This window comes from Triticum aestivum, chromosome 5B, assembly GCF_018294505.1.
Source record: "Triticum aestivum cultivar Chinese Spring chromosome 5B, IWGSC CS RefSeq v2.1, whole genome shotgun sequence".
Taxonomy (NCBI): domain Eukaryota; kingdom Viridiplantae; phylum Streptophyta; class Magnoliopsida; order Poales; family Poaceae; genus Triticum; species Triticum aestivum.
In genome coordinates, this window is record NC_057807.1 from 601,744,397 (window position 1) to 601,888,575 (window position 144,179).

The 144,179-nt window shown below is 45.0% G+C and overlaps 1 long non-coding RNA gene across 1 annotated transcript; it reads left to right on the plus strand.

The window, feature by feature from the left end:
- Positions 1 to 88,733: 88,733 nt before the first annotated feature.
- On the plus strand, positions 88,734 to 90,099 carry LOC123117102 (uncharacterized). Its single transcript, XR_006457294.1, has 2 exons — positions 88,734 to 89,565; positions 89,768 to 90,099. It is a non-coding gene; the product is annotated as an uncharacterized lncRNA (long non-coding RNA).
- Positions 90,100 to 144,179: the final 54,080 nt, after the last annotated feature.

Genomic DNA, 144,179 nt, shown 5'->3' on the forward strand with positions numbered 1-144,179 from the left:
TCTGGTGTGCGTAGACATTGTTGGAGTAGAGAGAAGCGTGTCCGCAAATATCTATGATGGTGTCTTCTGGACCGGTGGAGTAGAGACAGTTGGAGGGATTGTAGGAGCAACTGAGGTGTAGCAGCTAGAGCCGAGATTGTGGCTCTGGTATCGGTGACAGGCACGGCTACTGATCTGGGTGCTACTTGGCCAATTTGTATATCAATTATGTGTAAAAAAATTCAGATCAAAAGCATGTTCCAGTGATTTTTAGAAATTCCTAGACTAAGTGCAAAGGTTTTTGTTTTTTCACATAATCAAGTTAGCTATCAACCAAATCATCCCAAAAGCATTACTTGGCACAAACAATAATTAAAACATAAAAACACAATCATAGCAGTAGCAATTATTGTATCATCACACCAAAATATAAAGTAAAATAAATAAATTAAGATGACTATTTGGTTGCCTCCCAACAAGCGCTATTGTTTTACGCCTCTAGCTAGGCGTAAGGCATTGTTTCAAGTGTTGTCATCTTTAGTATTCACACTAATTCCATAGGTGGCCCTCATAATATATTCATATGGTGGTTTGATTATCTTTCTAGGTAAGTGTCCATCCATTTCTTTAATGGAAATTGGAATCTTATGTTTCCTTCTTTCATATCAATAATAACACCTATGCTTCGCAGGAAAGGCCTAACAATTATTATAGGACAAGACATATTGCATTCAATATCAAGCACAATGAAATGCACAGACACATAATTTCTATTAGCAAGCATAAGCACATCATTTATTCTACCAAATGGTTTCTTAATAATTGAATTCGCTAAATGCAAATTAAGGGAAGATTCATCCATGTCGATGAGACCTAGCACATCACCTAAAGATTTTGGTATAGTGGAAATGCTAGCACCTAGATCACATAAATCATTACATTCATAGTCTTTATTTTTTTTATTTTATAGTAGGTTCCCATTCATCATGCAATTTTTCTAGGTACTGAAACCTCCAATTCTAGGTTTTCTTCATGAGCTTTTATCATAGCTTCTACAATATGTTTAATAAAAGCTTTGGGTGAATTTTTCATGATTGCAACAAGGAAATACATTCAACTAAACAGCAATTATCATTATTAAATTCATTGTAATCCAAAGTAGTAGGCACATCACTATTTAAAGTCTTGACCTCTACAAACCCACTTTTATCATTTTTATCATTAAGATCATCACCCTCCGAACAATTGAGACGCCTTCTATCTAAAATTGACTCATTCCAGTACCTTTTTCATCAAGTTTATATTACCAAATAAAGATTCACTAGGTGAGCACCAAGCATTTTAATATTTTTATATGATTACGATAAAAACCGAGTGGAATAGCCTTCTCTAGGAATTCTTGCTTAGTTCTCAACCTAGGGGTTCTCTCTTTACTTTTATTAATGGAGACTTGGATAGATTTACACTCACTAATATCATGCTTGGGTGGCATTTTTTTTATTTTTAAGAGTATCCACATCATGAGCAATTATATCCATGTTTCTAGCCATATCATCAACTTTATTCATTTTTTCTTCTACCATAGCATTAAAAATATTTCGAGAACTAATGAATTCTTTAATATTGTTCTCATGATTAGTGGGTATCCTATTATTATTATATTAATTACCATAATTATTGGAGGATTTTTCCGATATGGTCTAGGACTAAAATTACCACTATAAGCATTAAAATTATTTCTGTAGACAAAATTCACATCAGTAGCATTATTATTTTGCTCAATTAAAGTAGATAGTGGCACGTCATTAGGATCAACTTGAGAATTTTTACTAGCAAACATTTACATAAGAGCATTCATTTTATCACTCAAAATAGTAATCTCTTCGACAGAGTTTACCTTCTTACCAGTTGGAGCTCTTTTGGTGTGCAATCGAGAATAACTTGTCATTATATTATCAAGGAGTTTTGTAGCCTCTCCCAATGTGATCTCCATAAAAGTACCTCCCGCAGCAGAGTCTAGAAGATTTCTAAAAACAAAGTTATTCCCACATAGAAATTTTGCATAATCATCCATAAGCTTAAACCATGAGTGGGACAATTTCTAATCATAAATTTCATTCTCTCCCAAGATTGTGTAACATGTTCATGCTCAAGTTGCTTAAAGTTCATAATTTAATTTCTAAGAGAAATAATCTTAGCAGGAGGAAAATACTTGGCAATAAAAGCATCCTTACACTTATCTCATGACTCAATATTATTTCGAGGCAAGGATGAAACCAAGTTTTAGCACGATCTCTTAGCGAGAACAGAAATAATTTCAACTTAATAATATCATTATACACATCTTTTTTCTTTTGCACATCACATAATTCAACGAATGTGTTAAGATGGGAAGCAACATCCTCACTATGATTTTTCAGAAAATTGGTCTTTCGAAACAAGATTTAGCAAAGCAGCATTAATATCATATGACTCTGCACTAGTCATGGGGGAGGAATTGGAGTACTAATAAAACCATTGTTATTGATATCTAAAAAGTCACACAACTTGGTGTTTTCTTGAGACATAGCGATAAAGAAAGCAAACGAGCAAACAAAAATATTTTTGTGTTTCTGATTATTTTTTATGAGAAGTGGGAGAGATGAAAATGAGAGGTAAAGGCAAATAAAAATTAGTGCAAGTAGATGATAGTTTGTGTGAAAGTACTTGATAGGTTTTGATGATGTCTTCTCGGCAACGACGCGAGAAATTCTTCCTACTACTTATGAGCTGCGTTGGGATTTTCCCGAAGGGAAGGGCAGATGCAGTATAGTAGAGAGAAGTATTTCCCTTAGTGAGAACCAAGGTTTATATTGAACCAATAGTAGAATCAGGCAAAGCCTCATGAACAAAACTTGCACACACAAAAGCAAATACTTGCACCCAACCCGGGTAAGAGGGTTGTCAATCCCCTTGAACTCGTTACTTGTAAGGATGATCCAATCTTGTATAGGTACATAGATAAATTGCAAGGTAAAATAAAGGAAATAAAATTGCAACAAAGTATTTTTGGATTTTATAGTATGATTAAAGTAGACCTAGGGGCCATAGTTTTAAGTAGAGGCTTCTCTCTTGAACACCTAGCATATGGTGGGTGAAAAAATTGATGTTGCGAAATTGATAGAAAAGCACATAGTTATGACGTATTCATGGCAATGATCATGTATATAGGCATCACGTCCGAGACAAGTAGACCGACTATGCCTGCATCTACTACTATTACTCCACCAATCGACCGCTATCCAGCATACATCTATGGTATTAAATTCATAAAAAATGGAGTAATGCCTTAAGCAAGATGACATGATGTAGACAAAGTAAAATCAACTAATATGTACAAACCCCATCATTTTATCCTTAATAGTAATGATACAATATGTGCCTCGCTACCCATTTTGTCATTGGGTGAGGACACCGCAAGATAGAACCCAACACAAAGCACCTCTCACACTGAAGATAAATCAATCTAGTTGGCCAAACCAAACAGATAGATCGAAGAGAAATACAAAGCTATAGCAATCACGCATAATAAAGTTTAGAAAAGACATAATCACTTTCAATGAATATTCCAATCATAAGTTCACAATTCATCGAATTCCAACAAATACACCACAAAAGAAGATTACATTGGATAGAACTCCAAGAACATCGAGGAGAACATTATATTGAAGATCAAAGAGAGAGAAGAAGCCATCTAGCTACTAGCTATGGACCCATAGGTCTGTGGTGAACTACTCACATGTTGGGGAACGTAGCATGCAATTTCAAAAAAATTCCTACGATCACGCATGATCTATCTAGGAGATGCATAGCAACAAGAGGGGGAGAGTGTGTCCACGTACCCTCGTAGACCGAAAGCGGAAGCGTTAGGTTAACACGGTTGATGTAGTCAAACGTCTTCATGATCCAACCGATCTAGTACCGAACATACGACACCTCCGAGTTTAGCACACGTTCAGCTCGATGACTTCCCTCGAACTCTTGATCCAGCAGAGGGTCGAGGGAGAGTTTCATCAGCACGATGGTGTGGTGACGGTGATGGTGATGTGATCCGCGCAGGGCTTTGCCTAAGCACTACAGCACTATGGACGGAGGTGTAAACGGTGGAGGGGGGCACCGCACACGGCTAAGAGAATAATTGATGTCCCTTATGGGTGCTCCCCGCCCCCGTATATAAAGGAGGGGAGGAGGAGGCCGGCGGCCAGGAGGGGCGCACCATGGGGGGGAGTCCTAATAGGACTTCACTCCTAGTAGGATTCGCCCCCTTTCCTTTCTTCCATCGAAGGGAAAAGGAAGGAAATGGAGAGGGAGAGGGAAATGGGGCGCCGCCCCCTCCCCTAGTCCAATTCGGACTTCCCTGGGCGGGTGAGGGGGGGCACGCGACCACCCCTTGCGGCCCTCCTCTATCTCCACTAAGGCCCATGTAGGCCCAATACTTCCCCGGGTGGTTCCGATAACCCCTCAGTACTCCGGTAAGATACCCTAACCACTCGAAACCATTCCGATCTCTGAATACTACTTTCCAATATATGAATCTTTACCTCTCGACCATTTCAAGACTCCTCTTCATGTCTGTGATCTCATCCTGGGCTCCGAACAAAACTTTGGTCACCAAAACACATAACTCATAATACAAATCATCATCGAACGTTAAGCGTGCGGACCCTACGGGTTCGAGAACTATGTAGACATGACCAAGACACATCTTCGGTCAATAACCAATAGCGGAACCTGGATGCTCATATTGGTTCCTACATATTCTACGAAGATCTTTATTAGTCAAACCGCATAACAACATATGTTATTCCCTTTGTCATCGTTATGTTACTTGCCCGAGATTCGATCTTCGGTATCCTCATACCTAGTTCAATCCCGTTACCGGCAAGTCTCTTTACTCGTTCTGTAATGCATCATCCCGTAACTAACTCATTAGTAACATTGCTTGCTAGGCTTATAGTGATGAGCATTACCAAGACGGCCCAGAGATACCTCTCCAATACATGGAGTGTCAAATCCTAATCTCGACCTATGCCAACCCAACAAACACCTTCAGAGACACATGTAGAGCATCTTTATAATCACCTAGTTACGTTGTGATGTTTGATAGCACACAAGGTGTTCCTCCGGTATTTGGGAGTTGCATAATCTCATAGTCAGAGGAACATGTATAAGTCACGAAGAAAGCAATAGCAATAAAACTTAATGATCATTATGCTAAGCTAACGGATGGGTCTTGTCCATCACATCATTCTCTAATGATGTGATCCCGTTCATCAAATGACAACACATGTCTATGGCCAGGAAACATAACCATCTTTGATTAACGAGCTAGTCAAGTAGAGGCATACTAGGGACACTCTGTTTTGTCTATGTATTCACACATGTACTAAGTTTCCGGTTAATACAATTCTAGCATGAATAATAAAGATTTATCATGATATAAGGAAATATAAATAACAACTTCATAATTGCCTCTAGGGCATATTTCCTTCAGTCTCGCACTTGCACTAGAGTCAATAATCTAGATTATATAGTAATGATTCTAACACCCATGGAGTCTTGGTGCTGACCATGTTTTGCTCATGGAAGAGGCTTAGCCAATGGGTCTGCAACATTCAGATCCATATGTATCTTGCAAATCTCTATGTCTCCCTCCTTGACTTGATCGTCGACGGAGTTGAAGCGTCTCTTGATGTGTTTGGTTCTCTTGTGAAATCTGGATTCCTTCGCTTAGGCAACTGCTCCAGTGTTATCACAAAAAAATTTCATTGGACCCGATGCACTAGGTATTACACCTAGATAGGATACAAACTCCTTCATCCAGACTCCTTCAATTGCTGCTTTCGAAGCAGCTATGTATTCCGCTTCACATGTAGATCCCGCCATGACGCTCTTCTTGGAACTGCACCAACTGACAGCTCCACCATTCAATATAAATACATATCTGGCTTGCGACTTAGAGTCATCCTGATCAGTGTCAAAGCTTGCATCAACGTAATCATTTATGACAAGCTCTTTGTCACCTCCATAAACGAGAAACATATCCTTAGTCCTTTTCAGGTATTTCAGGATGTTCTTGACTGCTGTCCAGTGATCCACTCCTGGATTACTTTGGTACCTCCCTGCTAAACTTATAGCAAGGCACACATCAGGTCTGGTACACAACATTGCATACATGATACAACCTATGGTTGAGGCATAGGGAATGACTTTCATTTTCTCTCTATCTTCTGCAGTGGTCGGGCATTGAGTCTGACTCAACTTCACACCTTGTAACACATGCAAGAACCCTTTGTTTGACTGATCCATTTTGAACTTCTTCAAAAATTTATCAAGGTATGTGCTTTGTGAAAGTCCAATTAAGCGTGTTGATCTATCTCTATAGATCTTGATGCCCAATATATAAGCAGCTTCACCGAGGACTTTCATTGAAAAATTCTTATTCAAGTATCCTTTTATGCTATCCAAAAATTCTATATTATTTCCAATCAACAATATGTCATCCACATATAATATTAGAAATGCTACAGAGCCCCCACTCACTTTCTTGTAAATACAAGCGTCTCCAAAAGTCTGTATAAAACCATATGCTTTGATGTCAGGACCCCGATCCTAAGGCACAATGATCTAGCATGTAACACATCATATCACTTTGCGGCCTCACGCACGGTATTCCCATGGGTGCCACCTTACCTGGCCCGGGACCGTTTGCGGCTTTTGGCTCACGTATATGATAGTGCCTCTAGCACCCATATGACACAGAAGCCGGGCTGACATGACTAGTCGTAAACTCAAGGTGGCGCTAACTTACAGGGACAAGCATACATGACCCAGCAACGAACGTGCCGATCAACATCGTATGAACCCAAGTCGTAGCAAGCTAAAGGGACTTGAAGGAACAATGCGTGACATTTCCCTGAAGGGATAGACACAGGAACAAAGAAGGACACATGTCGGCCAGCCTAAGTGTTCCAGAGCAGTAGCAAGCTATCAAGGCTCAGTGGAAGCACTAGGAGACATTTCCCGATAAGAGAGGCTACCAAGAATAAACAACTAGGTTGTCGGATCCCACACATACCAAGCATTTCAATAATCGTACATACAATATGCTCGATATGTGCAAATACAACATGGCATCACAACATGACTCTACAACTCAAGTATTTTTTCAATAGGCCCCGAGGAGCCAAGTATTACAATCATGGGTATTATGACCCAACATTCAGAGCATACAAACTAAAAGCACATGCGGAAGGTTAGCATGTCTGAGTTCAGACATCTACAAATGAAAAGGGCTGAGAAGCCTGACTATCTACAAGATCCTGCCGAGGGCACTAGATCGTAGCTGAGGTAACAAGCTAAACGTCGAAGTCCACGCGGAACTACTAGTGAGACTGGAGTCTCTCTGAAAAAACATAAATTAAGCAAACGTGAGTACAAATGTACCCAACAAGACTTACATCAGAACTAGCTACATATGCATCATTATCAACAAATGAATGGTGGGGTTTCAACTGCAACAAGCCATCTTTAACTCGGTGGCTATCCTGAACTACGACTGCAAATAACTCTTTTGAGGTGGCCCACACGAGTCCACATATTCACCATATCAATACACCACTATGGATCCGCTCCCGTCTCCCTACGAGAACACCATCCATAGCACTCACGCTTATCTTGCGTATTTTAGAGTATCCACTTTCACTTGTCTATGAACTGTATAGGCAACCCAGTGGTCCTTTATCGCGGATGCGGCTATTTGAATAGATCATTTATAACCCTGCAGGGGTGTACTTCTTCACACATGTTTCCACCACTTAGCGTCTGCACATGACATGTTCTCGACAGACTTCAAGCGAAAGCCGACGTGGGTGTAGACCATGACCTGAGTAACCACACAAGTCTCCAGTCCAGGTTTATCGCCTATTCGGGTTCCATCCGCAGGGAGTCCAGCCGAGGTTTCCACATACTGCCCCGAATGATGTGTGCAGGGTTCCTGAGCCCACCAAACGGGTGCCCTGGTACACCGTGCCACGTGCCTACCGCATCACAGCCCACCCCTCCGGTTAGTTCTGTGCACGGCCTCTAGCAAACTAAACACACCAGAAACTACTTGCAACTCCTGGACAGAGGACAAGGGCGGTTAATAAGTCGAGCGGGGTCATATTTCAGGGCCCAACATGTGGTAGTAGCTGTTCATTGATCACAAACACACAACTCAGTTCCTGAGTATGACTTCAATGAGACAACCCACCATGTACTCCTACATGGCCTCTCACCGCTACCTTTACCAAATCGTGTTCACATAATTAGCTCACACACAGTAGGACATGTTCATCACCATTCCAATTCATCCCTGATGAATCAGACCTGTTGAGGATATAACTACTGAGTGTAAACCGCCCAGGAGGGGCCGATTCACGCTCAACTGTACTGAAGCCCATGAAGACAAAGAAGATGGCGCTTTACTAATAAAGCTTAGAGGCCCAGGGCCCGAAGGCGGATTAGGGCCCATAGTTGTATAACTTGTATTGTAAGTTAGGGAAGGGGGAGACCGAGCCGGACACTTGTATGAGCCGGCCTCGGAACTCCGTAGACCGGCCGGGCGTCAACCTATGTATATAAAGGGACGACCCGACGGCGGTTCAGGGACAAGAAACAACAACTCGAGACACAAGCAAAGCATATTTTTCTCCCTGGTCATCGAAACACAATCAATCCCATCACAACTAGACGTAGGCTTTTACCTTCATTGATTGGGCCGAACTAGTATAACTCTCGTGTCCCTTGTCCGGTTTAACCCCTTAAAGCTAATCTCGTTGCAATGGCTCCACGACTAAGTCCTCCCGTTAGGACATCTGACGTGTTATTTTCACGACAGTTGGCGCCCACCGTGGGGCTATCGCACGATGGTTTCGAGTTCTTGAAGGGCAGCTTTGAAGGACTCATAGGGTAAGCAGTCGGCCGGATGACCAAGAGTCGTCGCGGCAAGCTCTACATCGACGATGCAGGATGGGGCCCGAGGCCGGCTCAGTTGAGTACGGATACCGGGTCCCCTTTGGTGGAATTCACATTTTCATCGGCAAGATCGGTGAATCGGGCCCTGAGCCGGACATCTCCATCGACCTCGTCAAAACGGCTCAGCGTGCGAGTCCTGCCCGGGTTCAGCCTACCGTAAAACGTGCGTTCGTAGGATTCATCCATGGTACCAAATATGAACCGGTGTCCGATGGTGAGACGGCCATCTACTCAGATGGCGAGTCGTCCACTGGTGAAACCGAGTCGCTGTACCAATTGCAGGACGGCCGGGTTGGGGGATATTCCAATGGCAACAGTATTCCGGACCCCTTTGAACCGCCGAATCGGGTTGCTGTTTTCATGGCCGGAACACAACCCACCTTGCAGTCTTCATCTACAGCAGCAATGACGTCCGGGTCAGCAGCCGTGGCAGGAGGCCCGGCACGCCGACTGTTGGTGTCAAAACCGGCGGATCTCGGGTAGGGGGTCCCGATCTGTGCATCTTAGGCTGATGGTAACAGGAAGCAAGGGACACAATGTTTACCCAGGTTCGAGCCCTCTCGATGGAGGTAAAACCCTACTTCCTACTTGATTAATATTGAAGATATGAGTAGTGCAAGAGTAGATCTACCATGAGATCATAGAGGCTAAACCCTAAGAGCTAGCCTATGATGGTATGCTTGTAATTGTGATATGCCTTCTAAGGACCATCCTCTCCAATTTATATAGACACCGGAGAGCTAGGGTTTACATGGAGTCGGTTACAAGGAAGGAAACATAATATCCGGATCGCCAAGCTTGTCTTCCACGCAAAGGATAGTCCCATCCAGACACAAGCCGAAGTCTTGAGTCTTGTATCTTGACGCTTCTATAGTCCGGACCATGTGTACAGTCTGGCAGTCCGGATACCCCCTTATCCAGGACTCCCTCAATAGCCCCTGAACCCGGCTTCAATGACGATGAGTCCGGCGTGCAGTCTTGTCTTCGGCATTGCAAAGCGGGTTCCTCCTCCGAATACTCCAAGATGGTTATCGAACACGTAGACCGTGTCCGGATCTGCAAGATGATCTTCACATACCCTAGCACAAATCCGTTCTGCTGGCAATTTTTGCACGTCATGCCCTTGCATCGTGGCCTGGTCCAACACTAACCTATGTTTCCTACTCCACCTTGACTCGCGTTGCGAGGCGGTTTTATTGGCACGTCCTGCCAAAGCAGAGATCGTGTCCCCCTTAATACGTGCTCTTTTATCAATATGGGCATATGTGACCCCACGGCGACCGTTGGTATGATTCCCTGTATTTTAGATAAGTCTCAAGCGGTCACGCCGAGGACTCTTGGTGTTCATCCCTTTTATAAAGGGGTCAAGGCCTACGCCTTTTTACCACCTCTCCTGCTCTTCCTCGCCCCTCGAGCTACGACACTCAAAACCTAAGCTCCAGCACCCAAGATCCTCCAGCATGTCCGGATCCGACGCAACAGGCGGTGGGTGGCCTCCTCGATTTAGGAGGAGGATATTGCGAAGCTTAGGGAGGTCGGATACCTGACCGCCAATGTCCAGCACAGGCTTCCTGCTCCGAGGCAAATTATCCCCGCGTCGGAGCCCAACGAGAGCATCGTGTTTATCCCTCACTTCCTCCGAGGCCTAGGCCACACCCTCGACCCCTTTGTGAGGGGGCTCATGTTCTACTATGCCTTGGATTTCCATGATCTGGCTCCAGACGCCATCCTCCATATCTCGTTGTTCATTATCGTGTGCGAGGCTTTTCTCCACGTCAACCCACACTTCGGCTTATGGCTTAAGACTTTCAATGTGAAGCCGAAGATGACCGAGGGGCGACATGCGGAGTGCGGAGGCGCCAGAATAAGCATAAATGCTGATGCCCCATGGCCAGAGGGTTCTTTTCTGGAAGTATCTGACGTATGGCAACGGGGATGGTTCTATGTCACTGCTCCCGGAGGCACAAAGTGGGTAGCTGCACCCGATTTCCGCTCAGGCCCTCCGTCATAGTTGGCGTCTTGGACCGATGTGGGACGGAATTATGGGCCTGCTGTCGATGTACCAGAACTGCAGAATTGCATCCGGGAGCTTATTGAGAGGGACATAAATCTTGTCATCATAATTCAGGTAATGCTAGTCCAGCGGATGTTGCCGTGCAAACGTCGGCCTCTCCGGATGTGGGAGTTTAATCCGAAGGGTTTGCGGACTATTAAGCACTTCTTCGGCCTGACGCTCGAAGGGATGTGCAAGTTATTCTTCGGACCACATGTAAAGTGTCCGGACACCACCGAGGATGCGGGCCTAAGCTGCAACCGCCTAGATGCCCAAGTAAGTAACCTTAAAGCCAGACACTTCATTTATATTTATCATAACCATTATTCTGAAAATCCTTCCTTGGCCAGGAATGGCTCAACAAGGCGGAGAGAATTAGGTGTCCGGTGCCACTTCCTGAAGGCTCGCCTCGTCCCACTATTGCAAAGATGCTGGGTCGGGCGCTCAGCAAAATCCCTTCAGGGAAAGGCGAAGGAAAGGAAAGTGAAGCCAAACTTCATGCGCTGTGCATCTAGACCAGGGAAATCGCTACCCATCCTATGGAGGATAGCCGGAAAGGGGAGGCCAAAGCCTCCTCCCCACGCGGGAAGAAGAGGGCCGCCTCCGAAGATTTGGAGGCAGAGACGCCCAAGCGAGGGAAGGAAACATCACCAGAGGGCTCTGTCGCGACGGGCACTCTCACCGCGTCATGCCCACCAAGGGGACAGCCCTCCACTGAGCCGTAAGTTATTCATTAATTCCAAGGTGTGATGTTACTCTGAGATCCATAACCAGGATTTCGTATTTTGTAGTCCGACGAGCAGCTCTTCTCAACAGAGTTCGTCTTCAGGGGACCTTCATTTAGAGATGATGGAGAGTGAGACTCCACCCAACTCTCCGCCTCATGAAGCGGGCGACACGGAGGTGTCATCATGGAGGAGTCCGGATCTGCCGAAGCCGGAGGCTAACATGTCAGCCGTCCTGAGCCCGGAGCGTTTGGCTCCTACGGGGGGCAATGAGAAGGGTCCGGCGCAGTTCAGTGTCCGGCCGGACGTACCGACGGGCCGTCTAGAGCGAGACGCGCTCTCGGAGGAGCACCGCTCTTTAATGAGCACGGTGCTCACGAAGATTATGTAGTGAAAAATGCACAATTTTTTGATTATGAAGCGCGCGCTAGGAGTGCTCACTATAGATAGTAGCCCCTGAGACTCTGGTTGCCCGCCGTAGGCGGCAAACGGTGGATCATATACTAATGGCTGCACCATTAATGTGCGCAGGTATACAAGGATCCAGCATCCGACCAGTCTGTTGAAGTTGCCGAACTAAGGAGGCAGATCGGATCAATTGATGCCGATATCACGCTGGTGAATAAGCGGCTGGAGGAGTCACAGGGTATGTGCTCGGCTTCCCTTATTATGATGTATAGGGAAATGCAAGAGGGGCATATTATTATGCCATGTGTGTGCACTGCAGATGGTGCTGCTGCCGTGGAGGCCCTAAGGGCGGAACTTGCTCAAGCCAAGGAACAAGCTCGGGCTAGCAATGCGGCTACCCTAAAGGCGTCGAAGAATTGAGAGCCGAACAAGCTGCTCATCGCCGAAGTGAGGAAAAGATAGCCGAAATGGATGGGAGTTAAAGAATGCCGCCGACCGGTATGCACTCCTCGAAAAGGAGAATAAGGCTAGTTCGGCCGAGCTAGACAAGGCACTTAATGCCGCCAAGGAGATGCGGACCGAGATCTGCAGTATGCGGGAGGAGCTCCAACAGGCCGACAAAATCGTGGCTGGGGGCTCATACTTACTGCGGACGAAGTTCTTGGATCCGAAGTATGCTCCCCTGGCGGGGCGCTCGAGTCCTGCAGATGCATATGCGGACTTGGCGAATAGTACAGCTGACGCTGTCAGGTTCTTCGAGCGACAAGGTGATGAAGAAGTGGAGAAGCTTTGCTGGTCACAGTTCAATGCTCCCACTCGCCCACTGCCGCAGAATGAGAAGGTGGCTGCTATGGCGGAGCTCCACAGGCTGTCCGGGCTTCCAATGTGGTCTATAATAGACCATCTTTGGCCGAAGGGGCCTAAGCCGGACAACTATTTTGGTTTGGTGCAGCAATTCCTTGGAGCCGTGTCTCGGATTGACGCCATGAGGAGGTCGGCGTGCATAGAGGGTGCTCGGATGGCTCTAGCCCGCGTTAAAGCCTATTGGACGGATATGGAGGCCACTGTAATAGCGACCCAGGATCCGGCGGGAGGTCAATATCCAGCCGAGCAATACTTGGCGCAAGTCATAGAAGGTGCCCGCCTAATAGAGGCGCAGTGCTCGAAGAATGTCTTATTCGAGTGAGAAGTCGAACCATTGTAGAAAACAATGTTTTAGTTTAATTATGAGGCTATGTTTATACTTTTGCCCGGAAGTATGATTGTATCCCCTTTGCGGCCGTTTTTATGTATAAGTAGTCCGAAAGATAGCAGTCGATGGCTTCAGCCCCCACGCATATAATGCGGGGTGTTCGCAAAAAATATGCTTAATCACACTTGATCCAACGTCTTGGTCCATTAAGGAGCTGATCGCACGTCAAACTAGGCAACCGGACTATATAGTTGCAACACTTTCGCTTATCCATGGGAGTATAATGGTGGGGCTACTATGTAGCCCCTGGTACCTTCGCGTGCATCCGAATATGGTCGCGCGTGTACATGGCCGAGAAACGGCCCTTCGTTAATGTGGAGGAATCTTTAGGGATTCCCGTGAGTCTTCGAGTGGTTGAAAAGTCTCTCGTTGTATCATGACAGTCAGTTTTCAGCTTTCTCTACTGAGGCGCTCATCCGGAATAACCAGGGCACAATCGTAGTAGTTCTCCTTTGGACTGCCTTAGCTGGTGATAATGGAACATAAGGCGGCAAACCCAGGAGCCGGACAAACCCAACATTTGACCAAAGACATGATTCAGAGCTGATGCATATACGGCCAAACTCGTGACGCCGAACACTCCCGAGGGTATTTGGTCTTTGTAAAGGAAAAGAGGCTTGACAAGAGCCTATTATAAGCCCTTAATTCCTAGGTACGTGCAATTTAGTCTGCCGTGGCCAAATGCCAATAACGGCAGTATCCTCTGTGGGTATAGAACCCATGGGATGGTTAAACAACAAGAGGCAGTAGAAAAGGTTTACACAGGGGCTTAATCTAAAAAGAAACATGTTGAACGGGGCCCTGCTGCACGTCTGCGCCTTTGTCTCCGTTGTGCCATATCCTGGAAGGGTCTCGCGTGAACGTTGTCTGTAAAAAAAGAAAAACTCGTAGGAGAGTGCAACGTAAGTATGCGATTAATAATAAAAGTGTAAGATGTTGGCCTGCCAATAAGGTCGAGCCAAGTGTGGGGCTGTATTAAATATATACAGCCCCTGGTTTCAGTTATGGGATTACATATACGGTGCCCTGTTTGAATTTTATTCGGGCTACCGGACTCGTCTAACCATGTCTGTGGTCGTAAAGACCAGTCATGTTTTCTGATATTGGAGGCCGCTTATAGTCGGCCGCTAGGGCCATCGCGTGTTCCTCTCTGCACGAAGAGCGCTCCGTTATTCTGCTAATGGTGATGACGCCACGGGGACCGGGCATCTTGAGTGTAAGGTAGCCATAGTGCGGCAATGCGTTGAAGCGGGCGAAGGCCGTTCTCCCAAGCAATGCGGGATAGCCGCTTTGGAAAGGTGCGATGGTGAAGAGCAGTTCTTCGCTTCTGGAGTTGCCTTGGGGGCCGAATATTACTTCGAGCGCGACTGAGCCCCTGCCATAGGCCTCAACGCCTGGTATGACCCCTTCAAAGGTGGTGTTGCTTTGTCTAATTCTGGATGGGTTTATCCCCATTTTGCGGACGGTGTCCTCGTATATTAAATTGAGACTACTGCCGCCGTCCATGAGGACACGGGTGAGACGGTATCCGTCGATTATTGGTTCAAGCACCAAGGCCTGTGATCCTCTCGTGCCGAATACTATTTCGGCCGTCCATGTGGTCGAAAGTGATCGAACGAGACATCCAGTAATGAGATGTAGGTACGATGGGCTCTACATCGTGCGCGTCTATGGGCGCACGTCCATGCCTTCTCGTGGATGTGTGAGTCGCGTGGATCATGTTTACTGTTTTAACCTCTGGCGGGAATTTTTTCTGTCCCCCAGTGTTCGGCTGGCGAGTTTCATCCTCGTCTTCACTTGGTGTGTCCCTTCCCTTGTGTTCGGCATTTAATTTGCCGGCCTGCTTGAAGACCCAGCACTCTCTATGGGTGTGGTTTGCAGGTTTGTCCGGGGTGCCATGAATTTGGAATAGTCTGTCCAGGACTCTGTTCAGACCGGACGGTCCCTCTTTACTGCCTTTCAATGGCTTCTTTTGCTGATTAGGTTGAGAGCCCCTAAATCCGGCATTGACCGTCGTGTTATCCGGGCTCTCTTCCTTGTTTTGGCATTTGTTTTTATTACGACGTGGATTCCCGTTGCCATCCCTTATTTCGGATGTGGTGGGGTCGCTGGTGCCTTTACGGGCTAGCCAGCTATCTTCACTCGCGCAAAAGCGGGTCATAAGGCTTGTTAAGGCTGCCATTGTCCTTGGCTTTTCTTGGCCGAGGTGTCTGGCAAGCCACTCATCACGGATGCTGTGTTTGAATGCCGCTAAGGCTTCGGCGTCCGGACAATCGACAATTTGATTCTTCTTAGTGAGGAACCTGTTCCAAAGCTTGCGGGCGGACTCTCCGGGATGTTGGATTATGTGACTTAGATTGTCTACATCCGGAGTCCGGACATAGGTCCCTTGAAAATTGGCCCTGAACGCGTCTTCGAGTTCCTCCCAACTCCCAATTGAGTTTTCGGGGAGGCTTTTCAACCAGTGTCGAGCTGGTCCCTTCAACTTGAGGGGAAAGTATTTGATGGCGTGGAGGTCATCCCACCAAGCCATGTGAATATGCAGGATAAAATCCTTGATCCAGACCCCTGGGTCTGTGGTGCCGTCGTATGCTTCTATGTTCACAGGTGTGAAGCCTTATGGGAATTCATGGTCCAGTACTTCTTCGGTGAAGCACAGGGGGTGAGCAGCCCCTCTGTATCTGGACGCGCTGTGGCATGTAGTCGGCTGTTGTTGTGTCCGGAGTTTATTCCGGAATGGTATCTGGCTTGTGTGAGCATTTGGGTGACCATATTCCTTCGTCGGGGTGTGTCTTTTAGGTCCATAGATGGACCTGGCTGCACCGGCCTTCTTATCCAGATGCTCACGTAGATCATGCGCAGTGTCCGCAACCGCTCTGTTATGGTTGTGAACCGGTACGTCTGGTTTCTTGGTCGAATTTTCTTTTGGTGGAATGGCCGCGTCGTCGAATTCTGGCAGTAGCTTGCGCTTCGGATAGTTTTTCGTATGGTGGTCATCACCATATCTTTCTTCGGTGTCTAGCACTTTATTCCATCTTCGGCTGAGCTTTTCTTGTGCGGCCTTGAGCCGTTGCTTCTGCTTTTTTAGACTTCTTGCGGTGGCCATAAGCTTTCTGTGGAGGTTGTCTCGTTCCACTTGTTCGTCCGGGATGATGAATGCATCGTCGCCCGGATTGTCTTCTTGTTCTGGGGCGGCTTCATGAGCTCGTCCCTCCAGATCATTGTGATCGGGTATTTGCTCTGAACTTGATTTGGCGTGACCTGGCTCATCTTGCTCCATCACTGGGTCCATGTGGTCGTTGTTGCTTTCGGAGTTTGCGGGTATATCGACCCTTCTTGCGCTCTTGTCGCTATTTTTGCAATTGCTGGACTTTGAGCGGCGTTTGCGTCGCCTTTTTGGCTTTTGCCTGGGTGTTTTATCTTCCGGATTATCGTTGTCATCCTTATTGGGCGTATCTGCCATGTATATATCGTGTGACAAGGTAGTAGTCCCGCGCCCCAGGGATTCTAGAGCTTCTCCTGCAGCATCGTCCATACCGTCGATGTCTTCGGAGTCGAAGTCAAGCACGTCGGTTAAATCTTCAATCGTGGCAATGAAGTGGGTGGTGGGTGGGCACCGAATTCCTTCGTCGCCTGCTTCCCACTCGGGCCGGACATAGTTCGGCCCAGAGCCTCCTGACAAAGAGAGAGAATTTAATGAGTTCAGCATGTCGCCAATGGGCGAGTGCTGAAAGACGTCCACAGCGGTAAACTCCATTACCGGAGCCCAACCTGGCTCGGCTGGCTCAAGAGCGAGCGGACCGGGACCAACGACCGGATACGAGTCCGGGGGCCCAGGGTTACAGACCTCCACAGAGGTGAGACCTGTGTTCGACTCCACTGCCGATGAGTGTGCGGCCTGCAGGGCGGGGCCCAGCCCTCCGTCCATAGGCAACGCAACCTGCCCTGGATTTAGAACCGGGGCTGCTGCGGGGGTGATGTGCCGAGCATTGTCTAACAGCAGGTCTAGGCCATGCTCGTCGTGACTGTTCGGTGCTCCTGGCACAGGCTCGAATCCGTCGAAGATCAAGTCACCGCAGATATCTACCGTTTAGTTAAAGACTCCAAACCTGATCTGGTGGCCAGGGGCGAAGCTATCAATCTGCTCCAACTGGCCAAGCGAATTGGCCCGTAGTGGGAAGCCGCCGAACTCGAAGATCTGTCCGGGGAGCAAGGTCTCACCCTGGACCGTGTTGTTGACGATTGAAGACGCCATCAAGCCTCGAAGCGACGACACAGAGGAACTCTCAATGAAAGCACCAATGTCGGTGTCAAAACCGGCGGATCTCGGGTAGGGGGTCCCGATCTGTGCGTCTTAGGCTGATGGTAACAGGAAGCAAGGGACACAATGTTTACCCAGGTTCGGGCCCTCTCGATGGAGGTAAAACCCTACTTCCTGCTTGATTAATATTGAAGATATGAGTAGTACAAGAGTAGATCTACCACGAGATCGTAGAGGCTAAACCTTAAGAGCTAGCCTATGATGGTATGATTGTAATTGTGATCGGCCTTCTAAGGACCATCCTCTCCAGTTTATATAGACACCGGAGAGCTAGGGTTTACATGGAGTCGGTTACAAGGAAGGAAACATAATATCCGGATTGCCAAGCTTGTCTTCCACGCAAAGGAGAGTCCCATCCGGACACGAGCCAAAGTCTTGAGTCTTGTATCTTGACGCTTCTATAGTCCGGACGATGTGTACAGTCCGGCAGTCCGGATACCCCCTTATCCAGGACTCCCTCACCGACCGGCTCAAGTTCTCTCCGATTCGATGGATGCCTGGGTGACCTTGTTAACCACGGCAGTTACCCCAGAGACGCAGGATCAGCATAATGCGGAGGTTACCAAGCTAAAGGATCAGATAACATAGGCTAAGGAGGACCTGGCAGCAGAGGACACTAGGATGGCTGAAGAACGGGCTGCTTTGGATGCGCAGTCACAGCAGATCCAGGCGCAGAATTACCGACTCATGTTGGATCAGAACGCGTCAAACGACGTAATGCGAAGGAAGTACCAATCTTGTATGCCGCTGGTGTTCGAAGGACTAAATCTCTTTAATACACCGGGGGCTGGGCCGAGTAATCCGGCAGCCGTAAACCGGACTGAGGCACCTAGGGCAGCGCTGGATCAACCACGGATGATGGATCCGCCTCATCGAACGGATAACCGACCGCAATACGTATCAACACCACCGGGTTACTTTTCTAGCCCTTTGGATAACATGATTGCTGCAGCATCTCGCCTAGCAGCTATTCCAATGGAGGGCGATTCACTGGCGGTGGTTGAGACGCGGCGGGCCAGGGATCTTCTTCAAACCACCGTTGTGCAGCAGCAGGCTTATTCTTATAGCCGAGTCAGAATTCATTCACCCCCCACCCGTCCGAGCAAAAGCTATAGCAGGCACATAGATGAACCAGAGGTATATAGCAGTGCGCGGCGCCGTAATGCCCCTTAAGGACCCAATCCGTCGCGCGGTGAGGTAAATGCTCAGGAGTGGTGGATAATGGCAGAGCATGAAGGGAGGCTGCTTTAGCAGCACAATATGCGGGTCATTATCAACCCGCCCTGGTTCAGCCAGCGGCGTCAGTAGACCGAGGCACCGGGCTTGCCTTTAGTTCCTGGGGAGTGCCGTGTCTCATTCCGGCTCTCCGTAATGTGCGACTGCCCAAGGATTTCAAGGGTCCATGTAAGGTGCCTAATTACACTGCTGATCAACCACCTAAGGCGTGGGTTGAAAGTTATGAGATGGCAATGGAGATGCTAGATGTGAATGAGGCGTCCTGTGCAAAATACTTCACGATGATGTTGGAAGGGACAGCCCGTACATGGTTGAAGAACCTGCCAGCCAACTCCGTCGAGTCATGGGACCAGTTGAAGGCCCGGTTTATAGCCAATTTCAAAGATACGTGCAAACAACCTATGTCCATTGTGGATCTGGATGCCTGTGTTCAAGGAGAGAACGAGTCAACAACTCATTGGGTGCGCCGGGTTTCAGAATTTTTGCATTCATCAGACCGGATTAATGCTGGCCAAGAAATCATAACGCTGGAGCGTAATTGCCGGTTTAAGTCACTGAAGATGAAGTTGGCACGGCTCAAACGCCACTGCAATGACATGGGAACACTTATGGCAGCTTTGGTTAAATATGCCGATTCTGATAATACCAAGGATCCCGATTCTGATGAGGAGAAACCGGAGAAGGGAAAGAAGAACGGCGGTGCAAAGGGACAACATCACAACCAAGGGAGCCATGGGAATAATGGTAAGCGCAAAGCAGATAATTCAGATTTTGTGGCTAACACCAATATGCAGCGTCGTAAAGGTAAACCGCCCCAGCGCGGTGGATGTATGAATCTGGAGCGTCTGTTAAACCAGCCCTGCCCAAAGCATGGGACCAAGGAGGTTCCAGCAACACATCTTTGGAAGGATTGTTTCATTATGATGGAGTTCAAAAACTCTAATCTCTTCTGGTATGATCAGGGACCCTCGGGCGGTTCAGGTCCAGGTTTTCATGGTGGCGGCGGTTCAAACTCTGGATTTCAGAATAATCAGGGCAACCAGAACAACCAAGGTGGTAAAACCCAACTGAATAATCAACAGCAGCAGTCAGGTTATCAGAGTCACCCAAAGCAGTTGAATGGCGGGCAGTATCATGTGTTCACTACTAGTTTGTGCAAGCGCGATCAGAAGCTTCACAAGAGGGTAGTTAATGCTGTTGAACCGGCAGTGCCACGTTATTTGCGGTGGTCCGAGAAGCCCATTGTGTGGAGCAGAGAGGATCATCCGCCCCGGGTTGACAATACGGGTCATCTAGCTTTGGTGGTGGCACCTCAGGTGGGAGGTTATAAATTTACTAAGGTACTGATGGATGGAGGGAGCAGTATCAACATCCTGTACTATGAGACCTTCTATAGCATGGGGTTGACAGATAAGAGTCTTAAACCGTCAAACATTGTTTTTCATGGTGTAGTACCAGGTAAATCGGCATATCCCATTGGCAAGATTCCAGGTCTGAAACATTGACCTTTGAAGTGGTGAAAATCCAGAGCCCATATCACGCACTGTTTGGACGGCCGGCTTATGCAAAATTCATGGCAAGGCCCTGCTATATTTATTTACAGCTCAAAATGCCGGGTCATAAGGGGACCATCACAGTACACGGAAGTCGAAAGTTCGCTTTGAATTGCGAGGAGGGTGATGCGGCCTATGCTGAGTCGGTTTGTGCTACAGAGGAGCTGAAGTTCTATAAAGACAATGTTGATCCGGCAGACATGACCCCTCTAAAGAAACCCACCACTGAGCATGACCCGACCCTGAAGTTCAAACCGGCTGATGAGACTAAACTTGTTGACTTTGTTCCTGGCGATTCATCCAAATAGTTTAGCATCAGCACCAATCTAGATCCAAAATAGGAAAGCGCGCTCATCGAGTTCATCCGTGAGAACCGGGACATTTTTGCATGGAAGCCTTTTGACATGCCAGGTGTACCGAGGGAACTCGCTGAGCACACTCTCAATATTGATCCCAAGTTTAAACCGGTCAAGCAGTTTCTTCGCCGCTTTAACGAGGAAAGACGCAAGGCTATTGGTGAGGAGGTAGCCCGGCTGTTGGCTGCAGGGTTTATCGTCGAAGTGTTTCACCCTGAGTGGTTGGCTAATCCGGTGCTAGTCCTTCAGAAAAACGGCACTTGGCGCATGTGTGTGGACTACACAGATTTGAACAAGGCTTGTCCATCAGATCCTTTTTCTCTCCCGCGCATTGATCAAATCATTGATGCGATAGCGGGTTGCAAGCGTCTGAGTTTCTTGGATGCTTATTCAGGTTATCATCAGATCAAAATGGCAGTTAAGGACCAGGAGAAGACAGCCTTCATCACTCCCTTTGGAGCCTTCTGCTATGTTTCTATGCCCTTTGGGCTCAAAAGTGCTCAAGCAACTTATCAGCGCTGTGTGCAAAATTGTCTTCACACTCAGATTGGGCGCAATGTTCATGCCTATGTGGATGACATTGTAGTAAAATCCAGGAAGAAGGAGATATTGATTGATGATCTCAAGGAGACCTTTGACAATCTTCGGGTTTATAAGATGATGCTTAATCTGGACAAGTGTGTTTTCGGTGTTCCGGCAGGCAAGCTCTTAGGTTTTCTGGTGTCCAACAGAGGCATTGAAGCTAATCCGGAAAAGATAAAGGCGATTACATCGTTGGCTAAACCAGCCTGTATTAATGATGTTCAGCGTCTGGCAGGTCGAATTGCAGCCCTAAGCCGGTTTATTAGCCGCTTGGGAGAGAAGGCGATTCCTTTATATCAGATGTTGAAGAAAACAAACACTTTTGTCTGGAGTGACGCAGCTAATGCGGCGTTTGAGGACTTGAAGCGACAGTTGGCTAAACCGCGGTCCTTGCTGCTCTGGTTGACAAGGAGCCCTTGTTATTGTACGTGGCTGCTAATGCCCGTGCGGTCAGTGTGGCAATTGTGGTTGAGCGCAAGGAGGCTGGGAAGGAATATCCGGTTCAACGGCCGGTTTACTATATCAGTGAAGTGCTTATCGAGTCGAAGCAACGATATCCGCATTGTCAGAAGCTGGTGTATGGGGTTTTTATGGCAAGTCGGAAGCTCAAGCAATACTTTCTAGGCCATCCCATCACAGTGGTTAATTCTGCTCCTTTGGGCGATATAATTCAGAACAGGGAGGCAACTGGCCGGGTTGCAAAGTGGGCAATTGAGCTTGGTCCACATGGGTTGAAGTATATGCCTCGAACGGCCATCAAATCTTAGGGGCTTGTTGGGCTCAAAGCAATACTAGGCATGACAAACAAGCATGGATGAGTTGGCACAACAGGGCTCAAACAACTCCTACTCATGCTAGTGGGTTTCATCTATTTACTATGGCAATGACAGGTCATGCAGAGGAAAGGGGTTCAACTACCACAGCATGTAACATATGAGTCGATGTTGTCCTAATGCAATAAAAGAGAGCAGGAGCGAGAGAGTGGGATTGTATCGGAATGAACAAGGGGGTTTTGCTTGCTTGGCACTTCTGAAGATAGTATAGTTCTTCATCGATGTCATCGAACTCATCGTCGGAATATCGTCTACTAAGAGGGGACAAATATCGACAAACAAGGAAGAACACAATCAATGCAATGCACAATATGATGCATGATCATGACATGTCAATATGATGAGATTTGAGCTAATGCAACTAGCAACACGTTAAATGAAGTTGGTTTGAATCCAAGATTGAAATTCAAACTCCATATGTGGATATTCAAATGCCATTTATATGATTTGTCCTAAACAACATCTGTAAGTTGTTCTAATATGCATGATAATGGTACAGATGGATAGATTGTATTTTTCTGATCATTTTTCTTATATAAATTATTTCATTTGGAGTTATGATTGAATTTCCATTAATTTTTGATGTTTTAAACATTTTCTGGAATTTTTTGAATTATTTTTAATACAGAAAATTGTTAACTGGGACAACAATGTGTAGGCATTACGTCAGCAGGTCAACTGCGCTGACCAGGGTCAAACTTGACCAGTGGGGCCCATTGGTCAGTGACTTAGGGCTGGTTAGAGTCACTGATAGGTGGGACCGGTCAATAGCCACGTCAGCGAAGTCAATGCTGGCTTGTGGGTCCCTCGTGTTTGATTAAATCTAATCTAGAATTAACCCGAGGTTATTTAGTCGGTGGGTCCCTTATGTCAATGGCTAAGGTGATTAAACAGAATGTGATTTGGCCGTAATGACGATGCCATGTCATCACCACCGGCGTGTGAATGCCAGCGACCAAATCCGAGGCGGAGGGCGTCGGGATTTCGCTACATGGCCCACTTTGGCATGCGGGGAGCATCTACGGGGAGTTGGCGGAGGGGCGCATCTAGTGGTGGTGGCGGCTAGAGCTGGGGTGGCCTACAGAGGCACCGACGACGAGTTTTATGGCAGCAGGAGCTCGGGCATGTGCAGGCGCGTGGTTCCAGTGCATGGGAGAGCAAGATAGGAGCTGTGTTGGACTCGCCGTTGCTCCGGGAGCACGCTGGAGGCACAAGCTCGAGCGAAGATGCACGGTGACTGCGAGAGCAACGGCCATGGCGGACGACGGCGCTCGGTTACAGCGGCTGGCACAGCTAGAGGGCGTAATCAAGCTCGGGGAGGGGGGGTTCCGATGCGGGAGCTCACAGTGGTTGCAGAAGCATCGACATGGGCTCGGGGGAGGCTCAGAGCAGAAGGCACGGCGGTGGCGATCTCGGCATCCTGAGGTTGAAGACGACGGCGGTGAGGGTGTTGCAGCGCGTCCGGCGTTGCACGGCTTAGCGGAGAGGTCGGGGACAATGTGGCGGAGATCCATAACACGTTGAGAGGTCAACGGGAAGGCGGTGGCTGCGGTGGTGGCGAGCGGTGATTGAGGGAGTCCTGGATTAAGGGGTCCTTGGACAGCCGGACTATATACTTTGGCCGGACTGTTGAGCTATGAAGATACAAGATAGAAGACTTCGTCCCGTGTCCGGATGGGACTCTCCTTGGCGTGGAAGGCAAGCTTGGCGATTTGGATATGTAGATTCCTTTCTCTGTAACCGACTTTGCATTACCCTAACCCCCCCGGTGTCTATATAAACCGAAGGGTTTAGGCTTCTAGGGTTTAGCCACAACAATCATAACCTCATAGGCTAGGCCTCTAGGGTTTAGCCATTACGATCTCATGGTAGATCAACTCTTGCAATACTCATATTTATCAAGATCAATCAAGCAGGAAGTAGGGTATTACCTCCATAGAGAGGACCCGAACCTGGGTAAACATTGTGTCCCCCGCCTCCTGTTACCATTAGCCTTAGACACACAGTTCAGGACACTCTACCCGAGATCCACAGGTTTTGACACTGACATTGGTGCTTTCATTGAGAGTTCCACTGCATCGTCACCAGAAGGCTCGATGGCTCCATCAATCATCTACAACAACTCAGTCCAGGGAGAGATCTTCCTCCCCGGATAGATCTTCGTATTCGGCGGCTTCGCACCGCGGGCCAACTCGCTTGGGCATCTAGAGCAGATCGATAGCTACGCCCCTGGCCATCAGGTAAGATTTGGAAGCCTGAATTTTGTGGCCGATATCTGTGGAGACTTGATTTTCGACGGGTTCAAGCCCATGACGGTTGTCCCCGGTCACCACGATGAACATGACTGACGGTGTCCTGGATTAGGGGGTACTCAACACGTCGTCTCCCGATCAGTTGGATTGGGCCGAGGACCCCCATGGCCGTATACTCATGGGCCAGTCCGGACAGCTGCCGCATACAAGGAAGAATCCACAAGACTTGGCGATCAAGACAAGGACTCCTCTCCCACCGGCGTATTCGGCTAGGACTCTTATTATCCTAGGCCTCTGGTGCATTATATAAACCGGGGCCAGGCTAGTCGATAGAAGACGAACAACAATCATACCATAGGCTAGCTTCTAGGGTTAGCCTCTACGATCGCGTGGTAGACCAACTCTTGTAACACCCATATCATCAATATCAATCAAGCAGGAAGTAGGGTTTACCTCCATCGAGAGGGCCCGAACCTGGGTAAACATTGTGTCCCTTGCCTCCTATTACCATTGATCCTAAGACGCACTGCTTTGGACCCCTACCCGAGATCCGCTGGTTTTGACACTGACATTGGTGCTTTCATTGAGAGTTCCGCTGTGTGATCGATGAAAGGATCAATGGCTCGACTGCAGGTCAACTGCGACGTCGGTTTCTTTGTCACCAGCTCGAATGGTCACCTTGGCTTGACCGAGGGATGCGCCCTACCTCCGATCATCATGTTCGGATGAGGGCTTTCATCAACATCAACTCCGATCTCTATCAAGATCATGGAGGAGTCATCCATGGAGCTCGGATGCTCAACGTCAACATTGCCCGCAGGCGACCGTGCTGTTTTTCTGGACAGCAAACTTGTATCCGCCGCCACCTCCTCCTCGAGTATCGCCTAAACGATTGCTTCGGTGGAATTATGCAGAATTAAGTCTACAACAACCCTACGAAAACTCACTCCACGACGGTGTCAAACCGGCTCGACAACATCACTCCACGACGGCCGACTTGCGCTAGACGCGTCGTTGCTTTGGTAAGCCAAGCTCAACTTCTTCGGATCATCATCTCGGCAAGCCGGACAAGAGTCCGGCATCGCGAAGGATAAATCATCACCAACATCGCCGCCCCACGGATTACACGGAGCGGGCACACTTGCATCACCGCACGGTCACTTCATCAAGCCGGCATCGACCACGTCACAACCTGCATCTGCAGGGCCACACTCTGGACCGGGGGCTTCATCATCTCTTTATCAACCTACTCCGGAGACTTCGGCGTCGCTGGCCGACCAGCTCCGTCACGTTAGCTGGACCGAGGGCTTTGCCTCGGCGAGCCAACCTTTGCCAGCATCGCCATGCCGTTGCTTTATCGCCCATCAGGCGATAGGTGTGCAGATCGAGTCCCAATTTTGGGAATCACCTTTCTTCGGATTGCTACAACAAATAAGCCAGGTGCTATTAATCCTAGTATTTTTTTGCTTGTTGGGGTTCATTTTTCCCAATGAATTATTACTCTGGTTTGTCCATCATATGTACGCAGGTCTATCAAATGGTGGCCGCATTAACGAGGTCGCATGGTGGTTCGGTCAGTTTCCGTACATAGTCCGGTGAACACCGCATCCGGAACTTGAACTGACTTGTGAATTCAGGCCTTGCCATGCCTGTACCGCATCACGCCGCCGCCCTGCATCGACATTGACTTCGGCGCCATGCCATATTTCTTTTATTTACTCACTTTGCATAAATTATTTGTTATGCAACGAATATTTTTTAATTATTACTATTACTATTATCTCCGATTTGCACTATTTTTTGTGCACAGGAAAATGATCCAGCCGGACTATATCCTTTGGCGTCACCTCGGCTGGACGGGGGGCTTCGTCAACACTTCATTACCCCATGCCGGGGACGTCGGCATCACCCTGCCGTCCTGCATTAACCGTGCTATGTCACCACTTCGGAGTGCCGAGATCTTTGCTCCGCCACCTCGGGACCGGTTTGGGGGATGGAACCTTGTCCCGCATCAAACGAGGACCGCGTCATCAATACCGAACACATTAACCAGCTAAGTTGCCTTCATGCTCAAAGTTTTAAATCTTTAACTTGTGTTCGGCTCGACCAAGCATTATAATTTTTTGGAAAAAAGTTGCTTGTAAAAATTTCCTAGCCCAAACTTTGTTTGTGACGCGCAAATTCAAATACCCCGTTTACCTGGGGGCTTCCTTCATGAAGCTTTTTCCTCTTGCATATGATTATACTTGTACGGCTTCGTTCCTTGTTCGTGTATTATGCCACAATATGCACCATATTGACATAAGCGATTTGCAAGCTGGGTTGCGTGGCTCCTGTGCTTACCCCTACATTCCCGATTGTTCGGCTAGGGAGTAAAGGGAGCACCTCTGCGATTGTCACGATCGGGTCACCCGAGCTGGACCTCAGACTGGGTGAAGCCGAAAGCTAGCGCTCTTATTGTTTTCAATCATGGTCGGCACACAACGGAACTCATGAGTACAGAAAATCTATTGCACAAAGTCTCATAGTAATAATGAGCACCGAAGAAAGGTATCGGTGGGGGTATTATTTTCTGCGAAGATGCTTCTTACACTTTGTTAGTAATATAGCATAAGTTCCCTGAGCGCGCTTTGTCTGTTACAGCCTTATGGCCTGATTGCCTGGTTATTGGAAACACCGTCGATATTCTCGACAGGTGGAGTACATAACACTTTTCGGCCCTTGCCGAAGAGGGAGAAGCCGAATGTCGGTTAAGACGCGTATAAAGTTCGAGTGAACATAGATATGATACAAGTACTTCGGTACATACAATCATTCTTTTACCCAAGTCACTTGGGGGCTCTTATGTTTATTTGAGCCGTTTTATAGTAAGTGTTTTTCTTCTTAGTCGTTGCAAAGTTTTTATTAATATTTATCACTCCTTTTTTCGGCACAAGTGTGCGGTCACTAGCCGGGGAGCCTAATTTCTCTCTCAAAGCCGCTAGAGTTTAGTTTGTTAAACTGGCCTAGTATAAGAAGTACTCCGTCTTCTGGATAGGAGGTTGAAGCCGTAGGCTAACCCGCTTGAAGTTTTGAGATAGGATGTGTCATGTTAAAGCACGGCAGAAGCACCTTTTTTTTTCTAAAGTCCAATTTTTGGATTGGCACCAAACACTTGATCTAGTTCGGACATTAACCTTTTGAATAAATTTTTTGGCTTTTCGAGCCCATGGCACTTTTACACTATTTGTGTGTTTTCAGCACAAGTCTCGCAGTGCAACGCCGGACACCTTTAGAGATTAGGCAAAAACATTCTCAGATATTGCGATAGATGCATCGGTTTCGAATTGTGTCTTCAGTCAATAGTTGGGTTGCCCGGCTCCTGCGCTTGCCTCCTATGTTCCGCTTTGTTCGGCTAGGTGTGCAAAGGGAGAACCACTGCGATTGTGCTTCCAGCTCACATGGTTAAGCACCTCAATGGAGAAAGCCGAAAACTGGCTGTCACAATAAGCGTAAACTGGTCAGCGACCCGATGACGGTGTTAAACGACGAGCCATTCATAACAATGGCCGAAGTGTTTACGGCTTGACCTCGACTGTCACCGACCACTACCGGGGGCTATTAACTGGCCTCCCAAACTAAATCCTCGATATTTTGCTCTTACATTGGAGCTGAGGTTTCATGATCATGCTTAGCATAACAACCCAAAGAAAGGAACCGATAGCGGGACTATTTCCTTTGGAAGACATTTCTTCTGTTAAACAGTAATATAACATGTCTCTCCGCGTACCTTTGTTTATAAAACCGTATGGCCAGATTGCCTTGTTTGTTGTAAATCTTTGCCCTCATAAAGGCTTTATAAAGTAGGACAAACACTCCTCGGCTATTGGCCGAGGAGGTGGAAGCCGATGGTCAGTGAACAAAGTTTTGTACAATGCGGATCCGAGCATTAATGACGTAAAGTACTTGGATACATAGAGTCATTACACATAATTTGTGATTTTACTATGGATATCAATCCTTAATTCGGCCACACGTGCCTGCATTAAGGCTTGGGGGCTATTGGGCTTCGGGCTTATTATTTACAAATATTAAAGGGGCACATCGATCCCCTGATCTGGTGTTGCCACCCGACCAGTGTCTCGGGGGCTACTGCATTGTCTATCCAATGCAGAAAATTTGAAGTGTAATACAGTCTCCGAGGAGATTTCGATCCTCAGGTTGGTCGGCCGCACCCAACCTGAGTCTCGAGGACTGAGAACGCTGCTTTTTGTGTCACGAAGTATTCTGCCGAGCTAGGACTTGATCCTCAGGCCGATTTTGCAAATCAACCTGAGTCTCAGCAGTTACTGGGATCAGTGGTCTTATGTCATCCTTCAGGTGCATCTCAGGTTTTAGACCGATACACACCTTGAGGGCTACTGGCTATATATCTCGTCAGAGAATAAATTGCATCAATCAAAAACATTGACCAAAAATCAGCCCATGACCGAGGTGCTTAACCACCTCGGAAGCAGTTCGGCATATAGCTCGGAAGCAAGTGGCTGGCTCCTTAGAGGGCATTTCCAGCATTAAGCTCGGCTAAACTCCTTCAACTTTTTTGGACCAAGATGATCTATGACATCTTGGATATAGTCCGGCGTTGGAGCTTGGACACAGTCCGGCGTTGGAATTCGGATACATTTCAGCGTTGGAGCTCGAAAGCAGTCCGGCATTGGTGCTCGGCTGCAAGAGATACCTTGAATGAAGTCCGGCGTTAGAGCTCGGCCGCAAGAGGACACTGCCTCCCGGGAACAACTTCGAACCCGAGGTGTGGCATAAAAATAATAAGGCATTGATAAAGGCCGAAAACTTAAAGGGGCTCCTCGGATACCCAACGTATAAACTCATCGAATCCATTTCGGCGATCCTCAAGATAGAAGATGAGAAGATTTGTTGAACCAGTTTTCAAGACCGGCAACCGAAGATGAAGAACAGTTCGGAAGAATCGAGGAGCGTCCCCAACTTGAAGACCGGTTCAGGGGGCTACTGACGGTGTCCTGGATTAGGGGGTACTCAACACGTCGTCTCCCGATCAGTTGGATTGGGCCGAGGACCCCCATGGCCGTATACTCATGGGCCAGTCCGGACAGCTGCCGCATACAAGGAAGAATCCACAAGACTTGGCGATCAAGACAAGGACTCCTCCCCCACCAGCGTATTCAGCTAGGACTCTTGTTATCCTAGGCCTCTGGTGCATTATATAAATCGGGGCCAGGCTAGTCGATAGAAGATGAACAACAATCATACCATAGGCTAGCTTCTAGGGTTAGCCTCTACGATCTCGTGGTAGACCAACTCTTGTAACACCCATATCATCAGTATCAATCAAGCAGGAAGTAGGGTTTTACCTCCATCGAGAGGGTCCGAACTTGGGTAAACATTGTGTCCCTTGCCTCCTGTTACCATTGATCCTAAGACGCACTGCTTGGGACCCCCTACCCGAGATCCGCCGGTTTTGACACCGACAATGACCTAGACCTTTCATCTGGCTGCGCACAGGAGATAGCGCTTGTGACCGCTCTGACCCTAGATCCAGAGCAGGCTGCATCGTTCGAAGACGGGAAGCTAAACCCCGCCACGGAGGCCGCAGACTCAGCGGTTCTCGAGCCGCACACAAACCCAACATCGAGCTTGGCTTGTGTCACCGGAACCTCAGACTCGTCTCCGGCCATGGGCTCCGGACCGCATGCATCCGCGTCCATCGAACCTGATTGGGCGCCGGTCTTGGAGTTCAGCTCCGTGGACATCTTCCAACACTCACCTTTTGGTGATGTGTTAAACTCATTGAAGTCCCTCTCCTTGTCAGGGGACTCTCGGCCGAACTATGTCCGGCTTGAATGGGAAGCAGACGACAAAGAACCTTGTTTCCCACCCACCACCCACTTTGTAGCCACTATCGATGACTTAACCGACATGCTTGATTACGACTCCGAAGACATCGACGGTATGGACAATGATGCCGGAGAGGAGCAGGAACCACCGCCTATAGGGCGTTGGACAGCCACCTCCTCATATGACATGTACATGGTGGATACACCCAAAGAAAACAACATGACGATAAAAATCTAGTCGAGATTAAACCTCCTGGGATACGGCCAAAGTGCTGACATCAGCGGCGCCGCTCTAAGCCATGCCATAGTAAAAACAACAATGCCGCCATAGGAGAAAATAATACTCCGGACGACGCCGAAGACAATGAAGACCCTGTAGAGCAAACCTCTGAACAGGAGGAACGGGAAGATGGGCAAGCTAGCCCTGATGAACAGGCCACGAATGAAGATGCGGAGGACAGTAATTACCTTCCGCTCTTCGAAGACGAGGTGAGCCTCGGCGACGAAGACTTTTATCGTGCCTGAGGAGCCTATCGACCAGGAGCGCTTTAAGCACCGGCTAATAGCCACTAAAGGAGCCTGAAAAAGAAGCAGCAGCAGCTTCAAGCTTATCAAGATCTGCTCAATGAAACATGGACTGATGTCCTGGCAGCCGACTGCCCAACCAAAAGCTACCCGAAGCACAAACTGTTACCACAGCTCGATGACGAGGTGCTGGAGCCCATCCTACCAAGGTACAATGCGGCTGACCAGCCACCACGTGGCCAAGACAAAGCGGCACCTCGAGCCGAACACCAACCTACATTACCTCGCCGAATAAACAGAAATACAACAACTCGGGGATATACACATGACCTGCGGAAAGACTTGGAAAACAGAGCAGGTCAGGTAAGATCAATCTATGGATCACGGAGGCATGCCAAGATGTGCAACGATGGACATCCGGCTGAACATGACAAACATAACTATGTACGGGCCGAAAACCGCAAACAAACTCCATCCGAGCTACATCACGACTTGGCCCGATATAGAGGCGCCGCACACCCCCTTTGCTTCACTGACGAAGTAATGTGACACGATTTCCCAGAAGGATTTAAACCCGTAAACATCGAAGCATATGATCGCACAACACACCCCGCAGTATGGATTGAGGACTTTCTTCTCCATATTCATATGGCCCGCGGTGATGATCTTAATGCCATCAAGTACCTCCCGCTCAAACTCAAAGGACCAGCTAGGTACTAGTTGAACAGTCTGCCCAAAAACTCCATTGGCAGCTGGGAGGACTTGGAGGATGCCTTCCTCGACAACTTCCAAGGCACATACATCCAACCTCTGGATGTCGATGACTTAAGTCACATAGTTCAATAGCCCGGAGAGTCAGCCATGAAATTTTGGACTAGGTTCTTAACTAAAAAGAATCAAATCGTCGACTGTCCGGATGCCGAGCCCTAGCGGGCTTTAAGCACAACATCCACGATGAATGGCTAGCCAGACACCTCAGCCAGGAAAAACCAAAGTCCATGTCAGCCCTTACGACACTCATGACCCACTTATGTGCGGACAAAGATAGCTAGCTAGCCCGTAGCAACAACAATACAAGCGAACCTGGCACATCTGAAACCAGAAACATCAACGACAAGCCCCGACGCAATAGACACAAGCGTCAAAACAACGGTGACAACACCGAAGACACGGCGGTCAACGCCGGAGTCAGTGGCTCTAAGTCCGGTCAGCGGAAGAAGCCATTTAAGAGAAATTATCCGGGCCCGTCCAGTTTGGACCGCATACTCGATCATCCATGTCAAATCCACGTCACTCCTGATAAACCAACCAATCATACCAACAGAGAGTGTTGGGTCTTCAAACAGGCCTGCAAGTTAAATATCGAGAACAGGGAAAATGAGTCACAAAGCGATCATGATGACGAGGATCCCCGACCACTGAACACAGGGGGACAGAAGAAGTTTCCCCCGCCCCCAAGTTAAAATGGTAAACATGACATACACCAACCATATCCCCAAGAGGGAGCGCAAGCGTGCACTCAGGGACGTCTACGCGATGGAGCCAGTCGCCCCAAAATTCAACCCATGGTTGTCCTGTCCGATCACCTTTGATCGCAGGGACCATCCGACCAGTATCCGTCATGGCGGTTCAGCCGCACTGGTCCTTGACCCAATTATTGATGGATTCCACCTTACGCGAGTCCTCATGGATGGTGGCAGCAACCTGAACCTGCTCTATCATGATACAGTGTGCAAAATGGGTATCGACCCCTCAAGGATCTAGCCCACAAAAACCACCTTTAAAGGTGTCATACCAAGTGTAGAGGCCTGCTGTACGGGCTCAATCACACTGGAAGTGGTCTTCGGATACCCGGATAATTTCTGAAGCAAAGAGTTGACATTTGACATTGTCCCCTTCCGCAGTGGCTATCATGCACTGCTCGGACGAACCACATTCGCTCGATTCAATGAGGTGCCGCACTACGCCTACCTCAAGCTCGGGATGCCTGGACCACACGGTGTCATAACGGTCAACGGAAATACGGAATGCTCCCTCCGCACTGAGGAGCACACCGCGGCCCTTGCTGCAGAAGTACAAAGCAGCCTTTTTAGGCAGAACCTCAATTCGGTAGTAAAACTCACGGACACCGTCAAGCGAGTCCAAACTACTCTGCAGCAGGACAGTCCAGCTCGTCTAGAGCTTGACTAGCAATTCAGCCTCCGTCCCAGTCCCAATTAAGCGGTGACATTTGTGCCACGCGTACATAACTACACACTTAAAATACCATGGGCATGGACGGAGGCATAGCTAGACCGTGGTCCATAATGCGGCTCAACCGCCCCTAGATCCGCATACCTTCACTCTTTCTTTTTCTTTTAGGTTTTTCTCTTCTCGAGGCTTTTCTGATAACCTGATCATCAGACCCATCACGGGACAGACACACCAAGAAGGCAAGGAGCTTTGACGTACAAGGGAACCCCTAGGTGGTCTCTGCTAACAATCATTATACCTGTTTTGAATACCCGCATGCAGCTCGCCCTTGGTCATGGCATGTTAAATAGCCTTATTTGCTTATCGCATTACTTGTTCAACTACGCCTGGACGTATTAATCAAATTACAATGGAAAATAATTTGCGGCTCAATATTTGCAGCGTCAGCTTATTACTTGACTTTTTCCTTTTCTTCATATATTCTTATCAATTGAACCCATACACTCTGGTACGCATTACTTCGCCAGGGGCTTCATCATGCCCCGCAATACGGCAATAAAGTCTGAACACTTTTACAGTATAGTTCGGCACCCCGAACTTATAGCATTATATGCATCAGCTCCGAATCATGTCTTTGGTCAATAGTTGGGTTGCCCGGCTCCTGTGCTTACTACCCTATGTTCTGCTATATCGGCTAGGGTAGTAAAGGGAGAATTAAGCGATTATGTCCGGTTCTTCCAGACGAGCACCTCAGTAGAGAAAGCCGAAAACTGACTGTCATGATGCGGCGAGAGCTGGTCAGCTGTTCGAGAGGTTTCAAATCCTTAGAGATTTTTTCTGCATCATGCGAGGAATCGGTTTTTATCCGATTAGGCATGTATAGCGCCCCAAGTCCGGCCTTCCGAACACTAGGGGCTGCGCCAAAATTTTCATTGTCAAACTCCTATGGCTAAGTGAGGGTGATAAAGCCGCATTGTCCGATTGTCTTCTTCGTTGAGCTAGAAGCCTCCTTTAAGGACCAAAATTTGGAGTAAAGAATGTTTAGATTTATCCCGAACACCCCCGTACTATCTACGAGGGGGCAGAAGCCGACGACTGGCCAAATCTCATATTTCATAAATGGCCGCATAGGAGATAAATTTTTAAATAAACAATCATTATATTACATAACAATCTTGTTTCATATTACAGGACAGGATAACAAGAATGTACTCATGGGAATATGATATCTTTGGCACATTGCTCCGCCACAAGGAGGGATCCCTCCAGGACACTTTCAAAATATAGTTCGGGTCGGCGGTTCTCCTTGCCATCAGGCGGCCCCTCGGTCATCAGCTTCGTGGCGTCCATCTTCGCCCAATGCATGTTAGCGCGGGCAAAGGCCATCCGCGCACCTTCAATATAGACCGACCGCTTGATGGCTTCAAGCCGAGGGCAGGCACTGGCAAGCCGCTTCATGAGTCCGAAGTAGGTGCTAGGCATGGCTTGGGCAGGCCATAGCCGGATTACCAAATCCTTCATGGCCAGTTCGGCCGCCTTATGCAGCTCGACCAGCTGTTTCAGCTTATCGCTAAAGGGCACTGGATGTTCTGGTCCAAGGTATTGCGACCATAATAGCTTCTCTGTTGAGCTCCCTTCTTCGGCTCGATAGAATTTCGCAGCGTCTGACACGCTGCACGGCAAATCCGCACATACCCTTGGAGAACTCCAAATCCGGGTCAGTAAAAGGAATCTTTCCTTCACATGTCTGCTCTGCATAATGAAAGCCTTACCTGCTACGATCTTCTTGGCCACCTAGATTTCCTGGAGGGCGCCCTGGGCTTCGTCTCGGGCATCGTTTGTGCTCTGGCGGGCCTTGGAAAGTTCATACTCTTGATTCTTAAAGTCGCGCTCCAAGGACTCGTACTTCTTGACGGTGTCCTGGAGCTCTTGCTGGACCTCATTGACTCAGGACTCATGCTTATCGCGTGCGGCCCGCTCCTTGTCCGCCTTGTCCTCGACCTTGGTCAAGGCCTTCTTGAGGGCCGCTACTTCATTCGTGGCCCCTAATAAAGTTCAGGACACTTTAGTCAGCATGAATCATTCATCCTTCCTAAATATATACACAGGTTACTACATACCTTGACTGTCCTCCAGCTGCTTCTTCACGAGGCCGAGCTCTTCCTCGGCCCACTCCAGATTCCGCTTCAGTCCGGAGACTTCCGTAGTATGAGCGGATGCAACTAGCAACGATGCCTCCTTGTTCACATAGACATTTTAGATTAGACTACTGCAAAAATTATTTGATCCTCCGTCCGGTTTTTTCTTTCCGAACACCGGACAGAGTATCAGGGGCTACTATCTATACCGTGACATTCTTATAATTGCGTTGCTTACCTCAAAGCATGTTAGAAGGCTCGTGCGTGCTTCGGTCAATCCTCTTTTCGTGGACTGGATCTTCTCAATCACCGTACCCATAAGGGTACGGTGTTCTTCAACAATGGAAGCGCCTTGTAGCGCTTCCAACAATATATCTGGTGCCTCTGGATGGACAGAGGTCACCGGTGGAGTTGGCTCACCCCCCTCTTCCGAAAGAGGCGGCCTGCCTGAGTCCGAAGCCACATGGGCCTCTGGAGCTGTATTCGGCTGAGGGCCGAATTGGATATGGCCCCCATCGTTGGCATCCATAGGGGTTTGAGCCCCCATGTGTTCGGCAACCGGGGTTTCACCCTCCGGCACCACCGAGACGGCCTCCTGATCCTCTCCCTGGCCTGGGATCCTTCGAGACAACACCTCGGTGTTGTCCACGGCCCTGGGGGAGGAGGCCGTCGGAAGGGACCCGCTGTCCATCATCGACGGGTCCAGCGATCCCTCCGAAGAGGAGGATAGCTCGATGTTGGACCGAGATGGACTGCAAATACGTAAATCAGCACATTAAAGCAGTAAAATAAAGAGGCCGGATACATGAACGTGTCCGATTACTCACGATTTGGCCAGGGGCTTTTCCCTGGGTTCCCACTCCTAGCTGCTGTTGGTGGCCACTACGGAGCTGCCCGGAAGGGAAGTTTTCCCCTTCTTGGACGCCTCGGTCTCCACATGTGTGGAGGCCGTCCTCTTCTTCCCCCACCCTACAGGGGGGACTGGATTTCCTCTTCTTGTTCCTCCTCCTCGTCGTCTTCGGCGACGCAGGAGTGATCCTCGGCGTCTTCGGACATTGCTTCCGAAGCGCCCTTGCGACGGAGACCATATCTGGTGCCCTTAGCCTTCTTCTCCGGCACCTCACAAGGTGCCGGAAACGGCATCTTCGTTAGAAGTTGGGTTTCTGGGCCTTCGGGTAGTGCTACCGGACAGTTAATCCGCTCCGCTATCTCTATCCAGGCCTGAAAAAATTGATAGGGAGGCTTAGATTCCTTCCTCAAATATGCCAGTAAAGGGTATACCTTGAAAACATGAAAGAACTTACGGGATTAGCCTTGCGAGTTAAGCTAAGACCATGATCCTCGGTCGTGGGCGGTGGTGTCTCTCTGGCCTTGAAGAGCACCTTCCAGATGTCTTCGTGCGTTGTGTCGAAGAGCTCTAGTAGCGTCTGGTGCTTGGCTGGATCGAACTCCCACAAATAGCATGTCCGACGTTGGCACGGAAGGATCCGACGAATGAGCATAACCTGGATCACGTTGACGAGCTTGATTCTCTTGTTTATCATGTTCTGGACGCACGTCTGGAGCCCTATCAGCTTGTCCGAAGAGCCCCAGGCTAGGCCTTCCTCTTGCCAGGAGGTGAGCCGCATCGGGACTCCGGATCAGAATGTGGGGGTCGTCGCCCAGTTGGCGCCGCGCGGCTCGGTGATGTAGAACCACCCCAACTGCCACCCTTTTACAATCTCCACAAAGAAGCCTTCGGGTCAGGTGACATTGGGCATCTTGCCCACCATGGCGCCTCCGCACTCTGCTTGTTGGCCTCTCACCACCTTCGGCTTCACATTGAAGTCTTCAGCCATAGGGTGAAGTGAGGTGGGATGCGGAGGAAGGCCTCACATATGAAAATAAATACCAAGATGTTGAGGATAGAGTTGGGGGCCAAATCATGGAAGTCTAGTACGTAGTAAAACATCAGTCCATGGACGAAAGGATGGAGAGGGAATCCTAGCCCGCAGACAAAGTGTGTGATAAACACCACCCACTCTTGGGGCTCCGGGGTAGGGACAATCTGTCCTTTGGCTGGGAGCCAGTGAGTGATTCCCTTTGCCAAGTACCCGGCCTCCCGGAGCTTCGCGATGTCCTTCTCCTTGACAGAGGAGGCCATCAACTTGCCTCCTGCTCCGGATCCAGACATGATGGGAGTGCTTTTTTGGGCGGAGAAGGCGAGAGCTTGGGCGCTGGAGCTCGTGGATGGATGGGCAGAGGAAGGAGAAGGCGTGGGTGAAAGAGGATGAATCCTTATCCCTTTATAAAGGCAGTAAAAGTCATGCGCCTCCCCACTCGCCTTAAAATTGGCCTATTTCCCAAGCGTCGTGCAGATGACATGATTGGGTTACCCATGCCTGTATTGATGAGAATCCTGTGATAAGGGGACATGATCTCTGCTTTGACAAGATGTGCCAATGGAACCGCACCTCGAAATACGGAGCGGCAGGCTAAAAAACAGTTCGAATAATGACTGGACAGTGGTGTGATGTCACGCTACAAAAAGTTGTCAGCGGATTGGACTCATGAAATATTATACTTTCTATGGTTGTGTGTGGTACTTGTTTTGCAGAGCCGGACACGTTTTCTATGTTCGTAAGGCTATGTTGGAATATTCAGAGAAGGAACATGCCTTGCAATGCCCAAGACAATCTGCATGCTGGATTCATCGTCATTGAAGCCTGGTTCACGGGCTACTGAGGGAGTCCTGGATTAAGGGCTCCTGGGACAGCCACACTATATACTTTGGCCGGACTGTTGGGCTATGAAGATATAAGATAGAAGACTTCGTCCCGTGTCCGGATGGGACTCTTCTTGGCGTGGAAGGCAAGCTTGGCTATTCAGACATGTAGATTCCTTTCTCTGTAACCGACTTTGTATGACCCTAGCCCCCCCGGTGTCTATATAAACTGGAGGGTTTAGGGTTCTAGGGTTTAGCTACAACAATCATAACCTCATAGGCTAGGACTCTAGGGTTTAGCCATTACGATATGGTAAATCAACTCTTGTAATACTCATATTCATCAAGATCAATCATGCAGGAAGTAGGGTATTACCTCCATAGAGAGGGCCCAAACCTGGGTAAACATTGTGTCCCTCGCCTCCTGTTACCATTTGCCTTAGACACATAGTTCGGGACCCCCTACCCGAGATCCGCCGGTTTTGACACCGACAGCAACGACGGCAGTGCTCAGTTGCTCTTTGTTCTTGCGAGAGAGAGGGCCAGAGCGGGATGTGAGAGGGAGAGAGACAGAGGGAAACGAGGGCATCTTCATGGCACGGTTGGAAGCGCTGAGACGCCGTGAGGGGGGCAAGCAGGAGCTGGTGCGGCTCGGCCGTTCGCCGGGCACGCAGCTGCTTCTCCTCCTGGCAGGAGGAAGAAGCCAGTTCTGCCCCTGGTGGGCTGGGCCTGCAGCTGGGCTGCTGCTACAGGTAAGCTACCCAGGTGGGCTTTCTCATTTTTCTGTTTCCCTTTTCTATTTTTATTTCTCTGTTCTAGTTTAGTTTAGGCACTAAACCATTTTTATAAATTCTGAAATTACTTGTGGGAGCTCTCTGCAATATACAAGTGACCCACAATTATTTTCAAAATATCTGGAGCTATAAAATTATTTATAGCTTTTATTTGCTTCAACTCAAATACAATATGGATTAATTCAAAAATCTAAAATGTCCTAGAAATATGTGCACCATTTTTGACAAAGGTTTTGGACCAATTCAAAAATGATGAACTTTTATGAAGGGCATTTCGGTTTCATTGAAATCATTTTCAGTTGATCCTGGTATTTCCAAGGGGGGGGGGTGCTAGGATTTGTTGATACCCATTTCAAGTTTAAAAGAAATTTAGACATGATGCAACAACCAAGCTAGTCCAAGTGCATAGCCAAGCTAGGGATGTGACATTTGATCACACTATCAAAGTGTATATTCCAAGTTCGAGAGGCTTGCACCAGTCCATAAATGGATCGCTGGAGCTTGCACACTTTGTTAGAACCTTTTGGATCGAAAAACCTTCTGGTTGCATCATATACAACTCTTCTTTAAGAAATCCATTAAGAATGTTGTTTTGACATCCATTTGCCAAATTTTATAATCATAAAATTCGGCAATTGCTAACATGATTTGGACAAACTTAAGGATCGCTACAGGTGAGAAGATCTCATCGTAGTCAACTCCTTGAACTTGTCCAAAACCTTTCGCAACAAGTCGAGCTTTGTAGACAGTAACATTACCGTCAGCATCAGTCTTCTTCTTGATGATCCATTCATTTTCCATGGCTTGCCGATCATCGGGCAAGTCCACACTTTGTTGTCATACATGGATCCCATCTCAGATTTCATGACTTCAAGCCATTTCGCGGAATCTAGGCTCATCATCGCTTCCGCATAGTTCATAGGTTCATCATGGTCTAGTAACATGACTTCTAGAATAGGATTACCATACCACTCTGGTGAGGGACCATACTCTGGTTGACCTACTAGGTTTGGTAGTAACTTGATCTGAAGTTTCATGATCATCATCATTAGCTTCTTCACTGGAACTGATTTCTGTGGTGAATTACTTAATCATTCGGACACACCATTATGCTGTGGTGTTCCAAGTGGCGTGAGTTGCGAAACTATTCTACATTGTTTCGAATGAAGGCCAAACTCATAGCTCAAATATCGCCTCCACGGTCAGATCGTAGAAACTTTATTTTCTTGTTACAATGATTTTCCACTTCATTCTGAAATTCTTTGAACTTTTCAAATGTTTCAGACTTATGTTTCACTAAGTAGATATACCCATATCTGCTCAAATCATCTGTGAAGGTCAGAAAATAACGATACCCGCTGCGAGCCTCAACACTCATTGGACCGCATACATCAGTATGTATTATTTCCAATAAGTCAGTACCTCGCTCCATTGTTCCGGAGAACGGAGTCTTAGTCATCTTGCCCATGAAGCATGGTTCGCAAGCATCAAGTGATTCCAAAAGCCCATTAGCATGGAGTTTCTTCATGCGCCTTACACCAATATGACCTAAGCGTCAGTGCCACAAATAAGTTGCACTATCATTATTAGCTTTGCATTTTTAGCTTCAATATTATGAATATGTGTATCACTACGATCGAGATCCAACAAAAATAGACCACTCATCAAGGATGCATGACCATAAAAGATATTACTCATATAAGTAGAACAACCATCATTCTCTTATTTAAATGAATAACCATCTCGCATCAAACAAGATCCAGATATAATGTTCATGCTTAGTGCTGGCACCAAATAACAATTATTCATGTCTAAAACTAATCCTGAAGGTAGATGTAGAGGTAGATAGCGTGCCGACGGCGATCACATCGACCATGGAACCATTTCCGACGCGCATCGTCACCTCGTCCTTAGCCAATCTTCATTTAATTCATAGCCCTTGTTTAGAGTTGCAAATATGACCAACAGACCCAGTATCAAATACCTAGGCGCTACTACGAGCATTAGTAAGGTACACATCAATAACATGTATACCTAATATACCTTTCCCTTTTCCATCCTTCTTATCCGCCAAATACCTGGGGAAGTTCCGCTTCCAGCGACCAGTCCCTTTGCAATAGCAACACTCAGTTTTAGGCTTAGGCCTAGAGTTGGGCTTCTTCCCTGGAGTAGCAACTTTTTTGCTATTCTTCTTGAAGTTCCCTTTCTTCCCTTTGCCCTTTTTATTGAAACTAGTGGTCTTGTTAACCATCAACACTTGATGATCCTTCTTGATTTCTACCTCCACAGCCTTAGCATTGCAAAGAACTCGGGAATTGTCTTTTCCATCCCTTCCATATTACAGTTCATCAGGAAGCCTTTATAACTTGGTGGCAGTGATTGAAGAACTCTGTAAATGACACTATCATCAGGAAGATTAACTCCCAGCCGAGTCAAGTGGTTATGGTACCCAGACATTCTGAGTATGTGTTCACTGATAGAACTATTCTCCTCCATCTTGCAGCTATAGAACTTGTTGGAGAGTTCATATCTCTCAACTTGAGCATTTGCTTGAAATACTATCTTCAACTCTTGGAACATCTCATATGCTCCATGACGTTCAAAACGTCTTTGAAGTTTCAATTCTAAGCCGTAAAGCATGGCACACTGAACTATCGAGTAGTCATCAGATCGAGCTTGCCAGATGTTCATAACATCAACATCTGCTCCTGCATCAGGCCTTGCACCTAGCGGTGCTTCAATGACATAATTCTTCTGTGCAGCAATGAGGATAATCCTCAAGTTATGGACCCAGTCTGTGTAATTGCTACCATCATTTTTCAACTTAGCTTTCTCTACGAACACATTAAAATTCAAGGGAACGGTAGCATGTGCCATTGGTCTACAACAACATAGATATGCGAAAAACTATCAGGACTAAATTCATGATAAATTAAAGTTCAATTAATCATATTACTAAAGAACTGCCACTTAGATAGACATCCCTCTAGTCATCTAAATGATCATGTGATCCACATCAACTAAACCATGGTTGATCATCACGTGAGATGGAGTAGTTTTCAATGGTGAACATCTCTATGTTGATCATATCTACTATATGATTCACGTATGACCTTTCGGTCTCAGTGTTCCGAGGCCATATCTGCATATGCTAGGCTCGTCAAGTTTAACCCGAGTATTCTGCACGTGCAAAACTGGCTTGCACCCGTTGTATGTGAACTCAGAGCTTATCACACCCGATCATCACATGGTGTCTCGGCACGATGAAATGTAGCAATGGTGCATACTCAGGGAGAACACTTATACCTTGAAATTTAGTGAGGGATCATCTTATAATTCAACCACCGTACTAAGAAAAATAAGATGCATAAAAGATAAAAATCACATGCAATCAAAATATGTGACATGATATGGCCATCATCATCTTGTGCCTTTGATCTCCATCTCCAAAGCACCGTCATGATCTCCATTGTCACCGGCTTGACACCCTGATCTCCATCGTAGCATCGTTGTCGTCTCACCAACTATTGCTTCTATGACTATCGCTACTGCTTAGTGATAAAGTACAGCAATTACATGGCGATTGCATTTCATACAATAAAGCAACAACCGTAAGGCTCCTGCCAGTTGCTGATAACTTTTACAAAACATGATCATCTCATACAATAACTTATATCACATCATGTCCTCACCATATCACATCAAAACATGCCCGGCAAAAACAAGTTAGACGTTCTCTACTTTGTTGTTGCAAGATTTACGTGGTTGCTACGGGCTTCTAGTAAGAACCGTTCTTACCTATGCATCAAAACCACAATGATTTTTCGTCAAGTGTGCTGGTTTAACCTTCAACAAGGACCAGCCGTAGTCAGACTCGATTCAACTAAAGTTGGAGAAACAGACACCCGCAAGCGACCTGTGTGCAAAGCACGTCGGTAGAACCGGTCTCATGAACGTGGTCATGTAATGTTGGTCCGGGCCGTTTCATCCAATAATACCGCTGAATAGAAGTAAGACATTGGTGGTAAGCAATATGACTATTATCGCCTACAACTCTTTGTCTTCTACTCGTGCATATCATCTACGCATAGACCTGGCTCTGATGCCACTGTTGGGGAACGTAGCATGCAATTTCAAAAAAAATCCTACGATCAAGCAAGATCTATCTAGGAGATTGATACATCCATTTTGCATCATGTTTTCCTACTATTATTTATGTTGTTTTATTGCATAATAATGCTTTTTGGAGTAATCTAATGCCTTTTCTCTCATAATATGCAAGGTATGCACAAAGGAGGAGAATTCTAGCAGCTGGAAATCTGTACCTGAAAAAGCTACGTCAAGCTACCTATTCTGCACAACTCCAAATGAGATGAAACTTCTCGAGGATTTTTTGATGGAATATTTAAGAATTACTTGAGCAAATAGGTACCATAGGGGCGCAACCAGGTGGGCACAACCCACCTGGGTGCGCCAGAAGGCCCAGGCGCGCCCTGGTGGGTGCTGCCCTCCTCGGCCTACCTCCGGTGCCCATATTCTAGTATATAAGTCATTTTTACCTAGAAAAAATTAGGATAGGACATTTGGGATGAAGCACCGCCCCCTCGAGGCAGTACTTGGGTAGGAGCACTTTTGCCCTCCGGGGGAGCGATTCCGCAGGGGAACTTCCCTCCAGGAGGGGGAAATCATTTTCATCATCATCACCAACAACTCTCCCATCTTGGGGAGGTCTATCTTCATCAACATCTTCACAACACCAACTCCACTCAAACCCTAGTTCATCTCTTGTGTTAAATCTTTGTATCAAAACTATAGATTGGTGCTTGTGGGTGACTACTAGTGTTGATTACATCTTGTAGTTGATTACGATGGTTTATTTGGTGGAAGATTATATGTTCAGATCCATTATGCTATTTAATACCCCTCTAATCTTGAGCATGCTTATCATTTGTGAGTAGTTACTTTCATTCTTAAGGTCACGGGAGAAATCATGTTGCAAGTAATCATGTGAACTTGATATGTGTTTGATATTTTGATGATATGTATGTTGTCATTCTCTTAGTGGTGTCATGTGAACGGCGACTACATGCCGCTTCACCATATTTGGGCCTAAGGTAATGCATTATGGAGTAGTTATTAGATGGTGCATTGCGAGAGTGACGGAAGCTTAAACCCCAGCTTATGTGCTATTCCGTAAGGGACAGATTGGATCCAAAAGTTTAATGCTATGGTTAGAATTTATTCTTAATACTTTTCTCGTAGTTGCAGATGCTTGCGAGACGGTTAATCATAAGTAGGAGGTTTGTTCAAGTAAGAACAGCACCTAAGCGCCGGTCCACCCACATACCAAATTATCAAAGTAGCGAACACGAATTAAGCCAACATGATGAAAGTGACTAGATGAAATTCCCATGTACCCTCAAGAACACTTTGCTTATGATAAGAGACCGTTTTGGCCCGTCCTTTGCCTCAAAAGGATTGGGCTACCTTTCTGCACTTTTGTTACTACTCTCGTTACTTGATCGTTATAAATTATCTTGCTATCAAACTACTCCGCTACCTACAATTTTAGCACTTGCAGACAATACCTTGCTAAGAACTACTTGTCATTTCCTTTTGCTCCTTCTTGGGTTTGACACTCTTACTTATCGAAAAGGCTACAATTGACCCCATATACTAGTGGGTCATCAAGGCTATTTTCTGGCACCTTTGCCGGGGAGTGAAGCGCTCTTGGTAAGTGGTAATTGGTATGGAAATATTATTATTACGTGCTGAAATTTATTGTCACTTGTTACTATGGAAAACAATCCTTTGATGGGTTTGTTTAGGGTATCTTCACCTCAATCGGAACCACAATTAGTTGCCCCTCAACCTACCCCACCTATTAAAAATATTGAATATGAAATTCCTTCGGGTATGTTAGAACAACTGCTAGCTAATCCTTATGCAGGAGATGGAACCGAACATCCTGATATGCACTCGATATATGTGGATGAAATTTGTGGATTTTTTAAGCTTGCAGGTTTTCCCGGAGATGAAGCTAAGAAGAAGGTTTTCCATTTATCTTTGAAGGGAAAAGCATTGACATGGTACAGGCTATGCGAAGATATTGTTTCTTCGAACTGGAATCAGTTGAAATTGGAATTTCATCAAAAAAATTATCATATGCATCTAGTTCATCGTGATCGGAATTACATATATAATGTTTGGCCTCGTGAAGGAGAAAGTATCGCTCTAGCTTGGGGGAGGCTTAAGTCAATGTTATATTCATGCCCCAATCATGAGCTCTCAAGAGAAATTATTATTCATAATTTTTATGCTCGACTTTCTCGTAATGATCAAATCATGCTCGATACTTCTTGTACTGGTTCTTTTATGAAGAAGACTATTGAACTCTGATGGGATCTTTTAGAAAGAATTAAGCGCAACTCTGAAGATTGGGAACTCGAGGAAGGTAAAGAGTCAGGTATTGAACCTAAGTTTGATTGTGTTAAATCTTTTATGAATACCAATGCTTTTCAAAAGTTTAGCACTAAATATGGACTTGACTCTGAGATAGTAGCTTCCTTTTGTGAATCTTTTGCGGATCATGTTGATATCCCTAAGGAGAAGTGGCTTAAATATCACCCACCTATTAAAGAAGAAGTTAAAGAACCGGTGAAAGCTAAACAAGAGACTATCATTTATAATGGTTATCCAGTTGTTCCCACTGCTTATATTGAAAAACCACCTTTCCCTGTTAGGATGAAGGAACATGCTAAAGCTTCAACTGTGGTTAAAAAAAGTTATGTTAGAACACCCAAACCATCTGGACAAATCAGAGTTGAATCTAGTGTTGCTATGGTTAAAGATCTCTTAGTTGATAATATTGATGGGCATGTTATTTACTTCTATGGTGAAGCTTCTTGAATTGCCAAACATGAAGGAAAAGATAAACATAGAGCGGTTGTTGGCATGCCTGTTGCCTCAATTAAGATAGGAGATCACTGTTATCATGGGTTATGTGACCTAGGTTCTAGTGTGAGTGCTATTCCTTTCTCCTTATATCAAGAAATTAAAGATGAAATAGCACTTGCTGAAATAGAAGGCATAGATGTCACTATTAAACTTGCTAATAGAGATACTATATCACCAATTGGGATTCTTAGAGATGTTGAAGTCTTGTGTGGGAAAATAAAATACCCTACTGATTTTCTTGTTCTTAGCTCCCCACAAGATGACTTTTGTCCCATTATTGTTGGTAGACCTTTCTTGAACAACGTCAATGCTAAAATAGATTGTGAGAAACAAACTGTCGGTGTTAGCTTTGGTGATGAATCTCATGAATTTTATTTTTTCAAGTTTAGTAGACAACCTCATAAGAAAGATTTGCCTAGTAAGGATGAAATTATTGGTCTTGCTTCTATTGCTATGTCTCCTACTGATCCTTTGGAACAATATTTGCTAGACCATGAAAATGATTTGCATATACGTGAAAGAAATGAAATAGATAGAATATTTTTTGAACAACAACCTCTGCTTAAATACAATTTGCCTATTGAAACTCTAGGAGGTCCTCCTCCACTTAAAGGTGATCATGTGATTGAATTAAAACAATTGCCAGACACTTTGAAGTATGCTTATCTTGATGAGAAAAAGATATATCCTGTTATTATTAGTGCTAACCTTTCAGAACATGAAGAAGAAAGATTATTGAAAGTTCTAAGGAAGCACAGAGTTGCTATTGGATATACTCTTGATGATCTTAAGGGCATTAGTCCCACTCTATGTTAGCACAATATTAATATGGAACCTGATGCTAAACCCGTTGTTGATCACCAACATTGGTTAAATCTGAAGATGAAATAAGTGGTAAGAACGGAAATATTGAAACTTCTGGAAGCAGGTATAATCTATCCTATAGATAATAGTAGATGGATAAGTCATGTTCATTGTGTCCCTAAGAAGGGAGGTATTATTGTTATTCCTAATGATAAGAATGAGCTCATTCCACAAAGAATTGTCACATGCTATAGAATGGTAATTGATTATACAAAATTAAACAAAGCAACTAGAAAAGATCATTACCCTCTGCCTTTTATTGATCAAATGTTAGAAATATTATCTAAGCACACACATTTTTGCTTCCTTGATGGATATTCTGGTTTTTCACAAATACTTGTTTAACAACCTGATCAAGAAAAGACCACTTTTACTTTTACTTTTGGAACCTTTGCTTATAGATGTATGCCTATTGGTCTATGTAATGCACCTGCTACCTTTCAAAGATGTATGACTGCTATCTTCTCTGATTTTTGTGAAAAGATTGTTGAGGTTTTCATGGATGACTTTTCTGTTTATGGGAAGTCTTTTGATGATTGTTTAAGCAATCTTGATAGAGTTTTGCAGAGATGTGAATAAACAAATCTTGTCTTGAATTGGGAGAAGTGCCACTTCATGGTTAATGAAGGTATTGTCTTGGGCCATAAAATTTCTGAGAGAGGCATTGAGGTGGACAAAGCCAAGGTTGATGCAATTGAGAAAATGCCATGTCCTAAAGATATTAAAGGTATTCGTAGTTTCCTTGGTCATGCTGGTTTCTATAGGAGGTTTATCAGAGACTTTTCTAAAATTTCTACGCCTGATACGATTCTTTTCCAAAAGGATATTCCCTTTGTGTTTGATGATGATTGTTTAGAAGCCTTTGAAACACTAAAGAAAGCCTTAATTACTGCACCTATTGTTCAACCACCTGATTGGAACTTGCCTTTCGAGATTATGTGTGATGCTAGTGATTATGTTGTTGGTGCTGTTCTAGGACAAAGAGTTGATAAGAAACTGAATGTTATCCATTATGCTAGTAAAAACCTAGATAGTGCTCAACGAAACTATGCTACTACTAAAAAAGAATTCTTAGCAGTGGTGTTTTCTTGTGATAAATTCAGGTCTTACATTGTTGATTCTAAAGTAATTGTTCACACCGATCATGCTACTATAAAATATCTTATGGAAAAGAAAGATGCTAAACCTAGACTCATTAGATGGGCTCTTCTGCTACAAGAATTTGATTTTCATATCACTGATAAGAAAGGAGCAGAGAACCCCGTAGCTGATAACTTGTCTAGGCTTGAAAATATCTTGATGACCCACAACCTATTAATGATAGTTTTCCTGATGAACAACTAGCTTCAATAAATGTTTTTAATAGTACACCTTGGTATGCTGACAATGCTAATTATATTGTTTCTAAATACATACCACCTAGCTTCACATACCAACAAAATGAAAGAAATTCTTCTATGATTTAAGACATTCCTTTGGGATGACCCATATCTTTATAAAGAAGGAGTAGATGGTATTATTAGATGTTGTGTACCTGAGCATGAACAGGAACAAATCCTACGGAAATATCACTCCGAAGCTTATGGAGGACATCACGCGGGAGACAGAACCACTCATAAGGTATTGCAATCTGGTTTTTATTGGCCTACTCTCTTCAAAGATGCCCGTAAGTTTGTCTCGTCTTGTGATGAATGCCAAAGAAGAATAAATATCGGTAAGCGTCAAGAAATGCCTATGAATTATTCACTTGCTGTTGAACCATTTGATGTTTGGGGATTTGATTTCATGGGACATTTTCCTTCCTCTAATGGGTATACACATATTTTGGTTGTTGTTGATTATGTTACTAAGTGGGTAGAAGTTATCCCAACCAGTAGTGTTGATCACAACACCTCTATTAAAATGCTTAAGGAAGTTATTTTCCCAAGGTTTGGAATCCCTAGATATTTAATGACTGATAGTGGTTCACACTTTATTCATGGTGCTTTCCATAAAATGCTTGCTAAGTATGATGTTAACCATAGAATTGCATCAGCTTATCATCCTTAGTCTAGTGGTCAAGTTGAACTTAGCAATAGAGAAATAAAACTAATCTTACAAAAGACTATCAATAGGTCCAGGAAGAATTGGTCTAAGAAATTAGATGATGCACTTTGGGCTTATAGAACAGCTTACAAAAATCCTATGGGTATGTCTCCATATAAAATGGTTTATGGAAAAGCTTGTCGTTTACCTCTTGAGTTAGAACACAAAGCATTTTAGGCAATTAAAGAACTCAATTATGATTTCAAACTTGCTGGTGAAAAGAGGTTATTTCATATTAGCTCATTAGATGAATGGAGAACCCAAACTTATGAAAATGCAAAGTTATTCAAAGAAAAAGTTAAAAGATGGCATGACAAAAGAATCCAAAAGCATGAGTTCAAAGTTGGAGAATATGTTCTTTTGTACAACTCTCGTTTCAAATTCTTTGTCGGAAAACTCCTCTCCAAATGGGAAGGACCTTATATCATCGAGGAGGTCTATTGATCCGGAGCTATCAAAATAAATAATGCTGAAGGCACTAACCCGAAAGTTGTCAATGGGCAACGAATAAAACACTATATCTCAGGTACGCCTATTAATGTTGAAAGCAATATTATCCAAACTTTGACACCGGAAGAACACATAAAGGAAACCTTCCGGAACACTCCCGAATCATGAAAATAGGGAGGTACGTGATACGGGTAAGTAAATGGACTCCAAAAAATACGCAATACTATTTTTTGTCAGTTTTGGAATATTTAGAAAATTAGGAAAATAAGAAACTCCCAGGGCGCGCCAGGCATGCCGGGCGCGCCCAGGTGGGTTGTGCCCACTTCGGGTGCTTTCCAGACTCCGTTTTTCTTCCGTTCTGCTTGTTCCCCAAGATAAAAAATCTATATATACCTCCCGAACTTGTTGACCTCCGTATCGCAAAGAAATCTCCTGTTTTCTTTTCTTGCTGTTTTTTGTTAGATCCAACCCATCATGGCGGCTTCAAGCTCCTCCAAGGACAAGTTCTTCGACAATGTAGTCAACCTGTATCTGTGGGAGGTGATACAATACCCTCAAGCTATCCAGCTGCGAGATGGGTGTCAGTTTCAAAACCGGTGGATCTTAGGTAGGGGGTCCTGAACTATGCGTCTAAGGCTAATGGTAACAGGAGGCAGGGGACACGATGTTTTACCCAGGTTCGGCCCTCTCGATGGAGGTAATACCCTACTTCCTGCTTGATTGATCTTGATGATATGAGTATTACAAGAGTTGATCTACCACGAGATCGTAGAGGCTAAACCCTAAGAGCTAGCCTATGATTATGATTGTTGTTCTTCTATGGACTAAACCCTCCGGTTTATATAGACACCGGAGGAGGCTAGGGTTACACAGAGTCGGTTACAAATAACGGGATCTAACATCCGAATTGCCAAGCTTGCCTTCCACGCAAAGGAGAGTCCCATCCGGACACGGGACGAAGTCTTGAGGCTTGTATCTTCATAGTCCAACAGTCCAGCCAATGTATATAGTCCGGCTGTCCAGATACCCCCTAATCCAGGACTCCCTCAGTAGCCCCTGAACCAGGCTTCAATGACGATGAGTCCGGCGCGTAAATTGTCTTCGGCATTGCAAAGCGGTTTCCATCTTCGAATACTCCATGGAAGATTCCGAACACAAGGATCGTGTTCGGCTCTGCAAAATAAATTCCACATACCACCGTAGAGAGCATAATATTCCACAAATCCAATCTGCTGACAGCTTTTCCTAGCGCGACACCATGCTGTAGCTCGGTTACTACGAACCATTTTCCCCAGCCTGCCACTACACGTGTTGCGAGGCAGTTTTATTGGCACGTCTTGTCGAAGCAGAGATCGTGTTCCCCTTATCACGAGATTCTCATCAATACGTGTGTGGGTAACCCAACTGCGCCTGTTCGTATGATTCCTCAATTTTAGGCAAGTCCCAAATGGTCACGCCGAGGACGCTTGATATTCACCCCCTTTATAGAGGGGCCGAGGCCAATCCCTCTTTCTTACCACGCTTGCGCCTTTCCGCATCTCGAGTTCCAACACCCGAAGCTCAAGCTTAGGCACTTCGGATCTTCAATCATGTCCGGATCCAACCTTCAAGTCCGGTGGATGGCCTCCTTTGTCACAGAGGAGGACATCGCGAAGCTCAGGGAGGCCTGATATCTGACCGCCGATATCAAGCACAGGCTTCCTGCTCCAGGGCAGGTCATTCCCACTCCCGAGCCCAATGAGAGCGCCGTATTTGTTTCTCACTTCCTCTGAGGGTTAGGCTTCATCCTCGATCCCTTCGTGAGAGGGCTCATGTTCTATTACGGGCTAGATTTCCATGATCTAGCTCCAGACTCCATCCTTCACATCTCATCGTTTATCGTCGTGTGCGAAGCCTTTCTCCACATCACCCCGCACTTCGGCTTATGGCTCAAGACCTTCAATGTAAAGCCGAAGGTGATCGAGGGGCGACACATAGAGTGCGGAGGCGCTGCAATAAGCAGAAACACCAATGCCCCATGGCCAGAGGGCTTCTTCCCGGAGGTGTCTGATCTATGGCAGTGGAGGTGGTTCTACGTCACGGCTCCTAGAGGCACAAAGTGGGCGGCTGCCCCCGACTTCCGCTCGGGCCCTCCGCCTCAACTGGCATCGTGGGCCAACGTGGGACTGGACTGGGGGCCTGCTAATGACGTACCGACATTGCAGAGCCGCATTCGGGAGCTCGTTGAGAGGGACATCAGTCTTGTCAGCATAATTCAGGTAATGCTAGTCCGACGGATCTTGCCGTGCAAGCACCGGCCTCTCCGGATGTGGGAGTTCAACCTAGAAGGTCCGTGGACTATTCAACACTTCTTTGGCATGACGTTCGAAGGGATGTATAGGTTATTCTTCGGACCACAAATAAAGTGTCTGGACACCACCGAGGATGCGGGCCTGAGCTGCAACCGCCCAGATACCCAAGTAAGTAACCCTGAAACCGAACACTTCGTTTATATTTATCACAACATTATTCTGAAATCCATCCGCGGCCAGGATTGGCTCAGCAAGGCGGATAGAATCAGGTGTCCAGCACCAGTTCCCGAAGGATCGCCTAGTCCTGCAATAGCCAGGATGCTTAAACGTGCGCTAAGTTAAGTGCCCTCGGGGAAATACAAAGGGAAGAACAAAGAAGCGGAGCTTCACACATTGCACATCCAAACCGGGGGAATTACTGCCTCCACGAAGGAGGATAGTCGGGGAGGGGAATCTAATGTTGCCTCCCCCCCCCACCATGGTAAGAAGAGGGCCGCCTCCGAAGACCTAGAAGCGGAGGCGCCTAGACAAGGGAATAAAACTTTACCAGGGGGCCCTGCCCCGGAGGGCGTCCTCAACGCGCCATGCCCGCAAATGGGCCAGCCCTTCACCGAGCTGTAAGTTAATCGTAAATACCAAGCTACTGCTTCCTCATCCGACAACAATAACCAGGATCCCTCCTTTGCAGTCCGGCTAGTAGCTCTTCTCGTCAAGGTTCCTCTTTGGGGGATCTTCTTCCGGAGATGATGGAGAGTGAAACCCCACCTGCCTCTCCACCACATGGGGCGGGCGACCTTGAGGTGTCATCACGGAGGAGTCCGGATCCATCGAGGCCAGAAGCTAATACTTCGCCGCCCCGAGCCCGGAGTGTTCGGCTCCCACAGGGGGTAATAGGAAGGGCCCAGGACAGTTCGGCGCCCAGCCGGACACACTGACGGGCCTTCTGGAGCAAGCTTCTTTATCGGAGGATCACCGTACGTTGATGGGTATGGATTTTGAGAAGATTTCATCCGCCACAAGCGGGTTGAATGAAGCTTTTGTGAGCCTGCTCAAAGGCTTTGAGGTACATAATGAAATACCTAATTTTTCAGTTGTACCGCGTGCGCTAGGTGTGCTCCGTATAGATAGTAGCCCCTGAGACTCTGGTTGCCAGCCCTAGGCGGCAAACGGAGGATCACACTCTTAAGTAATGATCGCACTGCATTCATGCGTAGGTGGCTAAGGGGCCGACAATAGACCGGATTGCTGAATTCGCCGAACTGAGGCGACAGATTGATGTGGTGGACGCTGACATCATGCTTGTAAATGAGCGGCTTGACGAGTCACAGAGTATGTGCTCATTTTTCCTTATTTATTTTAGGAAATATTAGGAGGAGGAGCATATTGTTAATATGCTTTTGGCTGCAGGCGGAGCTGCTGCCGTGGAGGCCCTGAGGGCGGAACTTGCCCTGGCCAAGGAACAAGCCCGGGCTAGTAATGCGGCTGCCCTAAAGGCGGCCGAAGATTTGGGAGCCGAACAGGCTGCTCATCGCTGAAGCAAAGATAAAATAGCCGAGATGGCTATGGAGCTGAAGAACGTCGCCGGCCGGTATGAGCTCCTTGAAAAGGAGAATCAGGCAAATTCGGCTGAACTGAAGAAGGCCCTTGATGCGGCCAAGGAGACGCGTTCTAAAATTAGAGGCGCGTGGGAGGAGCTTCGACAAGACGGAGAAATCACGGCTGGAAGCCCCTATTTGTTGCGGATGAAGTTCTTGGATCCGAAGTACGCTCCTCTGGATCGGCTTTGGAGTGCTGCAGACACGTATGCGGATCTGGCAAAAAGTACGGCTGATGCGACCAAGTTATTCAAGGATCATAAAGATAATGAAATAGAAAGGCTGTTCTGGTCGCAATTTAGTGCTCCAACGCGCTCGTTGCCATTGAGTGAGAGGATGGCCGCTATGGACGAGCTCCATAGGTTGTCCAGTCTTGCAATGAGGTCTGCAATAGACCATCTATGGCCGAAGGGACCAAGGTCAGACAGTTATTTTGGTTTAGTGCAACAATTATTTGGCGTCGTATCGCAAATCGATGCCATGAAGAGGTCGGCGTGCATAGAGGGTGCGCGGATGGCTCTTGCCCGTGTTAAGACGTATTGGGCAGATATGGAAGCCACCGGCGTTGCAACCCAGAGTCCGGCAGGAAGCCAGGACCAAGTCGAGCACTATTTTGAGCAGGTCACAGAAGGTGCCCGTTTAATAGAGGCTCAATGCTCGAAGAATGTCATGTTTGAGTGACAATTCGTTCAATTGTAAAAACAATTCTATTTTGATTATAAAGGCTATTTTATACTTTTGCCCGAAAGTTTTATAGTGCCTCCTGTGCGGCCATTTTTAGTATGTATATATCCTGAAAGTTAGCAGTCGTTGGCTTCAGCCCCCACGCATATAATGTGGGGGTGTTCGCAAAAATGTGCGTAATCACACTTGATCCAACGTCTTGGTCCATTAAGGAGGTGATCGCACGTGAACTAGGCAACCGGACTATATAGCTTTGAATTTCACTTAGCCATAGGAGTTTGACGATGGGGCTACTATATAGCCCCTGGTACCTTCGCGTGCATCTGGATACGGGCGCTATGTACATGACCGCAAAACGGTCCTTCGTTAATGCGGAGGGATCCCGAAGATTCTGATTAGTCCTCGAGTGGTTGACCAGTCTCTCGCTATATCATGACAGTCAGTTTTCGGCTTTCTCTACTCAGGTGCTCATTCGGAGTAACCAGGGCACAATCGCAGTAGTTCTCCTTTGGCCGCCTTAGCCGATATAACGGAACGTAAGGCAGCAAACCCAGGAGCCGGGCAAAGCCAACATTTGACCAAAGACATGATTCAGAGTTGATGCATATAAGGCCAAACTCGTGACGCCGAACACTCCCAAAGGTATTCGGACTTTATAACATATACTGGGCTGGGTAGCGCCCTTGGTTATGAACCCTATATTTCCAGGTACGTGCATTAACCGGTCGTGACGAAATACCAATAATGCCAATATCCCCTGTGGGTGTATTGAATACCCATGGGATGTCAAGCAACAAGAGACAGTAAAAAAGGTTTACACGGGGCTTAATCTAAAGAGAAACCTTTGAGTGGGGACCTGCTGCACGTCTGCGCCTTTGTCTCTGTTGTGCCATGTCCTGGAAGGGTGTCGCACGAATGGTGCCTATAAAGAGGAAAACTTCACGTAAAAGAGTATGGCGTAGGCGTGTGAAAACTCGATTTATTCTCAATGGATAGTAGAAATGTGAAACATTGGCATGTTTAGTAAGGTCCAGCCAAATTGTGGGCTTTATTACATTTTTGCAGCCCCTGGTTCCATCTATGGGGGGGATATGTATAGCACCCAACTCAGGTTTATCTGGTTTGTTACCGATGGTGGTGCACCGGACTCGTCTAACCATGTCCGTGGTCTTAACGACCGATCATGCAGTCTGATAGGAGAGGCCGCTTAGTGTCCGGCTGCTAGAGCCGCCACATACTCTTCCGCATGTAGGGAACACTCTGTGTTTCCGCTAACAGTGATGATGCCACGTGGAGCGGGCATCTTGAGTTTAAGGTAGTTGTAGTGTGGTACTGCGTTGAAGCGAGCGATGGTCATTCTTTCGAGTAATGCATGATAACCGCTTCGGAAGGGAGCGATGTCGAAGAGTAATTCTTCGCTTTTGAAGTTGTTGGGAGAATCGAATGTCACCTCTAATACGAGGGAGCCCTTGCAGCGGGCCTCAACGCCTGGTATCACTCCTTTAAAAGTGGTGTTACGTTGGCTGATTCTGGATGGGTCTATCCCCATCTTGCAAACAGTGTCCTGATATATCAGATTAAGACTACTGCCGCCGTCCATGAGGACGCGAGTAAGATGGTATCCATCGATTATTGGGTCGAGCACCAAGGCAGCCGATCCTCCGTGCCGGGTACTAGTCGGGTGGTCCTTGTGATCGAAGGTGATTGGGCAGGCCGACCAGGGGTTGAATTTGGGGGTGACGGGTTCTACAGCGTATACGTCTCTGAGCGCGCGTTTGCGCCTTCTCTTTGGTATGTGAGTTGCGTAGATCATGTTTACTGTTTTGACTTCTTGTGGGAATTTTTTCTGTCCCCTAGTGTTCGGCTGGCGAGGCTCATCCTCGTCTTCACTTGGTGTTTCTCTTCCCTTGCGTTCGGCATTTAGCTTGCCGGCCTGCTTGAAGACCCAGCATTCTCTGTGAGTGTGATTCACAGGTTTTTCAGGGGTGCCATGAATTTGGCACAATCTACCCAGGACTTTGTTCAGGCCGGACGGTCCTTCTTTGTTGCCTTTAAATGGCTTCTTTTGCTGATCGGGTGGAGAGGCCCTGAATCCGGCGTTGACCGCCGTGTTGTCCGGACTGTCTTCCTTGTTTCGACGCTTCTTTTTATTACGCCATGGATTCCCGTTGCCATCCCTAATTTCGGATGTGCCCGGGTCACGGGTGCTTCTATGGGCCAACCAGCTATCCTCACCCACGCAAAAGCGGGTCATAAGGCTTGTTAAGGCCGCCATTGTCCTCGGCTTTTCTTGGCCGAGGTGTCTGGCGAGCCACTCATTTCGGATGTTGTGCTTGAAGTCCGCTAGGGCTTAGGCATCCGGACAATCGACAATTTGATTCTTCTTGGTGAGAAATCTGTTCCAAAGCTTACAGGCTGACTCTCTGGGCTGTTGTATTATGTGACTTAAATCGTCTGTGTCCGGAGGTCGGACATAGGTCCCTTGAAAATTGTCCCTGAAAGCATCCTCAAGTTCCTCCAACTTCCGATTGAATTTTCGGGGAGGCTTTTCAAGCAGTGTCGAGCTGGTCCTTTCAACTTGAGGGGTAGATATTTGATGGCGTGGAGGTCATCCCCACAAGCCATGTGGATATGAAGGATAAAATCCTCAATCCAGACCCCGGGGTCTATCGTTCCGTCATATGCCTCTATGTTCACGGGTTTGAATCCCTGTGGAAATTCGTGATCCAGTACCTCGTCGGTGAAGCACAGAGGGTGCGCCGCCCCTCTGTATCTGGACATGTCGTGGCATGCTGTCGACTGGTGTTGTGTCCGGTGTTGATTCCGAACTGGTACGCGATCAATGTGATCGTCTCGGTGACCATAACCCCGCGCCGGAGCATGTCCTCTAGATCCATAGATGGACCTGGTCGCGCCGGCCTTTTTGTTTAGGAGCTCACGTAAATCGTGTGTGTCGTCACTAGTTGCTCTATCATGGCCATAAACTATTTGGTCCGGCCGATTGGCCATATTATTCTTCAGTGAAATGGGCTCTACGGCTTCATCGTCGAATTCAGGCAGCAGCTTGCGCTTTGGGTAGCTCTTTGTACAGCGATCATCGCCGTATTTTTCTTCCGTGTCTAGCACTTTTTTCCACCTGCGGTTTATCGTAGCATGCGTGGCCTTAAGCCTTTGCTTCTGCTTCTTTAGGCTCCTCGCCGTGGCCATCAGCCTTCTGCGGAGGTTATCTTGTTCCAGGCGTTTTTTCGGGATGATGAATGCATCATCGTCCGGACTGTCCTCCTCTCCGAAGGCAGGTTGGTGGGTTCGACCCTTAGGATTGCTATGATCAGGCGTCTGCTCCGTGTTGTGTTCGGCGTGACCTGGCTCGTCTTGCTCCATCGTTGGGTCCATATGGTCGTTGTTGCCTCCGGAGCCGACCGGGGTGTCAATTTTCCTGTCGCTATTATCACTATTTTTACTGTGACCGGACTTGGAGCGGCACCTGCGCCATCGTTTTGACTTTTGTCCAGGGGGTTTATCCTCGGTTGTGTCCTATTTGTCACAGCTGTTCTCCTTGGGCGTGTCCACCATGTATATATCATATGATGAAGTGGCAATCCAGCGCCCCGTGGGCGGTGGTTCCAGATCGTCCCTTGCATCGGCGTCCATACCGTCGATGTCGTCGGAGTCGAAGTCAAGCATGTCTGTTAGATCATCGACAGTGTCTATTAAATGGGTGGTGGGTGGACGACGATTTTATTCGTCGTCCGAATCCCCCTCGAGCCGGATATAGTTCGGCCAAGAGTCTTCTGACAAGGATAGAGACTTTAATGAGTTCGGCACATCTCCCAAGGGTGAGTGGTGAAAAATATCCGCGGCGGTGAACTCCATGATGGATGCCCAATCTGATTCGACAGGCATGGGCGCACACGGTTCGGATCCTGCAACCGGGGAAGAGTCTGGGGGTCCGATGGCGCCACTCTCAAAGGAGGTGGGATCAGTGTTTGGCTCCAACACCGATGAGTGTGCGGCCTCCATGGCGGGGTCCATCCACCCGTCCTCGGAAGGCACGATCTTCTCCGGATTGATTCCCGGCGCCAACGCGGGTGCGATCTCCCGAATATTGTCCGACGGCAGATCAAAGTCATGTCCGTCGTGACTGTTCGGCGCACTTGTCATGGGCTCAAACCCGTCAAAGATCAAGTCTCCACGGATATCGGTAGAGTAGTTTAAGCTTCCAAACCTGACCTGATGGCCAGGGGCGTAGCTATCGATCTGCTCCAAATGGCCAAGCAAGTTGGCCCGCAGTACGAAGCCGCCGATTACGAAGATCTGTCTAGGAAGGAAAACCTCCCCCTGGACCGCATCGTTGAAGATGATCGAAGGGGCCATCAAGCCTTACAAAGACGGCACAGTGGAACTCTCAATGAAAGCACCAATGTCGGTGTCAAAACTGGCGGATCTCGGGTAGCGGGTCCCGAACTGTGCGTCTAAGGCTAATGGTAACAGGAGGCAGGGGACATGATGTTTTACCCAGGTTCGGGCCCTCTCGATGGAGGTAATACCCTACTTCCTGCTTGCTTGATCTTGATGATATGAGTATTACAAGAGTTGATCTACCACGAGATCGTAGAGGCTAAACCCTAAGAGCTAGCCTATGATTATGACTGTTGTTCTTCTACAGACTAAACCCTCCGGTTTATATAGACACCGGAGGAGGCTAAGGTTACACAGAGTCGGTTACAAAGAAGGGGATCTAACATCCGAATCGCCAAGCTCGCCTTCCATGCAAAGGAGAGTCCCATCCCGACATGGGACGAAGTCTTGTGTCTTGTATCTTCATAGTCCAACAGTCCGGCCAAAGTATATAGTCCGGCTGTCCGGATACCCCCTAATCCAGGACTCCCTCAATGGGGTGCTACAAATCCTTGATGTCCAAGGGCCCAAGGGGACTTGATCCGTCGAGGCCAGGCTTGAAGCTATGGAGCAGGACATCTTCAAGTGCAAGGCCATGGTTGAACGTGGACTCAATGCCAATCACCTCATGATCGCGGACTATACCCGTGATCTCAAGGTGGATGGCAAGTCCATAAAGGACATCATCTTCTCCCTCAACAAGCAAATCAACTTCCTCCATAGCCAGATCCACGACCTTCAAAGCCAAGTCTTTGAATATGAGGCAAGGTTTAAAGGTATAAGTTTGGCTACCAGTTGCAGGATCCGGGAGACTCACTCCTCTTCCTATGATGGTGAGCCTCTGTCGTGGAAACCCGAGGACAAGAAACATTCTACTTCATCACCACCACCTCCTTCTTCACCACCAAAAGAAAACTGAGTATTTGGGTATGGGCACTCCCATTGGCTTTCGCCAAGCTTGGCGGAGGTGCACCGGTATCGTATCATCTCCACTATCTTTTGCCTTTACTTTCTTAGTTCAATCCATGGTTATATTTTGTTATTAGATGACTAAAAGTTTAGTTCGATCCTTTCTTTTTGTGAGTTTACTTACTGATCAATCCTTGTAATCATGTGCGATATATTTAAAAAAGTTTAGTTTGAGTTTTCCCTTCTTTACTTTCTTGTTGCTAATAAAAAGAAAGGAAATAAAAGAAAAGGATCATATGCTAATCTTATGGTAAGTGATGACATTACACAAGGAAAAGTATAAGTAGAAAATTTTATTGTAGATTGACAAACATAGCATTGGTCAATGATGCAACTCATGAAAGAATTAATAAGGGAAGAGAAGATTCACATATAAATATACTATCATGGAAATCTTTTATGATTGTGAGCACCCATCAAAATATTATATGCCAAAATTGTTGACGTTGGACAAGGAAGACAACTGATTTATGTTTGTCCATATTCACATAGAAGTTATATTGTCATAGATCCTTCAACACGTGTTGCTTGCCCCTATCTTTGCTAGCCAAAAACTCCGCACTAAGAAGAGATACTACTTGTGCATCCAAAACCCTTAAACCATATCTTGTTTGAGAGTCCACCATACCTACCTATGGATTGAGTAAGATCCTTCAAGTAAGTTGTCATCGGTGCAAAAAGGCAATAAAAATTGCTTCTAAAAGTGTGAGATCATTTAGTGTAAGGGAAAATTGAGCATTGTACGAACTTGTGATGGTGAAGAATAAAAGCGACAGACTGCATAATAAAGGTTGCCATCACAAGGGGCAATATAACGTGACATTATCTTACACTAAGGGGTTGAGCATACAAACAAAAAGCGCATGGAAACCATTGCTTCCCTCTGCGAAGGGCCTATCTTTTACTTTTATGTATTTACTTTCATGCCAGAGTCAAAGTTTTTCTCTCTATTCCTTTTATTTTTCTCCTTTGGCAAGCATGATGTGGCGAGGAAAGATCTAGGCACATATATCTAGTTGAATATGGATAGCATGAGTTATTATTGTTGACATCACCCGTGAGGTGAGTGTGTTGGGAGGCGAAACTATAAGCCCCTATCTTTCCATGTGTCCGGTTGAAACGTTTTGTTCACGTGTAAGCGGTGAGTGTTAGCAATTATACAAGACTAAATGATGGTTGAGTATGTGGACTTGCCTAAAGGCTCTGATACATGACCCTTCCTAAAAAGATGATGAATTGTAGTTGCAAAGTTGACTGAGAACATAGTTTGTTGGTTTCCAATAGAGTTTACGCTTTATACTTCAATGTTGTGATGAATTGTCACATGTTCATGAGAAGTCTATGATAAAAGTTTTATATTAAAATTTGTTGCTGTTATAATAAGTCACATGATGCCGCTATGTCCATATTTTTGTTTTTATCGACACCTCGGTTTTCGCTTAAGCACAAGCGAGGTCTAAGCTTGGGGGAGTTGATACGTCCATTTTGCATCATGTTTTCATACTGTTATTTATGTTGTTTTATTTTATAATAATGTTTTTTGGAGTAATTCTAATGCCTTTTCTCTCATAATATGAAAGGTATGCACAAAGGCGGAGAATTCTAGCAGCTGGAAATCTGGACCTGAAAAAGCTACGTCAAGCTACCTATTCTGCACAACTCCAAATGAGTTGAAACTTCCCGAGGATTTTTTATGGAATATTTAAGAATTACTGAAGCAAATAAGTACCAGAGGAGGGCCACCAGGTGGGCACAACCCACCTGAGTGCGCCAGGAGGCCCAGGCGCGCCCTGGTGGGTGCTGCCCTCCTCGGCCCACCTCCGGTGCCTATATTCTGGTACATAAGTCATTTTAACCTAGAAAAAATCAGGAGAGGACATTCGGGACAAAGCGCCGCCGCCTGGAGGCGGAACTTGGGTAGGAGCACTTTTGCCCTCCGGCGGAGCAATTCCGCCAGGGGAACTTCCCTCCCAAAGGGGGAAATCATCGTCATCATCATCACTAACAACTCTCCCATCTTGGGGAGGACTATCTTCATCAACATCTTCACAGCACCAACTCCTCTCAAACCCTAGTTCATCTCTTGTGTTCAATATTTGTATCAAAACTATAGATTGGTGCTTGTGGGTGACTAGTAGTGTTGATTACATCTTGTAGTTGATTACTATATGGTTTATTTGGTGGAGGATTATATGTTCAGATCCATTATGCTATTTAAAAACCCACTGATCTTGAGCATGCTTATCATTTGTGAGTAGTTACTTTCGTTCTTGAGGTCACGGGAGAAATCATGTTACAAGTAATCATGTGAACTTGATATGTGTTCGATATTTTGATGATATGTATGTTGTCATTCTCTTAGTGCTGTCATGTGAACGTCGACTACATGACACTTCACCATATTTGGGCCTAAAGGAATGCATTGTGGAGCAGTTATTAGATGGTGGGTTGCGAGAGTGACAGAAGCTTAAACCCCAATTTATGCGCTATTCCGTAAGGGACTGATTGGATTCAAAAGTTTAATGCTATGGTTACAATTTATTCTTAATACTTTTCTTGTAGTTGAGGATGCTTGCGAGAGGGTTAATCATAAGTAGGAGGTTTGTTCAAGTAAGAACAACACCTAAGCACTAGTCCACCCACATACCAAATTATCAAAGTAGCGAACACGAATTAAGCCAACATGATGAAAGTGACTAGATGAAATTCCCGTGTACCCTCAAGAACACTTTGCTTATCATAAGAGACCATTTTGTCCTGTCCTTTGCCTCAAAAGGATTGGGCTACCTTGCTGCACTTTTGTGACTACTATTGTTACTTGCTCGTTACAAATTATCTTGCTATTAAACTACCCTGCTACTGACAATTTTAGCACTTGCAGACAATACCTTGCTGAAAACCACTTGTCATTTCCTTCTGCTCCTCATTGGGTTCAACACTCTTACTTATCGAAAGGGATACAATTGACCCCATATACTTGTGGGTCATCAGAGATGCATAGCAACGAGAGGGGGAGAGTGTGTCCACATACCCTCGTAGACCAAAAGCGGAAGCATTAGGTTAACGCGGTTGATGTAGTCAAACGTCTTCACGACCCAACCGATCTAGTACCGAACGTACGGCACCTCCGAGTTCAGCACACGTTCAGCTTGATGATGTCCCTCAAACTCTTGATCCAGCAGTGGGTCGAGGGAGAGTTTCGTCAGCACGACGGTATGGTGACGGTGATGGTGATGTGATCCGCGCAGGGCTTTGCCTAAGCACTACGACGCTATGACTGGAGGTGTAAACTGTGGAGGGGGGGCACCGCACATGGCTAAGAGAACAATTGATGTGCCTTTGGGGTGCCCCCCCCACTGTATATAAAGGAGGGGGAAGGAGGCTGGCGTCCAGGAGGGGCACACCATGGGGGGAGTCCTACTAGGACTCCACTCCTAGTAGGATTCGCCCCCCCCCCCCTTTCCTTTCTTCCACCGGAGGGAAAAGGAAGGAGAGGGAGAGGGAGAGGGAAAGGGGGCGCCGCCACTCCCCTAGTCCAATTTGGACTGCCATGGGGGGGCGTGGCCACCCCTTGCGGCCCTCCTCTCTCTCCACTAAGGCCCATGTAGGCCCAATACTTCCCCGGGGGGGTCCGGTAACCCCCCGGTACTCCAGGAAAATACCCGAACCACTCGAAACCATTCCGATGTCCGAATACTACCTTCCAATATATGAATCTTTAGCTCTCAACCATTTTGAGACTCCTCGTCATGTACGTGATCTCATCCGGGACTCTGAAAAAACTTCGGTCACCAAAACACATAACTCATAATACAAATCGTCATTGAACGTTGAGCGTGCGGACCCTACGGGTTCGAGAACTATGTAGACACTGAGACACATCTCCGGTCAATAACCAATAGCAGAACCTGGATGCTAATATTGGTTCCTACAAATTCTATGAAGATCTTTATCGGTCAAACCGCATAACAACATACGTTATTCCCTTTGTCATCGGTATGTTACTTGCCCGAGATTCGATCGCCGGTATCCTCATACCTAGTTCAATCTCATTACAGGCAAGTCTCTTTACTCGTTTCATAGTTCACCATCCCGTAACTAACTCATTAGTAACATTGCTTGCAAGGCTTATAGTGATGTGCATTACCGAGAGGGCCCAGAGATACCTCCCCGATACACCAAGTGACAAATCCTAATCTCGATCTATGACAACCCAACAAACACCTTCGGAGACACCTACAGAGCATCTTTATAATCACCTAGTTATGTTGTGACGTTTGATAGTACACAAGGTGTTCCTACGGTATTCGGGAGTTGCATAATCTCATAGTCAGAGGAACATATATAAGTCATGAAGAAAGCAATAGCAATAAAACTTAACGATCATTATGCTAAGCTAACGGATGGGTCTTGTCCATCTCATCATTCTCTAATGATGTGATCCCGTTCATCAAATGAAAACACAGTCTATGGTCAGGAAACATAACCATCTTTGGTTAACGAGCTAGTCAAGTAGAGGCATACTAGGGACACTCTATTTTGTCTATGTATTCACACATGTACTATGTTTCCGGTTAATAAAATTCTAGCATGAATAATAAACATTTATCATGATATAAGGAAATATAAATAACAACTTTATTATTGCCTCTAGGGCATATTTCCTTCATCACACTCACCGGAATATACCAGGGATGATGTAGAAGCCCTCCATAATCGATTCCCCCTCTGGTAGAGTACCAGAAAAGGCATCTAGATGGGATAGCGGAAGAACAAAAGCTTGTGGCGGCGGAAAAAGTGTTTTGGGTGGCTCTCTGTTGGTTTGAGAATATTTGGGAATTTATAGAGGTGGAATTAGGTCAAACAGCGCTACGAGGGGGCCACGAGGTCAGGGGCACGCCTACCCCCCAGGGCGCACCTGGTGAGCTTGTGTCCCTCTTGTATATCTTCTGCCCTCCTGCTGAATCTTCTAGGTGTAGGGGAACATAGTAATTTCAAAAAAATCCTACGCACACGCAAGATCATGGTGATGCATAGCAACGAGAGGGGAGAGTGTGTCCACGTACCCTCGTAGACCGAAAGCGGAAGCGTTAGCACAAAGTGGTTGACGTAGTCGTACGTCTTCACGATCCGACCGACCAAGTACCGAACGCATGGCACCTTCGAGTTCAGCACACGTTCAGCTCGATGACGTCCCTCGAACTCCGATCCAGCCGAGCTTTGAGGGAGAGTTCCGTCAGCACGATGGCGTGGTGACAATGATGATGTTCTACCGACGTAGGGCTTCGCCTAAGCACCGCTACGATATTATCGAGGTGGACTATGGTGGAGGGGGGCACCGCACACGGCTAAGAGATCCAAGGGATCAATTGTTCTGTCTCCATGGGGTGCCCCCTGCCCCTATATAAAGGAGTGGAGGAGGGGGAAGGCCGGCCCTCTCTTGGGCGCGCCCTAGGGGAGTCCTACTCCCACCGGGAGCAGGATCCCCCCCCCCCCCCACCTTCCAAGTTGGAGTAGGAGAAAGGGAAGGGATAAGGAGAAGGAAGGAAGGGGGCGCCCCCCTCCTTAGTCCAATTCGGACCAGTCCATGGGGAGCGGTGCGGCCACCCTTTGAGGCCTTTCTCTCCTTTCCCGTATGGCCCATTAAGACCCACTAAGAATTCCCGTAACTCCTACTCCGAAAAATACCCGAATCACTCGGAACCTTTGCGTCTCGACCATTTTGAGACTCCTCGTCATGTCCCTGATCTCATCCGGGACTACGAACTGCCTTCGGTACATCAAAACACATAAACTCATAATATAACCGTCATCGAACTTTAAGCGTGCGGACCCTACGGGTTCGAGAACTATGTAGACATGACCGAGACACGTCTCCGGTCAATAACCAATAGCGGAACCTGGATGCTCATATTGGCTCCCACATATTCTACGAAGATCTTTATTGGTCAAAACCGCATAACAACATACGTTGTTCCTTTGTCATCAGTATGTTACTTGCCCAATATTCGATCGTCGGTATCTCAATACCTAGTTCAATCTTGTTACCGGCAAGTCTCTTTACTCGTTCCGTAATACATCATCCCGTAACTAACTCATTAGCTGCAATGCTTGCAAGGCTTATAGTGATGTGCATTACTGAGTGGGCCCAGAGATACCTCTTCGACAATCGGAGTGACAAATCCTAATCTCAAAATATGCCAACCCAACAAGTACCTTTGGAGACACCTGTAGATAACCTTTATAATCACTCAGCTACATTGTGACTTTTGGTAGCACACAAAGTGTTCCTCCGGTAAACGGGAGTTGCATAACCTCATAGTCATAGGAACATGTATAAGTCATGAAGAAAGCAATAGCAACATACTAAATGATCAAGTGCTAAGCTAACGGAATGGGTCAAGTCAATCACATCATTCTCCTAATGATGTGATCCCGTTAATCAAATGACAACTCTTTGTCCATGGCTAGGAAACATAACCATCTTTGATTAATGAGCTAGTCAAGTAGAGGAATACTAGTGACACTCAGTTTGTCTATGTATTCACACATGTATCATGTTTCCAGTTAATACAATTCTAGCATGAATAATAAACATTTATCATGAAATAACGAAATAAATAATAACTTTATTATTGCCTCCAGGGCATATTTCCTTTAGTCTCCCACTTGCTCTAGAGTCAATAATCTAGTTCACATCATCATGTGATTTAACACCAATATTCACATCTGTATGTGATTAACACCCATAGTTCACATTGTCATGTGACCAACACCCGAAGGGTTTACTAGAGTCAATAATCTAGTTCACATCGCTATGTTATAAACACCCAAAGAGTACTAAGGTATGATCATGTTTTGCTTGTGAGAAAATTTACTCAGCGGGTCTGTCACATTCAGAGCCGTATGTATTTTGCAAATATTCTATGTCTACAATGCTCTGCATGGAGCTACTCTAGATAATTGCTCCTACTTTCAATATGTATCCAGATTCAGACTTAGAGTCATCTGGATCGGTGTAAAAGCTTGCATCGATGTAACTCTTTACGACGAACTCTTTTATCACCTCCATAATCGAGAAACATCTCCTTTGTCCTCACTAAGGATATTCTTGACCGCTGTCCAGTGATCTACTCTTAGATCAAAATTGTATTCCTTTGACAAACTCAGAGCAATGTATACAATAGGTCTGGTACACAACATAACATAATTTATAGAACCTATGACTGAGGCATAGGGAATGACTTTTCATTCTTTTTCTATTTTCTGCCATGGTCGGGTTTTGAGTCTTACTCAACTTCACACCTTTGCATCACAGGCAAGAACTCTTTCTTTGACTGTTTCCATTTTGAACTACTTCAAAATCTTGTCAAGGTATGTACTAATTGAAAATCTTATCAAGTGTCTTGATCTATCTCAATAGATCTTGATACTCAATATGTAAGTAGCTTTACTGAGGTCTTTCTTTGAAAACTCCTTTCAAGAACTCCTTTATTCTTTCCAGAAAATTTCTACATCATTTCCGATCAACAATATGTCATTCACATATACTTATCAGAAAGGCTGTAGTGCTCCCACTCACTTTCTTGTAAATACAGGCCTTTCCAAAAGTCTACATAAAACCATATGCTTTGATCAACTCATCAAAGTGTATATTCCAACTCCGAGATGCTTGCACCAGTCCATTGATGGATTGCTAGAGCTTGCACACTTTGTTAGCACCTTTAGGATTGACAAAACCTTCTGGTTGCATCATATACAACTCTTCCTTAATAAATCCATTAAGGAATGCAGTTTTGACATCCATTTTCCAGATTTCATAAAATGTGGCAATTGCTAACATGATTCGGACAGACTTAAGCATCGATATGAGTGAGAAAATCTCATCGTATTCAACACCTTGAACTTGTCGAAAAACTTTTTGCGACAAGTCGAGCTTTGTAGATAGTAACACTACTATTAGCGTCTGTCTTCCTCTTAAAGATCCATTTATTTTCTATGGCTTGCCGATCACCGGGCAAGAAAACCAAAGTCCACACTTTGTTCTCATACATGGATCCCATCTCAGATTTCATGGCCTCAAGCCATTTCACGGAATCTGGGCTCATCATCGCTTCCTCATAGTTTGTAGGTTCATCATGGTCTAGTAACATGACCTCCAGAATAGGATTGTCGTACCACTCCGTTGCGGATCTTACTCTGGTTGACCTACGAGGTTTGGTAGTAACTTGATCTGAAGTTTCATGATCAATATCATTAGCTTCCTCACTAATTGGTGTAGGAATCACTGGAACTGTCTTCTTTGATGAACTACTTTCCAACAAGGGAGAAGGTACAATTACCTCATCAAGTTCTACTTTCCTCCCACTCACTTCTTTCGAGAGAAACTCCTTCTCTAGAAAGGATCCATCTTAGCAATGAATATCTTGCTTTCGGATCTGTGATAGAAGGTGTACCCAATAGTTTCCTTTGGGTATTCTATGAAGACGCACTTCTCCAATTTGGGTTCGAGCTTATCAGGTTGAAACTTTTTCACATAAGCATCACAGTCCCAAACTTTAAGAAACGACAACTTTGGTTTCTTGCCAAACCACAGTTCATAAGGCGTCGTCTCAACGGATTTTGATGGTGCCCTATTTAAAGTGAATGCAGCTGTCTCTAATGCATAACGCCAAAACGATAGTGGTAAATCGGTAAGATACATCATAGATCACACTATATCCAATAAAGTGCGGTTATGACGTTCAGACACACCATTACACTGTGGTGTTCCATGTGGCGTGAGCTGTGAAACTATTCCACATTGTTTTATATGAAGGCCAAACTCGTAACTCAAATATTCTCCTCCACGATCAGATCGTAGAAACTATATTTTCTTGTTACAATGATTCTCCACTTCACTCTGAAATTATTTGAACTTTTCAAATGTTTCAGACTTGTGTTTCATTAAGTAGATATACCCATATCTGCTCAAATCATCTGTGAAGGTCAGAAAATAACGATACTTGCCACGAGCATCAACACTGATTGGACCACATATATCGGTATGTATTATTTCCAACAAGTCAGTAGCTCGTTCCATTGTTCCGGAGAACAGAGTTTTAGTCATCTTGCCCAAAAGGCACGGTTTGCAAGCATCAAATGATTCCTAATCAAGTGATTCCAAAATTCCATCTGTATGGAGTTTCTTCATGCGATTTACACCGATATGACCCAAACGGCAGTGCCACAAATATGTTGCACTATCATTATTAACTTTGCATCTTTTGGCATCAATATTATGAATATGTGTATTACTATGATCAAGATTCAATAAACCATCAACATTGGGTGTATGACCATAAATGGTTTTATTCATGTAAACAGAATAACAATTTATTCTCCGTCTTAGATGAATAACTGTATCGCAATAAACATGATCTAATCATATTTATGCTCAACGCAAACACCAAATAACATTTATTTAGGTTCTACAATAATCTCGAAAGTACAGGGAGTGTATGATGATGATCATATCAATCTTGGAACCACTTCCAACACACATCGTCACTTCATCCTCAACTAGTCTCTGTTTATTCTGTAACTCCTGTTTCGAGTTACTAATCTTAGCAACCGAACAAGTATCAAATACCTAGGGGCTACAATAAACACTAGTAAGGTACACATCAATAACTTGTATATCAAATATACCCTTGTTCACTTTGCCATCCTTCTTATCCACCAAATATTCTAGGCATTTCCACTTTCAGTGACCATTTCCTTTGTAGTAGAAGCACTCAGTTTCAGGCTTTGGTCCAACTTTGGGCTTCTTCACGGGAGTGACAACTTGCTTGCCATTCTACTTGAAGTTCCCTTTCTTTCCCTTTGCCCTTTTCTTGAAACTAGTGGTCTTGTCAATCATCAACACTTTAGGCTCTTTCTTGATTTCTACCTTCATCGATTTCAGCATCACGAAGAGCTCGGGAATCGTTTTCATCATCCCTTGCATACTATAGTTCATCATGAAGTTCTACTAACTTGGTGATGGTGACTACAGAACTCTGTCAATCACTATCTTATCTGGAAGATTAACTCCCACTTGATTCAAGCGATTTTAGTACCCAGACAATCTGAGCACATGCTCACTAATTGAGCAATTCTCCTCCATCTTTTTAGCTATAGAACTTGTTGGAGACTTCATATCTCACAACTTGGGTATTTGCTTGAAATATTAAGTTCAACTCCTGGAACATCTCATATGGTCCATGACGTTCAAAAGGTCTTTGAAGTCCCGATTCTAAGCCGTTAAGCATGGTGCACAAAACTATCAAGTAGTCATCATATTGATCTAGCCAAACGTTCATAACTTCTTCATCTGCTCCTGCAATAGGTCTGTCACCTAGCGGTTCATTAAGGACATAATTCTTCTGTGCAATAATGAGGATAAACCTCAGATCACGGATCCAGTCCGCATCATTGCTACTATCATCTTTCAACATGGTTTTTCTCTAGGAACATATCAAAAATAAACATAGGGAAGCAACAACGCGAGCTATTGATCTACAACATAATTTGCAAAATACTATCAGGACTAAGTTCATGATAAATTAAAGTTCAATTAATTATATTACTTAAGAACTCCCACTTAGATAGACATCCCTCTAATCATCTAAGTGATCACGTGATCCAAATCAACTAAACCATAACCGATCATCACGTGAAATGTAGTTTTCAATGGTGAATATCACTATGTTGATCATATCTACTATATGATTCACGCTCGACCTTTCGGTCTCAGTGTTCTGAGGCCATATCTGCATATGCTAGGCTCGTCAAGTTTAACCTGAGTATTCTGCGTGTGCAAAACTGGCTTGCGCCCGTTGTAGATGGACGTAGAGCTTATCACACCCGATCATCACGTGGTGTCTGGGCATGACGAACTTTGGCAATGGTGCATACTCAGGGAGAACACTTTTATCTTGAAATTTAGTGAGAGATCATCTTATAATGCTACCGTCAATCAAAGCAAAATAAGATGCATAAAAGATAAACATCACATGCAATCAAGAAATATGTGACATGATATGGCCATCATCATCTTGTGCCTTTGATCTCCATCTCTAAAGCATCGTCATGATCTCCATCGTCACCGGCATGACACCATGATCTCCATCATCTTGATCTATATCAATGTGTCGTCACATGGTCGTCTAGCCAACTATTGCTCTTGCAACTATTGCTATCGCATAGCGATAAAGTAAAGCAATTATTTCGCGCTTGCATCTTATGCAACAAAGAGACAAACATAGGGCTTCTGCCAGTTGTCGATAACTTCAACAAAACATGATCATCTCATACAATAAAATATAGCATCACGTCTTGACCATATCACATCACAACATACCCTGCAAAAACAAGTTAGACGTCCTCTACTTTGTTGTTGCAAGTTTTACGTGGTTGCTACGGGCTAAGCAAAACCGTTCTTACCTACGCATCAAAACCACAATGATAGTTTGTCAAGTTAGTGCAGTTTTAACCTTCTCAAGTACCCGGCGTAGCCACACTCGGTTCAACTAAAGTTGGAGAAACTGACACCCGCCAGCCACCTATGTGCAAAGCACGTCGGTAGAACCAGTCTCGCGTAAGCGTACGCGTAATGTTGGTCCGGGCCGCTTCATCCAACAATACCGCCGAACCAAAGTATGACATGCTGGTAAGCAGTATGACTTGTATCGTCCACAACTCACTTGTGTTCTACTCGTGCATATAACATCTACGCATAAAACCTGGCTCTGATGCCACTGTAGGGGAACGTAGTAATTTCAAAAAAAATCCTATGCACACGCAAGATCATGGTGATGCATAGCAACGAGAGGGAGACTGTGTCCACGTACCCTCGTAGACCGAAAGCGCAAGCGTTAGCACAACACGGTTGATGTAGTCGTACGTCTTCATGATCAGACCGATCAAGTACCTAACGCACGGCACCTCCGAGTTCAGCACATGTTCAGCTCAATGACGTCCCCCGAACTCCGATCCAGCCGAGCTTTGAGGGAGAGTTCCGTCAGCACGACGGCGTGGTGATGATGATGATGTTCTACCGACGCAGGGCTTTGCCTAAGCACCGCTACAATATTATCGAGGTGGACTATGGTGGAGGGGGGCACCGCACACGGCTAAGAGATCCAAGGGATGAATTGTTCTGTCTCCATGGGGTGCCCCCACCCCGTATATAAAGGAGTGGAGGAGGGGGAGGGTCGGCCCTCTCTTGGGTGCGCCCTAGGGGAGTCCTACTCCCACCGGGAATAGGATTCCCCCCTTCCAAGTTGGAGTAGGAGAAAGGTAAGGGAGAAGGAGAAGGAAGGAAGGGGGCGCCCCCCTCCCTAGTCCAATTCGGACCAGTCCATGGGGAGGGGTGCGCCCACCCTTTGAGGCCTTTCTCTCCTTTTCCGTATGGCCCATTAAGGCCCACTACGAATTCCCGTAACTCTTTGGTACTCTGAAAAATCTCGAATCACTCGGAACCTTTCCGAAGTCCGAATATAGTCGTCCAATATATTGATCTTTACGTCTCGACCATTTCGAGACACCTCGTCATGTCCCCGATCTCATCCGGCACTCCGAACTGCCTTCGGTACATAAAAACACATAATCTCATAATATAACCGTCATCAAACTTTAAGCGTGCGGACCCTACGGGTTCGAGAACTATGTAGACATGACCGAGACATGTCTCCGGTCAATAACCAATAGCGGAACCTGGATGCTCATATTGGCTCCCACATATTCTACGAAGATCTTTATCGGTCAAAACCACATAACAACATATGTTGTTCCCTTTGTCATCGGAATGTTACTTGCCTGAGATTCGATTGTCGGTATCTCAATACCTAGTTCAATCTCGTTACCGGCAAGTCTCTTTACTCGTTCCGTAATACATCATCCTGCAACTAACTCATTAGCTGCAATGCTTGCAAGGCTTATAGTGATGTGCATTACTGAGTGGGCCAGAGATACCTCTCCGACAATCAGAGTGACAAATCCTAATCTTGAAATACGCCAACCCAACAAGTACCTTTGGAGACACCTGTAGAGCACCTTTATAATCACCCAGTTACATTGTGATGTTTGGTAGCACACAAAGTGTTCCTCCGGTAAACGGGAGTTGCATAATCTCATAGTCATAGGAACATGTATAAGTCATGAAAAAAGCAATAGCAACATAGTAAACAATCAAGTGCTAAGCTAACGGAATGGGTCAAGTCAATCACATCATTCTCCTAATGATGTGATCCCATTAATAAAATGAAAACTCTTTGTCCATGGCTAGGAAAAATAACCATCTTTGATTAATGAGCTAGTCAAGTAGAGGCATACTAGTGACACTCGGTTTGTCTATGTATTCACACATGTATCATGTTTCCGGTTAATACAATTCTAGCATGAATAATAAACATTTATCATGAAATAAGGAAATAAATAATAACTTTATTATTGCCTCTAGGACATATTTCCTTCACTAGGGTCACTTTTGGTACAAACAAAATCATCATAAAGTTTCATCACGTTTGGACTTCGTTTGCTACTGTTTTGTAAAGCTAAAAACAAGCAAAAAAACAAGAACTGGCACTGGTTTAATAGGTTAGTCCCAAAAAAATGATGTAAAGTAGCATATAAAACATCCAAGATTGATAGTATAATAGAATGAAACAATAAAAAATTATAGATACGTTGGTGACGTATCACTGGACATCGTCTCAAACTGAGTGGTCATTGGAAGACCTATGCCCAGGTTCTTGATACATCTCCAACATATCTACAATTTTTTATTGTTCCATGTTGTTATATTATCATTCTTGGATGTTTTATATTCATTTTATAGCAACTTTATATCATTTTTTGGGACTAACCTATTGATATAGTGCCCAGTGCCAGTTGCTGTTTTTTTGATTGTTTTTTACTTCGCAGAATATCCATATCAAATGGAGTCCAAATGCCACGAAACTTTTTGGAGATTTTTTTCGACTAGAAGACAACTTGGGAGCCAAGGAAGCAGCAGAGGGGAGGCCCATGGGGCCCACCACCCACCTGGGCGCGCCAGAGGCCCCTGGCGCGCCCTGATGGGTGGTGGGGCCCATGGAGGTCTCCTCCACTGCCTCTCAGCTCTATAAATACCTAGATATTCTAGAAGCCCTAGGGGAGTGATCGAAACACAATTCCAGCTGCCGCAAGTTCTAGAACCACGAGATCTAATCTAGAGCCCTATTCCAGCAGTCTCCCGGAGGGGAACACGATCACAAATGGGTTCATCATCCTCATTGGTGCTCCTTGGATGATGCTTGAGGAGTTCACCATAGACCTAGGGGTCCGTAGGTAGTAGCTAGATGACTTCTTCTCTCTTTTTGATTCTCAATACAATGTTCTCCTCGATGTTCTTGGAGATCTATTTGATGTAATGACTTTTTGCGGTGTGTTTGTTGAGATCCGATGAAGTGCGAGTTTAGGATCAGATCTATCTATGAATATTATTTGAGTTTTGTTTGATCTCTTATATGCATCATTGCTATAGCCTCGTATTCCTTCTCCGAATCTTTGGTTTAGTAAGGCCAACTAGATTGATTTTTCTTGCAGTGGGAAGAGATGCTTTGTGATGGGTTTGATCTTCCGGTGTCCTCATCATCCCTTCCTCTTTGGGGAAATACCAACGCAGATTCAAGCTATTGTCACTTCTCATCATCACTGCTCGAGTATACCCTTGGATCGTTCACTTCCTTCTTTGGACTCTCTACTCTGGTTTTCAAATCAGTGACCTTAACATCCATGGCAGTCACGACCGCTTCCCTTGCGTACTCGCCGTAAATTTGGCCCTCCACAACCGGTGCTGCCCGAGGAGGAACGAGTTGTACCTATGCTTCTCCTGCGCCTACCGGAACACCGACATAGGAGCTGATGCAAACTGCTCCTTCCCCTGTCGTAGTGTGCCTGCGCCTGCTCCATGGTCAGGCCGACATGCACCAGCGCGGGGTCTGGCACTGTGTCATCATCGGAGCCCGTGGGGTTGTCGTCGGAGACCTTGGGCAAGCTGGGCGGCTTGCCCTGGTCGATCAGCCTGGCATGACGGGACTACCAGGCGGCTACAAGGGCGGCCACCTTGCGATTTATACCGGCGACATACTATCCCGTAGAGCGTTCCCGCTTGCAGTCATAGCGGATGTGGACAAAGAAGGAGGATGTGTTCAGGTGTGAAGCTAGCCAGGTGTGGCCACCTTTAAATACGGAATTCCGGAGAAGCCAAGCATCCGGGTGCATCAATGCGACGCCTGAGTTGGTTCATCAGCCTGCAAGCATGCTTAATTGCGGCATACGGATGGACGGGCATTGAATGTGCATGGTAGATATCCGTCCCTTCGCGTACAACAAACGTCGCTTCGGCATTGATCATGCGCGGACTCCAGAGATGCAGCGCGGGCGGCTCTCTGGGCCAGTGAGAGGTCGCTTCCGCTCTGGGCCGGCGTTATTGTGGAGCGGCCGCTCTACAACGGCATGAATGTGGACAACTGACGTCAGGTGGGAATGCATGCAGGCGAAGCAGGATGGTTTTGGGTGGGCCAAGGTAGTCAGGAGTGGGCATGCTAGCAGTCTGAACGCCCAAAAAGCCCCTCCTCCCCAACCCACACACACTTTGTCTCCTATTCGCGGGAAAAAGTGCATCTGGTCTGCCGAGCGTACCGATACAGGATCACATTGGATTACAGAACACGTCCGGACCGAACATATGCGGGCGGTTTGAGCAGCGGCGGCGCTGGGGGTCTTACTGGGTATTCCCTGGAATACCCAAGATTTAGGCCCAATTTTTTTTCAATGTACATATGTTATATTGGCCCAGTCCAAACAGAGGAAAAAGCGAGCCACGCAGCAAACCAGACAGACGACCGAGCGGTGTCCGGTTGGTTGCACGACTCGCGGGGGCGAGCAGCCAAGCAGGCGAGCGCCTCTCATCCTCTCCCAGCCCCAGCAGTTCCCACTTCCCAGTCTCCCTCCTCGGCTCCCCCGACCGATTCCCAATACCAATCCTAGCAGAGGTGGGCGGCGGCGATTCCAGGTCCGACCGGCCCTCTCCTAGACTCCTTCCCTCCCCTCGGGCCTCGACCTCCGGCTCCGCACCTCCCCTCCGTGAACTGCATCTGGTCCGCCTCCGGTCAGGGCGTCCCGCCAGCGGCCGGTCCCGATCCCGTGGCCGCTGTCCGGTCGTCTCCTCCGCAAGGCGCCAATCCGCCTCCGAGATCCAGCCTCCGGCCTCCAGTGGCCCCTGCTGACTCGACTCCCTCCATGACTGGCCGTTTCCTCCAGCTGACCAGCTCCAAGGTATTTTTTGCCTTTTTGCACTGTGTATTTTGTAAGAAATTTGAAGATTTGTGTGTAAACTGAAATTGAACTAAATGGACATTGAAGTTTGAAGAAGAAGGATGTTTATGTGATGGATTTGATGCCATAATGCCACTGCTACTAATTTCTAATTTGTTCATGTGATTGTGATGTAGATGAAGAAGAAGGATGTTAGCTTGTTTGAATTATGGGAAAAATCTTCAAAGGCAAGGAAAATAAGTTATTTTTAAAAAAAAGGAGGATGACCCCCGATCTCTGCATCTGGGCGATGCATACGGCCACTTTATTAATTATTCTCACAAGACCTTACAAAGTAATACCACCGTAAGACAAAAGCCGCCGTCTAAGCAACAAGTTGTCGCTGCACCTATCCAGTTGATAAAGGGGCGCAGATAGCCTGGGCCTAATACCAAACAAACATTGCAGCAAACCTAACATCTAAGACCTGAGGACCTATCCAGGACGCCTGCCGGGCATGGATCTCACCGGTCCAGCGTGATCTCAGAGGCCGCCGCCGCCAACTGCCACCGCTCCATCTTCAGAACTGTACTGATGCATCAACCTTGTGAAGGAAATATGCCCTAGAGGCAATAATAAAGTTATTATTTATTTCCTCATATCATGATAAATGTTTATTATTCATGCTAGAATTGTATTAACCGGAAACATGATACATGTGTGAATACATAGACAAACATATAGTCACTAGTATGCCTCTACTTGACTAGCTCATTAATCAAAGATGGTTATGTTTCCTAACCATAGACATGTGTTGTCATTTGATTAACGGGATCACATCATTAGGAGAATGATGTGATTGACATGACCCATTCCGTTAGCCTAGCACTTGATCGTTTAGTATATTGCTATTGCTTTCTTCATGACTTATACATGTTCCTGTAACTATGAGATTATGCAACTCCCGTTTACCGGAGGAACACTTTGGTACTACCAAACGTCACAACGTAACTGGGTGATTATAAAGGAGTACTATAGGTGTCTCCGAAGGTACATGTTGGGTTGGCGTATTTCGAGATTAGGTTTTGTCACTCCGATTGTCGGAGAGGTATCTCTGGGCCCTCTCGGTAATGCACATCACTATAAGCCTTGCAAGCAATGTAGCTAATGAGTTAGTTACGAGATGATGTATTACGTAACGAGTAAAGAGACTTGCCGGTAACGAGATTGAACTAGGTATTAGATACCGACGATCGAATCTCGGGCAAGTAACATACCGATGACAAAGGGAACAACGTATGTTGTTATGCGGTTTGACCGATAAAGATCTTCGTAGAATATGTAGGAACCAATATGGGCATCCAGGTTCCGCTATTGGTTATTGACCGAGAATAGTTCTAGGTCATGTCTACATAGTTCTCGAACCCATAGGGTCTGCACGCTTAAAGTTATGATGACAGATTTATTATTAGTTTATAAGTTTTGATGTACCGAAGTTTGTTCGGAGTCCCGGATGTGATCACGGACATGACGAGGAGTCTCGAAATGGTCGATACATAAAGATTGATATATTGGACGACTATATTCGGACACCGGAAGTGTTCCGGGTGATTTCGGAGAAAACCGGAGTGCCGGAGGGTTACCGGAACCCCCCCCCCCCCCCCGGAGAGTTAATGGGCCACATGGGCCTTGGTGGGAAGAGAGAGGGGCGGCCAGGGAGGGCCGCGCGCCCCCTCTACCTCTGGTCCGAATTGGACTAGGAGGGGGGGCGGCGCCCCCCCCCTCTTTCCTTCCCCCTCCCCCCCTTCCTTTCCCCTCTTAGTAGGAGTAGGAAAGGAGGAGTCCTACTCCTACTAGGAGGAGGACTCCTCCTCCTTGGCGCGCCCACAAGGGCCGGCCGGCCTCCCCCCTCCCTCCTTTATATACGGGGGCGGGGGCACCCCATAGGCACACAAGTTGATCTACGGATCGTTCCTTAGCCGTGTGCGGTGCCCCCCTCCACCATATTCCACCTCGGTCATATCGTCGCGGAGTTTAGGCGAAGACCTGCGCCGGTAGAACATCATCATCGTCACCACGCCGTCGTGCTGACGGAACTCAACCCCGAAGCTTTGCTGGATCGGAGCCCGGGGATCGTCATCGAGCTGAACGTGTGCTGAACTCGGAGGTGTTGTACGTTCGGTACTTGGATCGGTCGGATCGTGAAGACGTACGACTACATCAACCGCGTTGTGCTAACGCTTCCGCATATGGTCTACGAGGGTACGTGGACAACACTCTCCCCTCTCGTTGCTATGCCATCACCATGATCTTGCGTGTGCGTAGGAAAATTTTGAAATTACTATGTTCCCCAACAGTGGCATCCGAGCCTGGTTTTATGCGTAGATGTCATATGCACGAGTAGAACACAAGTGAGTTGTGGGTGATATAAGTCATACTACTTACCAGCATGTCATACTTTGGTTCAGCGGCATTGTGAGATGAAGCGGCCCGGACCGACATTACGCGTACGCTTACGCGAGACTAGTTTCACCGTTACGAGCACTCGTGCTTAAAGGTGGCTGGCGGGTGTCTGTCTCTCTCACTTTAATTGAACCGAGTGTGGCTACGCCCGGTCCTTGCAAAGGTTAAAACATCACTAACTTGACGAACTATCGTTGTGGTTTTGATGCGTAGGTAAGAACGGTTCTTGCTCAGCCCGTAGCAGCCACGTAAAATTTGCAACAACAAAGTAGAGGACGTCTAACTTGTTTTTGCAGGGCATGTTGTGATGTGATATGGTCAAGACGTGATGCTATATTTTATTGTATGAGATGATCATGTTTTGTAACCGAAGTTATCAGCAACTGGTAGGAGCCATATGGTTGTCGCTTTATTGTATGAAATGCAAACGCCCTGTAATTGCTTTACTTTATCACTAAGTGGTAGCGATAGTCGTAGAAGCAATAGATGGCGTAAACGACAACGATGCTACGATGAAGATCAAGGTGTCGCGCCGGTGACGATGGTGATCACGACGGTGCTTCGGAGATGGAGATCACAAGCACAAGATGATGATGGCCATATCATATCACTTATATTGATTGCATGTGATGTTTATCCTTTATGCATCTTATCTTGCTTTGATTGACGGTAGCATTTTAAGATGATCTCTCACTTAAATTATCAAGAAGTGTTCTCCCTGAGTATGCACCGTTGCCAAAGTTCGTCGTGCCCAGACACCACGTGATGATCGGGTGTGATAAGCTCTACGTCCATCTACAACGGGTGCAAGCCAGTTTTTGCACACGCAGAATACTCAGGTTAAACTTGACGAGCCTAGCATATGCAGATATGGCCTCGGAACACGGAGACCGAAAGGTCGAGCGTGAATCATATAGTAGATATGATCAACATAATGATGTTCACCATTGAAAACTACTCCATCTCACGTGATGATCGGTTATGGTTTAGTTGATTTGGATCACGTGATCACTTAGATGACTAGAGAGATGTCTGTCTAAGTGGGAGTTCTTAAGTAATATGATTAATTGAACTTAAATTTATCATGAACTTAGTACCTGATAGTATTTTGCTTGTCTATGTTTGATTGTAGATAGATGGCTCGTGCTGTTGTTCCGTTGAATTTTAATGCGTTCCTTGAGAAAGCAAAGTTGAAAGATGATGGTAGCAATTACACGGACTGGGTCCGTAACTTGAGGATTATCCTCATTGCTGCACAGAAGAATTACGTCCTGGAAGCACCGCTGGGTGCCAGGCCTGCTGCTGATGCAACTGACGACGTTAAGAACGTCTGGCAGAGCAAAGCTGATGACTACTCAATAGTTCAGTGTGCCATGCTTTACGGCTTAGAACCGGGTCTTCAACGACGTTTTGAACGTCATGGAGCATATGAGATGTTCCAGGAGTTGAAGTTAATATTTCAAGCAAATGCCCGGATTGAGAGATATGAAGTCTCCAATAAGTTCTATAGCTGCAAGATGGAGGAGAATAGTTCTGTCAGTGAACACATACTCAAAATGTCTGGGTATAATAATCACTTGATTCAACTGGGAGTTAATCTTCCTGATGATAGTGTCATTGACAGAATTCTCCAATCACTGCCACCAAGCTACAAGAGCTTCGTGATGAACTATAATATGCAAGGGATGAACAAGACAATTCCCGAGCTCTTCGCAATGCTAAAAGCTGCGGAAGTAGAAATCAAGAAGGAGCATCAAGTGTTGATGGTTAACAAGACCACTAGTTTCAAGAAAAAGGGCAAAGGGAAGAAGAAGGGGAACTTCAAGAAGAACAGCAAGCAAGTTGCTGCTCAAGAGAAGAAACCCAAGTCTGGACCTAAGCCTGAAACTGAGTGCTTCTACTGCAAGCAGACTGGACACTGGAAGCGGAACTGCCCCAAGTATTTGGCGGATAAGAAGGATGGCAAGGTGAACAAAGGTATATGTGATATACATGTTATTGATGTGTACCTTACTAGAGCTCGCAGTAGCACCTGGGTATTTGATACTGGTTCTGTTGCTAACATTTGCAACTCGAAACAGGGACTACAGAATAAGCGAGCACTGGCCAAGGATGAGGTGACGATGCGCGTGGGAAATGGTTCCAAAGTCGATGTGATCGCAGTCGGCACGCTACCTCTACATCTACCTTCGGGATTAGTTTTAGACCTGAATAATTGTTATTTGGTGCCAGCGTTGAGCATGAACATTATATCTAGATCTTGTTTGATGCGAGACAGTTATTCATTTAAATCAGAGAATAATGGTTGTTCTATTTATATGAGTAATATCTTTTATGGTCATGCACCCTTGAAGAGTGGTCCTTGAAGAGTTGTCTGTTTTTGTTGAATCTTGATAGTAGTAATACACATATTCATAATGTCGAAGCCAAAAGATGCAGAGTTAATAATGATAGTGCAACTTATTTGTGGCACTGCCGTTTAGGTCATATCGGTGTAAAAACGCATGAAGAAACTCCATACTGATGGACTCTTGGAATCACTTGATTATGAATCACTTGGTACTTGTGAACCGTGCCTCATGGGCAAGATGACTAAAACACCGTTCTCCGGTACTATGGAGAGAGCAACAGATTTATTGGAAATCATACATACAGATGTATGTGGTTCGATGAATGTTGAAGCTCGTGGCGGATATCGTTATTTTCTCACCTTCACAGATGATTTAAGCAGACATGGGTATATCTACTTAATGAAACACAAGTCTGAAACATTTGAAAAGTTCAAAGAATTTCAGAGTGAAGTAGAAAATCATCGTAACAAGAAAATAAAATTCCTACGATCTGATCGTGGAGGAGAATATTTGAGTTACGAGTTTGGTTTACATTTGAAACAATGAGGAATAGTTTCGCAACTCACGCCACCCGGAACACCACAACGAAATGGTGTGTCCGAACGTCGTAATCGTACTTTACTAGATATGGTGCGATCTATGATGTCTCTTACCGATTTACCGCTATTGTTCTGGGGTTATGCTTTAGAGACGGCCGCATTCACGTTAAATAGGGCACCATCAAAATCCGTTGAGATGACGCCTTATGAACTGTGGTTTGGCAAGAAACCAAAGTTGTCGTTTCTTAAAGTTTGGGGCTGCGATGCTTATGTGAAGAAACTTCAACCAGATAAGCTCGAACCTAGATCGGAGAAATGTGTCTTCATAGGATACCCGAAAGAGACAGTTGGATATACCTTCTATCACAGATTTGAAGGCAAGACATTCATTGCTAAGAATGGATCCTTTCTAGAGAAGGAGTTTCTCTCAAAAGAAGTGAGTGGGAGGAAATTAGAACTTGACGAGGTAACTATACCTGCTCCCTTATTGGAAAGTAGTTCATCACAGAAACCGGTTCCTGTGACACCTACACCAATTAGTGAGGAAGCTAATGATATTGATCATGAAACTTCAGATCAAGTTTCTACTGAACTTCGAAGGTCTACCAGAGTAAGATCCGCACCAGAGTGGTACGGTAATCCTATTCTGGAAGTCATGTTACTTGACCATGACGAACCTACGAACTATGAGGAAGCGATGATGAGCCCAGATTCCGCAAAATGATTAGAAGCCATGAAATCTGAGATGGGATCCATGTATGAAAACAAAGTATGGACTTTGGTTGACTTGCCCGATGATCAGCAAGCCATTGAGAATAAATGGATCTTTAAGAAGAAGACTGATGCTGATGGTAATGTAACTGTCTATAAAGCTCGACTTGTTGCAAAAGGTTTTCGACAAGTTCAAGGGGTTGACTACGATGAGACTTTCTCACCTGTAGCGATGCTTAAGTCTGTCCAAATCATGTTAGCTATTGCTGCATTTCATGATTATGAAATTTGGCAAATGGATGTTAAAACTACATTCTTGAATGGATTTCTGGAAGAAGAGTTGTATATGATGCAGCCAGAAGGTTTTGTTGATCCAAAAAGTGCTAACAAAGTGTGCAAACTCCAGCGATCCATTTATGGACTGGTGCAAGCATCTCGGAGTTGGAATAAACGCTTTGATAGTGTGATCAAAGCATATGGTTTTATACAGACTTTTGGAGAAGCCTGTATTTACAAGAAAGTGAGTGGGAGCTCTGTAGCATTTCTAATATTATATGTAGATGACAAATTATTAATTGGAAATGATATAGAATTTCTGGATAGCATAAAAGGATACTTGAATAAAAGTTTTTCAATGAAAGACCTCGGTGAAGCTGCTTACATATTAGGCATCAAGATTTATAGAGATAGATCAAGACGCTTAATAGGACTTTCACAAAGCACATACCTTGATAAAATTTTGAAAAAGTTCAAAATGGATCAGGCAAAGAAAGGGTTCTTGCCCGTGTTACAAGGTGTGAAGTTGAGTCAAACTCAATGCCCGACCACTGCAGAAGATAGAGAGAAAATAAAAGATGTTCCCTATGCTTCAGCCATAGGCTCTATCATGTATGCAATGCTGTGTACCAGACCTGATGTGTGCTTAGCAATAAGCTTGGCAGGAAGGTACCAAAGTAATCCAGGAGTGGATCATTGGACAGCGGTCAAGAACATCCTGAAATACCTGAAAAGGACTAAGGATATGTTTCTTGTATATGGAGGTGACAAAGAGCTAGTCGTAAATGGTTACGTTGATGCAAGCTTTGACACTGATCCGGACGATTCTAAATCGCAAACCGGATACGTGTTTTTATTAAACGGTGGAGCTGTAAGTTGGTGCAGTTCTAAACAAAGCGTCGTGGCGGGATCTACATGTGAAGCGGAGTACATAGCTGCTTCGGAAGCAGCAAATGAAGGAGTCTGGATGAAGGAGTTCATTACCGATCTAGGTGTCATACTTAGTGCATCGGGACCAATGAAGATCTTCTGTGACAATACTGGTGCAATTGACTTGGCAAAGGAATCCAGATTTCACAAGAGGACCAAGCACATCAAGAGACGCTTCAATTCCATCCGGGACCAAGTCCAAGTGGGAGACATAGAGATTTGCAAGATACATACGGATCTGAATATTGCAGACCCGTTGACTAAGCCTCTCTCACGAGCAAAACATGATCAGCACCAAGACTCCATGGGTGTTAGAATCATTACTATGTAATCTAGATTATTGACTCTAGTGCAAGTGGGAGACTGAAGGAAATATGCCCTAGAGGCAATAATAAAGTTATTATTTATTTCCTCATATCATGATAAATGTTTATTATTCATGCTAGAATTGTATTAACCGGAAACATGATACACGTGTGAATACATAGACAAACATATAGTCACTAGTATGCCTCTACTTGACTAGCTCATTAATCAAAGATGGTTATGTTTCCTAACCATAGACATGTGTTGTCATTTGATTAACGGGATCACATCATTAGGAGAATGATGTGATTGACATGACCCATTCCGTTAGCCTAGCACTTGATCGTTTAGTATATTGTTATTGCTTTCTTCATGACTTATACATCTTCTTGTAACTATGAGATTATGCAACTCCCTTTTACCGGAGGAACACTTTGGGTACTACCAAACGTCACAACATAACTGGGTGGTTATAAAGGAGTACTACAGGTGTCTCCGAAGGTACATGTTGGGTTGGCGTATTTCGAGATTAGGTTTTGTCACTCCGATTGTCGGAGAGGTATCTCTGGGCCCTCTCGGTAATGCACATCACTATAAGCCTTGCAAGCAATGTAGCTAATGAGTTAGTTACGAGATGATGTATTACATAACGAGTAAAGAGACTTGCCGGTAACGAGATTGAACTAGGTATTAGATACCGACGATCGAATCTCGGGCAAGTAACATACCGATGACAAAGGGAACAACGTATGTTGTTATGCGGTTTGACCGATAAAGATCTTTGTAGAATATGTAGGAACCAATATGGGCATCCAGGTTCCGCTATTGGTTATTGACCGAGAATAGTTCTAGGTCATGTCTACATAGTTCTCGAACCCGTAGGGTCCGCACGCTTAAAGTAATGATGACAGTTTTATTATGAGTTTATAAGTTTTGATGTACCGAAGTTTGTTCGGAGTCCCGGATGTGATCACGGACATGACGAGGAGTCTCGAAATGGTCGAGACATAAAGATTGATATATTGGACGACTATATTCGGACACCGGAAGTGTTCCGGGTGATTTCGGAGAAAACCGGAGTGCCGGAGGGTTACCGGAACCCCCCCGGAGAGTTAATGGGCCACATGGGCCTTGGTGGGAAGAGAGAGGGGCGGCCAGGGAGGGCCGTGCGCCCCCTCTCCCTCTGGTCCGAATTGGACTAGGAGGGGGGCGGCGCCCCCCTCTTTCCTTCCCCCCTCTCCCCCTTCCTTTCCCCTCCTAGTAGGAGTAGGAAAGGAGGAGTCCTACTCCTACTAGGAGGAGGACTCCTCCTCCTTGGCGCGCCCACAAGGGCCGGCCGGCCTCCCCCCTTCCTCCTTTATATACGGGGGCGGGGGCACCCCATAGGCACACAAGTTGATCTACGGATCGTTCCTTAGCCGTGTGCGGTGCCCCCCTCCACCATATTCCACCTCGGTCATATCGTCGTGGAGTTTAGGCGAAGCCCTGCGCCGGTAGAACATCATCATCGTCACCACGCCGTCGTGCTGACGGAACTCATCCCTGAAGCTTTGCTGGATCGGAGCCCGGGGATCGTCATCGAGCTGAACGTGTGCTGAACTCGGAGGTGCCGTACGTTCGGTACTTGGATCGGTCGGATTGTGAAGACGAACGACTACATCAACCGTGTTGTGCTAACGCTTCCGCTTACGGTCTACGAGGGTACGTGGACAACACTCTCCCCTCTCGTTGCTATGCCATCACCATGATCTTGCGTGTGCGTAGGAAAATTTTGAAATTACTACGTTCCCCAACACCTTGGTCGGTCTAGCTATCGTCGAAACCACCACGGCGCCCAACGGCACCTCCTCCATACGCTAAAACAGCTGTGCACGTCACGATCGCCAGTGATACACCTCAGCACCATGCTGCCAAGTACCACCAGCCGACACAGCTTGAAGTCTTAGGAAGATCTGTCGTGCGTAGCACCTGCTGACCAGGCATGACAAAGCGTAGCACCTGTCGGTCACGCATGACTTGACATCTCCACTGAAACTCCGTGCAAGACGAAGTTGCTCCACCTCCTGCCTCTGACTTCCAGCGTTGTTCCACAAACGATGCTCCCAAGAGAGAAACAACACTGCAGTGCCGCCACCGTCCGATCTGGAACACCAGATCCTAGGGTTTCCCCCAGAGCAGCACGAGTGGGTCGACAGTAGTTACATGAAAATGCCTCCATCAAGGTAACGGCGTAGAACGCCACCATCGCCTGCCAACGGCTCGATTTTCACCGGCAACCATGTCTCCCCAACTCGCAGCCGGGACTAGATGATGGATCTCGAGATTCGATCACCAAGCCTCTGGCCGGTCATGTTTGACGACGAAGATGACCACCACCATTGGCCAATGAGATGACGCGAGATGAAGTAGGGCGCTGCCAGCGTGTGTCCTGGCCAGCACCACCGGTGCTAGGCCCGTCCCGAACCACGCCTCATGGCCGAGGGCAACGGCAGGCGCTGCCACGACGAGGACGTAGACCGGAAGTCCAGATCCGGCCCACCCACGTGCCGCCACGTGGCCACCACCAAGCGCCGTTCAGGGGCAGCCCCGCCGCCGTGAGGGACGCTGCCTCACGGGTAGCAGGCGCCAACCCCTGGCGGAATACCGCCGCGCGCCACCGGCCGCCGCGAGATCGCCACCAGCCGCCGCGAGATCTGCGCGAGAACGGCGAGTACGCCCCGCCGCCACCTTCCGCGGAGACCACGCGGGCTTCGCCTGTGTCCCCTCCGGCGGCGGCGAAGCAGGGGAGGGGCGGCTGGCGGCGCGGTTAGGGTTAGGGGCGGGGAGGGGGGCGGGGGGGGGGCATGCAGGCATGCACTCTTACAAGGAAAATAAGTTCTACATCCACACCAACTGCTCTTTCCGTTAAGGTTGAGAGCAACCTACAGCTAGCACTAGTGCATACACATGACGAAGCTCAATCAAGTGAAGGATGAAAATGTCATCAATCTGTTCCAAAAAAGCGACCACAGAGTTATATTGTAAGAAGGATATCATCACTTTATCAATCAAAAGGTACTTATGTATTCATGTCGTTATGGTCGGATACATTGAAATATTGCTATTGCTGTTATGCTAGTGTTGTTTTGTTCATATATTGCCACTGTTGTGTTGTTTGGTTCATACACTATATTTAGAGCAAAAAAATAAATTGAATGAATACCCGGCCTTTATTTCCGGGTGACGCCACTGGGTTTGAGGGTCCTCGCTGGGATGCCCCGCAAAATAAATGTATTATCCCCGCGCTAATCTAAATTAGCTTGAAAGACGTTCGATTTGCCATGACTAAAAATCAGATGTCAGATTTTTCGCATTTCGGAATCAAAGAGATTACCGGGAACGGGAAGGGGCCAGAGGGGGATAAGGCCGGAAACCGCCGCGGGCGCGCGGGGGGCTCTCCTTGCCGTTGGGCGCGGTTGTTGCGTAGCGGCCACCGCGAATCTCCCACCGCGATCGAATCCTCAGCGGCCCGCGCTCGGACGCAACGCATGCAACAACGCCCCCGGAATCCGTAGCCCAGCGCGCGCGTGCATGCATGGTCCCCCGCGGCGCCCTCGCCTCGGTGCGCGTACGTAGACCGGCCGGCGCTCGCGACCGGGGGCGCGGCGAGAGCGGGCGAGCGAGCAAAACGCCCACGGCCGGCCGTAGCGTACGTACATGGATGGATGGATGCGTACGTATTACCACGATGCGTGGGACGAGATGCCATGTGGCGCCGGCCGGCCGGCCTCTGTGGTGTGGTCTGGTGGTCACGGCACGTGATGCGCATATGTTGCCGTTGCTGTCGGCTTGCGCTCGTCTCGCGCGCGCGCGTGCGCCGGACAGCTACGTTCTCTCGTTCGTTCGTGCCCTCTCCGTGGACGCTTGCGGTCGAGACGTTGCTCTCCGTCGCGTGAATCTGTACCACTAATCACTGTGCTACGTGGTACGAACGGTACGGTTCAAGTTTCAAGACTCATGTTGCAGTTGGACAAAATATTTGACCCAACTGTTAATTTACGTGTGCCATCACTTGTTCCGAACACACAGTAATATTTACAGGTATGAGTGCTTCACGACCGTGAGACAACGGAAGAACAGCGGGGCTCATGTAGCCGCCTCCTCCCTTAAAATTAGGGTTTATCTGCCTCCTGCCGGCACCGTTGCCGGTCCGCCTCGTCTCCGTTGGCTTTAGGGTCATGGGGGTGCGGTGGATCCCGGTCCTTGTCGATGGAAGGGCTTTGTTTTTAGATGTGTTTTTGAGTTTTGTCAGGGTTTGTGTCCTGCTCTGGAAGGTAAGACGGCGGCGACTCTGTGAATATGGAATAAGTTTCTCTCCGTCTAGCCCCCGTTTCGATGGTGCATCTAGTATCGTCGGCGAGCGTGTGGAGTTGTGTCTCCAGCGGATCTGCCTTTGGTGGATTTGCTCGGATCCGTTTGTCGTTCGTCTACATTCGTGTGTCTTCGGGTTGGATTCTTTCGATCTATGTTACTCTTCATCGGCGGCGGTTGCTGTACTGGTGCCCAGGTCCTATATGACCTTAGCACGACAACTTCTCTACTGTCTACTATAACAATTTTTGTCCAGCTCCAGTGATGGAGAGGCGATGGCGGTGGCGCGCCTTCGGCTCATTTCAGTGTTTGTAGTCATCGGTACGTGGTCTATAAATCTGGATGTAATTTATATTATTTCCGGTGTTTGTGTACTGTTATGATTGAAGATGAATATATAGGAAATTTTTGTTAAAAAATATATATATTTACTAGTATCAGCGCGAGTTGAAAGGTCATCTGGACTATGGTTGTCCTTGCTAGCTAATTAAGTAGTAAGCTTAACTTATTCTCACCACCAGAGGCCAAATATTTGACCAGGAAGACATGCCACTATGCCAGAGCGGTGTGAGTCAAGTACAGTTATGGCCGAATATTTGACCAGCAAGCTATACATGCGAATATATGACAGGTATGCGATGTGAGTGAAGTACACATATATACATACTAGTGGTACATGTTAACGTTGGAATCCAAAACGAGCTAGCCGAGGATCGATGAAGAATATTTACATATCCCTTGTTGCGCCCATCACCCACCCGTCGATGGATTCGACGGATCGTATCAACTTTGGGTCGCAAGGCGACGCACGTAAAGGTAAAAAGAGAGGGGCGTCGTGCATGCATGCATGGTCACGGGGAGGGGCTGGGTGCGGGTGCAGGTGCAGGCACACACGGTTGTTGAAAAGGCAGACGCAGAGCACGGTTGCCTGGGAGAGCCGCTTTGGTCCTGGTCCACCACGCGAGGGCGCAGGGGAATCCGGCTCCCCGCCAAGCGCTGCGCGCCAAACCCCCCGTCTGTCTCAGAGGGAAAGCCACCCCGTCGCAAAGCCCCTCTCTCTCTTGACCTCAGGCAGCCAAGGGAGCATATATTTCTTGTGCTGTTCTACTTCTACTATATGCATTTCCTTGCTGTGACGTCCTGGCGTGCATGTCGCCACCCCGGCACAGCCAGAGAGATATTACTACTGTTAACAGGAGGACAGAGGTGAGAGAGAGGTTGGAGGAGTACCTGACGCTGTGCCAGCCAGCTAGGGCCGTGTCTAGCTAGGTTTTTTTTTTCTCTCGGCCCGCTTGGTGCGTAGCGCGGTGCAACTTTATTCCGCGCCTTGTAATCATGCTGCTTGTGCGTGTATATATGGATGGACTGGAAGCTGAGGCTTGGAGGAGCGTGCAATGTGCGTGCATGTGGGCGCTAGCTCTTTGCCCGCGTTGTGTCATGTCATCATCTCCCTCTCATGTGAGTGAGTGAGTGAGAGATAATACTAGCTAGGGTTTGTGTGTGTGTGCATGAGAGGGATTAGCTAGCTAGGGCACTCTGAGTCTGCGGAGGAGGAGGAGCTGCCGCGGCTCCCATCTATTTATAGGGGGCTGCGTACAGCGTACAATCAAGCTAGCAACACCTACCACTACCATGCTCCCTCCGGTCTTCTTCCTCCTCCCTCCATCCACACGCTCGCCAACACCTACCATTACCAAGCTAGCTCTCTCTCTCTCCTCTCCATGAGTAGGGCCATCCATCCACACGCACAATGTAGAGTGTCCTGAGGTCAGCATTGAGAGGGGGGCCTCGTTTGTGAGTGCGGAGAACGATGGATGACTCACGCCGTGCAATGCAGATTCTGGATGGGGAGGTAGGTGAAGGCTCGGCAGGAAGGAAGAGGTGAAAACAATGGGATATGCCTGGCTCCCTGTATGCCACTCGCGTAGCTGCCAACTCCCCAAACCTTGCGTTGGCTCTACCGCGGATGGCGTGCGAGGAGCCAAGCATGACCGTCTCTCTCTCTCTCTCTCTCTCTCTCTCTCTCTCTCTCTCTCTCTCTCTCTCTCTCTCTCTCTCTGTTTGTTGCTTTAGATTCTTATACAAACTAACCGCATCATGCATGTGATGGTATGTGCAAGCAGCTAGCGATGATGGTAGGGAGTACTCCAAGATCTACACAGTACTTTTGTACGTACGTTTGGCATAATCTGTGTCCTTGTGAATGCATGGTAAGCATACGTAAAGTAGATTTGGTTTCCAGCGTGTAAACAACAATCTGTATACTAATCAATCTAAGCCTCCTTAAGACCTTAACTGTCTAAGTTCATATGCAACCCTCATCGAGTGCAGCAACTGTTCAGCTGACTATGTATTGACCATTTTTTCTTTGTTTTTTGAATCGATCGTCAGTTCATTTTGTTTTGCTTGTAGTTTGTACGGCGCTGCAGGACGGCAGATATGTATGTACAAGTATCATTCAAGCACTTGCATGGCTCCATCTCATTAATCATCCAGATCCCAGAGGGGATCTACACATACTTTTCATGGTGCTGGTCGATACCTGACCCGGCTGGCGTACAGGCTCCAATGTCAATGCATCTGCGCATCTATATATCAGCAGAAAAGCTAGATGTATATATATATAGCTCGCTCGTCAGACCATATGCATGCATTGATCTTACTTAGTCGTTTGCTCCTGATCCAGATGGTCAAAATCATGTACACATTGAGATTTCACCTTTCTTGTAAGAACATGTTCTATATCCTTGGTGTGTTCCATTCACGAATATTCAATGAATTAAGCCGAAATACTGTACTAGCTTTTCTCATCTGGAATGAGAAAAAAAACTACTTGTATGCTTGTTGTTCTTCCGTACACAATTCCTTCTTTTTCCTTGAGAGAAGGGCACATATTGATCCAAGGTCTTGCTGACCACGAAGCACGTGTATAGTACTCCCTCCGTTCCGAATTACTTGTCTTGGATTTGTCTAGATACAGATGTATCTAGACTCATTTTAGTGCTAGATTCATCCGTATCTAGACAAATCCAAGACAAGTAATTCGGAACGGAGGGAGTACACGGTTTGCAGCACTATCTTGTAATTTGTTCCCTCGGCAGAAATGTTTGATTGGATATATATACACAAACGCGTGAATTTCATATGGCGCTACAATCGTTGTCAGTAACATGATTATAGACTTGCCAATCAAATCAGTTAGTGTAGTACTACAGTTGACAAAACTTGGGGTATTATTAATATCCCCCCCCCCCCCCCCCCCCCCCCACACACACACCCAAAAACATGGGGTATATTATATGGTCGTTTAGTAGTTTCACCATCTTTTTTGAACAATGTCATCATCTTTTTCGCGGGCTTTATTAATTATACATCAACGTCAAGAATACAATGTCCGGTATTCGCAAAAAGAAAAAAAGAATACAATGTCCGGTATTCGCAAAAAGAATACATTAACCCTATATATATGTCCCTGCACCTACAGGCAGCATGCCTTTGCCACACTATGAGCTTCGCTGTTGAGCACCCGACGCTCGTGGTGAACTTGCACCACATGAAACTGAGATTGTTTCTCTTAAAACTCCTTAAGGAAGAAGTTGTACGGCCCGCACCACCAGCTGACAATCAGCCGAGATGTGTACCTTCCGAAGATGCAGGTGTGAGGCTAGTGACAACCTCTCATTGCACGCCGCCGCCGCTTCAAGCACTGCCGGTTCCCTCATCCCACGATAAACAACAGCATAGGCTCCTAGATATTTTTCCCACATAATCAGGACACACTGCTCCGATAGCCATCGAGATAAAAGCATTTGTGGTCCTAATTGTTTTTACCAGAATGTCAACTGAGTTTCAATTCTTTGAAAATACACATCGCGGTCTCCAATCTTGTGTAAGTGGTTCATCGGAGAACCTATTGACCCTGGATCCACGCTGACTGGCCTATGTGAGACTTTGACTACCGCCACGTAGTCCATAATTTGCACAAAAGCCCCCACAAAATAATCTCTTCCAATTCTACGGCCCCTACTTTCCCTGACGCGTTGAAGCTCTCCGTGCATCTTCATCCAACTCTTGTTGTTCCCCAACAACAAACTACTGATAAATAGATTACCACTCTCACAAAATCTATCCCGGTGCCTCTTGTTCCCCAACAATCCAAAATATCTCATCAAGATGAGTTTCATCCATTACATCAGCTAGATCAAGCATTCTGTGGTTAAACTAGCTACAAGTGTATATAAAGTTGCAGGTGGTTAGGAACAATACACATATATAGAGAAACTTGCCTGATAATTAAATTGTTGATGACTACAGTAGGTAAGAAGTAAATGCACTTCATATCACAATAGCATAAGCCGATCATATCTTCATGCTTATGCACCAGATTGTACGCTTTGAGTTTATAATTATTAATATAGACATGCTATTTTAGAAAATGTATTTTGAAATCTGTTTGACGCTGGAGTTAAGACTCTTGTACTACTATATCCAAAAGTGATGAGAGAGCAAACAAAAGCTGCATTAAGTATATGCTTTTATTCTCTCTTATTTCTTAACATTACTTTACCAGTTTCTACTATATGTGTACTCATTGTTGCATTCATATTCAACCTTTAGTTTGACCTTGATAACATGGACTCTGTTTAATCCATCTTAATTTCTGAAACAGAGTTCGTCACCGCCCATGCATCCTCGAGGACTACTCTTCACACAATCAATCTTATAGTGACACATTGAGTTGTTCATATTGTAGGTTAATTGCTTAGACTGCTTTGAGTAAGCATCTGTCAGCCATAGTTTTTTTAGGCAAAACACGCTTTATGTAGAAGATATAATGTTTATATGTACAATAATTGGATCATAGGGGAGACCCAACCAGACAGAACAGCCTACCCTTAGAGTAGAGGCGTGCTTTGCAAGGTCACATATGAACCTCGAAATTGACGTTTCTATGGTCATGAACAAAATTGCAAAGCTCAAGAGCGACTTTGGATTTTTCTGATGATGGCACCATAGCTTTCCCTTGTACCGTGCTTGATGTCATCAACCACGGTTTTGCAGTTAGAGGCTGTCACAATATTGTGGTCATATAGATCCTCTTCTAGGGTAAGCCCTTCACGACAGGCTAGGGCTTCCAACCGACATAGGTACGGTGCGTCTATGTCTCGCATGTAACAAGATCGAATGCGCCATCACCTTACGTGCCTCCTTAAATGGGTCAAGCCAATAAGCACGTACACCTATGTGACCTATCACACACTACACGCGTAAGCACGAACCTTAGGTGTTGTTTTCTTTTCTTTTTCCTCTTCCTTTTTTTCATTCCTTTTGAAATGTTCTAACAAATAGATTAGTAAAATTTTAGAAGTTCCTATATTATCTAAAAACTGCATTTAAAAAGACTTTACCATCCGTTCGAAAACGTTCGCAGTGTAATTAAAATAAGTTAACATTATTTATAAAATATTCATGTATTTATTAAAAAATTATTAACCATGTATTTTGAAAATCTTCATCATATTTTAAAGATGTTCATCATGTATTAAAAAATATTCACAAGTTTTAAAATATTCAACACCTTTAAAAAATATTCATGAAAAGAAAAATGTGTTATGGTAATTTATAAAAAAATATTTGGAACATTCAAAAAATTATTCATATTATTAAAAATGTACACCAATTTAAAAATATGTTAAATACATTTAAAATATATATTCGGAAATTCAAAATTTTGTTCACTTAATTTTAGAAAAATGTGCATAACATATAAAAAAAATGGTTTGTGCCATTTATAAAAAAATTCCAACAATTAACAAAATGTTTGCATATAACATTTTTGAAAAATGCTGAAACATGTATTAAACAATGTTCACTATATTGGTATGGGCGAGATCGTTTCTCTTGAAGCTCCTTAAGAAGGACACGGTATGGCCAACACCACCTCCTCACAGTAAGTCGAGATGTGTACCTTACGAAATTGCAGGTGTCAGGCAAGTGAAAACTCCTCATTGCACGATGGCACACTGCTCCAATATCTACCTCATTTATCTTCCATCCACGTTGATTCAAACATTCCCAGATTTTTTTTGGGGGGGGGGGCACGGGAGGGGGTGGGGAGACCCGAATATATTACAATTATTTTACAAGAGTCAAGACATGCGAAAAGATAGGAAATCACACCACAGGCCAGCATGCTACATTAGGTTTGCTTGCCTTAGGCTATGAGACCAGACGGTGAGGTCAAAGATCATATTGGGGATTAGAACATTAGGGGGGAGATCAACATCTCTAAACACCTTGGAGTTTCTTGAATCGCAAAGTTTCCAAACGGCTTTGAAAAAGTAGAAGTCCGGAACATCATATTGAGTCCATTGGGCAAATGGACTAGACCATATGGCGCTGATCAGTGAGAAAATTGGGTACACCAAGAGCAGACCAGATTCTCCTTGTTGCGGGGCAAGTGAAGAACAAATGAGCCTTGTCCTCGATAGCCAATGTTTAAACATTGTAGATGGCTGAATTGAGCAACTTTTTGTGGTGTAGATTTGCCCGGGTGTTTAGCCACTTGAGGTAGAATAAATACATAAACATTTGAACCCTTCTTGGCACACGTGATTACCAAATGAATGACAGGTTTGGGTTTGAAAGCTGAGATCCCAAGGCCTCATAAGCTCCTTTGCTGGTGAAAGCCACTTCATTTAGGAGTGTGCGAGTATGCATAGCATCAACCAGTGGCACACCCTGCAATAAGAGTCTCAAGGAAGCAAGTTCATTGAAAGAAGTTAAGGCTAGTCCACTATGCATGCCTAGATCAATCCCATCCATCAATATAATACTTACGAGAGGGGTGGGTTTAGTATGGTGGGTGAACAAGGTAGCGTAAGCAATGTGAAGGGGCTTAGGAAGAACCCATGTGTCTAGCTAGAAGAAAGTTGATAAAGCATCTCTAGTTGACACTTGGGAACTTTCTGTAAGAGCCTTTGGTGTTGAAACTTGCCTTGCCAAGGAAGGAAGCATTTTTACCTAGACCAATGTGAAGTGGAGAGTGGTTAAGAATCTAATCCTTCATGGCATATTTTAGGAATGTGGGAATTCGAAAGCAAAGTTCAACATAAGGTAAACAAATTGTGCTTGTAATTTTGAACTTCAAGGCCACCAGCTTCTTTAGGCATGCACACACGGTCCTACGCTACCAGCCATTTCCCCCTGAGAATGATGAAGGCAATATGCCCTAGAAGCAATAATAAAGTTATTATTTATTTCCATATATCATGATAAATGTTTATTATTCATGCTAGAATTGTATTAACCGGAAACATAATACATGTGTGAATACATAGACAAACATAGTGTCACTACTATGCCTCTACTTGACTAGCTCATTTATCAAAGATGGTTATGTTTCCTAGCCATGGACAAAAGAGTTGTCATTTGATTAACGGGATCACATCATTAGGAGAATGATGTGATTGACTTGACCCATTCCGTTAGCCTTAGCACTTGATCGTTTCGTAGGTTGCTACTGCTTTCTTCATGACTTATACATGTTCCTATGACTATGAGATTATGCAACTCCCGTTTACCGGAGGAACACTTTGTGTGCTACCAAACGTCACAACGTAACTGGGTGATTATAAAGGAGCTCTACAGGTGTCTCCAAAGGTACATGTTGGGTTGGCGTATTTCGAGATTAGGATTTGTCACTCCGATTGTCAGAGAGGTATCTCTGGGCCCACTCGGTAATGCACATCACTATAAGCCTTGCAAGCATTGCAACTAATGAGTTAGTTGCGGGATGATGTATTACGGAACGAGTAAAGAGACTTGTGGTAACGAGATTGAACTAGGTAACTTGTGGTAACGAGATTGAACTAGGTATTGAGATACCGATGATCGAATCTCGGGCAAGTAACATACCGATGACAAAGGGAACAACGTATTTTGTTATGCGGTTTGACCGATAAAGATCTTCCTAGAATATGTGGGAGCCAATATGAGCATCCAGGTTCCGCTATTGGTTATTGACCGGAGACGTGTCTCGGTCATGTCTACATTGTTCTCGAACCCGTAGGGTCCGCACGCTTAAGGTTTTGATGACAGTTATATTATGAGTTTATAAGTTTTGATGTACCGAAGGAGTTCGGAGTCCCAGATGAGATCAGGGACATGACGAGGAGTCTCGAAATGGTCGAGACGTAAAGATCGATATATTGGACGACTATATTAGGACTTCGGAAAGGTTCCGAGTGATTCGGGTATTTTTCGAAGTACCGAAGAGTTACGGGAATTCGCCGGGGAGTATATGGGCCTTATTGGGCCATACGGGAATAGAGGAGAGAGGCCAAAAGGAAGGAGGCCTGCGCCCCCCCTCTGGTCCGAATTGGACAAGGGGCACAGCCCCCTTTTTCTTCTTCATCTCCCCCTCTTTCCCCTTCTCCTACTCCAACAAGGAAGGAGGGAGTCCTACTCCCGGTGGGAGTAGGACTCCCCTTGGCGCGCCCCCTCCTAGGCCCCCCCCCTTGCTCCTTTATATACGGGGGCAGGGGGGCACCTCGAGGCACAACAACAATTGATCATTGATCTCTTAGCCGTGTGCGGTGCCCCCCTCCACCATAGTCCTCCTCGATAATATTGTAGCGGTGCTTAGGCGAAGCTCTGCGACGGTAGAACATCAAGATCGTCACCACGCCGTCGTGCTGACGGAACTCTTCCTCGACATTCGGCTGGATTGGAGTTCAAGGGACGTCATCGAGCTGAACGTGTGCTATAACTCGGAGGTGTCGTAGTTTCGGTGCTTGATCGGTCGGGCCGTGAAGACGTACGACTATATCAACCGCGTTATCATAACGCTTCCGCTTTTGGTCTACGAGGGTACGTGGACAACACTCTCCCCTCTCGTTGCTATGCATCACCATGATCTTGCGTGTGCGTAGAATTTTTTTGAAATTACTACGTTCCCCAACAGTGGTACCAAAGCCTAGGTTTTATGCGTTGATGTTATATGCACGAGTAGAACACAAGTGAGTTGTGGGCGATACAAGTCATACTTCTTACCAGCATGTCATACTTTGGTTCGGCAGTATTGTTGGATGAAGCGCCCCGGACCGACATTACGCGTACGCTTACGCGAGACTGATTCTACCGAAGTGCTTTGCACACAGGTGGATGGCGGGTGTCAGTTTCTCCAACTTTAGTTGAACCGAGTGTGGCTACGCCCGGTCCTTGAGAAGGTTAAAACAGCACTAACTTGATGAACTATCATTGTGGTTTTGATGCATAGGTAAGAACGGTTCTTGCTCAGCCCATAGCAGCCACGTAAAATTTGCAACAACAAAGTAGAGGACGTCTAACTTGTTTTTGTAGGGCATGTTGTGATGTGATATGGTCAAGACGTGATGAGATATAAGTTGTTGTATGAGATGATCATGTTTTGTTGAAGTTATCGGCAACTGGCAGAAGCCCTATGGTTGTCTCTTTGTTGCATAAGATGCAAGTGCCAAATAATTGCTTTACTTTATCGCTATGCGATAGCAATAGTTGCAAGAGCAATAGTTGGTGAAACGACCATGTGACGTCACATTTATATAGATCAAGATGATGAAGATCATGGTGTCGTGTCGGTGATGATAGAGATCATGACAGTACTTTGGAGATGGAGATCAAAGGCGCAAGATGATCATGGCCATATCATGTCACATATTTTGATTGCATATGATGTTTATCTGTTATACATCTTATTTTGCTTAGTTCGGCGGTAGCATTTTAAGATGATCTCTCACTAATTATCAAGAAGTGTTCTCCCTGAGTATGCACCGTTGTGAAAGTTCGTGCTGAGACACCACGTGATGATCGGGTGTGATAGGCTCTACGTTCAAATACAACGGGTGCAAAACAGTTGCACACGCGGAATACTCAGGTTAAACTTGACGAGCCTAGAATATACAGATATGGCCTCGGAACACGGAGACTGAAAGGTCGAACGTGAATCATATAGTAGATATGATCAACATAGTGATGTTCACCATTGAAACTACTCCATCTCACGTGATGATCGGACATGGTTTAGTTGATTTGGATCACGTGATCACTTAGATGACTAGAGAGATGTCTGTCTAAGTGGGAGTTCTTAAGTAATATGATTAATTGAACTTAAATTTATCATGAACTTAGTCCTGGTAGTATTTTGCAAATTATGTTATAGATCAATAGCTCGCGTTGTTGCTTTCATATGTTTATTTTGATATGTTCCTAGAGAAAACTAAGTTGAAAATGTTAGTAGCAATGATGCGGACTTGGTCCGTGATCTGAGGTTTATCCTCATTGCTGCACAGAAGAATTATGTCCTTGATGCACCTCTAGGTGACAGACCTATTGCAGGAGTAGATGCAGACGTTATGAACGTTTGGCTAGCTCAATATGATGACTGCTTGATAGTTTTGTGCACCATGCTTTATGGCTTAGAACCGGTAATACAAAAACATTTTTGAAACGTCACGGAACATATGAGATGTTCCATGAGATGAAATTGATATTTCAGACTCATGCCCGTGTCAAGAGGTATGAGACCTCTGACAAATACTTCGCCTAAAAGATGGAGGAGAATTGCGCAACTAGTGAGCAAGTACTTAGATTGTCTGAGTACTACAATCGCTTGAATCAAGTGGGAGTTAATCTTCTAGATAAGATAGTGATTGACAGAGTTCTCTAGTCACCATCACCAAGTTACTGGAACTTTGTGATGAACTATAAATGCAAGGGATGACGAAAATGATTCCCGAGCTCTTCGTGATGCTGAAATCGATGAATGTAGAAATCAAGAAAGAGCACCAAGTGTTGATGATTGACAAGACCACTAGTTTCAAGAAAAAGGGCAAAGGGAAAGAAAGGGAACTTCAAGTAGAATGACAAGCAAGTTGTCACTCCCGTGAAGAAGCCCAAAGCTAGACCAAAGCCTGAAATTGAGTGCTTACACTGCAAAGAAAATGGTCACTGGAAATAGAAATGCCCCGAATATTTGGTGGATAAGAAGGATATCAAAGTGAACAAAGGTACATTTGATATACAGGTTATTGATGTGTACCTTACTAGTGTTTATAGTAGCCCCTGAGTATTTGATACTTGTTCGGTTGCTAAAAAATAGTAACTCGAAACAGGAGTTACCGAATAAACAGAGACTAGTTGAGGGTGAAGTGACGATGTGTGTTGGAAGTGGTTCCAAGATTGATATGATCATCATCGCACACTCCCTATACTTTCGGGATTAGTGTTAAACCTAAATAAATGTTATTTGGCGTTTGCGTTGAGCATGAATATGATTTGATCATGTTTATTGCAATACGATTATTCATTTAAAGTCAGAGAATAATTGTTGTGCTGTTTACATGAATAAAACCTTCAATGGTCATACACCCAATGAAAATAGTTTGTTGGATCTCGATCGTAGTGATACACATATTCATAATATTGATGCCAAAAGATGCAAAGTTGATAATGATAGTGCAACTTATTTGTGGCACTGCCATTTGGGTCATATCGGTGTAAAGCGCATGAAGAAACTCCATGCTGATGGGTTTTTGGAATCACTTGATTATGAATCATTTGATGCTTGCGAACCGTGCCTTTTGGGCAAGATGGCTAAAACTCTGTTCTTCGGAACAATGGAACGAGCTACTGATTTATTGGAAATAATACATACCGATGTATGCGATCCAATGAGTGTTGATGCTCGTGGCGAGTATCATTATTTTCTGACCTTCACAGATGATTTGAGCAGATATGGGTATATCTACTTAATGAAACACAAGTCTGAAGCATTTGAAAAGTTCAAAGAATTTCAGAGTGAAGTGGAGAATCATCGTAACAAGAAAATAAAGTTTCTACGATCTGATCGTGGAGGAGAATATTTGAGTTATGAGTTTGGCCTTCATATAAAACAATGTGGAATAGTTTCACAGCTCACGCCACATGGAACACCACAGCGTAATGGTGTGTCCGAACGTCATAACCGCACTTTATTGGATATGGTGCGATCTATGATGTATCTTACCGATTTACCACTATCGTTTTGGGGTTATGCATTAGAGACAGTTGCATTCACTTAAAAAAGGGCACCATCAAAATCCGTTGAGACGACACCTTATGAACTGTGGTTTGGCAAGAAACCAAAGTTGTCGTTTCTTAAATTTTGGGGTTGCGATGCTTATGTGAAAAAGTTTCAACTTGATAAGCTCAAACCCAAATCGGAGAAGTGCGTCTTCATAGAATACCCAAAGGTAACTATTGGGTACACCTTCTATCACAGATGCGAAATGCAAGTTATTCGTTGCTAAGATGGATCCTTTCTAGAGAAGAAGTTTCTCTCGAAAGAAGTGAGTGGGAGGAAAGTAGAACTTGATGAGGTAATTGTACCTTCTCCTTTATTGGAAAGTAGTTCATCACAGAAATCAGTTCCAGTGATTCCTACACTAATTAGGGAGGAAGTTAATGATGATGATCATGAAACTTCAGATCAAGTTGCTACCAAACCTCGTAGGTCTTCCAGAGTAAGATCTGCACCAGAGTGGTACGGTAATCATGTTCTGGAACTCATGTTACTAGATCATGATGAACCTACGAACTATGAGGAAGCGATGATGAGCCCAGATTCCGTGAAATGGCTTGAGGCCATAAAATCTGAGATATGATCCATATATGAGAACAAAATATGGACTTTGATTGACTTGCTCGATGATCAACAAGCCATGTTAAATAAATGGATCTTCAAGAGGAAGACGAACACTGATAGTAGTGTTACTATCTACTAAGCTCAACTTGTTGCGAAAGGTTTTCGACAAGTTCAAGGTGTTGAATATGATGAGATTTTCTCACTCGTAACGATGCTTAAGTCTGTCTGAATCATGTTAGCAATTGCCACATTTTATGAAATCTGGCAAATGGATGTCAAAACTGCATTCCTTAAATGGATATTTCTTAAAGAAGTGTTGTATATGATACAACCATAAGGTTTTGTCAATCCTAAAAGTGCTAACAAATTGTGCAAGCTCCAGCGATCCATCTATGGACTGGTGCAAGCATCTCAGAGTTGGAATATATGCTTTGATGAGTTGATCAAAGCATATGGTTTTATATAGACTTTTGGAAAGGCATGTATTTACAAGAAAGTGAGTGGGAGCACTACAGCCTTTCTGATAAGTATATGTGAATGACATATTTTGGATCAGAAATAATGTAGAATTTTCTGGAAAGCATAGAGGAGTGTTTGAAAGGAGTTTTTCAAAGAAAGACCTCAGTAAAGCTACTTACATATTGAGCATCAAGATCTATTGAGATAGATCAAGACGCTTGATAAGATTTTCAATGAGTACATACCTTGACAAGATTTTGAAGTAGTTCAAAATGGAACAGTCAAAGAAAGAGTTCTTGCCTGTGTTGCAACGGTATGAAATTGAGTAAGACTCAAATCCCGACCATGGCAGAAAATAGAAAGAGAATGAAAGTCATTCCCTATGCATTCAGTCATAGGTTCTATAAAAGTATGATATGATGTGTACCAGACCTATTGTATACCTTGCTCTGAGTTTGGCAAAGGAATACAATTTTAATCTAATAGTAGACCACTGGACAGCGGTCAAGAATATTCTTAGTGAGGACTAAGGAAATGTTTCTCGATTATGGAGGTGATAAAAGAGTTCGTCGTAAAAGTTACATCGGTGCAAACTTTTACACTAATCCAGATGACTCTAAGTCTCAATCTGGATACATATTGAAAGCGGGAGCAATAAGCTAGAGTAGCTCCGTGCAGAGCATTGTAGACATAGAATATTTGCAAAATACATACGGCTCTGAATGTGACAGTCCCGTTGACTAAACTTCTCTCATGAGCAAAACATGATCATACCTTAGTACTCTTTGGGTGTTAATCACATAGCTATGTGAACTAGATTATTGACTCTAGTAAACCCTTTGGGTGTTGGTCACATGACGATGTGAACTATGGATGTTAATCACATACAGATGTGAATATTGGTGTTGAATCACATGATGATGTGAACTAGATTATTGACTCTAGTGCAAGTGGGAGACTGAAGGAAATATGCCCTAGAGGCAATAATAAAGTTATTATTTATTTCCATATATCATGATAAATGTTTATTATTCATGCTAGAATTGTATTAACCGGAAACATAATACATGTGTGAATACATAGACAAACATAGTGTCACTAGTATGCCTCTACTTGACTAGCTCGTTTATCAAAGATGGTTATGTTTCCTAGCCATGGACAAAAGAGTTGTCATTTGATTAACGGGATCACATCATTAGGAGAATGATGTGATTGACTTGACCCATTCCGTTAGCCTTAGCACTTGATCGTTTAGTAGGTTGCTACTGCTTTCTTCATGACTTATACATGTTCGTATGACTATGAGATTATGCAACTCCCGTTTACCGGAGGAACACTTTGTGTGCTACCAAACGCCACAACATAACTGGGTGATTATAAGGGAGCTCTACAGGTGTCTCCGAAGGTACATGTTGGGTTGGCGTATTTCGAGATTAGGATTTGTCACTCCGATTGTCGGAGAGGTATCTCTGGGCCCACTCGGTAATGCACATCACCATAAGCCTTGCAAGCATTGCAACTAATGAGTTAGTTGCGGGATGATGTATTACGGAACGAGTAAAGAGACTTGCCGGTAACGAGATTGAACTAGGTATTGAGATACCGACGATCGAATATCGGGCAAGTAACATACCGATGACAAAGGGAACAACGTATGTTGTTATGCGGTTTGACCGATAAAGATCTTCGTAGAATATGTGGGAGCCAATATGAGCATCCAGGTTCCGCTATTGGTTATTCACCGGAGACGTGTCTCGGTCATGTCTACATTGTTCTCAAACCCGTAGGGTCCGTACGCTTAAGGTTTCGATGATAGTTATATTATGAGTTTATGAGTTTTGATGTGCCGAAGGAGTTCGTAGTCCCGGATGAGATCAGGGACATGACGAGGAGTATCGAAATGGTCCGGACGTAAAGATCGATATATTGGACTATTATATTCGGACTTCGGAAAGGTTCCGAGTGATTCGGGTATTTTTCGGAGTACCAGAGAGTTACGGGAATTCGCCGGGGAGTATATGGGCCTTATTGGGCATACGGGAATAAAGGAGAGAGGCCAAAAGGAAGGAGGCCTGCCCCCCCCCCCCTCTGGTCCGAATTGGACAAGGGGCGCAGCCCCCTTTTCCTTCTTCCTCTCCCCCTCTTTCCCCTTCTCCTACTCCAACAAGGAAGGAGGGAGTCCTACTCCCGGTGGGAGTAGGACTCCCCTTGGCACACCCCTTCCTAGGCCGGCCGCCCCCTCCCCCTAGCTTCTTTATATACGGGGGCAAGGGGGCACCTCGAGGCACAACAACAATTGATCATTGATCTCTTAGCCGTGTGCGGTGCCCCCCTCCACCATAGTCCTCCTCGATAATATTGTAGCGGTGCTTAGGCGAAGCCCTGCGACGGTAGAACATCAAGATCGTCACCACGCCGTCGTGCTGACGGAACTCTCCCTCGACACTCGGCTGAATCGGAGTTCGAGGGACGTCATCGAGCTGAACGTGTGCTAGAACTCGGAGGTGCCGTAGTTTCGGTGCTTGATCGGTCGGGCCGTGAAGACGTATGACTACATCAACCGCGTTGTCATAACGCTTCCGCTTTCGGTCTACGAAGGTACGTGGACAACACTCTCCCCTCTCGTTGCTATGCATCACCATGATCTTGCGTGTGCGTAGATGTTTTTTTTGAAATTACTATGTTCCCCAACAAATGAATCATCATTGACCAGAAGAATATCCGCCTACATTTTTCTATCTCCTCGACAACGCTTTTGAAAGTGTGAACCAAAGCATGAAGTAGGTAGGGAGACCACCAAGAACGATGGAGAGGAGGTTGATATGTCCGCCACGTGAGAGTAAAAGGGTGCACCAACCGGTGCGATATATGTTGCAATGATCAATAGCTGGCTGAAAGGACGTAGTGGGAAGTTTGTGTGGAGAGAGGGGGAGACTCAGGTACTTATGTGGGGAGGCCGCAATATTGGTGCCTAGATCAGCTGCCATGGCATCGGCTTGGTTAGGTTCGATGTTAAGAGGGACAAAGGTAGGGTTTTCAAAGTTGGTCGAGAGGTAAATTGTTAAGTCGAAGTCATCACAGATGATACGTAGATTTTTTTTGAGCCATCAAGATCAGCCTTAATAATGATTAATGTGTAGTATGCGATTTTTAGAACATGGCAGTGTCACGTAGGAGTGATTTGGTGAGAGAGGAGGCCATCTTGACATGCCTTTATGATCAGTCTTTGAAGCACATTGACGAATATAAAAAAACGAAAGGTGAGAGAGGGCCGCTTTGATGGAATCCATTCCGGCATTGGATCCAAGGGCCATGAACTACATTAAGAAGGATTGTTGTTTTTCCGGTGGAAAGATAAAGAGATTGGATCCAAGCTATCCATTTGTCAGGGAAGCCATGAGAACATAGGATTAAAAAAAAGATGACCAACATATTGGATCGAACGCTTCGCTAAAATCCAATTTAACTCCAAAAGTTGGGGCCTTTGTTCTACCGCAACATGTAGAATATCTATTGTGTAAAGAAACTATTTAGATATAGTCTAGCCAGAAAGAAAACCAGTTTGATCAGGGTGAACTAGTAGCCGAATGAACATTTTTTATCCAATTGGCGAGAAGTTTGGCAAGTGTTTTTGCATGACCAGCCTTTTCTCCTCCATCCTTGGCACCACCTTCTTCGCTACTTGGAAGTTCAATCTCTCGGACCTCTACCCCTGCACTCAAACTTTCAACCCTCGATAAACCCTTTTCTGGACAGGAGATTTATGACTCCTTTGCGAATATGGACCTAAATACAAGCCCAGACCCAGATTGATTTGGCTTAGTTATCTGTTGGAAATTTTGGCCCATCCTAAGACTTGTTGTAGCTGGAACATGAGAGTTCTTCCATGCAGGGACCATCTCCAAATTAGCGGATATTCAATTTCGCTCTAGGGAGCACATGCTCCTGTGTGCCAAAAATGGATTTTACAAATGTCAACAGAAACTGAAAAAATTGATGTGTTTATTGTCTCACCCAAATGCTACCTGCAAAATTTTAGGGTAAAAAGTAACCATTTTGACATGTGCGAAAAAAAGTCAAATGCCATGTTACCTCCAAATGTTACACTTAATTTTGTATTTTTCACCGACGAAGCACTACTATCCTGTATCGCATGAAAATGGTCAAGCAAATTTGCTACACTAACATGAACATCTACAAAAAATATCAGTATTTTAAATTTATTTACTATTTTTTTCGACTTTAGTGTTCATTATGGAGCATATGCTCCACAGAGCAAAAAAAAATCCACGTCCCCAAATTAGCTATTCTTTTAGTAAAACTGAATGTGGCCAGCGGACTTTGGAATTCATTTTTGTGAATCACCTTCCTTCTTGCCCACCATATTGCCCATAGATCTACTAGGATCTTGAAAACATCTTGCTACATCAACCTTAACTCTCAACGAAAACCTTCTGTCATTATTACCATTCATGGCCATGGTTTTGGATCACCCCAACCTTAACTCTCAACAAAAACCTTCTGTCGAAGAACTTGATGCCTCTACATTTTGCATGTGTGAATTGTGATGCCTTCGGTTATGTACACTTGTGTGAATATCTGATGCAATTCCATTTAATATTTGTCACTAGTGTCCATGTTGTATCATCCCATTAGAATTTAGAATGACTCATTCGTCGGACCTGATATCATTAGCTAATGTCCATACAGTAAGCCTAAGACATTTCACTGTCATTATTACCATACATGGAAATTAGTTTTAAGGTACTTTTTTGTTGAGAAAATAGTATGAATATAAGAAAAGTATATCATAAATCCCCTATAAAATGTTGTTCAGTTGAGTTGATTCACTACATTTGATAGTTAAGCATTTGTGTAAATAGGCCCTTAATTTGCACTAATGCTGAAATACTACTGATAGTTGAGTTGATTTCGGCAGGTATTAAAATTATTTGTGAAGATTGTAGTAGAATTTCTCATATTTCTGGTCGTAACAAATTACATGTCCAATTTCAACAAGAGTTATGCCGATTTTTATATTTTGTTGTTTTTTAGAAGAAATGCTCGAATTTAAACAAACCAGATATAGTACATATTCAATTTTGAAACATTTTAATATTCATGGCAAAAAAAATTTAATAGTTGAAAAAACATTGTAAATTTTTTTTAACATACAATATTTGTGCACTCTACCTTTTGCTTGCACAAGCAGATGGCACACAACATGAAAGAAACTTTAGCTTGCAGTGTCTCGAATCGGTGGTCCATTGCAAGCCAGGCCACGGTGGTGAAAAGAAGCAGCATCCGAAAGAGGCGCGGAACGGCGTTAATGGAGTCACTACTGTTGTGTGCACCCTGACTGTGTGACCTGTAAAACTGTAGTCCTCGTATCCTCCACATATATAGCTGGTTTGTTAATATTCTTTTTGTAGTGAGGCTCTTCCCAAGTATTCAAATTGACATTTTAGTTGTCGCACTTCTGAACTTTGTATATGTTGGAGGTCATCATTATCACCAAATAACTCTCAAAGATAATCTCTGACATTTGCAGCAATTAGCAACCAGACGCGGGACCTCATTAATGAGTGATTTATGTCGTATCACACTTAATTATAAACTTCAATGCAAAAATTATGTGTGAGAGGTGCTTATTTTTGATAAATATAGTTAAAATCTTAAGCATCTATTTGCGTTGCTACCTTTGATTACCGTTGCATGTTGATGACATCATCTCCAAAAAAAATTCATAAGGTCTGTTTTAGTACTATTCCCAACCAATATCTTGCCACCTACATATTTGTTCAGTCGTTTGTCTAGAAGCCTAATTAGTTCTCATGTTTATAGACCAAATTACAGTAATTCATTTAGACATTTACATGTATTTGCGGTTTCATGCGTTCCAAATTACTTTCGTGGCTTTTGTACGATCTTCCAATATATTTAAAGTTGTTTCAATTGTTTTGTGCAAGCCGACTCTTATAGGAAACACAAAATGTTATATAACTAGCCCGTGCGAATGCACGGCTTCAAGAATATACGAGAGCGACATCAACACGCACTATCCACAACAAGCCGGTATGGAACAAGAGCAATTCTCCATCAACATATCTGATATGAGACGACAACGACACTTGGTCACAGAAAGGGGCGCTTTCAAGTGATGCATCATCGTCAACACGCCGCTGCAACACCATCATTGATACTTCATTGGCAAGGTCTACATAAACATTGTCTTCACCGATATCTTCGTGAACACACATCGCACCGCTTCGTCCACAAGATGGACATCTTTCGCGTCCTCTGACAGAGGTGAAAACAATGAGATATGTCTAGCTCCCTGTATGCCACTCGTCTAGCTGCCAACCCGGTTAAGCTCTAGTGCGGATGACGCGCGAGGAGCAAGCATGACTCTCTCTCTCTCTCTCTCTCTCTCTCTCTCTCTCTCTCTCTCTCTCTCTCTCCTTTAATTCACAGGATTTTGGAGGATTGGAATCCTTAGGAATTTTTCCTATGTTGATTGTTTGATTCATAGGATTCAATTTCACAGGATTTTTTGTACTACTCCCCATAAGGTTCAACTAGGATCCACTCAAGCTCTTTGAAAAAAATCCTTTGTTTTTCCTATGATGCAAGCAAACAACCCCAAATCCTGTAAGATCGAGATAAGCATGACATTGCAATTCTATGTTTTTCCTATTCATGCGTTTTTAGAATCATGTGAATCAAAGAGGCCCATAGATTTCTGCACCATGCATGTGATGGTATGTGTACAAGCTAGCAACTAGAGATAATGGTGGGGAGTATTCCAAAGAGCTACAGTTCTTGTGTACCTACGTTTGGCATAATCTGTATCCTTGTGAATGGTAATTATATGTAGAGAAGATTTGATTTGCGGCGTGTAAATAACGATCTGTGTACTAATCAGTCAGACCTCCTTAGCTGGTTAAGTACATACGCAAGTATGCAACCCCTTATGAGTTTCATTAACCGTTCAGATGACTTGTATTGACCTTTCTCTTTGTGTTCATGAATCGATTCTCACTCTATTTTGTTTGGTTTGTACTTCTTGTAACGTAACAGCACTCCAGGCCGGCAGATATGTACTCCTTCCCTAAACTAATATAAAAACGTGTAGATCACTATTTTAGTGATCTAAACACTTTTATATTAGCTTACAGAGGGAGTATCATTCAAGCACTTGGCTTCAGTAGCGTACATGCTACAATGTTATTGCATCTGGTCATCTACCGGCAGAAAAGCTAGATGTATATATAGCTCGTGAGAGCGTGTCCATGCATTGGTCTTTCTTATATTAGTCGTTTGCTCCTTAACCAGAAGGTAGAAATTATGCATGCCTTGAGATTTCACCTTTCCTATAAGGACATGTACAATTTTTTATTTAGAAAAAGTTCATGTATTCCATTTGGTGTTCCATTGGAGTATTATTCAACGAATCAAGTCGGAATGACGTACCATTTCTAGTCTGGAAGGGGAAATAAATACTTATATGCTCGCCGAGATGTTCTGATACGTATAATTTCTCTTTTTTCTTGAGAGAAGGGTACATATGGTCCCAAAGTGTAGCAGGCCAAGAAAAGCATACCCTATGTATAAATGGTTGCTGCACGACCGTGTAATTTATTCCCTCGGAAGAAATGTTCGATTTGATATGAATACACAAGCTACATGTCGATCCGCAAATCGTTGTTGGTATAAAAACGTGTGAATTTCGTAGTACTAGGATCAAATCAGCGCAGTACTCTAGGTTTTTTGGACAGGAGGAGCGACACGGGTGGCGAACTAGCCACCGCCGACAGCCGCCGTCTCGCCGTCTTCCCTCCTCGCCGCCGCCGGGCGCAGTCGTCCTCGTGGCCGGCGCGTGCGGGTGCCGGTGCGTTGGTCGTTTTGTGGGTTGAGCCTGCTGCCTGGAGCACCTCTCCTCCGGTGGAGCGGCGGATCCGGGGCCCTTGCGCCCGGATCTGGTAGGCGGCGGCCGTCGGACTGCGGCGGCGACCCTTGTGGCGTGGTGACCCGTGCTGCCTTGACCACTCTGGTCAGGTACGGGCATGGGAGCGTGGAGCTCCGGGACGCGCGGATCTGGCGCGTATGAGGCGTGCGGGGCGGGAGGGCTGCAGGCTGCGCAGATCTGGCGCGCGGGGGGCGCGCGGATCTGCTAGGCGGCGGCCGGTGGTCTTCGCACGGCGGCCCAGCGGGAAGACATGGACGCAGTGGATCTGGCCTTGGCAGCGGAAGATGGCAGTCTCTTTGCCCCGATCTGCTGCTCTGGAGTCCAGGCGGTCCGGAGGAGGCGGCTGCTGATCGGAGGTCCGTAGCTGGCGGCCTGGAGGGGCACTACCGGCTGCCGGTGGTGCCCGGATGCCGCTTGATGGAGCAGGGAGGCTCCGGCAGCGGTTGGATGCGGGGTGCAGGACCCGTTCGGGTCTATGCAGGCCCGTCGTCGGGGAGGTCTGCTGGTGGCCCTGCATAGTGCTGGCGTGCTCGCTGTGTGGGGGTGCACGGTTCAATGGAGGTACGGGGCGACCTCGACCTACTGCGTGGGAGTGGCTGTACCGGGTGAAAGCCTGGCCGGTCCTGTGGGCGTCGCTATCCTCCTTGGAGGCGTCGTCGGGAATCTTCACAGCCTCTACTCCCGGATCAAGTCCTTCGGGTGAAATCCAAGATCCTGTTGCAGGGTCGGACGGTGGCGTCGTCTTCAGCGTCGTTCCCCTCTTTAGGGCGCCGTCTTTGAAGACTTTGATCCCTTTGGTGCTTTCTACAACTGGACGTGCATGGTGGCTTCTGTGGCAACAATGATGGCGGTGAGCATTGTCGGAGGCTTGTCTTTGGTCATGGTAGTCGGCTCTTCTTCTCCGGCGTGTTCGTGGAAATGCCTCGACTGCTGATGCGGTGAAGTCGAAGCCGCGGTGGGGGGGCGGTGGTATACGATGACGCGTGTCAGGTAGTTCGTTCAGTGATCCTTCGTGACGCCAACCTTGCCTAGTTTCTTCGTGGTTCATCGTTAGAGTCAGAGCTGCGCTGTCTAGTGTGGCTTGTATGGAGTGTTGTGATGCGGCTGTTAGGGCTGTTTTTTTTTTCTTTGATCTTCGGATCTTTTGGTTCTAAGACCTTCATCATCTTGTTGTTTTCCGCTGCTCTCTGCTATTATCGATGAATGTCAGCGACGCTGGATCTTTCAAAAAAAAGTCAGCGCAGTAGTAGTATAGTAGACATAAATAATACTGTCCTTATATTATAGGATCGGTGGCTGCTGGATGACGTCGGCGTCTCAGGTCTACAGGTACGCCCTGATCGTTTTGCCCATGCTCACGCAGACGAGAAGAAGCTACTACAACACGCGCCCTTGGCCCGCGCATTCGCCAACTGAGATGATGAAATTAAAACCCAGCCAGCACCTCCCCGAAGGGCCTCGTCGTGGCCCTGATGGCTGGCATCTGAGCTAGCCCATGCTTTAGGCAAATCCATTGGTATCGACATTACTTTTGAGGGTCGTTTTGCTAACTCATCCAATAAGCTGCAAGAACCAAACCCGTACTCCCAATTAATTCATAACCTTCTTTGAGTTCAAAAAAATAAAATTCATAACCTTCTTTTACAAGGTGTGGTGGGCGTATGGACAGGTCTTGAATAATTGTCATTAAACAAAGCTGTGATCAAAAGTCATACAGAAGAATCAAGCTGTGAAATTAAAATACGAGTAACTCGGATTATAAGTTTAATCACTCATTTAGGCCCCACAATTGTGGAAGGACGACCTTCTAAACAATAGTGATGGAGCTCCAGGGACGGAGAGAGCTAGCTGTTCAGTGTTGGTAGCCACAAAAGACAAAACATCCATGTATCCCTTGGCCAATTCTACGCAGAACCACCATATAACTAGACCTAACACGGGGATACCTCTGCTTACAACAATGCAACTGGGACCTAACCTACTCAAACAAACTCTCGAGTGCAGCCGTGCTAGTGAGTCTACTTGCTACATGTGTATGCAAACTAAACCGTGTAAACCGAAGTACACAAACTGCAGATAAATGGATCACTCATGTTATAGAATTTGTCCCGGTGCCTCTTGTTCCCTAACTGTCCAATGTCTCTCATCAAAACAAGAGTTTCATCCACTACATCAGCTAGAATGAGCATTGTGTGGTTAAACTAGCTATGAGTGTATAGCAAGCAGGCGGCTAGGAACGACGCACATATATAAAGGAAGGTGCCTCATATGCGTTAGTTGAATGGTACAGGAGATCCAGTCACTACAGTAGGTAAGAATTAAATTGTTTCATATCACAATAGCGTAAGCTGATAGTGTCTTCATGCTAATGCACCAGCATAGATGGCACGCTTTTGATTGGCCATCATTTAACACATGCATGTCTATTTTAGGAACTGTATTTTGACATCCGTTTGAGGCTGGAGTTAAAACTTTTGTAGCATAGTATCCAAAGGCAATGATAAGATCAACAAAAGCTTCACTTAGTGCTTGTTTACATTCTCTCTTAATATTACTTTACCAGTTTCGACAATATGTGTACTCCCTTGCATTCATGTTGAGGATTTGGTTTGACCTTGGACTTTGTTTAACCCATCTTAATTTGTTTGAAGCTGAGATTTTCACCCATCCTCCGTGATTACTCTTCACACAACGAATCTTATAGGAGCATGTTGGACCCTTAAATTTGTCCATGTAGTAGGTTAATTTTTTAGACTTATTTGAGTAGGCACCAGTCAGCCACAGTTAACATATATTTTATTGATTTTCATATGAAACTATTTGAACTAGGTAGACAAGAATAACTTTTTCAAGAGGAGGAAACAAAACAAACAAAACTTAGCAAATCCATTAGTATTGACATTAATTTTGGGAGTATCGTTCTCCCGTCTCTTCCAATAAGCTGCATGAACCAATCCATATTCACAATTAATTCATAACCTTATTTTAGAAAGTGTGGTGGGCGTATGCAGGTCTTGGTATTTTTATTAAACGAAGTTGTGATCAAGAGTCACATAGAGGGATCAAGCCATGGAACTCGAATACGAGTAATAATGATAGCAAGTTCAATAGCTATGGCTTTTATCTCTGATCTACACAGCTCCATACACATGTAAGGTGTCCAACAAATGGATGTGCGGTGACACTAGGATGAGTTGTTCTCACAGTGTCGTAAGCGTCGTAATCCAATTGTAGTAAGACAATAAGGGCTTTACCTTTCTCTCACACCGAGAGAATTCCAATCCATGCCTTCCACTCTCAAGACACCTCACAATTGATTCTTGGTAATTATTTTTATATTGAACCAAAAATTTCTGAACCTACTATTCCTGCCAAGAACAACCTACATGCATTGATTGACATAGTTGGGAAAAATATATGGGGTGGATTGGGTGGGTATTATGTGTGAGTTGCAGTAGAGGTTGGTGGGAAAGCAATGAGCATGTATTGTGGTATTTGTTGCACTTTGTACCTAGTATTGCTATGTGTTTCAATTTAGATCAGAGTAGCTAGCCTGCACGAATATTGCACTTTCGACCGGGTTCTAGAGATTTGATGAAAACAAGCCCACACAACCTAGTGTGCCTACCTTTCTTTTCAGAAATGAGGTTGAAACCCTCACATTCTGCATCATTATGATGCACATACTCATACTTATTGAATTGAGGCAAGGCAACAAGGCCAAAATAATCAACAAGTGGGGTATATAACAGAGGCAACTATGGCATAACGGTCAGACAAAATAAATTTAACTCATAAGACTAAGTGTACCCCGTTCACAATAAAGCCTTCAAATTACAAAGAGATACACAAATCATACCACTGTTGTCACGTCCAATCGGAGACAACATAGACATGCTTTTTATCCTGGTTACCGAGAAGCCAGCCAATCAGCAAGGAGACAACACCTTCAACAAGATAACAACACAAGTTCATCGTTGTTGACTCTGACCAAAGAAGTCCATAACAAGAGTTTTCATTCAGACACATGAAACCGTTCCTAAACTACCCTCTTGATGGTAGATCTTCTAGAAGTCACGCCAACTAGTACTTCACACTAGGCCAACGTGGCTCTAGCAAATATGTGGGACATATTCTAATTAAGGACCATAAACACAGTCATTGGTTAGGAGGCTGGGAGGATAATGTGCCTACCTATTAGGAACAAACCCGTGCACACGCTGGCCCTAGCTCCACCTCATCCTGTACATTACCACATTTCTTATCGTGCCAAACAAAAATAACTTAGTGTGAAGAATAAAAAGAATGGGGGTGAACAGAGTGACGACAACGGTGAGCCTCCCATGCCGACTTTAGACATCCCGCTACTACCGATGTCCTCATCGTGCACAACACCGTTGCGCCATCCCGCCACTGCCGCATGTTGGCTTGTTGGTTTCACCATTGAATTTGATGTTGGGTGATCCCCCTTCCCCACCTCAGTGTCTCTGTCTTCAATGTCGGGTTCTAGGCCTATGAGCAGACTTTCAATGCTGCCGTCTTCCTAGAACACACATCGAGGAGGAGCGCTTTGTTAGAAGTTATATGACTGGGCTACTGCGGAAAGTAGATGGATAAACAATATTTGTTAACAAGGTTCAACGATCAATACCTACATCTCTAAGACATGACTACGGATGCTCCTCTTCATGTACTAATCAATATAGTACAAATCAATGACAAGCTTGTTGGGGCCCTCATATGCATCTTGAATACTACACCATGGACGGTCTGGTCAACCCTCACACAGGCACCTGGACCTTCACCTTTGTGATCTTATGTCTTTGCATACCATTTTCGCCTAGTCTATTTTGATGATCGCCAGCTTTATGTATTTGACCTAGTTTATAGGTGTTCGACTCAAACAACTAATACTGGTTATATTTACTCGACTCAAACACCTGCACATAGTCCAAGTCTATTGAGATCTATAGCACTTGTGTACGTCACAATCTATATGTGTCCTTGTTGGGGAACGTAGTAATTTCAAAAAAATTCCTACGCACACGCAAGATCATGGTGATGCATAGCAACGAGAGGGGAGAGTGTAGTCCACGTACCCTCGTAGACCATAAGTGAAAGCGTTATGACAACGCGGTTGATGTAGTCGTACGTCTTCACAATTCGACCGATCCAAGCACCGAACGTACGGCACCTCCGAGTTGAGCACACGTTCAGCTCGATGACGATCCCCGGGCTCTGATCCAGCAAAGCTTCGGGGATGAGTTCCGTCAGCACGACGGCGTGGTGACGATGATGATGCTCTATCAGCACAGGGCTTCGCCTAAACTCCGCGACGATATGACCGAGGTGGAATATGATGGAGGGGGGCACCGCACACGACTAAGGAACGATCAGTAGATCAACTTGTGTTGTCGTGGGGTGCCCCCCTGCCCCCGTATATAAAGGAGCAAGGGGGGGAGGAGGCCGGCCCTAGGAGGGGGCGCGCCAAGTGTGGAGTCCTACTAGGACTCCCTAGTCCTAGTAGGATTCCACCTTCCTTGTTGGAGTAGGAGAAGGGGAAAGAGGGGGAGAGGAAGAAGGAAAGGGGGGCTGCGCCCCTTGTCCAATTCGGACCAGAGGGGGGGGGCGCAGGCCTCCTTCCTTTTGGCCTCTCTCCTCTATTCCCGTATGGCCCAATAAGGCCCATATACTCCCCGGCGAATTCCCGTAACTCTCCGGTACTCCGGAAAATACCCGAATCACTCGGAACCTTTCCGAAGTCCGAATATAGTCGTCCAATATATCGATCTTTATGTCTCGACCATTTCGAGACTCATCGTCATGTCCCCAATCTCATCCGGGACTCCGAACTCCTTCGGTACATCAAAACTCATAAACTCATAATATAACTGTCATCGAAACCTTAAGCGTGCGGACCCTACGGGTTCGAGAACTATGTAGACATGACCTAGAACTATTCTTGGTCAATAACCAATAGCGAAACCTGGATGCTCATATTGGCTCCTACATATTCTACGAAGATCTTTATTGGTCAAACCGCATAACAACATATGTTGTTCCCTTTGTCATCGGTATGTTACTTGCCCGAGATTCGATCGTCGGTATCCAATACCTAGTTCAATCTCATTACCGGCAAGTCTCTTTTCTCGTTACATAATGCATCATCCCGCAACTAACTCATTAGTCACATTGCTTGCAAGGCTTATAGTGATGTGCATTACCGAGAGGGCCCAGAGATACCTCTCCGACAATCGGAGTGACAAAACCTAATCTCGAAATACGCCAACCCAACATGTACCTTTGGAGACACCTGTAGTACTCCTTTATAATCACCCAGTTACGTTGTGACGTTTGGTAGCACCCAAAGTGTTCCTCCGGTAAACGGGAGTTGCATAATCTCATAGTTACAGGAACATGTATAAGTCATGAAGAAAGCAATAGCAACATACTAAACGATCAAGTGCTAGGCTAACGGAATGGGTCATGTCAATCACATTATTCTCCTAATGATGTGATCTGATTAATCAAATGACAACACATGTCTATGGTTAGGAAACATAACCATCTTTGATTAATGAGCTAGTCAAGTAGAGGCATACTAGTGACTATATGTTTGTCTATGTATTCACACATGTATCATGTTTCCGGTTAATACAATTCTAGCATGAATAATAAACATTTATCATGAAATAAGGAAATAAATAATAACTTTATTATTGCCTCTAGGGCATATTTCCTTCAGTCTCCCACTTGCACTAGAGTCAATAATCTAGTTCACATCGCTATGTGATTTAACACCAATATTCACATCTGCATGTGATTAATACCCATAGTTCACATCATCATGTGATCAACACCCAAAGGGTTTACTAGAGTCAATAATCTAGTTCACATCGCTATGTGATTAACACCCAAAAGAGTACTAAGGTATGATCATGTTTTGCTCGTGAGAGAAGCTTAGTCAACGGGTCTGTCATATTCAGAGCCGTATGTATTTCGCAAATATTCTATGTCCACAATGCTCTGCACGGAGCTACTCTAGCTAATTGCTCCCACTTTCAATATGTATCCAGATTGAGACTTAGAGTCATCTGGATTGGTGTAAAAGCTTGCATCGTTGTAACTTTTACGACGGGCTCTTTTATCACCTCCATAATCGAGAAACATCTCCTTAGTCCTCACTAAGGATATTCTTGACCCATGTCCAGTGATCTACTTATTAGATCAAAATTGTATTCCTTTGCCAAACACAGAGCAAGGTATACAATAGGTCTGGTTCACAGCATAGCATACTTTATAGAACCTATGACTGAGGCATAGGGAATGACTTTTCATTCTCTTTCTATTTTCTGCAATGGTCGGGTCTTGAGTCTTACTCAACTTCACACCTTGTAACACAGGCAAGAACTCCTTCTTTGACTGTTCCATTTTGAACTATTTCAAAAATTTATCAAGGTATGTACTCATTGAAAAATCTTATCAAGCGTCTTGATCTATCTATATAGATCTTGATGCTCAATGTGTAAGCAGCTTCACCGAGGTCTTGCTTTGAAAAACTCTTATTCAAGTATCCTTTCATGCTATCCAGAATTTCCATATCATTTCCAATTAACAATATGGCATCCACATATAATATTAGAAATGCTACAGAGCTCCCACTCACTTTCTTGTAAATACAGGCTTCTTCAAAAGTCTGTATAAAACCATATGCTTTGATCAACTCATCAAAGCGTATATTCCAACTCCGAGATGCTTGCACCAGTCCATTGATGGATTGCTGGAGCTTGCACACTTTGTTAGCATCTTCGGGATTGACAAAAACTTTCTGGTTGCATCATATACAACTCTTCTTTAATAAATTCATTAAGGAATGCAGTTTTGACATCCATTTGTCAGATTTCATAAAATGTGGCAATTGCTAACATGATTCAGACAGACTTAAGCTTCGATACGAGTGAGAAAATCTCATCGTATTCAACAACTTGAACTTGTTGAAAACATTTCGCAACAAGTCGAGCTTAGTAGATAGTAACACTACTATCAATGTTCGTCTTCCTCTTGAAGATCCATTTATTTAACATGGCTTGCTGATCATCGAGCAAGTCAATCAAAGTCCATACTTTGTTCTCATACATGGATCATATCTCAGATTTTATGGCCTCAAGCCATTTCGTGGAATCTGGGCTCATCATCGCTTCCTCATAGTTCGTAGGTTCATCATGGTCTAGTAACATGACTTCCAGAACAAGATTACCGTACCACTCTGGCGCGGATCTTACTCTAGAAGACCTACGAGGTTCTGTAGTAACTTAATCTGAAGTTTCATGATCATCATCATTAACTTCCTCACTAATTGGTGTAGTAGTCACGGGAACAGATTTCTGTGATGAACTATTTTCCAATAAGGGAGCAGGTACAGTTACCTCATCAAGTTCTATTTTCCTCCCACTCACTTCTTTCGAGAGAAACTCTTTCTCTAGAAAGGATCCATTCTTAGCAATGAATAACTTGCCTTCCGATCTGTGATAGAAGGTGTACCCAATAGTTAACTTTGGGTATTCTATGAAGACGCACTTCTCCAATTTGGGTTTGAGCTTCAGGTTGAAACTTTTTTTTCATATAAGCATCGCAACTCCAAACTTTAAGAAACGACAGCTTAGGTTTACTACTAAACCATAGTTCATACGGTGTCGTCTCAATGGATTTAGATGGTGCCCTTTTAAACGTGAATGCAGCTGTCTCTAATACATAACCCCAAAACAATAGTGGTAAATCAGTAAGAGACATCATAGATCGCACCATATCCAATAAAGTGCGGTTACGACGTTTGGACACACCATAACGTTGTGGTGTTCCAGGTGGCGTGAGCTGTGAAACTATTCCACATTGTTTTAATTGAAGACCAAACTCGTAACTCAAATATTCGTCTCCGCATTCAAATCGCAGAAACTTTATTTTCTTGTTACGATGATTTTTCCACTTCACTCTGAAATTCTTTGAACCTTTCAACTATTTCAGACTTATGTTTCATCAAGTAGATATACCCATATCTGCTCAAATCATTTTGTGAAGGTCAGAAAATAACGATACTTGCCACGAGCATCAACACTCATTGGATCGCATACATCGGTATGTATTATTTCCAATAAGTCAGTAGCTTGTTCCATTGTTCTGGAGAACGGAGTTTTTAGTCATCTTGTCCAAAAGGCACGGTTCGCAAGCATCAAATGATTCATAACCAAGTGATTCTGAAAATCCATCTTTATGGAGTTTCTTCATGCGCTTTACACCGATATGACCCAAACGGCAGTGCCACAAATAAGTTGCACTATCATTATCAACTTTGCATCTTTTGGCATCAATATTATGAATATGTGTATCATTACGACCGAGATCCAACAAACTATTTTCATTGGGTGTATGACCATCAAATGTTTTATTCATTTAAACAGAACAACTATTATTCTCTGATTTTAAATGAATAACCGTATTGCAATAAACATGATCAAATCATATTCATGCTCAACGCAAACACCAAATAACATTTATTTAGGTTCAACACTAATCTCAAAAGTATAGGGAGTGTGCGATGATGATCATATCAATCTTGGAACCACTTCCAATATACATCGTCACTTCACCCTCAACTAGTTTCTGTTTATTCTGTAACTCCTGTTTCGAGTTACTAATCTTAGCAACCGAACAAGTATCAAATACTCAGGGGTTACTATAAACACTAGTAAGGTACACATCAATAACATGTATATCAAATATACCCTTGTTCACTTTGCCATCCTTCTTATCCACCAAATATTCAAGGCATTTCCGCTTCTAGTGACCATTTCCTTTGCAGTGTAAGCACTCAGTTTCAGGCTTTGGTTCAGCTTTGGGCTTCTTCATGGGAGTGACAACTTGCTTGTCATTCTACTTGAAGTTCCCCTTTCTTTCCCTTTGCCCTTTTTCTTGAAATGAGTGATCTTGTCAACCATCAACACTTGATGCTTTTTCTTGATTTCTAACTTCGTTGATTTCAACATCACGAAGCGCTCGGGAATCGTTTTCGTCATCCCTTGCATACTATAGTTCATCACAAAGTTCTACTAACTTGGTGATGGTGACTAGAGAATTTTGTCAATCACTATCTTATCTGGAAGATTAACTCCCACTTGATTCAAGCGATTGAAGTACCCAGACAATCTGAGCACATGCTCACTAGTTGAGCGATTCTCCTCCATCTTTTAGCTATAGAACTTGTTGGAGACTTCATATCTCTCAACTCGGGTATTTGCTGGAAATATTAACTTCAACTCTTGGAACATCTCATATGGTCCATGACATTCAAAACGTCTTTGAAGTCCCGATTCTAAGCCGTTAAGCATGGTGCACTAAACTATCAAGTAGTCATCATATTGAGCTAGCCAAACGTTCATAACGTCTGCATCTGCTCCTGCAATAGGTCTGTCACCTAGCGGTGCATTAAGGACATAATTCCTCTGTGCAACAATGAGGATAAACCTCAGATCACGGATCCAATCCGCATCATTGCTACTAACATCTTTCAACACAATTTTCTCTAGGAACATATCGAAATAAACATGAAAGCAGCAACGCAAGCTATTGATCTACAACATAATTTGCAAAATACTACCAGGACTAAGTTCATGATAAATTTAAGTTCAATTAATCATATTACTTAAGAACTCCCACTTAGACAGACATCTCTCTAGTCATCTAAGTGATCACGTGATCCAAATCAACTAAACCATGTCCGATCATCATGTGAGATGGAGTAGTTTCAATGGTGAACATCATTATGTTGATCATATGTACTATATGATTCATGCTCGACCTTTCGGTCTCCGTGTTCCGAGGCCATATCTGTATATGCTAGGCTCGTCAAGTTTAACCTGAGTATTCCGCGTGTGCAAAACTGTCTTGCACCCGTTGTAGATGGACGTAGAGCTTATCACACCCGATCATCACGTGGTGTCTGGGCACGACGAACTTTGGCAACGGTGCATACTCAGGGAGAACACTTCTTGATAATTTTAGTGAGAGATCATCTTAAAATGCTACCGTCAATCAAAGCAAGATAAGATGCATAAAGGATAAACATCACATGCAATCAATATAAGTGATATGATATGGCCATCATCATCTTGTGCTTGTGATCTCCATCTCTGAAGCACCATCGTGATCACCATCGTCACCGGCGCGACACCTTGATCTCCATCGTAGCATCATTGTCGTTACGCCATCTATTGCTTCTACGACTATCGCTACTGCTTAGTGATAAAGTAAAGCACTTACAGGGCGTTTGCATTTCATACAATAAAGCGACAACCATATGGCTCCTGCCAGTTGCCGATAACTTCGATTACAAAACATGATCATCTCATACAATAAAATATAGCATCACGTCTTGACCATATCACATCACAACATGCCCTGCAAAAACAAGTTAGACGTCCTCTACTTTGTTGTTGCAAATTTTACGTGGCTGCTATGGGCTTAGCAAGAACCGTTCTTACCTACGCATCAAAAACCACAACGATAGTTTGTCAAGTTGGTGCTGTTTTAACCTTCGCAAGGACCGGGCGTAGCCACACTCGATTCAGCTAAAGTGAGAGAGACAGACACCCGCCAGCCACCTTTAAGCACGAGTGCTCGTAACAGTGAAACCAGTCTCGCGTAAGCGTACGCGTAATGTCGGTCCGGGCCGCTTCATCTCACAATACCGCCGAACCAAAGTATGACATGCTGGTAAGCAGTATGACTTGTATCACCCACAACTCACTTGTGTTCTACTCGTGCATATAACATCAACGCATAAAACCTAGGCTCGGATGCCACTGTTGGGGAACGTAGTAATTTCAAAAAATTTCCTACGCACACGCAAGATCATGGTGATGCATAGCAACGAGAGGGGAGAATGTAGTCCACGTACCCTCGTAGATCGTAAGCGGAAGCGTTATGACAACGCGGTTGATGTAGTCGTACGTCTTCACGATTCGACCGATCCAAGCACCGAACGTACGGCACCTCCGAGTTCAGCACACGTTCAGCTCGATGACGATCCCCGGGCTCCGATCCAGCAAAGCTTCGGGGATGAGTTCCGTCAGCACGACGGTGTGGTGACGATGATGATGCTCTATCGGCGCAGGGCTTCGCCTAAACTCCGCGACGATATGACCGAGGTGGAATATGGTGGAGGAGGGCACCGCACACGGCTAAGGAACGATCCGTAGATCAACTTGTGTTGTCGTGGGATGCCCCCCTGCCCCCGTATATAAAGGAGCAAGGGGGGGGGGGAGGAGGCCGGCCCTAGGAGGGGGCACGCCAAGTGTGGAGTCCTACTAGGACTCCCTAGTCCTAGTAGGATTCCACCTCCCTTGTTGGAGTAGGAGAAGGGGAAAGAGGGGGAGAGGAAAACGCAGTGAAAAAATCACAAAAAACTCTGCTCGACAGAGGGATCGAACCAGGGACCTCCAACTTTCCACGAACGAGCATAGCCATCGCGATAGACAACCGTCCTTGGTTTGATATGGCGTGCGGAGCTAAATGTAAATGAGACCCGAACATTTTCTCAAATTCCTAATGCGAAAATTATTTTGAAAAGGTGTTTCTTAAAAACCGAACACTTTCCAAATTTTAGAAGAAAAACTAAAAGGCTTGAACAAATTTTTGATAAACTGAACATTTTTTGAATTTAGAGAACAAAATTTGAACGTGAACATTTTTTAAAGCACGGACATTTTTTTAATCTTCAGAACAAATTTTGAAACAGAAAACAAATTTGTAAGCGAGGAAATTTGAGAACAAAATTTGAACATGAACATTTTTTAAAGAGCGAACATTATTTTAATCTTGAGAACAAAATTTGAAACAGAGAACAAACTTGGAAGCATGGATTTTTTTTCAAAGCATGAACATTTTTTTTGAATCTTGAGAACAATTTTTGACACGAGAACAAATTTGGAAGCGCGAACAATTTCTTAAAGCATGAACATTTTTTGGATATTGAGAACAAAATTTGAAATGAAGAACAAATTTGGAAGCTCGAACACTTTTTGAAAGCACGAACAATTTTTGAATGTTGAGAACAATTTTTGAAATGAAGAACAAATTTGGAACCGTGAACAATTTTTGAAAGCACGAACAATTTTTGAATGTTGAGAACAAATTTTGAAATGGAGAACAAATTTAGAAGCGCGAACAATTTTTTAAAGCACGAACAAATTTTGAAATGGAGAACAAATTCGGAAGCATGAACAATTTTTTAAAGCACGAACAATTTTTGAATGTTGAGAACAAATTTTGAAATGGGGAACAAATTTGGAAGTGCGAATTTGAAATTGGAAGATTTTTTGAAACTCCCAAACATAATTTGAAATGTGAACAAAAAGAAAAAAAGAGAAGAAAAAGGAATTGAAAGATGAAATAAAGAAACAGAAAAACGAAGAAAGAAAAAGAAAAAAACAGGAAAAACAACAAAGAAAAAGAAAAAAGAAAAAACCAGTGAAAACCCGGTTCAAGAACCTTCTAGAACGTTCCCAAAACCGTTCAGGAACCCTCCAGAAGGTTCCCAAAACCGGAAGCTGCAGCGCAGCGCTATCTCCTAACTGGGCCGGCCCATCTTGATCGCTGTCGCTAACTTCTCTGTGCGAAGCCTAGACAAGTCGACGCAGCGAGCGTCCAATAGGATTTTCCGCGCCCCTTGTCCAATTCGGACCAGAGGGGGGGCGCAGGCCTCCTTCCTTTTGGCCTCTCTCCTCTATTCCCGTATGGCCCAATAAGGCCCATATACTCCCCGGCGAATTCCCGTAACTCTCGAGTACTCCGAAAAATACCCGAATCACTCGGAACCTTTCCGAAGTCCGAATATAGTCGTCCAATATATCGATCTTTACGTCTCGACCATTTCGAGACTCCTCGTGATGTCCCCGTTCTCATCCGGGACTCCGAACTCCTTCGGTACATCAAAACTCATAAACTCATAATATAACTGTCATCGAAACCTTAAGCGTGCGGACCCTACGGGTTCGAGAACTATGTAGACATGACCTAGAACTATTCTTGGTCAATAACCAATAGCGGAACCTGGATGCTCATATTGGCTCCTACATATTCTACGAAGATCTTTATCGGTCAAACCGCATAACAACATACGTTGTTCCCTTTGTCATCGGTATGTTACTTGCCCGAGATTCGATCGTCGGTATCCAATACCTAGTTCAATCTCGTTACCGGCAAGTCTCTTTTCTCGTTACATAATGCATCATCCCGCAACTAACTCATTAGTCACATTGCTTGCAAGGCTTATAGTAATGTGCATTACCGAGAGGGCCCAGAGATACCTCTCCGACAATCGGAGTGACAAAACCTAATCTCGAAATACGCCAACCCAACATGTACCTTTGGAGACACCTGTAGTACTCCTTTATAATCACCCAGTTACGTTATGACGTTTGGTAGCACCCAAAGTGTTCCTCCGGTAAACGGGAGTTGCATAATCTCATAGTTACATGAACATGTATAAGTCATGAAGAAAGCAATAGCAACGTACTAAACGATCAAGTGCTAGGCTAACGGAATGGGTCATGTCAATCACATTATTCTCCTAATGATGTGATCCCATTAATCAAATGACAACACATGTCTATGGTTAGGAAACATAACCATCTTTGATTAATGAGCTAGTCAAGTAGAGGCATACTAGTGACTATATGTTTGTCTATGTATTCACACATGTATCATGTTTCCGGTTAATACAATTCTAGCATGAATAATAAACATTTATCATGAAATAAGGAAATAAATAATAACTTTATTATTGCCTCTAGGGCATATTTCCTTCAGTCCTTGTGAATGGTAAGTATATGTAGTGAAGATTTGATTTCCGACGTCTAAGTAACGATCCGTGTACTAATCGATCAAGGCATCCTTATCTGTTTAAGTATATATGCAACCCTGTCGGATATGGGGTTCTGGCAAAACCCTTAAGGTTTGAACTTTGGGGTGCGCGCGAAGATCTTCCCCCTACCGATCCACGTCCTAACGCCTCGCTGAGAATCTAAGCTATCAAATGAACAACACAAGGGACACGAGGTTTAGACTGGTTCAGGCCACCATTGTGGTGTAATACCCTACTCCAGTGTGTGGTGTGTGGATTACCTCAGGGACTGATGATGAACAGTACAGAGGAAGAACAGCCTCGCGATGGATGTTCTAGTGGTGGTGTGGTGTTCTGCTTGGGAAGGATTCGACCCCCCCCCCCTACTATGGTGGCTAGCCCTATATATAGAGGCCCTGGTCCTTTTCCCAAATATTGAGCGGGAAGGGCGCCAACAACGGCCATTTTGAAGGGGAACATCTAGTACAACTTATCCTAACTAAAGTTGGTCTTCGGCTGCCAAAGGCACTGGCGATGACGCCGTCTTGGGCTCCACGGTGACCTCCGTCCTCCCGCTCTGCTGGTCTTGGTCTCGTTGCACTGAAATGGTAACCTTTACCTGACGCCTCGGTACTCCGCGCCTGCGCTTGCCCCCTTTGCACCCAAGAGGAAACAAGGACACTGCATAGGCCGGCGCCCGCCTAGTCTCGATCGTCATGGCTTGCGTCACGAGCACCTCGCGAGGTACCCTTGCCTTAATCTCTCTGCCTCCTCGCAAGCTTGCCTGGTGAGGCCGCCCCTGAGGAAGCCTTCCGTCGTTCGCCCCGCAAGGCTTGGCCCCTCGCGAGGGTCTTGAGCTTGAGCAGACGAAGATGGGCCGCATTGGGCCACCACTTGAGCCACGCCTCAGGCCGCAGGTAGGCAAGTCTGGGGACCCCCGTTCCTAGTGTTGGGTTTCGTAGTAATTTCAAAAAATTTCCTACGCGCACACAGGATCATGTGATGCATAGCAACGAGAGGAGAGTGTTGTCTACGTACCCAACGCAGACCGACTGCGGAAGCGATGACACGACGTAGAGGAAGTAGTCGTACGTCTTCACGATCCAACCGATCAAGCACCGAAACTACGGCACCTCCGAGTTCGAGCACACGTTCAGCTCGATGACGATCCCCGGACTCCGATCCAGCAAAGTGTCGGGGAAGAGTTTCGTCAGCACGACGGCGTGGTGACGATCTTGATGAACTACAGCAGCAGGGCTTCGCCTAAACTCCGCTACAGTATTATCGAGGAATATGGTGGCAGGGGGCACCGCACACGGCTAAGGAATCGATCACGTGGATCAACTTGTGTCAACTTGTGTGTTTAGAGGTGCCCCTGCCTCCGTATATAAAGGAGGAGAGGAGGGGAGGCTGGCCGACCAAGGGGGGAGGCGCAGGAGAGTCCTACTCCCACTGGGAGTAGGATTCCCCCTCCAATCCTAGTCCAACTAGGATTCCTCGGAGGGGAAAAGAGGAGGAGGGGGCCGGCCACCTCCCCTAGTCCTAATAGGACTAGGGGAAGGGGGGGCGCGCAGCCCATCTAGGGCAGCCCCTTCTCTTTTCCACTAAGGCCCACTATGGCCCAAATAGCTCCCGGGGGGTTCCGGTAACCCTCCCGGTATTCCGGTAAAATCCCGATTTCACCCGGAACACTTCCGATATCCAAATATAGGCTTCCAATATATCAATCTTTACGTCTCGACCATTTCGAGACTCCTCGTCATGTCCGTGATCACATCCGGGACTCCGAACAACCTTCGGTACATCAAAATGCATAAACTCATAATATAACTGTCATCGTAACCTTAAGCATGCGGACCCTACGGGTTCGAGAACAATGTAGACATGACCGAGACACGTCTCTGGTCAATAACCAATAGCGGGACCTGGATGCCCATATTGGCTCCTACATATTCTACGAAGATCTTTATCGGTCAGACCGCATAACAACATACGTTGTTCCCTTTGTCATCGGTATGTTACTTGCCCGAGATTCGATCGTCGGTATCCAATACCTAGTTCAATCTCGTTACCGGCAAGTCTCTTTACTCATTCCGTAATACATCATCTCACAACTAACATATTAGTTGTAATGCTTGCAAGGCTTATGTGATGTGTATTACCGAGAGGGCCCAGAGATACCTCTCCAACAATCGGAGTGACAAATCCTAATCTCGAAATACGCCAACCCAACATCGACCATTGGAGACACCTGTAGTACTCCTTTATAATCACCCAGTTACGTTGTGACGTTTGGTAGTACCCAAAGTGTTCCTCCGGTAAACGGGAGTTGCATAATCTCATAGTCATAGGAACATGTATAAGTCATGAAGAAAGCAATAGCAACATACTAAACGATCGGGTGCTAAGCTAATGGAATGGGTCATGTCAATCAGATCATTCTACTAATGATGCGACCTCGTTAATCAAATAACAACTCATTGTTCATGGTTAGGAAACATAACCATCTTTGATTAACGAGCTAGTCAAGTAGAGGCATACTAGTGACACTCTGTTTGTCTATGTATTCACACATGTATTATGTTTCCGGTAAATACAATTCTAGCATGAATAATAAACATTTATCATGATTATAAGGAAATAAATAATAACTTTATTATTGCCTCTAGGGCATATTTCCTTCAGTCTCCCACTTGCACTAGAGTCAATAATCTAGATTACACTGTAATGAATCTAACACCCATGGAGCTTTGGTGCTGATCATGTTTTGCTCGTGGAAGAGGCTTAGTCAACGGGTCTGCAACATTCAGATCCGTATGTATCTTGCAAATCTCTATGTCTCCCACCTGGACTAGATCCCGGATGGAGTTGAAGCGTCTCTTGATGTGTTTCGTCCTTTTGTGAAATCTGGATTCCTTTGCCAAGGCAATTGCACCAGTATTGTCACAAAAGATTTTCATTGGACCCGATGCACTAGGTATGACACCTAGATCGGATATGAACTCCTTCATCCAGACTCCTTCATTTGCTGCTTCCGAAGCAGCTATGTATTCCGCTTCACATGTAGATCCCGCTACGACGCTTTGTTTAGAACTGCACCAACTGACAGCTCCACCGTTTAATGTAAACACGTATCCGGTTTGCGATTTAGAATCGTCCGGATCAGTGTCAAAGCTTGCATCAACGTAACCTTTTACGATGAGCTCTTTGTCACTTCCATATACGAGAAACATATCCTTAGTCCTTTTCAGGTATTTCAGGATGTTCTTGACCGCTGTCCAGTGATCCATTCCTGGATTACTTTGGTACCTCCCTGCTAAACTTATAGCAAGGCATACATCAGGTCTGGTACACAGCATTGCATACATGATAGAGCCTATGGCTGATGCATAGGGAACATCTTTCATATTCTCTCTATCTTCTGCAGTGGTCGGGCATTGAGTCTTACTCAATTTCACACCTTGTAACACAGGCAAGAACCCTTTCTTCGATTGATCCATTTTGAACTTCTTCAAAATTTTGTCAAGGTATGTGCTTTGTGAAAGTCCAATTAAGCGTCTTGATCTATCTCTATAGATCTTAATGCCTAATATGTAAGCAGCTTCACCGAGGTCTTTCATTGAAAAACTTTTATTCAAGTATCCCTTTATGCTATCCAGAAATTCTATATCATTTCCAATCAGTAATATGTCATCCACATATAATATCAGAAATGCTACAGAGCTCCCACTCACTTTCTTGTAAATACAGGCTTCTCCGAAAGTCTGTATAAAACCAAATGCTTTGATCACACTATCAAAACGTTTATTCCAACTCCGAGAGGCTTGCACCAGTCCATAAATGGATCGCTGGAGCTTGCACACTTTGTTAGCTCCCTTTGGATCGACAAAACCTTTTGGTTGCATCATATACAACTCTTCTTCCAGAAATCCATTCAGGAATGCATTTTTGACATCCATTTGCCAAATTTCATAATCATAAAATGCGGCAATTGCTAACATGATTCGGACGGACTTAAGCATCGCTACGGGTGAGAAGGTCTCATCGTAGTCAATTCCTTGAACTTGCCGAAAACCTTTTGCGACAAGTCGAGCTTTGTAGACAGTAACATTACCATCAGCGTCAGTCTTCTTCTTAAAAATCCATTTATTCTCAATTGCTTGCCGATCATCGGGCAAGTCAACCAAAGTCCATACTTTGTTCTCATACATGGATCCCATCTCAGATTTCATGGCTTCAAGCCACTTTACGGAATCTGGGCTCACCATCGCTTCTTCATAGTTCGTAGGTTCATCATGATCTAGTAGCATGACCTCCAGAACAGGATTACCGTACCACTCTGGTGCGGATCTTACTCTGGTTGATCTACGCGGTTCAGTAGTATCTTGATCTGAAGTTTCATGATCATTATCATTGGCTTCCTCACTAACTGGTGTAGGTGTCACTGAAACAGTTTTCTGTGATGAACTACTTTCCAGTAAGGGAGCAGGTACAGTTACCTCGTCAAGTTCTACTTTCCTCCCACTCACTTCTTTCGAGAGAAACTCCTTCTCTAGAAATGATCCATTCTTAGCAACGAATGTTTTGCCTTCGGATCTGTGATAGAAGGTGTACCCAACAGTTTCCTTTGGGTATCCTATGAAGACACATTTCTCCGATTTGGGTTCGAGCTTATCAGGTTGAAGCTTTTTCACATAAGCATCGCAGCCCCAAACTTTAAGAAACGACAACTTTGGTCTCTTGCCAAACCACAGTTCATAAGGCGTCGTCTCAACGGATTTTGATGGTGCCCTATTTAACGTGAATGCGGCCGTCTCTAAAGCATATCCCCAAAATGATAGCGGTAAATCAGTAAGAGACATCATAGATCGCACCATATCTAGTAAAGTACGATTACGACGTTCGGACACACCATTACGCTGTGGTGTTCCGGGTGGCGTGAGTTGCGAAACTATTCCACAGTTTTTCAAATGTACACCAAACTCGTAACTCAAATATTCTCCTCCACGATCAGATCGTAGAAACTTTATTTTCTTGTTACGATGATTTTCAACTTCACTCTGAAATTCTTTGAACTTTTCAAATGTTTCAGACTTATGTTTCATTAAGTAAATATACCCATATCTACTTAAATCATCTGTGAAGGTGAGAAAATAACGATATCCGCCACGAGCCTCAATATTCATCGGGCCACATACATCGGTATGTATGATTTCCAACAAATCTGCTGCTCTCTCCATAGTACCGGAAAACGGTGTTTTAGTCATCTTGCCCATGAGGCACGGTTCGCAAGTACCAAGTGATTCATAATCAAGTGGTTCCAAAAGTCCATCGGTATGGAGTTTCGTCATGCGTTTTATACCGATATGACCTAAACGACAGTGCCACAAATAAGTTGCACTTTCATTATCAACTCTGCATCTTTTGGCTTCAACATTATGAATATGTGTATTACTACTATCGAGATTCAATAAAAATAGACCACTCTTCAAGGGTGCATGACCATAAAAGATATTACTCATATAAATAGAACAACCATTATTCTCTGATTTAAATGAATAACCGTCTCGCATTAAACAAGATCCAGATATAATGTTCATGCTCAACGCTGGCACCAAATAACAATTACTTAGGTCTAATATTAATCCCGAAGGTAGATGTAGAGGTAGCGTGCCGACTGTGATCACATCGACTTTGGAACCGTTTCCCACGCGCATCGTCACCTCGTCCTTTGCCAGTGCCCGCTTATTCTGTAGTCCCTGTTTCGAGTTGCAAATATTAGCAACAGAACCAGTATCAAATACCCAGGTGCTACTGCGAGCTCTAGTAAGGTACACATCAATAACATGTATATCACATATACCTTTGTTCACTTTGCCATCCTTCTTATCCGCCAAATACTTGGGGCAGTTCCGCTTCCAGTGACCAGTCTGCTTGCAGTAGAAGCACTCAGTTTCAGGCTTAGGTCCAGACTTGGGTTTCTTCTCTTGAGCAGCAACTTGCTTGCCGTTCTTTTTGAAGTTCCCCTTTTTCTTCCCTTTGCCCTTTTTCTTGAAACTAGTGGTCTTGTTAACCATCAACACTTGATGCTCCTTCTTGATTTCTACCTCCGCAGCTTTCAGCATTGCGAAGAGCTCGGGAATAGTCTTGTTCATCCCTTGCATATTATAGTTCATTACGAAGCTCTTGTAGCTTGGTGGCAGTGATTGGAGAATTCTGTCGACGACGCAATCATCCGGAAGATTAACTCCCAATTGAATCAAGTGATTATTATACCCAGACATTTTGAGTATATGCTCACTGACAGAACTGTTCTCCTCCATCTTGCAGCTATAGAACTTATTGGAGACTTCATATCTCTCAATCCGGGCATTTGCTTGAAATATTAACTTCAACTCCTGGAACATCTCATATGCTCCATGACGTTCAAAACGTCGTTGAAGTCCCGATTCTAAGCCGTAAAGCATGGCACACTGAACTATCGAGTAGTCATCAGCTTTGCTCTGCCAGACGTTCATAACATCTGGCGTTGCTCCAGCAGCAGGCCTGGCACCCAGCGGTGCTTCCAGGACGTAATTCTTCTGTGCAGCAATGAGGATAATCCTCAAGTTACGGACCCAGTCCGTGTAATTGCTACCATCATCTTTCAACTTTGCTTTCTCAAGGAACGCATTAAAATTCAACGGAACAACAGCACGAGCCATCTATCTACAATCAACATAAACAAGCAAGATACTATTAGGTACTAAGTTCATGATAATATTTAAGTTCAATTAATCATATTATTTAAGAACTCCCACTTAGATAGACATCCCTCTAATCCTCTAAGTGATTACGTGATCCAAATCAACTAAACCATAACCGATCATCACGTGGGATGGAGTAGTTTTCAATGGTGAACATCGTTATGTTGATCATATCTACTATATGATTCACGCTCGACCTTTCGGTCTCCGTGTTCCGAGGCCATATCTGCATATGCTAGGCTCGTCAAGTTTAACCTGAGTATTCTGCGTGTGCAAAAACTGGCTTGCACCCGTTGTAGATGGACGTAGAGCTTATCACACCCGATCATCACGTGGTGTCTGGGCACGACGAACTTTGGCAACGGTGCATACTCAGGGAGAACACTTCTTGATAATTTAATGAGAGATCATCTTATAATGCTACCGTCAATCAAAGCAAGATAAGATGCATAAAAAGATAAACATCACATGCAATCAATATAAGTGATATGATATGGCCATCATCATCTCGTGCTTGTGATCTCCATCTCCGAAGCACCGTCATGATCACCATCGTCACCGGCGCGACACCTTGATCTCCATCGTAGCATCGTTGTCGTCTCGCCAATCTTATGCTTTCACGACTATCACTACCATTTAGTAATAAAGTTAAGCATTACATCGCGATTGCATTGCATACAATAAAGCGACAACCATATGGCTCCTGCCAGTTGCCGATAACTTGGTTACAAAACATGATCATCTCATACAATAAAATTCAGCATCATGCCTTGACCATATCACATCACAACATGCCCTGCAAGAACAAGTTAGACGTCCTCTACTTTGTTGTTGCATGTTTTACGTGGCTGCTACGGGCTTAAGTAAGAACCAATCTCACCTACGCATCAAAACCACAACGATAGTTTGTCAAATAGACTCCGTTTTAACCTTCGCAAGGACCGGGCGTAGCCATACTTGGTTCAACTAAAGTTGGAGAGACAGTCGCCCGCAAGCCATCTCTGTGCAAAGCACGTCGAGGGAACCGGTCTCGCGTAAGCGTACGCGTAAGGTTGGTCTGGGTCGTCTCGTCCAACAATACCGCCGAACCAAAATATGACATGCTGGTAGGCAGTATGACTTGTATCGTCCACAACTCACTTGTGTTCTACTCGTGCATATAACATCAACATCAATAACCAGGCTCTGATACCACTGTTGGGTTTCGTAGTAATTTTAAAAATTTTCGTACGCGCACACAGGATCATGTGATGCATAGCAACGAGAGGAGAGTGTTGTCTACGTACCCAACGCAGACCGACTGCGGAAGCGATGACACGACGTAGAGGAAGTAGTCGTACGTCTTCACGATCCAATCGATCAAGCACCGAAACTACGACACCTCCGAGTTCGAGCACACGTTCAGCTCGATGACGATCCCCGGACTCCGATCCAGCAAAGTGTCGGGGAAGAGTTTCGTCAGCACGACGGCGTGGTGACGATCTTGATGAACTACAGCAGCAGGGCTTCGCCTAAACTCCGCTACAGTATTATCGAGGAATATGGTGGCAGGGGGCACCGCACACGGCTAAGGAATCGATCACGTGGATCAACTTGTGTCGACTTGTGTGTTTAGAGGTGCCCCTGCCTCCGTATATAAAGGAGGAGAGGAGGGGAGGCGCAGGAGAGTCCTACTCCCACTGGGAGTAGGATTCCCCCTCCAATCCTAGTCCAACTAGGATTCCTCGGAGGGGAAAAGAGGAGGAGGGGGCCGGCCACCTCCCCTAGTCCTAATAGGACTAGGGGAAGGGGGGGCGCAGCCCATCTAGGGCAGCCCCTTCTCTTTTCCACTAAGGCCCACTATGGCCCAAATAGCTCCCGGGGGGTTCCGGTAACCCTCCCGGTATTCCGGTAAAATCCCGATTTCACCCGGAACACTTCCGATATCCAAATATAGGCTTCCAATATATCAATCTTTACGTCTCGACCATTTCGAGACTCCTCGTCATGTCCGTGATCACATCCGGGACTCCGAACAACCTTCGGTACATCAAAATGCATAAACTCATAATATAACTGTCATCGTAACCTTAAGCGTGCGGACCCTACGGGTTCGAGAACAATGTAGACATGACCGAGACACGTCTCTGGTCAATAACCAATAGCGGGACCTGGATGCCCATATTGGCTCCTACATATTCTACGAAGATCTTTATCGGTCAGACCGCATAACAACATACGTTGTTCCCTTTGTCATCGGTATGTTACTTGCCCGAGATTCGATCGTCGGTATCCAATACCTAGTTCAATCTCGTTACCGGCAAGTCTCTTTACTCGTTCCGTAATACATCATCTCACAACTAACATATTAGTTGTAATGCTTGCAAGGCTTATGTGATGTGTATTACCGAGAGGGCCTAGAGATACCTCTCCGACAATCGGAGTGACAAATCCTAATCTCGAAATACGCCAACCCAACATCGACCATTGGAGACACCTGTAGTACTCCTTTATAATCACCCAGTTACGTTGTGACGTTTGGTAGTACCCAAAGTGTTCCTCCGGTAAACGGGAGTTGCATAATCTCATAGTCATAGGAACATGTATAAGTCATGAAGAAAGCAATAGCAACATACTAAACGATCGGGTGCTAAGCTAATGGAATGGGTCATGTCAATCAGATCATTCTACTAATGATGTGACCTCGTTAATCAAATAACAACTCATTGTTCATGGTTAGGAAACATAACCATCTTTGATTAACGAGCTAGTCAAGTAGAGGCATACTAGTGACACTCTGTTTGTCTATGTATTCACACATGTATTATGTTTCCGGTAAATACAATTCTAGCATGAATAATAAACATTTATCATGATTATAAGGAAATAAATAATAACTTTATTATTGCCTCTAGGGCATATTTCCTTCACCTAGAACGCCGACAAACCCCCTATCAATCTCAACAACTGTTCAGATGACTATGTATTGACCTTTTTCTATATTTCAGGAATCAACCTCACTTTATTTTGTTTTACTCTATACTTGTAACGTACAGTTTTTTCTTCCTGAAAAGGGGAGTACCCATCTGCATCATATGATGCACACAACCATTTAATTAAATGCAAAAATAGTTCAAGTCATCAGGCCAGATAGTAATAAAATATGACCACAGATGATTGAACCCAAGATTACATAGCTCCTCCACATAGTCTATGAGTGGCTCGTCAGCCAAACCGGTTGAGTAAATTAAGCCCGTACAACCATTTCCACGCGGCTGCACCCAGAGGCCATAAGCATCCGCACGTCCACACAGTGCAATGATGACTACATACGAATTGAAACTGTAGCCTTGTAGATAACCTGCAAGAAATTAAGAATAGATGATCTGTTAAAAATGCACTGCCCAAAGAATGACACAAACTCCCACACAAATTTGGCCCTTCAACTTACAATGAATACGGCCAACCAATTTCCAAACAAAGACGGAATACTCGTTGGCAGTGGTAAGTTGTAGGTAACATGAATCATACTCCAAATCTAGGTAGTAAACGAACGTACCATAAATAATTCTATCTTTGCTGCCATGCCAATACGCTTAGAAAGTCTATCTTTGCTAAGAACTACCTCCCTCTGCAAAAGTTGTATGGAAACATTGATTTTGGAAGGAACCTTTGTTTTCCAGATATGTTTACTGTGAAAATAGGTTCTGAATCCTTAAGATCCACATACATAGACTTCACGGCGAAAGCACCATTAGTAGTTAACCTCCACTGAAACATATCCAGCATTTGAGTTAGATTGATCAACATCAACCTAAAAACCAAATGGATCCACTTAGTCTATTTGTCATCCAATGAAGCCAAGCGGAACTGGATGTTCAAAGGGCTAGCCCCAAGATCAGAAGCCATTGAACCTTCGTTTCTGAACACAATATTATACAGGGGCAACTACAATGCAATCTGAGCTTCAGTTGCAAGAATAGAAAAATAAATCTGGATTGCTGCATAGAAGATCGATGGACGACATAGATTACACTAGTGGGATCTCCTCTCAGGCCACTTAAATGTACATTTCACGACCCCCCTCCAGCCCCCCCCCCCCCCCCCCCCCGCCCGCGCGCGCGCTAAAGTGAGATATGAAGTATGCCTTTTACAGAAAACACCTCAACTCTTTCATCTGCATTCGTTTTGTCCAAAACAATTTCAAATCTGCAACAACGTTAATGCCCCCTCGCCTCTTAGTTTTGTAACATCTGTGCACATATCTATTGCATTGTGATCACTAAAACGTATGTCAACATCTATCACAAATATTTGAGCACGTGAGAAAATTGAGCCATTCCAGTCAGAAGACAACGTGATACATACATACATACATACATACATACATACATACATATTTGGTGATACACAAACCGAGGATCATTTTTTTGTAGATGATCGACCAGGTTGAGCATCAGATACCAAAATGATCAGCACTAAATAAACATCTTGATGGTACATGACAGAAAAATACCAGTTGCTGAAGTTCTTCTTGTCCATCAACCTTCATGTCCTGGGAGAGATCCCATCTAGGAACTCCATGTGTTTGTAGACTTCTCTATGATTGTGGTGGCAAACTGGTGACTTGCATGTTGGATTTGTAGTTCTTGGTAGTTCAAAAGCAACAAAGCAGGTTAAAGTTACCTAATATTAGAATATATAGTTTCATTTGAGTATAAAAATAGCAATTGGACTCACCTCATTGTCATAATTTTTCATTATTTGCTGAAGGCTTCTTTTTAGTTGAAACACCTCCATTGGTACTGCCAACTACTTTCAGGCTACTGGCTGATAGCACCACGCCTTGGTTTGACGAGCAACTAGTAACAACCATCGAATTCATCCGACTCATGTTTTCGTATTGACCAAGCCCTACACCTTTGCTGCCCAAGAGTACTTTTCATACATGAAATTTGGAACCAGGATTTGAGTGGTGTGATTAGGCTCCTGCTCTGGAACAGAATTGCCATTCTCAAACACAAATGAGTTATCAACCCAGCCACCTAATCCATTCTATTCTGAACCACTGCAATTGTCAACCCAGATTGGTGAGTTGTTCTTGACGAGGATGCAAGAGCCACGCAAATCAAACTTTAGCCTTTTTTACATTGGAGCGATATTAATCCCAATCTTTTAAAAAGGAACAGAATATGCATTAAATCTATATTAGAGTTTTGCATGTCAGGAAGATAAAATATAGGAATTATTTTTGGTACAATTTATGTTTCCTCAAGGAAATTTAGCAATCCAGTTTTCAAATTTGAGACTTATATCTACAAAATAATGTCAACTTAGTGACAAGCATGCATGCTGTGGCTATTTGATTGCATGAATGCCCAATATATCTTCATAATCTTTGGCAATATTTTCTGATATTAACGATGTAACTACAACACTCAAAATCTATACTTTTATGATATCCAAGTGAAGGAGTTGAGGTAGAAAGAGGAATCTCAAGGTTTCCAACTTCTTGCCTGCTTTTTTGGGAATACAGGTCTTGCATTGCCTCTACTAACTCTATATATGTTTGGGCTTGACTCTGCGTTGAATTTTTCCGTTTCTCCTTCCTTCTTTGACAATGCTGCCTTGAGGCAAGCAATCTAAAATGTGAGGAAGAATAAAGTTAGTGTCGCCATCTTCTAGTCAGAAGCTATTGGATGAGCACGCACACGCCCGTGGGACCTCCTATTTGACGCATTTTGGGTCAAACAGAGCCGCGACGCACAAGGGGCAGGCACGAGTGGGCTGGCCCATTAGAGGCTACCGAGAAAAAGACACTGTATACCAGCTTCGCCGTTGTAGTGCTAAAATCCGCAAAAAGTAAAGCACTCGCTTGGATTCGATCACAAGATCTCAAGTTTCGTAGAGAGCGTTGTTAGCCACGGGAACTAATAATTGATACTGGCTATACATCAACACGAGACTATCAGAACTAACTGTAGCGGCCAATCTGAAACTTTAAAAATTTCAAACATGATTTTTTTTTCAAAAACGGAATACTTTGGTAAAGGCTAAATCTGATTTTTTTCCTTGACAAAACTCAACATTTTTTGAAAAAAAGTTTTTTCATCAGTGAACCAGGTTTGAAATTCTGAACAAAATTTGAGAATATGAATTTTGTTTGAAAATGCGAACATTTTTAGAATGAGACACATTTTGAAACTCATAAACCAAAATTTGAAGATGCGAACAAATTTTAAAATTGTGAACAAATTTCGAAAACATGAACATTTTTTGTACTTAGTGAATAATTTTAACAGGCACAAATTTTGAAACTCACGAACATTATTTGAATTTCTGAACACATTTAAAAATTCTGAACTTTTTTGGGAATGTAAACATTTTTTATATATCAAAAATTGTTTTGAGCATGTAATCAGTTTTTGAAAAGAGAAACATTTTTTTAAAATTGCGAATTTTTTTCGAAACATGAACATTTGTTGTTCATGTTTACAATAAATAATATATTTTTTTGAAAAATTATGAATGTTTCATGAAACAAGGATGCTTTCGAAATTTTGTGAACAAATTGTGAATTTTGTTAAACATTTATAAAATATGGATATTTTTCTGAATATTTGAATATATTTCAAAACGGGAATGAGTTTTAAACTATTATGTTTTTGAAAACCTGAACAAGTTTTTGAAACATGCACATTTTTTTATAACAAAGATATTTTTGAAAATCCTTCAATAAATTTGAAAAATGAATATTTTTGAAAATTCTGAATAATTTTTAAAAACGGGAACATTTCTTTGGAACATGAACTTTTTTTAAACCCCCAAACAACTGAGAATACATGAACAGGTTTTGGAAACAAGGATATTTTTTAAAATTTGTGAAAAAAATTCAAAAAATATTAACATTTAAGAAACAATTGGAAAAGGGAAAAAGAAAACAAAAAAGAAATGAAAAAGCGTAAAATAAGGAGAGAAATGCAAAGAAAAATAGAAAAGAAGAAAATCGAAAAAGAAACAAAAACAGAAAAAAAATATGAATAAGTCAGTTCAGGAGGTTCCTAAAACGCTAGAAAAACGGCTGGGAACGTCTGGAAGGTTTCCAAAACTGGGATCGGTGAGATGATTAACAGGCCGGTCCAGATCGCTTTGCTCACTCATGAAGCATGTGCGAAGCCTCGACAACTTGACATATTGTGCGTCTTATAGGATTTTTCCAGCATGTACACGGTTCGGATCGTTCCGGCCGTCTCAGACAACATCCGGACACATTGAAGGGCCTTGTTCATCGCTCAAGCTTTGGGTCTATCCGCATGTCAAAAGACGCTAAAGTAGGCAGGCCAGCTAGCTAGTGGGAAAAGAGCAGGCTGGCTGCATAGGGCGCTTCCTATTTGGAGCTTCAGGTGCCTGTACTATTTTTTTTCTTCTGTTTTTTAAACTCTAGAAACATTTGCGCTGGTTGTGATTTGAACCAAAAACCTCCAGTTCAGTAGCAAAGAGAGTAACAGTGGGACTCTGAACCGTGTTGTGCCTTGATTGCTTTTCTATACTTCTTTGCCACTAAAAACCGCAGCAGTTCTAGGTAAACAAAACCGCAGTAGTTTCCTGTTTTTGGTTTTCTTCTTCCCTGATTTTGTTTTGACTTTTTTAATTTACTTTTCTTTAAAGTCGTGATTTTTTCTTAAATTCGTGTACTTTTCAATTCCTGAACTTTTTTCAAACATCATAAACTTTTATCAAAATCGATGAACTTCTTTTCAAATCCGTTTAACTTTTTTCGATTTTGTGATTTTTTTTTCGAAATTCATAACCTCTTTTCGAATTTGATGGTTTTTTATCAAAATCTTTGAACTTTGTTTAAATGCTTGAACTATTTTTTTCAAAATTTAGTGAAGTTTTTTCAAAATTTTCATCTTTGTTCATCAAAGTCAATGAAAAATTTCCAAATCCAAAAACTTTATTCAAAATGTGATGGATTTTTTTCAAATTTGTGAAATTTTTAAAAATTGATGAAACTTATTGTTTTTGTGACTCTTTTTGAAAATCCGCAAACTTGCAAATTAGTGAATTTTCCTGAATTTTTTTATTTTTGTGATTTTTTCTAAAAGGTCAACGGTCAACGCAGGTCCTGTTACTTGGCTGGTCAATGGGGAACCGACCCACCGAGTTAACCAGGGAAACAAAAACGAGCAAACCACCAACTGCTTTTTTGAGCCAGCAATGCAAGAACAGAACGACGCTCAACACGTTTTGTATTGGGCCAGCCCATGAGCTGGAGGGCGTGAGCGCTAGTTCCATAACTGGCGCGAAAGGCGCCAATTAGGAGATCCCATTGCATAGCTCCCCTGCGCGAGTTTGCTAGAAAAAAGAACCAATAACAGTTCCTTGAAAACAATGGAAGCAAAAGGCCATGAGTGACCATGGATATCTTTGTTACAAAATCGCTTCTTTAGGCGGACTCCGACCTTTTTCGCTCAACCTCTGGAAGAAGGATACTCTCTAAAACAGAGGTAATGTTACTTCCAAGACAACAGTTATATGTTGCTAACCACTGGCACCGTGTGGGATAAAATATCCGTGCATCTCTTGGACAGTTCTACGAAACTGCATGATATAACTAGACCTGCCACAATGGTACCTCTGCTTACCACAATGCTGCCAAGACCTAATAGACTCAACAGACAGAGGGGCCTAGCGGTATTCATGTGCCAACTTGCTACAAGCGTTTGTAAACTAAACTATCTAATCTAAAACATACAAACTACAGATAAATAGACTACACCCCTCGCATAATTTGTCCCGGTGCCTCTTGTTCCCCAACAGTCCGAAATCTCTCATAGAAAATATGAGTTTCATACAATACATCATCTAGATTGAGCATTGTGTGGTTAAAGTAGCTACAAGCGTAAGCAAGCGGGTAGCTAGGAACAATGCTCATATATAGAGAAAAAGCTGCCTAATATCATTAATTGAATGGAGGAGATTGAGTCACTACAGTAGGTAAGAAGTAAATGTGTTCCATATAGCAGTAGCATAAGCCGATCATATCCTTGCGCTCCTGCACCAGCATAGATTGCATGCTTCTGATTTATTATCATATAATACACATGTGCCTATTTCCGGTGCTGTATTTTGACATCCGTTTGAGGTTGGAGTTAAAACTCATATACTATAGTATCCAGAGGCATTGATAAGGTCAACAAAAGCTTCGTTTATTGCTTGTTTCTACTCTGTCTTTGTTTCTTAACATTATTTTACTAGTTTCTACAATATGTGTACTCCTTGTTGTATTCATATTCGACCTTTGGTTTGACCTTGATGACATGGACTCTCTAATCATCTTTTTTTTTGAACCGGAGCTTGTCACCCATCGTTGGGACTATTCTTCACACAACACATATTATAGCTTGAACCGAGCACGTTAAGCCCTTCAAGGTGTCCATGTAGCAGGTTAACTATTTGTACTTATTTGAGTAGGCATTGGTCAACCACTGATAACACAAATTTTATTGTTTTCATATGGATCTGTGACAACTACTCCCTCTGTTCCGAATTACTTGTCTCGGATATGGATGTATCTAGAACTAACATACATCTAGATACATCCATTTCTACGACAAGTAATTCCGAACGGAGGGAGTAGGTAGGAAAGAAACTAGTTCAAGTGGGAGAAATAAAAGAAACAAAACTTAGCAAATCCATCAGTATAATCAATAACTTTGCGAGTATGGCTCTCCCGGCTCTTCCAATAAGCTGCGAGAGCCAACCCATATTTGCAATAAATTCATAACCTTCTTTTACAAAGTGTGGTGGACGTAGGCAGGTCTTGATATTATTATTAAACCAAGCTGTAATCAAGAGTCATACAGAGGAATCAAGTTGCAAAATTCGAATACGAGTAACAAGGATGTCAAGTTTAATCATTCTGTCTGCTATCTTTGATCTTCAAAATTCCACGCATGTGTAAGGAGTGCAACAAAAGGTAGCGGGAGACTTCAACTTAATTGCGAGCAGGAGGACAAGAGCAATGACTTAATTAACAAAAGAATGTTGGCAAGGTTTCGGGCGAGGCTGAATATACTTGAAATGAAGGAGTTGTACCTCAATGGGCGCCGGTACACATGGTCGAATGAAAGGCAGAATGCAACCCTTGAGAAGATTGACCATGTTTTTGTCTCCAATGATTGGGATGCTGCGTTCCCGGCTTGTTTCTTATCTGCCCTTGGGACGGCGATCTCGGATCATTGCCCTTTAATGCTAGATATGAATGTGGAGATTGGGATGCATAAACGCTTCAAGTTTGAGGCATTCTGGGTCAGGGCGCCAGGTTTTATGGAAACAGTGCAGAGATCTTGGGATTCAACGCCAGCGGCGTCCAATGACTATGTTACGCTGCACAATAAATTGAGGGCCATGGCAAAAGCCTTACAAAGTTGGAGTGACCGTTGGATTGGCAATGTCAAGTTGCAGATTGCCATTGCCATGGAAGTGATTTTGAGGCTGGATGTGGCAATGGACTCTAGGGCTCTCTCGGACATGGAAAGGGAGTTGAGGAAGACGTTGAAACAAAAACTTCTGGGGCTATGTTCATTGGAACATCAATTGCAAGACAAAGGTCGAGATTGTTACACCTAAAGGAGGGGGATGCAAACACGAGACTTTTTCATCAACAGGCGAGCGATAGGCAGAGGAAAAATGTCATACGATCGATTAGATACAATGGGAGGCTGTATACGAGACATGAGGAGGTTGCCTCTGCGGTGGATGCATATTATGGACAGGCTTTCGGCTATTGTGAACAGCGGGAGCACACCCTAAATCTGGATCAGCTAGACCTCCCACGCAGGGACTTGTCGCACTTGGAGGAGCCATTCACGGTTGAAGAGGTGGAGAACGTGGTAAAGGCCATGCCCTTGGACAAGGCACCAGGGCCGGATGGCTTTACGGGAAGGTTTTACGCCGTGTGCTGGCACATTATCAAAGTGGATTTCATGAAAGCCATGGACTGCATGTACCGTGAGGATATGAGGGGAATGGCTGCAATCAATAAGTCCCTTGTGTCTCTCCTGCCGAAGAAAGAAGGTGCGTTGGAGGTGGGAGATTTCAGGACGATAAATCTTGTGCATGGTGCTATCAAAATCTTTGAGAAGGTTCTCTCGACTAGGCTTGCGGTGGATCTTCCAAACCTGGTGGGAAACCATCAAAGCGCGTTCGTGAAGGGAAGGTCGTTGCATGATAACTTCGTGCTCGTTCAGTGTATGGCACGGCGGCTGCATGCGTTGAGAAGTCCTGCGGTGCTGCTCAAGTTGGACATATCTAAGGCTTTTGATTCGTTCCAATGGCCTTTTCTGTTGGAAGTAATGCAGCAACTTGGCATCGGCTCCAAGTGGAGAGCGTGGATATGTGGAATCTTAGCCACATCAACTACCAAAGTAATGGTGAATGGTGAACCAGGGGAAACTATCTACAACTGTAAGGGGATAAGACAAGGCGATTCCCTCTCTCCTATACTGCTCATCCTCACTATGGAGCCACTTCAGAGGTTGTTTGAGGTTGCTGTGCACCGAAGGGTTTTGGAACCATTGGCTTCGAGGGGCTTGAAGCAAAGGCTGTCGATATATGCTGACGATGTGGTCTTGTTCTCAAAGCCGAGGCTGGTGGATTTGGAAGCTTGTAGGGCAATCTTGGCCTTCTTTGGGGAAGCCTCTGGTCTGTGAATTAACATGACAAAATCTGCAGCCCTGCCGATTAGGTGTACGGAGGAGGAGATTGCTTTGGCCGCAAATGAGATGGGATGCCCGGTTGGGCCCTTCCCAATCAAGTAGCTGGGATTGCCTCTTGCTCTAAGGAAACAATCCGCTGCACAGCTACAGTACCTGGTGGACAGCATGGCGAGCCGCTTGCCTAAGTGGAAGGCCGCGCTAATGCCGAAGAGTGGAAGGCTGACGCTTGTCTTGTCAGTGTTGTGTGCCATGCCGATACATGCGATGATGGCTCTGGAGCTGCCAATGAAAACGATTATGGCGATGAACAAAGTGTGCAGAGGGTTCTTATGGTGTAACAAGGAAAAGGCCAATGGGGGCAATTGTGCTGTTGCATGGGAGACTGTGTGTGCGCCCAAGTGGGCGGGTGGCCTTGGCATCCCCAATTTGCGCTGGATGAATCTGGCGATGCAGGCGTGGTGGCCATGGCTATCACGTGCAGATGGGAGCAGACCTTGGAGTGAGTTCAAAATACAAGTGCCGGCCGAGTCCAAGCAAGTTTGCCAAGCTGCTTTGCGGGTCAACGTCAGGAATGGAGAATCCACCCTGTTCTAGGAGGATAGGTGGCTTGATGGATTGAAGATGCAGGAAATCGCTCCAGACTTGTACAGGAGGATCTCGAGGAGAGTTCGTCGGGCTAGGATGGTTGGGCAAGTGGCAGCCAACGGGAGGTGGGTGATGGACATCGACCCGGACTTAGATGCAGCAGCGTTGCAGCAGTTCCTCCAGATTTGGCCGAGGGTCGCGGCGTGGGAGCCATTGTCCGGCGAGCAGGATGAGTTCACTTGGACTTGGGATGCGAGTGGGCAGTTCTCGGTGCGCTCGGCGTATGCAGCCAGGTTTTGGGGGCGGGAGGTGGTTCCCACAGCGAAGCTGACTTGGAAGTTCCGGCACCATTGCGATGTCGTTTCTTTGCATGGCTGGCCCTGCAAAACAGGTGTTGGACTTCAGATAGACTAGCGAGGAGAGGCCTTCCGCACCATTCTGCCTGCCCGTTGTGTGACAGAAGCCGGAGATGTTAAATCATGTGCTGCTCACATGTGTCTTCGTCAGAACAGTGTGGGCGGCGGTTGGAGAAGCTTTGGGTAAGCTTGCTTGGGAGCCAAGTCACGAGAATGAGCTTGGGGAGTGGTTGTGTGCCAAGAGAGGAGACAACTACCTTGGCACCAAGGACATTCATACTATCTTGCTACTAGTCCTGCGGGAGGTATGAAAGCATCGTAATGCAATCGTGTTCGACGATGCGTCACTGTCGGTGGAGAGACTCATGCACAAGGTAAAATCTGAGTGCGCGTTATGGGCAAATGCGGGTCTGTTCAAAGGGAACCTGGAGGGGTTTCTGGGGGGACTACATACGTGGATGAGTAGGGAGGAGTAGGATATGGGATCGTGTAAGTGGAGCGTGTACAGGCTGTTAGGCCATATAGGCTTGTAATGTAATTGTGGAGGCATCTTTGCCCTTCTTCTTTAATATATGATATGCATACTCGTGCATATTCGAGAAAAAAAAGGTTGTGGGGTGTTGTTCGGATGAGTTGTTCTCATGCTATCGTAAGGGTTTTAATCCAATAGCAGTAGGACAACCAGAGCTTTACATGGTCCAAAAAAGTACTAATTACTAAATACTCGGAGATCCTTGCTTTCACACCAAGACACTCGCTACCAAGCTCTCTCTCTACTCCATGAGTAGTGTCATCCATCCATCCATACGCACAATGTGGATGGAGTGTTTTGAGGTCAGTAGTGAGAGGGGGGCAAGATCGTTTGTGAGTGTGGAGATCGATGGATGACGCCGTGCAGTGCAGCTTCTAGCGACTTAGCGAGGTGGTTAGGTGCCGTGAGGTGAAAACAATGGGATATGTGTGGCTCCTTGTATGCCACTCGCGTAGCTGCCAACCCGGTTGAGCTCCAAACCTAGCATTGGCTCTACCACGGATGGCGTTAGAGGGGCCAAGCATGTAGAGAAGATTTGATTTCCAGCTGGTAAATAACGATGTGCGTACTAACCAATCTAAGACTCATTAACTGTTTAAGTTCATATATATGCAACCCTCGTCGAGTGTAGCAACTGTTCAGCTGTCTTATGAATTGACCTTTTCTCTTTGTTTCATTAATCGATCGTCACTTTATCTTGTTTTGCTTGTAGTTTGTATGGAACTGCAGGCCGGCGGATATATATGTACAAGTACCATTCAAGCACTTGCATAGCTTCATCTCATTAATCATCGAGGGGGTCTATACATACTTTTCACGATGCTGGTCGATTTTTACCAAAGTTGGGACTAATAGGCTTACGCAGATTGCGCATTCTGTGGTGCACCCGTCTCAAACTGCTTTCATGCCGGACAG